This window comes from Gossypium arboreum, chromosome 12, assembly GCF_025698485.1.
Source record: "Gossypium arboreum isolate Shixiya-1 chromosome 12, ASM2569848v2, whole genome shotgun sequence".
In the NCBI taxonomy this organism is placed as follows: domain Eukaryota; kingdom Viridiplantae; phylum Streptophyta; class Magnoliopsida; order Malvales; family Malvaceae; genus Gossypium; species Gossypium arboreum.
The window spans coordinates 115,467,441-115,606,069 of record NC_069081.1 but is presented as its reverse complement, the minus strand read 5'-3'; the positions used below and the strand labels follow the sequence as shown (position 1 = coordinate 115,606,069).

General features: G+C 32.7%; 13 protein-coding genes and 2 long non-coding RNA genes across 31 annotated transcripts; 6 read left to right on the top strand and 9 right to left on the bottom strand.

The window, feature by feature from the left end:
- Positions 1–6,219: 6,219 nt before the first annotated feature.
- Positions 6,220–7,436, top strand: LOC128285532 (uncharacterized). Its single transcript, XM_053022997.1, has 4 exons — positions 6,220–6,334; positions 6,473–6,664; positions 7,085–7,348; positions 7,393–7,436. Exons 1-4 carry the CDS (start codon positions 6,220–6,222, stop codon positions 7,434–7,436), a joined length of 615 nt encoding a protein of 204 aa, XP_052878957.1.
- A 13,055-nt stretch (positions 7,437–20,491) lies between these two features.
- Positions 20,492–21,308, bottom strand: LOC128285162 (uncharacterized). Its single transcript, XR_008275588.1, has 2 exons — positions 21,261–21,308; positions 20,492–20,740 (listed from the first exon to the last, which is right to left on the bottom strand). It is a non-coding gene; the product is annotated as an uncharacterized LOC128285162 (long non-coding RNA).
- Positions 21,309–52,016: 30,708 nt separating this feature from the next.
- On the top strand, positions 52,017–55,750 carry LOC108483626 (AT-hook motif nuclear-localized protein 5-like). The gene is made up of 5 exons (XM_017787120.2): positions 52,017–53,187; positions 53,292–53,359; positions 54,183–54,314; positions 54,716–54,874; positions 55,110–55,750. Exons 1-5 carry the CDS (start codon positions 52,749–52,751, stop codon positions 55,332–55,334), a joined length of 1,023 nt encoding a protein of 340 aa, XP_017642609.1. The 5' UTR covers positions 52,017–52,748; the 3' UTR covers positions 55,335–55,750.
- A 204-nt stretch (positions 55,751–55,954) lies between these two features.
- LOC108483627 (probable glutathione peroxidase 8) lies at positions 55,955–58,448 on the bottom strand. The gene is made up of 6 exons (XM_017787121.2): positions 58,175–58,448; positions 57,447–57,523; positions 57,263–57,324; positions 56,944–57,062; positions 56,518–56,685; positions 55,955–56,393 (listed from the first exon to the last, which is right to left on the bottom strand). Exons 1-6 carry the CDS (start codon positions 58,226–58,228, stop codon positions 56,367–56,369), a joined length of 507 nt encoding a protein of 168 aa, XP_017642610.1. The 5' UTR covers positions 58,229–58,448; the 3' UTR covers positions 55,955–56,366.
- A 457-nt stretch (positions 58,449–58,905) lies between these two features.
- On the bottom strand, positions 58,906–65,002 carry LOC108483386 (cysteine--tRNA ligase 2, cytoplasmic). 6 transcript variants are annotated; one of them, XM_017786760.2, is made up of 11 exons: positions 64,570–65,002; positions 64,125–64,393; positions 63,361–63,597; positions 63,212–63,275; positions 62,637–62,798; positions 61,776–61,946; positions 60,682–60,963; positions 60,446–60,571; positions 59,795–60,013; positions 59,579–59,695; positions 58,906–59,491 (listed from the first exon to the last, which is right to left on the bottom strand). In XM_017786760.2, exons 3-11 carry the CDS (start codon positions 63,588–63,590, stop codon positions 59,222–59,224), a joined length of 1,641 nt encoding a protein of 546 aa, XP_017642249.1. In that variant the 5' UTR covers positions 63,591–63,597; positions 64,125–64,393; positions 64,570–65,002; the 3' UTR covers positions 58,906–59,221. The 6 variants fall into 6 exon arrangements, with proteins under 6 accessions (XP_017642249.1, XP_017642250.1, XP_017642252.1 ...); XM_017786761.2 differs by having other exon boundaries at positions 64,125–64,390; XM_017786763.2 differs by having other exon boundaries at positions 64,598–65,002.
- A 469-nt stretch (positions 65,003–65,471) lies between these two features.
- LOC108480705 (probable phospholipid hydroperoxide glutathione peroxidase) lies at positions 65,472–67,330 on the bottom strand. Of its 2 annotated transcripts, none has more exons than XM_053022585.1 (6): positions 66,890–67,330; positions 66,692–66,768; positions 66,485–66,546; positions 66,220–66,338; positions 65,799–65,978; positions 65,472–65,712 (listed from the first exon to the last, which is right to left on the bottom strand). In XM_053022585.1, exons 1-6 carry the CDS (start codon positions 67,124–67,126, stop codon positions 65,635–65,637), a joined length of 753 nt encoding a protein of 250 aa, XP_052878545.1. In that variant the 5' UTR covers positions 67,127–67,330; the 3' UTR covers positions 65,472–65,634. The 2 variants fall into 2 exon arrangements, with proteins under 2 accessions (XP_052878545.1, XP_017639271.1); XM_017783782.2 differs by having other exon boundaries at positions 65,472–65,699; positions 66,890–67,185.
- A 639-nt stretch (positions 67,331–67,969) lies between these two features.
- Positions 67,970–70,911, bottom strand: LOC108482878 (glutathione S-transferase T1-like). Of its 2 annotated transcripts, XM_017785968.2 has the most exons (7): positions 70,525–70,910; positions 70,355–70,428; positions 70,209–70,269; positions 70,068–70,121; positions 69,606–69,685; positions 68,973–69,178; positions 67,970–68,413 (listed from the first exon to the last, which is right to left on the bottom strand). In XM_017785968.2, the coding sequence occupies exons 1-7, from the start codon at positions 70,587–70,589 to the stop codon at positions 68,201–68,203; spliced, it is 753 nt and encodes a 250-aa protein (XP_017641457.1). In that variant the 5' UTR covers positions 70,590–70,910; the 3' UTR covers positions 67,970–68,200. The 2 variants fall into 2 exon arrangements, with proteins under 2 accessions (XP_017641457.1, XP_017641459.1); XM_017785970.2 differs by lacking the exon at positions 70,068–70,121 and having other exon boundaries at positions 70,525–70,911.
- A 1,405-nt stretch (positions 70,912–72,316) lies between these two features.
- Positions 72,317–73,649, bottom strand: LOC128285690 (glutathione S-transferase T1-like). Of its 4 annotated transcripts, none has more exons than XR_008276225.1 (5): positions 73,514–73,649; positions 73,311–73,413; positions 73,133–73,193; positions 72,992–73,044; positions 72,317–72,622 (listed from the first exon to the last, which is right to left on the bottom strand). XR_008276225.1 is itself a non-coding variant. In XM_053023579.1 (5 exons), exons 1-5 carry the CDS (start codon positions 73,561–73,563, stop codon positions 72,594–72,596), a joined length of 240 nt encoding a protein of 79 aa, XP_052879539.1. In that variant the 5' UTR covers positions 73,564–73,649; the 3' UTR covers positions 72,317–72,593. The 4 variants fall into 4 exon arrangements, 1 of the variants encoding a protein (XP_052879539.1); XR_008276226.1 differs by having other exon boundaries at positions 73,133–73,237; positions 73,340–73,413; XR_008276227.1 differs by having other exon boundaries at positions 73,133–73,237; positions 73,367–73,413.
- A 158-nt stretch (positions 73,650–73,807) lies between these two features.
- On the top strand, positions 73,808–75,854 carry LOC108482877 (serine racemase). 5 transcript variants are annotated; one of them, XM_053023575.1, is made up of 8 exons: positions 73,808–73,924; positions 74,006–74,072; positions 74,196–74,381; positions 74,455–74,541; positions 74,639–74,869; positions 74,954–75,027; positions 75,125–75,311; positions 75,503–75,854. In XM_053023575.1, exons 3-8 carry the CDS (start codon positions 74,218–74,220, stop codon positions 75,747–75,749), a joined length of 990 nt encoding a protein of 329 aa, XP_052879535.1. In that variant the 5' UTR covers positions 73,808–73,924; positions 74,006–74,072; positions 74,196–74,217; the 3' UTR covers positions 75,750–75,854. The 5 variants fall into 5 exon arrangements, with proteins under 5 accessions (XP_052879535.1, XP_052879534.1, XP_052879538.1 ...); XM_053023574.1 differs by lacking the exon at positions 74,006–74,072; XM_053023578.1 differs by lacking the exon at positions 74,006–74,072 and having other exon boundaries at positions 74,138–74,381.
- A 560-nt stretch (positions 75,855–76,414) lies between these two features.
- On the bottom strand, positions 76,415–79,246 carry LOC108482876 (uncharacterized). The gene is made up of 6 exons (XM_053023573.1): positions 78,724–79,246; positions 78,082–78,650; positions 77,435–77,624; positions 77,275–77,339; positions 76,982–77,192; positions 76,415–76,891 (listed from the first exon to the last, which is right to left on the bottom strand). The coding sequence occupies exons 1-6, from the start codon at positions 78,895–78,897 to the stop codon at positions 76,520–76,522; spliced, it is 1,581 nt and encodes a 526-aa protein (XP_052879533.1). The 5' UTR covers positions 78,898–79,246; the 3' UTR covers positions 76,415–76,519.
- Positions 79,247–90,302: 11,056 nt separating this feature from the next.
- Positions 90,303–91,356, top strand: LOC108481416 (uncharacterized). Its single transcript, XR_008275517.1, has 2 exons — positions 90,303–90,830; positions 90,918–91,356. It is a non-coding gene; the product is annotated as an uncharacterized LOC108481416 (long non-coding RNA).
- Positions 91,357–93,260: 1,904 nt separating this feature from the next.
- Positions 93,261–99,940, bottom strand: LOC108483010 (cysteine--tRNA ligase 2, cytoplasmic-like). Of its 2 annotated transcripts, XR_001870989.2 has the most exons (11): positions 99,811–99,940; positions 98,167–98,420; positions 98,018–98,081; positions 97,392–97,553; positions 96,531–96,701; positions 95,449–95,730; positions 95,213–95,338; positions 94,583–94,801; positions 94,365–94,481; positions 93,756–94,275; positions 93,261–93,553 (listed from the first exon to the last, which is right to left on the bottom strand). XR_001870989.2 is itself a non-coding variant. In XM_017786172.2 (10 exons), exons 2-10 carry the CDS (start codon positions 98,394–98,396, stop codon positions 94,006–94,008), a joined length of 1,641 nt encoding a protein of 546 aa, XP_017641661.1. In that variant the 5' UTR covers positions 98,397–98,420; positions 99,811–99,940; the 3' UTR covers positions 93,261–94,005. The 2 variants fall into 2 exon arrangements, 1 of the variants encoding a protein (XP_017641661.1); XM_017786172.2 differs by having other exon boundaries at positions 93,261–94,275.
- A 513-nt stretch (positions 99,941–100,453) lies between these two features.
- LOC108483011 (heavy metal-associated isoprenylated plant protein 39-like) lies at positions 100,454–104,697 on the top strand. 2 transcript variants are annotated; one of them, XM_017786175.2, is made up of 3 exons: positions 100,454–100,586; positions 104,142–104,220; positions 104,302–104,697. In XM_017786175.2, the coding sequence occupies exons 2-3, from the start codon at positions 104,160–104,162 to the stop codon at positions 104,505–104,507; spliced, it is 267 nt and encodes an 88-aa protein (XP_017641664.1). In that variant the 5' UTR covers positions 100,454–100,586; positions 104,142–104,159; the 3' UTR covers positions 104,508–104,697. The 2 variants fall into 2 exon arrangements, with proteins under 2 accessions (XP_017641664.1, XP_017641663.1); XM_017786174.2 differs by lacking the exon at positions 100,454–100,586 and adding an exon at positions 103,803–104,054.
- A 13,300-nt stretch (positions 104,698–117,997) lies between these two features.
- Positions 117,998–118,921, top strand: LOC108482639 (protein LURP-one-related 4-like). Its single transcript, XM_017785762.2, has 3 exons — positions 117,998–118,269; positions 118,353–118,562; positions 118,653–118,921. Exons 1-3 carry the CDS (start codon positions 118,042–118,044, stop codon positions 118,785–118,787), a joined length of 573 nt encoding a protein of 190 aa, XP_017641251.1. The 5' UTR covers positions 117,998–118,041; the 3' UTR covers positions 118,788–118,921.
- A 6,882-nt stretch (positions 118,922–125,803) lies between these two features.
- On the bottom strand, positions 125,804–130,836 carry LOC108480743 (uncharacterized). Its single transcript, XM_017783834.2, has 8 exons — positions 130,317–130,836; positions 129,840–130,040; positions 129,642–129,764; positions 129,454–129,491; positions 129,238–129,346; positions 126,804–129,050; positions 126,453–126,608; positions 125,804–126,291 (listed from the first exon to the last, which is right to left on the bottom strand). Exons 1-8 carry the CDS (start codon positions 130,392–130,394, stop codon positions 126,094–126,096), a joined length of 3,150 nt encoding a protein of 1,049 aa, XP_017639323.1. The 5' UTR covers positions 130,395–130,836; the 3' UTR covers positions 125,804–126,093.
- Positions 130,837–138,629: the final 7,793 nt, after the last annotated feature.

Genomic DNA, 138,629 nt, shown 5'->3' with positions numbered 1-138,629 from the left:
TTGTAAATAGTCTGAGCCAACGCCAATACTAAACTGCAAGTCAACCGATTAAATTTCAAATTTCGGTATACATTTTTTATCCATCCCGCCAATTTTATGTGACAAAAATAATAACACGTGGCATTTATGATTAATTTTTTGGAAAACGAGTTACTTTTTTTTTTTAAAATGGTATTACAGCCCGCAGCTACCGATAGGGAATGCATATAAGGCGGTTAAATGGACTTTACTGATAAATTCGAGTAACTTAATTTCGGTTTAAATAGTTGTGTAGATTAAATCAAATGTAGGGAGAGTTGGTTAATTTAGTTATGTTGGTTGATTATCAATTATTTAATTTCAAAATTAAAATAATTTGATTTAATTTTAATTTTTAAATTTATTTTAAATATATTTATATTTACATTATTTTGAATATATTTATTTTGAAAGAACAATAATCAATCTAACAGGCGGGTAGAGCCGTAGAAGCTTTGACCCTTAAATTGCAAAATTGCTTTTAAATCCCTTAAAAATATTGCAAAATTGCTCTTAAAAAATTAAAAATATATAAAGTAATATAATAGTCAAATTACTTTCGACCCCAAAAAGTTATAAATAAAATTTGACCCTAATTTTTTTACAGGCCTTCGCCTGTGCCGGCAAGTCTCGCATTTTGAACCCATTAGATTTGCATTGAATATACTATGGAGGCCATTAAAAGAATTTAGGAAGCCATTAAAGCATAATATTTATATATAAGATGAGGCTTGAGGCTGAGCCTTATAGGATTTGCGAGATTGTTCCCTCTAAAAGTTGAAAATCCTCAATTTGCATTGAATGTGGGTTGCTTTTACTCTTCCTCCAATAACACAACCCATTAATCTGTGTGTTTATGCTTATATGCTCAGCTCCTTGTAATAAAAGGACGATTTAAATGCTTTTTTTATTTATAATTATTTACAATAAAAGGGCATGGAAATTCATTAGATCTATTTGGACCATGAGAGGTATAGAATATGTTCTTTATTGCATCTTGATCGGGAAAGTTTAAATGTATATTAAGAACTCATTGTTTTAGATCAGAACTATCCTTTTAAAAACATATCCATAATGTCTCAAGTTTACTACATAACTGCTAATTTTTTAATGCTTTTGACGGATGTACATTCTCTAAATTTGTGAAACCAAACCAAGAATGGGACCACGATCCGCTTACATTAATTGCTTTAACACATATTAATCATTTCATTCATTCAATTGGTTTTTGTAGCTTAAGCTATTTTTTTTTTTGGCTAAATAATCAATAATGGTCAAAAATTTTAAGCTCATGATGGTTCAACAACTTAGTGTTGTTGTTGGGCAAAAATCTTACAACTTTAATAATTAAAACAAGGTGACAAAAATTAAGACACGAATTAAATTGTTATTTTGAGATGATAGTTCCTTCTCAAATAAGTTTTTTTATACATTGTCTGTAACGCCCCGTACTCGAGACCGTCGCCGGAGTCGAACACGAGGTGTTAATAGACTTAATTCATTACTTAAACAGCTCAAACAATTTATTTTTAAAATTTTCAGTCAAGCTAACAATCTGCGTCATAGTCGCTTAAAAATTCATATCTCGAGTTCTGAAACTCAAATCCAATTCCGTAAATTTTCCTGAAACTAGACTCATATATATATTTAATAATTTTTATAGAATTTTTGGTCGAGAAAATTAGTACAGTTTATTAGTTAAAGTCTCCCTGTTTCAGAGTTTGACTGCTCTGACCTCTGTGTATTACCGAATCAAATATCTCCCTGTACAGAGTTTCAATGACTATACCGTTTGCTTCTAATAAAACTAGACTCAATAAGGAATCTGTACATATAAATTATGACTTCTAATTATCTTTGAACAATTTATGGTGAATTTCCAAAGTCAGAACAGGGGATCCAGAAATTGCTCTGGCACTGTTTCACAAAAATTTAAACATCTCATAAAATATAACTCATATACCTGTTTTGTTCCATCCATATGAAAATAGACTCATAATTCTTCAATTCCATATATTATTCATCATCTAATTGTATCTCTACTATTTTTAATGATTTTTCAAACTCATGTCACTGCTGCTGTCTGAATCTATTTTATGGTAAATTTTACCTATTTCATGGTTTCCATGAATTAGCTAGCAATTTAGCATACATAACACCAAATATGATCATGATTAGCCATTCCAATGGCTAATCATTACCAAGCATTTCCATACCACTCAATAACCATATCATAAGACCATATATACAAAATGATTATAATGCTATACATGCCATACTCAAAATATACAAGCCATTATGCCAAGATGGTATACTGATAGTGTGAGCATGCCTCCGATCGTTCCCGATTTCCGAGCTGGCTTGTCAACACTCGTATGCGAAAATGACTACTTTTACCATTTCGTCCACAACTTAGTATTTTCCCCATTTTAGTCCGAATTTTAATTTTCCTTGCTAATCGAGCTTGAAAGCTTGAAAAACCCTAGCCATGGTTTCTCCTTGCTATTCGGCCATCGGGTTGAAGATGAGCAAAATTGGCTTTTAATTTTGTACTTTAATTCATTTTACCCCTAAATGACCAAAATGCCCTTACTACTAAACTTTCCAAAAATTCCATCCATGTCCAATTTTTGTCCATAGACTTAGAAATTGGTAAAATTGCTATTTAAGACCTCCTAATTAATATTTCAAAACAATTTCATACTAGAAACTTCTAGAATGGAAGTTTTACAAATTATTCGATTTAGTCCCTAATTTCAATTTAAGCACTTTATGCATAAAATTTCTTCAAAAATTTTCACACAATCATGCAATCATATCATAGACCTCAAAATAATCATAAAATAATTATTTCTATCTCAGATTTTGTGGTCACGAAACCACTATTCCGACTAGGCCCAAAATCAGGATATTACAACTCTCCCACCCTTTAGGGATTTTCATCCCCGAAAATCTTACCAGAAAAGTGGTCTTCACTTTTAATCTCATATTCGATGTCGAAGAACTTTCACTTAGGCTGTACCTGTAACGGCCTAATTTTCAGTGGTGTCGGAAATGGTGATTTGAGATCACTAAATCCGACAAATAAGATTGAACAAGATAGTAATTTAATATTTATGAGTCAAGTAAGAATTTAGAAGAATTTGTGAAATGGTGAAATTAGTGAATTAAAAGAATTTATTAGGTCAAACGGGTCAAAAATGAGGTATCGAGACCTCGAATTTGAAAATCAAGCTATAAAATATTTTTATAAATATTTATGAAGTTTCATTTAGCTAGTATTAAAGTTTGGTTGAGAAATTTTAACGATTAGGTAGTCAATTAAATAAAAAGGACTAAATTGTAATAAAAATAAATTTTGCTAAAAGGATTAAATAGCTCAAGTGTTAAAAGAAGGAAGATTTAAAGGGAAATTAAGCTTAAAAGTGAATAGGCTGGACGGCAAAGGCAAGAAAATCAGCAGAAAAATAAGGGAAATAAGGGCAAAATTGGAAATTTTACAACTTTAACATATAAAATAAGAATAAAATTGAAGAATCTAGAGATCTCTTCATATTTTATCAGCCAAAATGCCATAGAAGGTCTGGAAAAAAGCTGGTTTTTCATATTTTACATCATATCAAGAAAACGAACTGAATCGTGGAAAGGAGAAAATTCAAGAATAGTCCCTGAATTTCTACGACTTTTGCAAATTAGTCCAGGTAAGTTCATATGGCAAAGTTCAATGTTTTGATATGAAAATCTTATGATTGTTAAAGTATTTTATTGTTGATGAATACTATCAATTTGCATTAACTAATAAATAATGTGTAACTAAAAGTACAAATTAGTAGGAACAATGGATTTGAGTGCTTCTATTCTGTGACCCTGATGAATTGACAAAAAATATGTGATAAGTGCGCCCGTTTAAGACCATAGCTGGGCTATGGCATCGGTGCAACCGTATAAGACCATAGCTGGGCTATGGCATCGGTATAATGTGATAATGTGATTCCGTATAAGACCATATCAGGATATGGCTTGGTATGATATGTGAACCGTAAGACCATGGCAAGGCTATGGCTTTGGTGTGTGATGCGTAACAATGTGAAAGTCCATAGTTTACTATGGCAATGTGATAATGAAGCACTCAATTCCCTTATTGTTCCCTAATTTGACAATGAAGTAAATAAGAAATGGGCCTAAGGGAGTTAAATTGTGAGTAGCCATATGGAAATTATTCCAATGAGTTATTAATGAAATTGTGATTTGGAGGATGAAATAGTTAAACTAATAGATATATGATTGTGTACAATATTTGATATGATTTGTGTTTTTATGCCTATGAGCTTACTAAGCTTCAATAAGCTTATTTGTGTGTGTTTGATAATTTTTTGTAGATTGAATTAAAGAGAAGTTGGTAGATCGGATCAACACAACAGGGCACACTATTCAGATCAATTCGGTAGTTTTGTTTTATGTTTAAAGATTTATATGGCATGTATAGAGTTTGAATGAATTGAAGTAAAGATGTTATAAACTAGTTAACAATATTTGTACTAAAACAGTTTTTGGTAAGTAGCAGTAGTTTGACTTTGAAAATTCACCATAAATTGTGGAAATTGAGTTAAGGGTTGATAAAAAAATGAGATTAAAGCCTAATGAGTCTAGTTTCATATAAAGGAAACGGTGTATGCAATTGGATTTTATGCTATGAGATATTTAAATTGTTGTGAGACAGAGTTTGAATGACTTCGAGATCCCCTGTTCTGATTTTAGAAAATCATTAAAAATTTCACAAAAATAATTATGAGTCATACTATATATTTATGGATTCCTCATTGGGTCTATTTTTAAGATAAATAAACGGCATGGTTATTTGAATTTTGTACAGAGAGAAATTTGGTTTGTAGTGCACAGGGGTCAAAGTAGCCAAACCCTGAAACAGGGGAGGATTTAACTAATAAACTGCACTAATTGGACCAACCAAAAATTATATAAAAAAATTGGTAAGTAGATATATGAGTATAAATTCGGGGAAAATTCACGGATTTGGATTTCGAGTTTTATAACTCGAGATATGAATTATTTAGCAACTATGACGCAGTTGGACAACTTGTCTGAAAAGTATTATATAAATTATCTGAATTTGGTTAAGTGCTCAAATAAGTTTAGTAGTGCCTTGTGCTCGACTCTGGCAACAGTCTCGGGTAAGGGGCGTTACATTTATTGGTATCAGAGCTTCGGTTTAGCCGATTCTCGGAATATGTATGATGTGAAAAGTGTCTAGAATTACATGCAATATAAATCTGTGATAGTGTGCTGTGTATGATCCGATCTAATCCTTGTTTTTATTATAGATTATCTTCGATTTCAAAAGATGTCAGATAGACCAGAACAAACTGAGCAAGAAGAAGTTAATAGTAGAGTACAAACCTCTGAACAAGGAACAAGTAGTGAAGCTCCGATTTCATTGATGCGAGAACAAGAACTCAAAAATATTATTTATGGATTCATGAATCGGTGGTATAATGAGAATGTGCGAGAAAGAAATCAGACTCATAACCTCCTCCCCTATCTCAACATCTGTAGTACCCCGTTGCTCCTCCACCTCCTCCGAAAACTGAATCGCAAACGTTCTCCATTTGAAAAGCTCGAAAACATGGGGTGAAGAATTTGGGAAGAACAGATGATGACCCGTTAAAAGTTGAATATTGGTTACAAAGTATAATGAGGGTTTTAAGCAAATGGCGTGCTCACCGGATGGTTACTTAATATGTGCCGTGTCATTATTGAAAAAAAGCTTATAACGGTGGAAACAATAGAAGCCGTTATCTTTACCGAGAAGATCACTTGGGAATTTTTCAAAATGAATTTAAGAAGAAATATGTCGGTAGAAGATATCTGGATAAGAAGAAAAGAGAATTTCTCGACTTGCGACAGGGAAACAAGTTAGTGGCTGAATATGAAAGAGAATTTGTTTATCTGAGCAAATATGCTCGAGATATAGTACCCACTGAAGAAGAAATGTGTATCAGATTTGAAGAAGGGCTTAATGATGAGATTAAAATGATGATAGGGGGCATTGAGATACGAGAATTTGTTGTTCTATCAGATCGTGCTCAGAAGCTTGAAGAAGTATATAATAAAAAGATGCAACGAGGTAGAAGAAGTAAAGAATCTTTCAAAAGAAGTGCATCTAAGTCATTTTCGGCTTTACCAATGAAGAAATCTAAAGAGGAATTCAGTCAAGCCACTTCAGTACCGGAAAGATCAGGAAAAAGTAGGCCAAGACAATTTGATTACAAAGCATCTGACAGACCTGCTGTTAGTGTGGGTAGTGTACAAAATACCCAAAGGCCTAAGTGTCAACATTGTGGAAGAAGTCACCCCGGTGAATGTAGAAGTAAGTTAGGGGCTTGTTATAAATGTGGGGCCACTGATCACTTTATTCGTGATTGTCCCCAATTACAAGAAGAAGAAGTGGAACAGAGGGAGAAACAGAAAATTCTTCCTCAAAAAGAAAGACGCTCTGGTCAGAGCAGTGCTACAGGGGCTACTCGTTCGGGTATGAAAGATACTACTAGCCAATCAGAAGTTAGGGCTCCTGCTCGTACTTATGCCATTCGAGCAAGAGAAGAAGCAACAGTTCCAGATGTAATTGCTGGTACTTTCTATCTTTATGATGTTCCTGTGTATGCTTTAATAGACCCTGGGTCTACTCATTCATATATTTGCACTATGTTAGTATCTGAAAAGAATTTATTTGTTGAGCCTACTGATTATGATGTACAAGTTACAAATCCGTTAGGTCAAAGTGTGGTAGTTAATTTAATATGTCATAACTATCCACTGAAAGTTAAGGGCTGTGATTTCCCCGCTGATTTGATGCTGCTACCCTTTCGTGAATTTGATATTATCTTGGGCATGGACTGGTTAATGAAACATGACGCGGTAGTGAATTGTCGAGAAAAACGAATTAGCTTGAAATGTCAAACAGGAGATATTATTTTGGTTGAGTCTGGAAATTTGGATGACATGGTTAGAATGATTTCCTTTATGTCTACTCAGAAATTGTTGCGTAAAGGAAATGAGGCTTATTTAGCCTATATTCTTGATACTCGAAGTTCTAAATCAAAGTTAGAGCAACTATCTGTTGTAAATGAATTCATGGATGTATTTCCTGAAGAATTACTAGGTTTACCACCCGATAGAGAAGTTGAGTTCGTGATAGATGTGCTTCCGGGAACAGCTCCCATATCAGTGACACCGTATAGAATGGCTCCAGCAGAATTAAGAGAGTTAAAAGCGCAGTTGCAAGAACTATTAGACAAAGGGTTTATCAGACCGAGTATGTCACCATGGGGTGCACCTGTCTTATTTGTGAAAAAGAAGGATGGTTCATTGAGGCTGTGCATAGATTACAGGCAATTGAATAAGGTAACGATTAAAAATAAATATCCTTTGCCTCGTATTGATGATTTATTCGATCACTTAAGGATGCTACAGATGTTTTCAAAATAGATCTCGGATCCGGTATTATCAATTAAAGGTAAAGGAATGTGATGTACCGAAAAGCGACTTTTAGAACTCGGTATGGTCATTATGAGTTCTTAGTTATGCCATTCGGTTTGACAAATGCTCCTGCTGCTTTTATGGATTTAATGAATCGAATTTTCCAGTCTTACGGATAGATTTGTGGTTGTGTTTATTGACGATATCTTGATCTATTCAAAGACGAATCCGAGCATGCTCAAGACTTGAGAATTGTACTACGATATTAAGGAAAAAGCAGTTATATGCAAAATTTAGTAAATGTGAATTTTGGCTTCATGAAGTGGGATTCTTGGGTCACATTGTGTCGAGTTGATGGTATACTGGTAGATCCGAGTAAGGTGTCACGGTGATTAATTGGAAAACTCCAAAGAATGTTACGGAAGTGCGAAGTTTCCTTGGATTAGTGGTTACTATCGTCGAATTGTGAAAGATTTTTCACCGATTGCTTCACCGACAACTAAATTATTACGAAGAATGTTGAGTTTGTATGGTCGATGAGTGCCAACGAAGTTTTGATCAATTAAAGAAAATGTTGACAGAGGCTCGGTGTTAACTCACTGAATCAGTGTGCCATATGTAGTATATAGTGATGCGTCTCGAATGGTTTAGGTTGTGTATTGATGCGATCAGAAAATTTGTAGCATATGCTTCTCGACAGTTGAAACCACATGAGAGGAACTACCGTACATATGATCTTGAATTAGCTGCCATAGTATTTGCTTTAAAAATTTGGAGACACTACCTATATGGAGAGAAATGTTATGTGTATACTGAGACCATAAAAGTTTGAAATATTTAATGTCGCAGAAAGAGTGAATTTGAGACAGGCGATGGTTAGAGTGTTGAAAGATTACGATCTTATCATTGATTATCATCCGGTAAGGCAAATGTAGTGACAGATGCACTTAGTCGAAATCATCATTATTTGCTCTTGAGGCGTTAAATGCTCATTTGTCATTAATGAAAATGGTTCTATATTAGCTGAATTAAAGACAAAACCAGATTCTTTCAACGAATTCGGGAATTGCAAGATGAAGATCCGAAGTTGGTGTTGAAACGACAAATGGTTCGGGATAATTTGAACTTAGATTACTCTATTGATAATAGTTGTAACGCCCCTTACCCGAGACCGTTGCCGGAGTCGAGCACAAGGCACTACTAAACTTATTTGAGCACTTAACCAAATTTAGATAATTTATATAATACTTTTCAGACAAGCTGTCCAACTGTGTCATAGTTGCTAAATAATTCATATCTCGAGTTATAAAACTCGAAATCCAAATCCGTAAATTTTCTCTGAATTTATACTCATATATCTAATTACCAATTTTTTTCTATAATTTTTGGTCAAGCCAATTAGTACAGTTTATTATTTAAAATCTCCCCTATTTCAGGGTTTGACTACTCTGACCTTTGTGTATTACGAATCAGATATCTCTCTGTACAGAGCTTCAATGACTATGCCGTTTGTCTCTAATAAAACTAGACTCAATAAGGAATCTTTACATATAAATTATGACTTCTAATTATCTTTGTAAAATTTATGGTGAATTTACAAAGTCAGAACAGGGGATCCAGAAATCGCTCTGGCCCTGTTTCACAAAAATTTAAACATCTCATAAAATATAGCTCATATACCTGTTTTTCTTCTTCCATATGAAAATAGACTCATCAAGATTCGATTACATAATTTATTCATTATTTAATTCCATTTCTACTATTTTAGTGATTTTCAAAGTCAAACTACTGCTACTTACGAAAACTGTTTTAGTACAAATATTGTTAACTAGTTTATAACATCTTTACTTCAATTCATTCAAACTTTATACATGCCATATAAATCTTTAAACATAAAACAAAAACTACCGGAATTGATCTGAATAGTGTGCCTGTTGTGTTGATCCGATCTACCCACTTCACTTCAAGTCAATCTACATAAAAATATTAAACACACACAAGTAAGCTTATTGAAGCTTAGTAAGCTCATAGGCATATAAACACAAATCATATCAAATATCGTACACAATCATATATCTATTAGTTTAACTATTTCATCCTCCAAATCACAATTTCATTAATAACTCATTGGAATAATTTCCATATGGCAACTCACAATTTAACTCCCTTAGGCCCATTTCTCATTTACTTCATTGTCAAATTAGGGAACAATAAGGAATTGAGTGCTTCATTATCACATTGCCATAGTAAACCATGGACTTTCACATTGATACGCATCACACACGAAGCCATAGCCTTGCCATGGTCTTACACGGTTCACATATCATACCAAAGCCATATCCGCACATGGTCTTATACGGAATCACATTATCACATTATCTGATGCCATAGCCCAACTATGGTCTTATCTGAGTCACATTATCACATTGCACCAATGCCATAGCCCAGCTATGGTCTTAAACGGGCACACTTGTCACATATGTTTCGTCAACTCATCGTGGTCACGAATAGAAGCACTCAAATCCATTGTTCCTACTAATTTGTACTTTTAGTTACACATTATTCATTAGTTAATGCAAATTGATAGTATTCATCAACAATAAAATACTTTAACAATCATAATATTTTCATATCAAAACATTGAACTTTGCCATATGAACTTACGGACTAATTTGTAAAAGTCGTAGAAATTGTGGACTATTCTTGAATTTTCTCCTTTCCACGATTGATTCGTTTTCTTGATCTATAATTATAAAATCATTCCTTCATTAGCATCCATTTCAATTCTATTTCACTTCACAATTTATGCTGTTCAAATTTCAAAATTGCACTTTTACCCCAAAATTTACAATTTTCACAATTTAGTCCCTTCTCAATTCACCCATCAATTGAACTAATTTTTCTCAATTAACACTTTATTTTATCATTATAAACTATTTCAAAACCTTTTATATTCTTAATTTCAACAGAAACCTTCAATTCACAACTTTTTCACAATTAAGTCCTAAATATCATTTCCTATCAAAATCACTTAATAAAACCACCTTAATATAAAATTAGAACTTAAATTTCATAATAATTCATCATAAAATTCCCTTATCCATCCAGGGTAACTTCCAATTTCACCCATAAAATCAAAAACTAATGAATTCTACAAGTGGACCTAATTGTAAAAGTCATAAAAACATAAAATTATCAAGAAAAGTAAGAATTAAACTCACATGATGTAAAATATGAAAACCAGCTTTCTCCAGACCTTCTATGGCGTTTTAGCTGAGAAAATATGAAGAAATGTCTAGATTTTTCAATTACATCATTATTTAACTATTAACTTTTATGCTATTTCCAATTTTGCCCTTGTTCACATTGTTTTCTTGCTTATTTCATACCCAAACCGTCCAGCCATTAACCTTTGGGTCTAATTGCTCTTTAAATCCATCTTTTAAACACTTAAGCTATTTACTCACAATTTAACAAATTTTGCGCTATTTTCAATTTAGTCCTTTTAATTAATTAGCCATCCAAACGTTAAAATTTTCTAACGAAACTTTAATACTAACTCAATGACACTCCATAAATATTTATAAAAATATTTATAGCTCGATTTTCAACTTTTAGGTCTCGATACCTCATTTTTGACCGTTTGACCTAATAAATTCTTTTAATTCACTAATTTCACCATTTCACAAATTCTTCTAAATTCTTACTTGACCCATAAATATTAAATTACTATCTTGTTCAATCTTATTTGTTGAATTTAGTGATCTCAAATCACCATTTCCGACACCACTGAAAATTAGGCCGTTACAACTCTCCCCCTTTAAAAATTTCGTCCTCGAAATTTGTTACACAACAATTTGGATATTGTGATCTCATTGACTCCTCTGTTTCCCAGGTTGCCTCCTCCAATCCATGTCGATGCCATAACACTTTTACTAACGGTACTTTCGTTTATTCCGTAGTTCTTTAACTTCCCGAGCTAATACTTTCATTGGTTCCTCCGAATAAGTCATATCTGATTGTAGCTCTATCTCAGTATGAGGAATCACATGTGAAGGGTCTGATCTATATCGTCTCAACATAGATACATGAAATACATTATGGATCTTCTCAAGTTCGGAGGCAAGGCCAATCTATAAGCTACTGGACCGATCCTCTCAATGATTTCAGTATGGTCCGATAAATCGTGGACTAAGCTTTCCTTTTCTACCAAACCGTAAAACTTTCTTCCACGGAGAAACTTTCAAGAACACACGATCACCCACATTGAACTCTATATCTCTTCTTTTCAAATCTACATACGACTTTTGACGATCGGAAGCGACTTTCAAACTTTCCGAATAATCTGAACTTTCTCTTTAGTTTCCGAATTAAATCCACTCAGACTAATTTGATTCACTTAATTCGACCAATACAACGGGTTCGCACTTCCTTCCATCTGAGCTTCAAACGGTGCCATTTTGATACTAGCTTGATAACTGTTATTATAAGCAAATTCAATAAAGGTAAGTACCTTTCCCACCGCCATGAACTCAGTATACAACACCTTAACATATCTTCCAAAATCAAATCACTCGCTCGATTGTCCATCATGCGAGGGTGAAAAGCAGTACTAAATTTTAACTTAGTACCTAAAGCTTCCTGTAGTTTATTCCAAAATCTCAAGTAAACCTCGGATCTCGATCGAAATAATTGATGTCGGCACCCCATGTAATCTCACAATTTCGACACATATAATTCCGCTAACTTATCAAGTGAAAAATGCTTACGACCGGAATAAAATGCGCCGATTTAGTCAATCATCTACTATCACCCAAATCGAATCTTTTTCTTGAGTCACGGCAATCCAGATACAAAATCCATCGTCACATGTTCCCACTTCCATTCGGAATCATTACGGGTTGTAACAAACTGTAGGCACTTGATGTTCACTTTTACTGTTGATGATTAAACATTTTGCCACAAATTCACAAATTTCCGTTTCATACCGAGCCACCAATACATTTTTTCAAATCACAATACATCTTCGTACTACCCGGATGAATCGAGTACATACTACTATGAGCCTCGATAAGATATCCTTCTTCAATTCTAGATTATTTGGGACACAAATTCTATTACGATGGTATAACATACCACTATTATCAATAGAGTAATCTAAGTTCAAATTATCCCGAACCATTTGTCGTTTCAACACCAACTTTGGATCTTCATCTTGCAATTCCGAATTCGTTGAAAGAATCTGGTTTTGTCTTTAATTCAACTAATATAGAACCATTTTCATTAACGGACAAATGAGCATTTAACGCTCAAGAGCAAATAATGATGATTTCAGACTAAGTGCATCTGCCACTACATTTGCCTTACCGGATGATAATCAATGATAAGATCGTAATCTTTCAACAGCTCTAACCATCGCCTCTATCTCAAATTCACTCTTTCTGCGACATTAAATATTTCAAACTTTTATGGTCTCAGTATACACATAACATTTCTCTCCATATAGGTAGTGTCTCCAAATTTTTAAAGCAAATACTATGGCGCTAACTCAAGATCATGTGTAGGGTAGTTCCTCTCATGTGGTTTCAAGCTGTCGAGAAGCATATGCTACAACTTTTCTGATGCATCAATACACAACCTAAACCATTCGAGACGCATCACTATATACTATATATGGCACACTGATTCAAATGAGTTAACAAGGAGCCTCTGTCAACATTTTCTTTAATTGATCAAAACTTTGTTGGCACTCATCGGACCATACAAACTCAACATTCTTCGTAATAATTTAGTTATCGGTGAAGCAATCAGTGAAAAATCTTTCACAAATCGACGATAGTAACCAGCTAATCCAAGGAAACTTCGCACTTCCGTAACATTCTTTGGAGTTTTCCAATTAATCACCGCTGACACCTTACTCGGATCTACCCGTATACCATCAACTGACACAATGTGACCCAAGAATCCCACTTCATGAAGCCAAAATTTACATTTACTAAATTTTGCATATAACTATTTTTCCTTAATATCGTAGTACAATTCTCAAGTCTTGAGCATGCTCGGATTACGTCTTTGAATAGATCGAGATATCGTCAATAAACACAACCACAAATCTATCTAGGTAAGATGGAAAATTTGATTCATTAAATCCATAAAAGCGGCAGGAGCATTTGTCAAACCGAATGGCATAACTAAGAACTCATAATGACCATACCGAGTTCTAAAAGCATTTTGGTACATCACATTCCTTTACCTTTAATCGATAATACCGGATCTGAGATCTATTTTAAAAACATCAGTAGCATCCTTAAGCTGATCGAATAAATCATCAATACGAGGCAAAGGATATTTATTTTTAATTGTTACCTTATTCAGCTGCCCTGTAATCTATGCACGGCCTCAATGAACCATCCTTCTTTTTCACAAATAAGACAGGTGCACCCACGGCGACATACTTGGTCTGATAAACCCTTTGTCTAACAGCTCTTGCAACTGCGTTTTTAACTCTCTTAATTCTGCTGGAGCCATTCTATACGGTGTCACCGATATGGGAGCTGTTCCCGGAAGCACATCTATCACGAACTCAACTTCTCTATCGGGTGGTAACCCTGGTAATTCTTCAGGAAATACATCCATGAATTCATTTACAATAGATAGTTGCTCTAACTTTGATTCAGAACTTCGAGTATCAAGAATATAGGCTAAATAAGCCTCATTTCCTTTCTGCAACAATTTACGAAAGCGGACATAAAGGAAATCATTCTAACCATGTCATCCAAATTTCCGGACTCAACCAAAATAATGTCTCTGTTTGACATTTCAAACTAATTCGTTTTTCTCGACAATTCACTATTGCGTCATGTTTCATTAACCAGTCCATGCCCAAGATAACATCAAATTCCCGAAAGGGTAGCGAGATCAAATCGGCGGGAAATCACGTACTTAACTTTCGGTGGGCGGTTATGACATATTAAATTAACTACCACACTTTGACCTAACGGATTTGTAACTTGTACATCATAATCGATGAGGCTCAACAAATAAGTTCTTTTCAGATGCTAACATAGTGCAAATATATGAATGAGTAGACCCGAGTCTATTAAAGCATACAGGAACATCATAAAGATAGAAAGTACCAGCAATTACATCCGGGTCATTGCTTCTTCTCTCGCTCGAATGGCATAAGTACGAGCAGAGCCCTAACTTCGATCGGCTAGCGATATCTTTCATACCCGAACGAGTAGCCCTCAGAGCCGCTTTCGACGAGGCGTCTTCCTTTGAGGAAGAATTTTCGGTTTCTCCTCTGTTCCACTTCTTCTACTTGTAATTGGGGACAATCACGAATAAAGTGATCGGTGGCCCCACATTTATAACAAGCCCTAATTTACTTCTACATTCACCGGGTGACTTCTTCCACAATGTTGACACTTGGGCCTTTGGGTATTTTGTACACTACCCACACTAACAATGGTCTGTCGGATGCTTTGTAATCAGATTGTCTTGGCCTACTTTTTCTTGATCTTTCTGCATCTTGAAGTGGCTCGATTGAATTAGTCTTTAGATTTCTTCACCGGTAAAGCCGAAAATGACTTAGATGCACTTCTTTTGAAAGATTCTTTACTTCTTCTATCTCGTTGCATCTTTTATTATATACTTCTTCAAGCTTCGAGCACGATCGATAGAACAACAAATTCTCGTATCTCAATGCCCCTATCATCATTTTAATCTCATCATTAAGCCCTTCTTCAAATCGATACACATTTCTTCTTGATGGGTACTATATCTCGAGCATATTTGCTCGGATAAACAAATTCTCTTTCATATTCAGCCATTGACTTGTTTCCTGTCGTAAGTCGAGAAATTCTCTTTTCTTCTTATCCGGATATCTTCTACCGACATATTTCTTCTTAAATTCATTTTGAAAAATTCCCAAGTGATCTTCTCGGTAAATTTACAACAGCTTCTATTGTTTCCCACCAGTTATAAGCTTCTTCTTTCAATAATGACACGGCACATATTAAGTAATCATCTGGTGAGCACGCCATTTACTTAAAACCCTCATTATACTTTGTAACCAATATTCACTTTAACGGGTCATCGTCATTTCTTCCCCAAATTCTTCACCCCATGTTTTCGAGCTTTTCAAATGGAGAACGTTTGCGATTCAGTTGTCGGAGGAGGTGGAGGAGCAACCGGGGGTACTACAGATGTTGAGATAGGGGAGGAGGTTGCGAGTCGATTTCTTTCTCGCACATTCTCATTATACCACCGATTCATGAATCCATAAATCATATTTTTGAGTTCTTGTTCTCGCATCAATGAAATCGAGCTTCACTACTTGTTCCTTGTTCGAGATTTGTACTCTGCTATTAACTTCTTCTTGCTCGGTTTGTTCGGTCTATCTGACATCTTTTGAAATCGAAGATAATCTATAATAAAAACAAGGATTAGATCGGATCATACACAGCACACTATCACAGATTTATATGGCATCTAATTCTAGACACTTTTCACATCAAACATATTCCGAGAATCGGCTAAACCGAAGCTCTGATACCAATAAATGTAACGCTCCTTACCCGAGACCGTTGCCGGAGTCGAGCACAAGGCACTACTAAACTTATTTGAGCACTTAACCAAATTTAGATAATTTATATAATACTTTTCAGACAAGCTGTCCAACTGTGTCATAGTTTCTAAATAATTCATATCTCGAGTTATAAAACTCGAAATCCAAATCTGTAAATTTTCTCTGAATTTATACTCATATATATACTTACCAATTTTTTCTAGAATTTTGGTCAAGCCAATTAGTACAGTTTATTATTTAAAATCTCCCTGTTTCAGGGTTTGACTACTCTGACCTTTGTGTATTACGAATCAGATATCTCTCTGTACAGAGCTTCAATGACTATGCCGTTTGTCTCTAATAAAACTAGACTCAATAAGGAATCTGTAAATATAAAGTATGACTTCTAATTATCTTTGTAAAATTTATGGTGAATTTCCAAAGTCAGAACAGGGATCCAGAAATCGCTCTGCCCTGTTTCACAAAAATTTAAACATCTCATAAAATATAGCTCATATACTGTTTTGCTTCTTCCATATGAAAATAGACTCATCAAGATTCGATTCCATAATTTATTCATTATTTAATTCCATTTCTACTATTTTTAGTGATTTTTCAATTACATCATTATTTAACTATTAACTTTTATGCTATTTCCAATTTTGCCCCTTGTTCACATTGTTTTCTTGCTTATTTCATACCCAAACCGTCCAGCCATTAACCTTTGGGTCTAATTGCTCTTTAAATCCATCTTTTTAAATACTTAAGCTATTTACTCACAATTTAACAAATTTTGCGCTATTTTCAATTTAGTCCTTTTTAATTAATTAGCCATCCAAACGTTAAAATTTTCTAACGAAACTTTAATACTAACTCAATGACACTCCATAAATATTTATAAAAATATTTATAGCTCGATTTTCAACTTTTACGTCTCAATACCTCATTTTTGACCCGTTTGACCTAATAAATTCTTTTAATTCACTAATTTCACCATTTCACAAATTCTTCTAAATTCTTACTTGACTCATAAATATTAAATTACTATCTTGTTCAATCTTATTTGTCGAATTTAGTGATCTCAAATCACCATTTTCGACACCACTGAAAATTAGGCCGTTACAATAGTGGTATGTTATACCATCGTAATAGAATTTGTGTCCCGAATAATCTAGAATTGAAGAAGGATATCTTATCAGAGGCTCATTGTAGTATGTACTCGATTCATTCGGGTAGTACGAAGATGTATTGTGATTTGAAAAAAAATGTATTGGTGGCCTGGTATGAAACGGGAAATTTGTGAATTTGTGGCAAAATGTTTAATCATCAACAGTAAAAGTTGAACATCAAGTGCCTCTGTGTTTGTTACAACTCGTAATGATTCCGAATGGAAGTGGGAACATGTGACGATGGATTTTGTATCTGGATTGCCGGTGACTCAAGAAAAAAAGATTCGATTTGGGTGATAGTAGATGATTAACTAAATCGGCGCATTTTATTCTGTCGAATGATTTTTCACTTGATAAGTTAGCGGAATTATATGTGTCGAAATTGTGAGATTACATGGGGTGCCGACATCAATTATTTCTGATCGAGATCCGAGGTTTACTTCGAGATTTTGGAATAAACTACAAGAAGCTTTAGGTACTAAGTTAAAATTTAGTATAGCTTTTCACCCTCAGACAGATGGACAATCAGAGCGAGTGATTCAAATTTTGGAAGATATGTTAAGGTGCTGTATACTCGAGTTCAGTGGCAGCTGGGAAAGGTATTTACCTTTAACTGAATTTGCTTACAATAACAGTTATCAAGCTAGTATCAAAATGGCACCGTTTGAAGCTCTGTATGGAAGGAAGTGCAGAACCCCGTTGTATTGGTCAGAATTAAGTGAATCGAAATTAGTCGGAGTGGATTTAATTCAGGAAACTGAAGAGAAAGTTCAGATTATTCGAGAAAGTTTGAAAGCTGCTTCCGATCGTCAAAAGTCGTATGCAGATTTGAAAAGAAGAGATATAGAGCTCAATGTGGGTGATCGTGTGTTCTTGAAAGTTTCTCCGTGGAAGAAAGTTTTACGGTTTGGTAGAAAAGGAAAGCTTAGTCCACGATTTATCGGACCATCTGAAATCATTGAGAGGATTGGTCCGGTAGCTTATAGATTGGCCTTGCCTCCGAACTTGAGAAGATCCATAATGTATTTCATGTATCTATGTTGAGACGATATAGATCGGACCCTTCACATGTGATTCCTCATCTTGAGATAGAGCTACAATCGATATGACTTATTCGGAGGAACCGGTGAAAATATTAGCTCGGGAAGTTAAAGAACTACGGAATAAACGAGTACCGTTAGTAAAAGTGTTATGGCATCGACATGGATTGGAGGAGGCAACCTGGGAAACGGAAGAATCTATGAGATCACAATATCCGCATTTATTTTCAGGTACGAAATTTCGAGGACGAAATTTCCTAAAGGGGGGAGAGTTGTAACGGCCTAATTTTCAGTGGTGTCGGAAATGGTGATTTGAGATCACTAAATCCGACAAATAAGATTGAACAAGATAGTAATTTAATATTTATGAGTCAAGTAAGAATTTAGAAGAATTTGTGAAATGGTGAAATTAGTGAATTAAAAGAATTTATTAGGTCAAGCGGGTCAAAAACGAGGTATCGAGACCTCGAATTTGAAAATCAAGCTATAAAATATTTTTATAAATATTTATGAAGTTTCATTTAGCTAGTATTAAAGTTTGGTTGAGAAATTTTAACGATTAGGTAGTCAATTAAATAAAAGGACTAAATTGTAATAAAAATAAATTTTGCTAAAAGGATTAAATAGTTCAAGTGTTAAAAGAAGGAAGATTTAAAGGAAATTAAGCCTAAAAGTGAATAGGCTGGACGGCAAAGGCAAGAAAATCAGCAGAAAAATAAGGGAAATAAGGGCAAAATTGGAAATTTTACAACTTTAACATATAAAATAAGAATAAAATTGAAGAATCTAGAGATCTCTTCATATTTTATCAGCCAAAACGCCATAGAAGGTCTGGAGAAAGCTGGTTTTTCATATTTTACATCATATCAAGAAAACGAACTGAATCGTGGAAAGGAGAAAATTCAAGAATAGTCCCAGAATTTCTGCGACTTTTGCAAATTAGTCCAGGTAAGCTCATATGGCAAAGTTCAATGTTTTGATATGAAAATCTTATGATTGTTAAAGTATTTTATTGTTGATGAATACTATCAATTTGCATTAACTAATAAATAATGTGTAACTAAAAGTACAAATTAGTAAGAACAATGGATTTGAGTGCTTCTATTATGTGACCCTGATGAATTGACGAAAAATATGTGATAAGTGCGCCCGTTTAAGACCATAGCTGGGCTATGGCATCGGTGCAATGTGATAATATGACTCCGTATAAGACCATAGCTGGGCTATGGCATCGGTGCAATGTGATAATATGACTCCGTATAAGACCATAGCTGGGCTACGGCATCGGTATAATGTGATAATGTGATTCCGTATAAGACCATGTCTGGGATATGGCTTCGGTATGATATGTGAACCGTGTAAGACCATGGCAAGGCTATGGCTTTGGTGTGTGATGCGTAACAATGTGAAAGTCCATAGTTTACTATGACAATGTGATAATGAAGCACTCAATTCCCTTATTGTTCCCTAATTTGACAATGAAGTAAATGAGAAATGGGCCTAAGGGAGTTAAATTGTGAGTATGTAACGTCCCCCCTACCCGAGACCGTTGCCGGAGTCAAGCAGGAGACATTACAAAACTTATCTTAGCACTTAAACAGTTTTCGTAGTAAACTATCCATCTGCGTCACAGTCGCTAAAAAAATCATATCTCGAGTTACGAAACTCGAAATCAAATTCCGTAAATTTTCCCTGAAACTAGACTCATATATCTACTTACTAATTTTTTCTAGAATTTTGGTCAGGCCAATTAGTACAGTTTATTATAAGAAGTCTCCCTGTTTCAGGGTTCAGCTACTCTGACCCTTGTGCACTTCGAATCAAATTTCTTCCTGTACAGAAATCCAATGACTATGCCATTTGTTTCAATTAAAATAGACTCAATAATGAATCCATACATATAAAGTTTGAGTCCTAATTCTTAATACACAATTTATGGTGAATTTCTAAAGTCAGAACAGGGAATCCAGAAATTGTTCTAACCCTGTTTCACCAAAACGTAAATATCTCATAAAATACAACTCTTTTACCAATTTTGTTTCTTCCATATAAAAATAGATTCATTAAGCTTCAATTACATATTTTATTCATCATCTAATTCACTTTATACTATTTTTGGTATATTTTCAAAGTTAGACTACTGTTACTGTCCAAATCTGTTTTAGTATAAAATGTTGATAACTAAGTTTATAACATCTTCATTTCTTCTTTCTACAACATTTACCAACAATTCCTCTTATTACTCTTCACTAACATATCAAAACATACCATTCTTAAGGTTTTGGTAACATTTACAAAACATACCAAAATATCATTTAACAACTTAGATACTTTTAATATAACCAAAAGACATCCTAGGTACAATGCCATTTTCCAAAAAGATAGAAACTTCACCAATTTGAGTTTGGGGATCGGCTTGTATGCTGAGTCCTTATACTTTCGTACCTAGCCTGCGCACGGAAACAAACCGTACGCTGAGAATACTCTCAGTGGTATTTCCATAAACAATAGCTTAATCAACTTTAAAACATGGTAATTCAAACACATTATTGCTATTATTCAATATCAATCAGTACTTTAATAACCTTTACTTTATTTACCCTTATTAACATAACTCGGACACTAACGGATACACGGATCCAACCCACACTCCGGGATAAGCACATAGTGCTTCATCGGAACAAATCCGGAACTTTAACATTATAGTACACAAAGTACTTCATCGGAACAAATCCGGAACTTTAACAGTAGTCGACACATAGTGTCTCATTGACTCAATGTCGGAATATCCCAATACTTCCAATTCCTATGACATGTCAACTATATCCGACTAGCCCGACACTGTTAATAGGGTATTCAAAATCACATTCATTTCAATATGGTAAAAATACTTACCTCATTCACATTTTCATACAATATAAATATCAAATATAGCAATAACGATTAAGCTCGGTTTATAGAAATACAAACCACTATTTATCGAATTTAATCGATATCTTCGTTCACTTTCTCTTTTCCTTCTTTGATGACGTATCCGATGCTACGCTTGCTACTAACAATCATACAATTAAAATTCATCAATATACTAATTCATAAAACACATTTTCACTTTCTATCAAACTTTTACAAAAATTCCAATTTCGTCCTTTTCCATTACTAATCTTTTTTCTTTAACTTAAGCTTCATATTCTCTTTTAATCAACTCATTAACAATTTCTAACTCATAAAATTCATTATAAAACATAAATTTTGAGCTCTATTCAACTTAATCCCTATTTAAACCTAACTTAGAATTCTTTTAATAAATCACTCAATTTTCACTTCTAACTTCAATTCCTATCAATTTAACCCATAAAACCTCAATTTATTCAACTAAATCAATATCTAAAAATTTTCTATTTTTCTTCATTTTAACCTCATACATGTAGAACTTTGAATTAGGCATCCATAAACATAAAAATCATAAGAAAATGAGCTAAAACAACTTACCAATTAAACTTTAGGGCCTTAATCCTCAAATTTCCCTTTTCTTTTCTTTCTTTCTTTCCTTCTTTCTTTCTCACGTTTGCTCTCTGTAACTCTTTCTATGTTTCTTTACTCATTATTATTTATTCATTATACTATATTATATTATTATTAACCTATAAAAATATAAATTAACATGTGTAATAGCTATAACATAAAATATCTTATAGCTATTACACATATATACCAACTATTACACATGTTATATCATACATTCACACACATGGCACTTAGGGTCTAATTGCTAGATTAGTCCTTTTACTTCTTTAATCTATAATTAAACTTTTATTCCTTATGCAATTTAATCCTTTAAACTAAATTCAAGCTACTTCACTTAATTAAACACTAAATAACCATTCAACTATAATTCATAAATATTTCTAATAAATATTCATGAATAAATTTCACTAAACAGTACTCAAGACTCAATTTCCGATACCGTAACTTTCGGTTCATTACAATTCTCTCCCCTTAATAAATTTCGTCCTCGAAATTTACCGAAAAGAGATGGGGTATTGAGATCTCATCGTTTCTTCGGTTCCCATGTAGCTTCTTCATCATTTGTGACTTCGCCATAGCACTTTTACTAAAGGAATACGTTTATTACGTAATTCTTTTACCTCTCGTGCTAGAATCTCAACCGGTTCTTCTTCATACGATAAGTCGTCGAATCTCTACATTCTCGGTCGTAATAACATGTGAAGGATCCGATTGATATCTTCTTAGCATAGAAACATGGAAGACATCGTGCATTTTCGTAGTTCGGAGGTAAGGCCAATCGATACGCTCTTGGTCCAATTCTCTCAATAACCGTAAGGCCCAATAAAACGAGGACTTAATTTTCCTTTTGACCAAATCTTAGAATTTTCTTCCAAGGTGAAACCTTTAAAATACTTTATCCCGATCGAGTATTCAATATCCGTCGTTTCAAATCTGCATCGATTTACGTCTATCAAAAGCGCTTTTCAATCTTTCCGAATTTTCTTAATCAGTATTTCCGTTTCTTGAACCAATTCAGTCCAATCATCTTTTTCTCATTCGATTCATCCAACATACGGGTGATCGGCATCTTCGTCCATACAAAGCCTCATACGGTGCCATCAGTATACTTGATCGAAACTATTATTATACACAAATTGGCTAATGACAAATAATATTCCCAGTTAGACTCAAAATCAATCATACAGGCTCGAAGCATATCTTCTAAAATTTGTATTACCCGTTCAGATTGACCATCAGTCTGTGGATGAAAAGCTGTACTAAAATGAAGTCGAAAATCGAAAGATTCATGTAATTGCTTCCAAAACCTTGACGTAAACCTTGGATCTCTATCGAAATTATTGATTTTGGAATACCATGTAATCTAATGATTTCCTAACATAAACCTCAGCAAGTTTCTTTAACGACCAATCGGTTCTCACAACTAAGAAATGAGTGACTTCGTAAGTCGATCAACTATTACCCAAATAGCATTCTTTTTACTTGTAGACATCGGTAATCCCGTCACAAAGTCCATCGTTATTCGGTCCCATTTCCATTCGGGAATATTGATGGGTTGAAGTAATCCGATGGAACTTGATGTTCTGCCTTCACTCGTTGACAAGTCAAACACTTTGCCACATATTCGATTATATCCTTTTCATTCCCGACCACCAATACAATTCACGCAAATCACGATACATTTTCATACCTCCGGGATGAAATGCAAATGGACTATTATAGCTTCTCGAAGAATTAACTCTTTCAACTCGTAATTATTCGAATGCAAAGTCGATTCAAAATCTTAAGCGACCATTTCCATCAATGCTAAAATTTTCATTGTACCATTCGAATCATCTCTTTTCTTTAACAACTTATCATCTTCTAACTGTCTTGATCGATTCGATCAAACATTACGGCTTTATTCTTAATTCACCAAAAGGCTTCCATCTTCATGATACTAAGTTGTGCAAGCATTGCTCGTAATCCAATCGCAGCTTTTTCTACTCGGTCGTCGGCTACTACATTAGCCTTCTCGGATGATAGTCTATGACACAATCATAGTCTTTTAGAAGCTCTATCCAACGCCTTTGTCTCAGATTCAAATCTTTTTGTGAAAGTAGATACTTCAAACTTTTATGATCCGTATAAACATAGCACTTTTCACCATAAAGATAGTGCCTCCAAATCTTCAAGGCAAAAATTACAGCTGCTAATTCTAAATCATGAGTTGGATAGTTGCGTTCATGCGGTTTCAGTTGCCGTGAAGCATAAGCAATGACTTTCCCGTTCTGCATCAGTACACATCCTAGTCCACTCAATGAAGCATCACTGTACACTACAAAATCTCTTTCTGATTCTGGTAAAGTCAACACCGGTGCCTCTGTTAACATTCGTTTTAATGCTTCAAAACTTTTCTGACATTGCTCATTCCAAACAAATGGAATATTTTTCTATAGTAGCTTGGTCATCGGTAAGGCTATCTTTGAAAATCCGTTGACGAATCTTCGATAGTAACCAGCCAATCCGAGAAAACTTCGTACCTCTGATACATTCTTAGGAACTTTCCACCGAATAACGCTTCAATCTTCTTTGGATCCACTCTAATTCCATCCGCGATACGACATGACCAAGAAACACAACTTCGATAACCGAATTCACACTTGCTCAATTTTCCGTACAATTGCTTTTCTCGTAGTATTTGCAAAACAATCTGGAGATGTTGCTCATGATCTTTTTCGACTTGGAATACACCAAAATATCGCCGATAAAAACTAATACTGAACTGATCCAAGTATGGTTGAAAAATTCGATTCATAAGATCCATAAAAGCGGCGGGGCATTTGTCGGTCAAATGGCATCACTAAAATTCATAATGCCCATACCTCATGCACGAATGCCGTCTTCAATATGTCGCACTCTTTTACTTTCAACCGATAGTATCCCGACCTTAGATCAATCTTTGAAAATACTAAGCTCCTTTCAGTTGATCAAACAAATCATCTATTCGGGAAGTGGATACTTGTTCTTGACAATCAATTTGTTGAGTTGTCGATAATCAATGCACAATCGCATCGACCCATCTTTCTTCTTAACAAATAACATTGGAGCTCCCCATGGTGATGTACTAGGTCGTATAAAACCTCTGTCCAATAAGTCTTGTAACTGTACTTTTAATTCTTTTAGCTCGATGGGTGCCATACAGTGCGGAGGTATCGATCTGGGATCTGCACAGGTAGACTTCAATCACAAATTCTACCTCTCGATCGGGGGTAATCCGGTAATTCCTCGGGGAATACATCAGAAAATTCACATACAGTCCGAATTTTACTACACTGACTTTCAACTGAATCCGAATTAATCACATATGCTAAGAAAGCATTACAACCTCGATGAAGAAGCTTGCTAGCTTTAATGGCCGAAACAATACGAATTGATCCACTAGTCCAATACCATTTACTTCAATTCTATCTTCACTTTCATTCTGAACAATAAACTTCTTCTTATAACAGTCTAAAATCACTCCATGTTCTGATAACGAGTCCATTCCCAAAATAACATCAAAGTCGCCAAATGGCATAATCAACAGATCAACAGGGAATATTCTATCTTGAATCATTAACGAACATCTTCGACATATATGGTTCATTAAAGTAGTTTGTCCCAGTGGACTAGACACTTCTATTATAACTTTAGACAATTCAAACTCTAATTTTTTTGTCTCAACTACTTTCGTATTAACATATGAATGTGATGACCCAGGGTCTATTAAAGCATAAACGGGTGCTGAATTCAATAAGAATATACCTGTCACCACATCGTGAGCATCTTTCTCTTCTCGAGTCCTCACAACATACGCTCGAGCTGGAGCTCTAGCTTCAGATTGTTGTGTAGCACTCTCACTAGTTCTTCTAGTACCACCTCTAGCAAACGAACTACTTGGCTGATCCCGACCTCGGAAGCAAATTCAGATCTTTGCACTCATGTCGGTGTTGTTCCGATATCTTTGGGCAATCTTTAATAAAGTGATCGGTAGCTCCACAACGAAACAACCTCCATCAATTTTCTACACTCCTCTTTGTGTCGGTTTCCACAATGCTCACATATTGGAATTTCAGATTCGAATCGGACTTGGATCTCGCCATGAGACACGATGAGTCCGTCTTTTCCGACCTCGATCACTCCTTTCGATCGAGAACTAAATCTCCAATTACCTCGTGATTCCTTTGACCGCTTAGGCTGCGGACTTGAACTAACCATTCCGGGACGTTTTTCAGTCGAATGAGCAACTTCAGACTTTTTATCCCTTCCAAGAATTTGTTCAATCATCTTAGCTCTTTCCATTAAATCCGCAAACTCAGTGATTCTAAGAGGCATCAACTGTAGTCTAAATTCATCACGTAATCCTCTTAAAAATCTTTTACATCGGTCGGCTTCATCGGTACAAACTCAGTGGCATATCTGCTCAATCTCAGAAATTCTCGTTCATAATCCACTATAAGCATCTCACCTTGTTTCAGTGTTAAGAACTCTTGTCTTTTGTCTTCTATGTACATTTCTCCCAAATACTTATTTTGAAACTCTTTTTGAAAGAAGTCCCAACTTATCTGTTCCTCAAGTACATTCTGAATCACTGATTCCCACCATACTAAAGCTTCCTCTTGCAGTAATGAGACAACACACACTAAGCTTTCTTGTGGTGTACATTCAAGTTGCTTCAGAACTCTCTTTGTAGTCTTTAACCAATTTTTAGCAGTAGTCGAATCAATTCCCTTGGCACCCAAAAATTCTGTAGCTCCATATTTTCTCAATTCTTTAATTGGAGCTCTTCGGGTAGTAGGGATAGAGGACGTAGCAAGCATAGTTCCTATCGCTTTTGAAGGGCATCGGCGATTATTCTAAAGACTTGATATTGTCACTTCCAACATTCGGTTGATTTCCTACTGGATTCACACTTAGAGTTGCAGACTCCGATTCATTCACATTATACGGTTCATCATCTTCACTATACATCTCTTGATCAGTATCCTCAATGCTTTTATCGACATTCTTAATGCTATAAAACAAAAATATTCAACAAACATATCAAGATCCAATCCCAACTCAAATTTGACTCAGTAATGGCATGTACCTCTAGATTCCCATTGACATTCGATTTAGTCCTAGAACCGACTAAACCTAAATAGCTCTGATACCAATCAATATTGTAACGTCCCCCCTACCCGAGACCATTGCCGGAGTCAAGCAGGAGACATTACAAAACTTATCTTAGCACTTAAACAGTTTTCGTAGTAAACTATCCATCTGCGTCACAGTCGCTAAAAAAATCATATCTCGAGTTACGAAACTCGAAATCCAATTCCGTAAATTTTCCCTAAAACTAGACTTATATATATACTTACTAATTTTTTTCTAGAATTTTTGGTCAGGCCAATTAGTACAGTTTATTATAAGAAGTCTCCCCTGTTTCAGGGTTCAGCTACTCTGACCCTTGTGCACTTCGAATCAAATTTCTTCCTGTACAGAAATCCAATGACTATGCCATTTGTTTCAATTAAAATAGACTCAATAATGAATCCATACATATAAAGTTTGAGTCCTAATTCTTAATACACAATTTATGGTGAATTTCTAAAGTCAGAACAGGGAATCCAGAAATTGTTCTAACCCTGTTTCACCAAAACGTAAATATCTCATAAAATACAACTCTTTTACCAATTTTGTTTCTTCCATATAAAAATAGATTCATTAAGCTTCAATTACATATTTTATTCATCATCTAATTCACTTTATACTATTTTTGGTATATTTTCAAAGTTAGACTACTGTTACTGTCCAAATCTGTTTTAGTATAAAATGTTGATAACTAAGTTTATAACATCTTCATTTCTTCTTTCTACAACATTTACCAACAATTCCTCTTATTACTCTTCACTAACATATCAAAACATACCATTCTTAAGGTTTTGGTAACATTTACAAAACATACCAAAATATCATTTAACAACTTAGATACTTTTAATATAACCAAAAGACATCCTAGGTACAATGCCATTTTCCAAAAAGATAGAAACTTCACCAATTTGAGTTTGGGGATCGGCTTGTATGCTGAGTCCTTATACTTTCGTACCTAGCTTGCGCACGGAAACAAACCGTACGCTGAGAATACTCTCAGTGGTATTTCCATAAACAATAGCTTAATCAACTTTAAAACATGGTAATTCAAACACATTATTGCTATTATTCAATATCAATCAGTACTTTAATAACCTTTACTTTATTTACCCTTATTAACATAACTCGGACACTAACGGATACACGGATCCAACCCACACTCCGGGATAAGCACATAGTGCTTCATCGGAACAAATCCGGAACTTTAACATTATAGTACACAAAGTACTTCATCGGAACAAATCCGAACTTTAACGATGAGTCGACACATAGTGTCTCATTGACTCAATGTCGGAATATCCCAATACTTCCAATTCCTATGACATGTCAACTATATCCGACTAGCCCGACATTTGTTAATAGGGTATTCAAAATCACATTCATTTCAATATGGTAAAAATACTTACCTCATTCACATTTTCATACAATATAAATATCAAATATAGCAATAACGATTAAGCTCGGTTTATAGAAATACAAACCACTATTTATCGAATTTAATCGATATCTTCGTTCACTTTCTCTTTCCTTCTTTGATGACGTATCCGTGCTACGTTTGCTACTAACAATCATACAATTAAAATTCATCAATATACTAATTCATAAAACACATTTTCACTTTCTATCAAACTTTTACAAAATTCCAATTTCGTCCTTTTTCCATTACTAATCTTTTTCTTTAACTTAAGCTTCATATTCTCTTTTAATCAACTCATTAACAATTTCTAACTCATAAAATTCATTATAAAACATAAATTTTGAGCTCTATTCAACTTAATCCCTATTTAAACCTAACTTAGAATTCTTTTAATAAATCACTCAATTTTCACTTCTAACTTCAATTCCTATCAATTTAACCCATAAAACCTCAATTTATTCAACTAAATCAATATCTAAAAATTTTCTATTTTCTTCATTTTAACCTCATACATGTAGAACTTTGAATTAGGCATCCATAAACATAAAAATCATAAGAAAATGAGCTAAAACAACTTACCAATTAAACTTTAGGGCCTTAATCCTCAAATTTCCCTTTTCTTTTCTTTCTTTCTTTCCTTCTTTCTTTCTCACGTTTGCTCTCTGTAACTCTTTCTATGTTTCTTTACTTATTATTATTTATTCATTATACTATATTATATTATTATTAACCTATAAAAATATAAATTAACATGTGTAATAGCTATAACATAAAATATCTTATAGCTATTACACATATATACCAACTATTACACATGTTATATCATACATTCACACACATGGCACTTAGGGTCTAATTGCTAGATTAGTCCTTTTACTTCTTTAATCTATAATTAAACTTTTATTCCTTATGCAATTTAATCCTTTAAACTAAATTCAAGCTACTTCACTTAATTAAACACTAAATAACCATTCAACTATAATTCATAAATATTTCTAATAAATATTCATGAATAAATTTCACGGAAACAGTACTCAAGACTCAATTTCCGATACCGTAACTTTCGGTTCATTACAGAGTAGCCATATGGAAATTATTCCAATGAGTTATTAATGAAATTGTGATTTGGAGGATGAAATAGTTAAACTAATAGATATATGATTGTGTACAATATTTGATATGATTTGTGTTTTTATGCCTATGAGCTTACTAAGCTTCAATAAGCTTATTTGTGTGTGTTTGATAATTTTTTTTGTAGATTGAATTAAAGAGAAGTTGGTAGATCGGATCAACACAACAGGGCACGCTATTCAGATCAATTCCGGTAGTTTTTATTTTATGTTTAAAGATTTATATGGCATGTATAGAGTTTGAATGAATTGAAGTAAAGATGTTATAAACTAGTTAACAATATTTGTACTAAAACAGTTTTTGGTAAGTAGCAGTAGTTTGACTTTGAAAATTCACCATAAATTGTGGAAATTGAGTTAAGGGCTGAGAAAAAAATGAGATTAAAGCCTAATGAGTCTAGTTTCATATAGAGGAAACGGTGTATGCAATTGGATTTTATGTTATGAGATATTTAAATTGTTGTGAGACAGAGTTTGAATGACTTTGAGATCCCCTGTTCTGATTTTAGAAAATCATTAAAAATTTCAAAAAAATAATTATGAGTCATACTATATATGTATGGATTCCTCATTGGGTCTATTTTTAAGAGAAATAAACAGCATGGTTATTTGAATTTTGTACAGAGAGAAATTGGTTCCTAGTGCACAGGGGTCAAAGTAGCCAAACCCTGAAACAAGGGAGGATTTAACTAATAAACTGTACTAATTGGACCAACCAAAAATTATATAAAAAAATTGGTAAGTAGATATATGAGTATAATTTCGGGGAAAATTTACGGATTTGGATTTCGAGTTTTATAACTCGAGATATGAATTATTTAGCAACTATGACGCAGTTGGACAGCTTGTCTGAAAAGTATGATATAAATTATCTGAATTTGGTTAAGTGCTCAAATAAGTTTAGTAGTGCCTTGTGCTCCACTCCGGCAACGGTCTCGGGTAAGAGGCGTTACAGTACCTCCAATACATCTCTTTAATTTCTCATATGATCTGAAAGCTTACAGTCTCAACTCTCAACTGTTCTTAAATTTTCAACCCTTCTCAGTTTCCCATGATATCATGACATAAAACCCGGATCTCAACTTGATTAAATGGTGACAGGAATTCCAAGAAATCCAACAATCAAAGAGACCTGAAATTCCATAAATCTGATGAGTAGAAATTCATTCAATACCTATATGATTTATAGATCTCGCTAAACATTTAACAATAGGATACATCACATTTTCCTCTTTCCGCCATAGAAATAATTCTGATATGGCCTCAAGAATAATCCTTCTCATTTCCATCCTAATATCAACACTGACAAGGATAATTTTGATAGATCCCAATGCTCGGCTTTAACCCCTTTAACAACTCTGATTTTATGTAACATCGGATGCTCTAAACTATCACATTACCTCACTGTCTTGAAACACAGCACAATTCATACAACAATACATTCTTGAAAGTCGAAGTATTTACTCAATGTAGACTAGTCTAGTTCGACGCGCTTGGTTACCAATATTCTCATCTATCCAAACTCATCAACATGTAATAAACTTTTCAGCTTTCACAAGACGAAAACCTTATCATTCGTAGTGACTTTAACTAATATCCAACTCTTTCTAATAAATATACACTTCTCGTTCGGACTATTTACTCTTTTATCTGTACAAAATGAAATTATATTATCGACTTGAAAAAATAATCGACATAATTGTCACATGAAATCTTTCAAATAAATAATTCACCATACCGACTGAAACTCGCGCTTTTATCACCTATGCCTTTACTGATGTCAAATCCTTATATAGAAATTAGAAAAAATCTCAATACTAAAATCACCACATTACCAAGATCAAATTAGAAGTATAGTCATATTTGACATGATTATCACGAATGAAGAACGTGCTTGAACATGAGTCATAATTGACAAATTATGGAACAAAGATAACAAGAAAACCGAATAAAGAAATCCAGAATAAAGAGATCCAGGATAAAGAAACCCAAGATACGATACTATGCCGGAGAATCGAAAGCCAAACTCATAGAGAAAGTACAGAATACCCCGATAATTCTTCAAAGAAAGAAAGTCCAAAAGAAAACATTATTTAATCCACTGGAATCAAATATAACAAGAACAATATATCTTCCCATACATATATATCAGGTGAAGCATCAAGTAGAAGAAACAGAAACATAATATCTTACGTATTCTCTCATCAATTCTTATCAGACGAAATGAAATAGAATACCCGATGAAATAGAGCAATATAAATTATAAACCAGTCAGACTACCAATGCTTTCATCCAACACTAGAATTAGAAGACATTCCCATATAACAAGAATTTCTTCAGAAGATTAATAGCCATAGAAATATTTCTACTGAACGGTAAACACATAGAACATCTCAAAAAGATCGCTAAATCATCCAGTCATAATGTCACACTCAGATAGTTCACATTTCAAATCTCATTTCCCCAACTAGTTACGCCATCACAAATTTCATATTAAACCATTCACTAAAGAAGGCCGATTCGAATAAATTTCGATTTACACTTTTCTCGACCTTGCACTGAGTAATTCGATTTACCAAAGAGAATTCCTTCTCTAATTGGGATAGTGCATAACTCCAATAATCTTTTCACAATCCGATACTTTCTTGGCTCGACTTTACTTATCAGCTCATTTTCAACCTCTGATCATACTTATAATTATTCTATCACTAAACTCTTTGGGTTCTCAACCGGAAACTTATTCAATACAAATCTCATGAAATTCCATTATAAGTACCACTTCGGTAAGGAGGAGGGGTTGTAGGACCTCTGACTCGACTTTCTTATACATACACATATGACATAACTCCCATCATCATAGCAACATCATCAAAATCATGTCATTCATTCAGGCAATGCAACATTCATGTTGGCTTACACAAATTTTCCTATTGTCCATTTAGACAATATACTTATGCATACATTCTATGTTTTCTAGATAGCTTTACTTATCCATTCATTTAATTAAATTAAGTCATGCTCATGACATCATATAAGACCAAACAAACATATATATTTGCATCACAATCACAACTTTCATTTCGTGCATCATCATGTACATATCATTACAATCATATAATTCAATCCAACAATTTAATTAACATAGATAAGTTCATTTCATTATAATCCTTTATCTTATAAAAATTATATATCATTAGCATTCATCAACATTAGATGTCCAAATCAAGACAAGGACATTTTCATTCGTATCATAATATTATGACTTTTATTCATACCTCTACCACTTTCTATTTATTCCGTTCATCTTATCAAGTAAGCCACATACATTACATCATATGAGCATTAAGCAAATATGAATATTTATCACATATGTATCATAAACTTTTATTCATACTTTTCTGAACCGAGACTTATCATAATCATAATTTTACTCAAATACCTTCACATAACATTGAACATGGTCGGCGCAGCTCGGTTGGAGAGTACCCTGTCTAAATAAGACGGTACTCATACACGTCGGAAGACATCATACTATCACAGATCAGTGGCATGTATAGCTAAACTTTTACACATGGTAGGTTAGTCCGAGAACCGACTAAACCTGCTCTGATACCACCAAATGTAACGCCCCGTACCCGAGACCATCGCCGGAGTCGAACACGAGGTGTTAATAGACTTAATTCATTACTTAAACAAATTCAAACAATTTATTTTTAAAATTTTCAGTCAAGCTAACAATCTGCGTCATAGTCGCTAAAATTCATATCTCGAGTTACTGAAACTCAAATCCAATTCGTAAATTTTCCTGAAACTAGACTCATATGTCTATTTAATAATTTTTTATAGAATTTTGGTCGAGCAAATTAGTACAGTTTATTAGTTAAAGTCTCCCTGTTTGAGTTTGACTGCTCGACCTCTGTATTACTGAATCAAATATCTCCTGTCATGAGTTTCAATGACTATACCATTTGCTTCTAATAAAACTAGAGAAATCTGTACATATAAATTATGACTTCTAATTATCTTTGAACAATTTATGGTGAATTTCCAAAGTCATAACAGGATCCAGAAATTGCTCGCCCTGTTTCACAAAAATTTAAACATCTCATAAAATATAACTCATATACCTATTTTGTTCCATCCATATGAAAATAGACTCATAATTCTTCAATTCCATATATTATTCATCATCTAATTGTATCTCTACTATTTTAATGATTTTTCAAACTCATGTCACTTCTGTGTTCTGAATCTATTTTATGGTAAATTTTACCTATTTCATGGTTTCCATGAATTAGCTAGCAATTTAGCATACATAACACCAAATATGATCATGATTAGCCATTCCAATGGCTAATCATTACCAAGCATTTCCATACCACTCAATAATCATATCATAAGACCATATATACAAAATGATTATAATGCTATACATGCCATACTCAAATTATACAAGCCATTATGCCAAGATGGTATATTGATAGTGTGAGCATGCCTCCGATCGTTCCTGATTTCCGAGCTGGCTTGTCAACACTCGTATGCGAAAATAGCTACTTTTACCATTTCGTCCACAACTTGGTATTTTTCCCATTTTAGTCCGAATTTCAGTTCTCCTTGCTAATCGAGCTTGGAATCTTGAAAAACCCTAGCCATGGTTTCTCCTTGCTATATTCGGCCATCGGGTTGAAGATGAGCAAAATTGGCTTTTAATTTTATATTTTAATTCATTTTACCCCTAAATGACCAAAATGCCCTTACTACTAAACTTTTCAAAAATTTCATCCATGTCCAATTTTTGTCCATAGACTTAGAAATTGGTAAAATTGCTATTTAAGACCTCCTAATTAATATTTCAAAACAATTTCATACTATAAACTTCTAGAATGCAAGTTTTACAAATTATTCGATTTAGTCCCTAATTTCAATTTAAGCACTTTATGCATAAAATTTCTTCACGAAATTTTTACACAATCATGCAATTATATCATAGACCTCAAAATAATCATAAAATAATTATTTCTATCTCGAATTTTGTAGTCATGAAACCACTATTCCGATTAGGCCCAAAATCAGGATATTACATTGTCTCTTAAGATATAATAAGTCCAGTCATCCATTAAACACTTTGCGAACTTGCAAAAGTTAAAAGTTAGAAGCTCCACCAAATGGCACCTAATATTCAGTAACCTCTACTATGGAGCTAATAGTGAACTGACTCTTGAGCTAAGGCTACTTCGAGAAATATAGTATTGTGTCGCATACATAAGTTTCTAGTACCATACAATGAGCTTTGTAAGCTAGCACATTTGGCCATGTACTTGGCTATAATGAGTGCTCTAGAGAATAGAGAATAGAGAGTGAGCTCACTTTCACACTCATATAAGCAAGGCTACAATGAACTTTGTAAACTAGCGCATTTTGGCTATGTACTTTTTTCCGAAGATCAGAATTAGGATAAGATAAAACATTATATAAAGTTTTAAGATCTTCTTAAACAATAAACACATAATAATCAAGGTCAAAATCTTTTACTGTTGTTTTACCTCTTCTAGGTTCACTTATAAATTCTTTTCTTTTATTGGGTTCAGAAGTAAATTGTTCAAGAGTTTATTTATTAACTTCAAATTCAAAGATAATTGTCAATCTAGATTCAACTCTCCACTACTTTTAGTTTGAAAGAAAAACGTGTTTTCATGAAATATGATATCTAAGGATTCAACTATAACATTGTTATTTAAGTCTAAAAAACTTGTATATCTTACTTGCCAAAGCATAACCTAAAAATGTACATCTAGACGTTGTAATCTCAAAGTTTAATCTTTTAGGATTTGAAAGTCTAACAAAAAAAAAAAAGATAACACACTAAAATAATTCACGTTTGGCTTGTAACTTTTCCAATGTTTATAAAATATTTTTAATGAGTGATTTCGTAGTACCTTATTAAAGACATAATTAATATTAAAACTGCTTCTCACATGGCATTAGTCAAATCTAGTGAAGTTTTTTTTTTTTTTTGTATGTTTTGTCACTCGATTTGATGTAGGCGAGTGGGGGAATAATTTCATGAACAATCAAAGGATTGCATGAAAACATTTAATATGAGGTTATCATACTCACCTCTTTTGTCACTCTTGAATATTTTGATTTTCATTCTCAAAAAATTTTCTTTTTTATAAAAGTGAAAATTTTCTCTAAAGCTTCACTTTAATTTTTCAATAAGTAAACATATATATATATATATATATATATATATATATATATAAATTTAAAAATCATCAATTAAGGTCAAAAATAACTTTTCCCACTCCATGTTAGAATCCATTCAAATTCACAAATATCAGTGTGAATCAATTTTAACAATTCTGGATTTCTTGCCACACTTCTGAAAGGTGTTGTGATTAGTAATGCTACATGATTCACATTTTTCAATTTCATTATTTAGTTTAGGAAGAAAACTAAATTACTCGCATTTTTCACATACTGTTATAGTAATCAACCTCCCAGCCTTTGCAATTGTCTTTTGCGCTTCTTTAGTCTTCAAATCCTGCAACTTGGTTAGTAAACAACACCCCAAAACGCTAGCTTGCACCCAAGCAAGATGATGGTGTTATGATGTCCTTAATCACAAACTAAGAGAATGCAATCAACAACTAATCCTTAATAACTTAGTTATGTTCTGTTGGAAATTTTGGTGTAGAAAGCAATTTTGTCGCACATAAAAACTAACGGTTTAAAAAATTATAATTTTTTTAAAATGGAGTTTTTATGGTATTTATAACAATAAATATTTATCAAATCAATACTTATCTTTTAGGCTAGGCAAACTTAGACATTTTAGGACTTTTTACCACATTATATTTTATGCTATTCTCGAACTTTTAGTTTGCTTAAAGTGTGGACTTTAAATTCATGAACTAATAACATGTAATGCCCCGTACCCGAGACAGTCGCCGGAGTCGAATACGAGGTGTTAACGGACTTAATTCATTACTTATACAGCTCAAACAATTTATTTTTAAAACTTTCAGACAAGCTGGCAATCTGCATTATAGTCGCTTAAAAATTCATATCTCAAGTTCCGAAACTCGAAATCCAATTCCTTAAATTTTTCCTAAAACTAGACTCATATATCTATCTACTATTTTTTTTTTCTAGAATTTTTGGTCGGGCCAATTAGTACAATTTATTAGTTAAAGTCTCCCCTGTTTCAGGGTTCGACTTCACTGACCTCTGTGTATTACGAATCAAATTTCTCTCTGTAAAGAACTTCAATGACTATGCCGTTTGTTTCTCTTAAAACTAGACTCAATAAGGAATCTTTACATATAAATAATGACTTCTAATTATTTTTTTAAAATTTATGGTGAATTCTTAAAGTCAGAACAGGGGATCCAGAAATCACTCTGGCCCTGTTTCACAAAAATTCAAATATCTCATAAAATATAATTCATATACCTATTTTGTTCAATCCATATGAAAATAGACTCATTAAGCTTCGATTCCTTAACTTATTCATCATTTAAGTCAATTTCTACTATTTTTAGTGATTTTTCAAATTCACATCATTGCTACAGCAATATTCTGTTTTATAAAAATTTCACTTTACTATAGATTTCCATGGACTAAATAGCATTTTAAACATACATGGCATCAAATATGATTTAGATTGGCCATTCCAATGGCTAATCATTCACAAACCCTTTTCTCACCAAACCATAACCATGTCATAAAATCATTTACACAAAGTGAGTATTTTGTCATACATGCCACATTCAAAATACACAAGCCATTTTACCAATTTAGGCCTTCGGATAGTGTGAACGAGTCTTCGACCTATCCCGATTCTCAAGCCGGCTTGTCAACAACTACAATGAATGAAAAGGAGGGAGTAAGCATAAATGCTTAGTAAGTTCACATGCAAATAGCAAGTAACATAATCATGCAATTCCACATAAAACATCATTTGCATAAACAACATCAAGACATTCGTGTTTCGTTTGCATTTAATATCTTTCTACGATTTCATCATACCAAGTTCTCAACCCGAGGATTTAAGCATATACCTGTCAAATTTTCTCATTCACCACACTTACCAATATATCACCTTCGTTTTAGGCATTCTTCTCATTCACTTAAGATTCACCCGTTGAACACATCAGAATATAATTCGAATACGCGGATTTCATGAACGTAAGTGCCATACCCGCAGCTAGACAAACTCAATAGCCTGCAGAACTTATGTAGCCAAGCTACCATGTAACCCGCCCATAAGTGAACTTGGACTCAACTCAACGTGTAACACCCCCATGCCCGAAACCGTCACCTGAGTCAAGCTTGAGGTGTTACTAAACTTATCTTACCTTTTAAACAACTCTAAACCACTTATTTTAATTTTCGAAATAAACTATTTTTCTGCGTCATGGTTGCTTAAAAATTCATTTCTCGAGTTTCAAAACTCAAAATTAAGATCCGTAAATTTTTCTTGAAACTAGACTCATATATCTATCTAATAATTTTTTTCTAGAATTTTTGACTTGGCCAATTAGTACAGTTTATTAGTTAAAGTTTCCCCTGTTTCAAAACTCGACTGCACTGACCTCTTCTTACTACGAACCATGTTTCTTCCTGTAAAAAAAATTCATATGACTAAGCCGTTTAATTCTCTTAAAACTAGATTCAACAAGGATTCTAACCATATAAAGTACACCTTCTAATTAGTTTTTTACAATTTATGGTGAATTTCCAAAGTTGAAAAAGGGGATCCAGAAATCGCTCTGACCCTATTTCACTAAAACTCAGATATCTCATAAAATATAATACATTTACCTATTTTGCTTATTCCATAAGAAAATATACATAATAAGCTTTAATTTCATATTTTATTAATCTTCAAACTATGTTTCTACAATTTTTAGTGATTTTTCAAAGTTACGTCATTTCTATTACTTGAATCTGTTTTTAGGTTACTTTCACATTTTTCATAATTTTCATGTGATAATCACTATTCAATCATACATATTAATAAACATGTATATCATCGGCTATTTTATTAGCTAATCACTAGCAAGTATTTACACATCATTCATTGTTCATATTATACCAAAAGTAGCTAAGTTTCTATACATGCCATACCCAAAACAAAACGTCTAATTATACCGAGTTATTTCTTTGATAGTGTGATCGGCCTCCGACGTTTCCTTCGATCCTCGAGTGACTAGATAAGTACTATAAGAAGAATAAAATAAAGAGATTAAGCACTAGGCTTAGTAAGCTTACAAGCAAATAAATCACAACATTCAACATAATGGATAATTATGCATAATATCATCTAACATCATAAATTTCTTTACTTCTCAATTTCTATCTTCTTCTTTATTCCCTTACCTTCTTTCTTACCTGACCTTTCCTTTTTCATAAGTATAATCTACTTTTCCTTTGCTGTTAATTCACTGTAATTTAACTCATATCCTGACCCGTTGAACCACTCGAAATACTAAGGATACTAGGGTCGTTCCTGTCTATCAATATCCTGCCAATGCCATGACTTTGACATGGACTTACATGAATTATTCATGTCTCCAATGCCATATATAATATGGACTTACATGGCCCAATCCTGTCTCCAAAGCCATATTTCTATTATGGACTTACATGGCTCATTTCTGTTCTGTCCTGTCAACCCTAATATCCTAACATTCCTAGGGTTCAACCGGGGCTTTCTAACACTTTTCCTCTGTCACTTTTCCTCTGTCACTTCACCTTAAATTCGACTTTAAATATTTTTATAACATAAATATATAAATTGTAACGCCCCTAACCCGAATCCGTCACCGGAATAGAGTTACAAAGCATTACCGGAGTTACCGATTCATTTATCAGATATTTCATTAATCCGATATCTTTTCTTTTCTACGTTCAAGTCTCGTATTCAAGTCATCCGGATCTTTATAAAGAAATTTGATCGTCGTTTTCATTTATTTCATGTTATAATACATTCAACTAATACTCTAAACAAAATTATCATTTTACCCCTAAACTTTTAATTAATGACGATTTCATCCTTAGGTTAAAATTGTAACACCCCCAACCCCGAACCATTGCCGGAACAAAGTTACGAGGCATTACCAGACGTATCAGACAACTTATGAATAATTCACTAATAAAATAACATTCATAGCATAATTTAAATTACTAAATCCCTATATTGAACTATTCAAATCTAAATCTTACATTTAAGTGAAACGGACTCGTTGAAGTATTCCAATTTTATTATTATTATTATTATTTATTTTATTTTATTTCTTTTTTATAAATTTAACAAAGATTTCGCTTATTTTTACATAAACCCTCCGCAATTAAACCATATTCATTTCAAACATAACCAATTTAACCAATTTATTTCACACATTTATTTTCTATTCTAAATACCTTCTAATCAACTTAATTAATATAATATCAATTTAAAATTATCATTGTACTAATTAAATTGAAATGAATAAACTTTTTCATTATAATTCTTAAACTTGTAATACTAACATTTTAAACCATTTATATTCAAAACATAATAACATTTATACACATCCTATATACATGCCACATTACCAAAAGAAAATATACATCACCAAAAGTTTGTCAAGTCGGTTCGGCTTTGAATGCTGGTTCGAACTTGACTTCTACAACTCATGCATGGAAACAACTGTAAACACGAGTATGCATATACTCAATGGTATCACTATAATTCAGTTTATAATTAAATACATTAAATCACACACATACTTTTACAATTACAATCATCATCACCTAATGAACAATTCAATCTTTTATTTTATCATTCGATTATATATATATATATATATATATATATCATTCTTATTTCTTTATTTCAATTCTCAACTTTCACATATGCCATATCATTCAAAATTTAGTCTTATCGGTAGATTTATTTCATTTGCCCTATTAACTTGACTCGGACACGGCGGATACAGTTCCAACCAACACACCAAGACGGCACATAGTGCCTCATCGATCGGCCGAACAAGAATAAAGATAAGATAAGATAAAGATGCGGTACACGAGTACCTCATTGGAACAAATATGAAACGAATAAGAATAAAGAATAAGATAGCGGTATAATAGCGATTCGACACACAAAGTGTCGAATCGATAACGATAACGGTAACAATAATAATGAGTCGGCACATAAGTGCTCGATCGATAAGTTTAAAAACCCGTACTCTTCCATATCCTATGGCATGCCAACTATATCCGACTAGCCCGACTAGTTAATAGGGTATTTAATTCATTTTCTAATACAATTTCAATTTCGATTCAATATTAATTATGTATTATTATTTCGATCAATTTTTACGGTAATACAATATTTCGTTTTCATCAGAAATTTTACAGTTCAATACAAGATATCGTAATATTATTCAGTAATTTTCACAATTCAATTCGATATTCAAAACAATATTCAAGATCCCATAATTCATTCAAGATCAATCTCAATTTTAATACTCAATCACAAATTTATCAGTTCATTAAATACTTACCTTAAGATACTTACCACACATACATATTAAATTAAACACGTATTAATTATAAAGCTTGAGTTATAGTGATATAAACCAGAATTCTCTTCGGATTTAATCCTCGACGATCTTTCCTTTTCCTTTTTGGGCCGATGCTTCAGGCTCGATATTAGCTACGAACAATTAAAATAATTTCACAATTATTAGCATAACACAATTTAAATGCTGAAATTTTCATCTAACTTTTACTTTAATTCCAATTTAATCTCAACTAAACCTATATATTTTCCTTTCTCAATTCATACCTTTTTACTACTCAATTTCTTACCAAACTCACATCTAACTACTTAATTTTTATCATATTTTCATAATTTCGAATTTATTTCAATTTAATCCCTAAAACTCAAAACTTATAGCTTAGTTTACAATTCAATCCTTTATTCAATTCTAATTAAAATTTCTATCAAATAAACCCCAATTCCATCATTTGTTCAACATAACTCATGTTTAGAAATCTACTATCTTTCAAAATTTCAATATAAATCATGACATATTTTGTCCTAGAACTCCAAAAACTTAAAATTTACAAGAAAAAGGATTAAATTGACTTACCAATTTAATTTTGAACCTTGAAACCTAAATTTTCCTTCCTTTTTTTTTTTCTTCTTTCTCCCCTGTTTCTTCTCTGTTTTCATTTTCATTTCTGTTTCTTTTAACTTATTTGTTTCTTTTATATATAATATAATATAATATAATATAATATAATATAATATAATATAATATAATATACTTAATTATTAAATAAATATATATATTTTTAATCAATAAAATCTTTGATTTTTTCACGTTAAACCTCCTCAGCTATAGGAAATGGTTTAATTTCCTCTTAAGTCCTTCTAGTTTTTCTTTAATCTATAATTAAACTTTTACCCTTATTCAATTTAATCCCTTTTTACTAATTACTCTAAATTAAGTTGAATTTACTTAATTAAAACCTAATTAAACACTCTATTAGACTCATAAATATTTTTAATAATTATTTTCGAACTTATTTCACTAAGACGGAGGCCCGATAACACACTTTTCCGGTGCCCACGGATTTTGGGTCGTTACAAAAATAAAATAAAATTATTGCAATTTAATCCTTATTTCCAGCTGTTATTCTCACACAAATTGATAACAACCTATGAATTCTATAAAATGCTAGAATTTTCCATAATTTCAACACTTTTCAATTTAATCCTTAAAACATGTTTTTCCCTGATCTTGAACTAAATTAATAATTTCATTCAATTTTGTAATTTAAATAATAAAATAATCCATTTCATGCAAATTGGTCATTTCTAACTTTTTTTTACAAAATTGCCCATAAAATTTTACTTTTATTCAATTTAGTCCATGAGTCTAAAACATACAATTAGCCATGCTAGCTGAATATTCATACATATTTTCCTCCTTCTCCCCTCCATTCCACATCCTTAATTTATATAACATGCAACAAGTAACATTATCAATAATTTCACTATTTACTTATGTATATTCAAAATTATCCATTTGCGTCATAGTCACTAAATTATTTATATCTTAAGCTACAGAACTTGAAATTAAGATCCGCAAATTTTCCCTGAAACTAGACTTACTTATCTTATTACCATAAAATTTTCAGAATTTTTGGTTTAGCCAATAAGTACAGTTTATTCTTTAAATTTTCCCCTGTTCTGCTGTCTGACAGTTCCGACCCTTCTTCACTAAGAATTAATTATCTCATCGTACGAGATTCGGATGATGTTCCCGCTTATTTCTATTGAAAATAGACTCTTTAAGGATTTTAAACATATAAATTTAATCCCTTAATTATTTTTCTCCAATTTTGATGATTTTCCAAAGTCAGAACAGGGGAACCCGAAATCATTCTGACATTGTCTCACAAAACTTATTATATCTCATGATTTACAATTCCATTGCTTACACCGTTTCTTCTATAAGAAACTAGACTCAATAAGCTTTAATTTCATATTTTATTCATCCTCTAATTATATTTATACAATTTTTGGAGATTTTTCAAAGTTAGACTATTGCTGCTGTCCAAAACTGTTTTAGTGCAAAATGTTGATTTTCATTTTGCCCCAAATTTCACAGTTCATACAATTCAGTCCTTACTTAATTAACCCCTCAATTAAACTAATTTTCTCAATTAATACTTTTCCTAGACATTATAAGTTATTTCATAACTATTGAAATTCAGAATTTCCACATAAAACTCCATCCTCAAACTCTTTTACAATTTAGGTCCCAAACATTCACTTTCTATTCAATTCTAATAAAATCAGCATATAAAAAATTTAAAGCTCTAATTCTATGTCAAATCATCATATACTTCCAGCATATATTCATATAAACTTTCAATTTCTTTCATAGAATCAAGAACTAATGAATTCAACAAATGGACCTAGTTGTAAAAGTCACAAAAACACAAAAATTTAAAGAAATAATCAAGAATTGAACTTACTTGCAGTAAAAATATGAAAAACCAGCTTAAGGGAACTCTTCCATGGTGTTTTTGCTGATGAGAATGCAGAAAAATAAAGAGAAATCTAGATAATTCCACTTTAGTCCTAGCTTTATTAAGTAAATTTTGCAATTTTCTAATTTTTCCCTTAATTCCCCTTATTTTCTTGGTGATTTCATGCTCTTGCCGTCCAGCCCAAATAGACCTTGGGTCTATTTTCCTTTTAAACCCTCTTTCTTTTATCATTTAAGCTATTTAATCATTTCCCACAATTTTACATTTGATACAATTTAGTCCTTTTTGTTCAATTAGCTATCAAGATTTTAAAATTTCTTGACGAAACTTTAATACTAACTTATTAACACTCCATAAATATTTATAAAAATATTTATGGCTCGATTTAAAATTCGAGGTCTCGATACCTCGCTTTCAATTTTAATTATTTTAATATATATATTTTAGTATATTTCACTATTTCAAAATTTTTCCTAACTTCACATTTAACTTATACTCACTAAATTAATAATATTTCCTACTCATTTTTCGGATTTAGTGATCTCGAATCACTGTTCCGACACCACTGAAAATTAGGTTGTTACATAAATGCTGGAAATTGACAATAATAATGTAAAATAAAAGAATATTGCATTTATTTACTGTAACTTACCTTGATACAAAATGTGACTAAACTTTACAATTTAGTCATTTACTTTTTCTTTTCCCCGATCTACTCCCGAATTTCGTTCTTCTTGATCTATAATAGCAAATTTAACTTATTTAATATTCACATTTATTAAAACAGTCCTTGACCCAAACTTTTGCAAAATTATATTTTTACCCCTAAACTTTCACATATTTACACTTTTTCCCCAAGGCTCGTAAATTAAACTTCATCCTATTTTCTTATGTTTTATGACATGCTGATCATTTTTCCCTTCTATGGCAATATCAAAATCACACTCTAACATATACTTATGACTATTGGTATTTTTTCCAATTTAAGCTCTTTTACTCGTTTTCACTTAAAACCAAGTAGCATAAGTTGTTTAACATAATTTAAAACCTCATATTCTATCATAAAACACCAAAATACACAAATTTCAGCCATGGGTATTTTTCCAAATATGAACCCTAGGTTGAATTATTACTAAAATAAGCTTAATCAAGTTACCGGGACTCCAAAAACGTAAAGATCATTAAAAACGGGGCTTGGAATCACTTATTATGAAGCTTGAAAGTTGAAGAAACCCCAGCTATGGAGGAGAGCAAAAATCGGCAGAAACTAATTGAGAAGATGACCAATTTTTGTGTTATTTTTCCCTTTTTAATTCATTTAATATCCAAATGACCAAATTACCCCTCCTTACTAAACTTTCAAAAATTCCTTCCATGTCCTAATTTTTGTCCATGAACTTAAAATTGATCAAATTGTTATTTAAACCCTCCTAATTAATATTCCAAAGTAATTTCATACTAAAAACTTCTAGAATGCAAGTTTTGCAAATTATTCGATTTAGTCCCTAACCTCAACTTAAGCACTTTATGCATAGAATTTCATCACGAAATTTTCACACAATCATGCAATCATACCATGAACCTCAAAATAATAATAAAATAACTTTTTCTACCTCGGATTTATGGTTTCGCAACCACTATTCCGTTTAGGCCCTATTTCGGAATGTTACACAACGAGCTCGAGCGTTCGCATCCATAAGTGAACTCGGACTCAACTCAATGAGTTCGGATGCCTAGTTACATCTCACGAACTCGGACTCAACTCAACGAGTTCGGAACTCAAATATCCTAGTGACATGTCACTTGTATTCTAATCTATTCCCAAGGTTCAAACGGGCTTTTTCCTCGATTACACATCTTTGTCATCTTCCACGAAATATCGAAATTGATACTTCGATGATAGTTCATACTTATCAAGTAATTCACATAATTACATATTATTCAACAATAACCACAAAACATAACATTTCATGATAATAATAAGCATCATATCATATAAACAACATTAAATTGCTTAAAATGACAATTATGTTATTACATTTACACATGAACTTTCCTCGATACAAAATATTAGCAATCGAGCCTATTCTTCGTAAACTTTGTTTTTCCCTCGATCACGACTTGAATCTCGTTTCTCTTGATCTATAATGCCAAATTAATCTTATTTAATACATACATTCACCAAAATAGTCTTTAATATGAACTTTGGCAAAATTATATTTTTGCCCCTAAACTTTTGCATAATTACACTTTTGCCCCTAGGCTCGGGAATTAAAATTCATCCCTTATTATTATGTTTTATGACATGCTGATCATTTTTCCCTTCTATAGCAACATCAAATTCACACTCTAACATGCACTTATGACTATTAGGTATTTTTACTGATTAAGCCCTTTTACTCGTTTTCACTTAAAACCGAGTAGTACAAGTTGTCTAACATAATTTAAAACCTCATATTCTATCTTAAAACACCAAAATACACAAATTTCACCTATGGGTATTTTTCCAAATATGAACCCTAGGTTGAATTATTGCTAGATAAGCTTAATCGAGCTACCGGGATTCCAAAAACGTAAAGAACATTAAAAACGGGGCTTGGAATCACTTACTATGGAGCTTGGAAGCTTGAAACAAACCCTAGCTATGGAGAACCTTGAAATTTCGGCCTAATGAAGAAGATGGACAAAAATTGGCTTTTAATTTTGTTTTTAATTCATTTTAATAACTAAATGACCAAAATGCCCTTCCTACTAAACTTTCAAAAAAATTCCATCCATGTCCAATTTTTGTCCATAGACTTAGAAATTTGTCAAATTGCTATTTAAGACCTCCTCATTAATATTCCAAAGCAATTTCATACTAAAAACTCCTAGAATGCAAGTTTTGCAAATTATTCGATTTAGTCCCTAATTTCAATTTAAGCACTTTAGGCATAGGATTTTATTACGAAATTTTCACACAATCATGCAATCATATCATAAACATCAAAATAATTATAAAATAGTCATTTCTATCTCGAATTTGTGGTCACGAAACCGCTATTCTGTTTAGGCCCTAATTCGGGATATTACATAACACAATAGAAATTTATTGATATTCCAGTGGAGAAAATCAATTACTCTCTATAAGTTATAAATCAAAGCTAAACTCTCTCAAAAAATAGATTTTATTAGTAAAATAAATCTCACCATAAAATGACAGAACGATGACGTTTATTACATTCTACTTTTGACCTAATTCATAGTCTCTATTTATAAATAAAAACATAAAGAGTTCTAGTTGAATAAGAGAACACAAAATAATAATATTTTAATAGAAAATACTAAGTCCTTTTGAGGCTACATAGAGTGGGTGGCGACAAGCCCCTTTGGGACTAAGGTTTGCCGCCCAACACTCCCTAGATGGGCCAATGGGCTTATCTTATGTGTTGGGTATAATTATATATGTTATTTGGATATTTAATCAACCAATATAATTTACCTAACCCAATAAATAATTTTTTGTTCCTAAATTATTAATTATTTAATTAAAATAAACTCAATTAATTCACTCAATTTTAATTTTTTTTGTAACGGCTCGATAGTCACGGGTGTCGAAAAGTGCATTTATGAGACTTCATTACTGTAAATCAGACAATAAATATTTACGAAGTTTGTTGCGTAGGTAATTAGGTTTTGGTATGGTGAATTTGCATGGATTAAGAATAATTAGGTATAAGGACTAAATTGCATAAAGAGTGAAAGTTGAATTATAGATTAAAGAAAAATATTGAAATGACTAAAGAAGCAATTACATAATTGTCCTTTAAATGAGGTGCATAAGGTGTAATATTATTATAAAATTTAAGTTAAAATATATATTATAATATAAAACCTTAAGAATTAAGTATATATATATTGTAAAATTATAATAAAACAAAATAAGAAAAGAGAAAGAAAGAAGTTAAAACGAAATAGAAAGGACAGAAAAGAAAAAGGGAAAGAAAGAAAGGAGAAAGACAAGGTTAGAGTTTCAAAGTTTCAAGTTCAATTGGTTAGTCAATTTAGTCCTTTTTTCTTATAATTTTTATATTTTTGAAATATCGGTGTTAAGTCCTACTCGACCTATGTCGAAATTTTAGCAATTATTGAGTTTTTAAATTTTTTTAATGTTGAATAATTTTAATATTAGAGATTGAATTGATAGATTTTTAAGCTTGGAGTGAAAAAAGAAATAAATTGTAAATTTTGAGTAATAGGGACTAAATTGTGAAAAAATTGAAATTTAGGGATTTAAGTGAAAATAGGGAGTTTAATTTAGTTTAAATTGGAATTTATATGAAAATATAGGATTAATTGTCAAGAAATAAAATTAGTCTCGGTTTAGGGACTAAATTGAAAATTAGGCAAATATTGAGACAAAATTTAAATATGCAATATGAAATTGAATTGTGTTGTATTGATAAATTTTAATTGTTTTAATTCCGTAGCTAACATCGTACCGGAATCCTAGACTAAAAAGGGAAAAGATAAAGTCGACTGGAATAGCTTGAAGTTCCTGGTTTGTATTTCTATAATTCAACTTAGTTACTAATTGTTGTATTTTGGTTTAATGTTTATGGTAAGTGGTTGAAGTGAGTATTTAGCATTTTGATATTGAATTGAATTAAAGTTGATGGGAATTGATTGAATTGATATATATATTATGATTGTATTGATTATTTGAATTGAATTGAATTCATGTGTATAAGTGATTATGTGAAGAAAAAAACTGATACCGGATATTGGTTGTTTTTGAAATGTGAAATTAAACTCTAATAATTGTATCGGGTTGAGCCGAATATAGATGACATGCCATAGGAATGGAAAAGTTTAGGGATTTCTTCGACTTGAAGTCGATGAGGCATTGGGTGCCAATTTACTTTGGTTTACTGATGAGACACTTCGAATTATCCTATGAGGCATTGGGTGTCAATTTACTACGTCGAATTATCCCATGAGACACTAGGTGTCAATTTACTATGTCGAATTATCCTATGAGGCATTGGGTGCCAAGCTAGTGTGTTGGTTGGATCCGTGTATCCTTCCGAGTCCAAGTCATGTTAATAGAGATAAATAAATAATAAAGTTCTATAATTGATATTGAAATAGGATAGTGTGAGAAATGTAAGTGATATAGTGAATTGAAAATAGAATATGAAATATGTTGGCAATACATGGAATATATGAGTTATATACTTATGAATTGAGTATGGTATGAAATGATGTATTCATGAATTGAGTATTGCATGACTAATGCCATTGTAGAATAAATATGATTTAATATGTGCATAACCATTTATATAGCAATTGTGTAAATTGGGATATTGTTTAACAAATGAAAAATGATAGTTATGATACTAGACATTAATATGTCCTTATAATTCAATTAAACATATTATATTGTTTTGTCTTTAAATATTCGGATTATAGAAATACCACTGAGTTTTATTCAGCGTACGGTTTTGTTTTCCGTGTGCAGGTTAGGTACTTAACTTTTGATCGCCGATTCAGTATCCAACAACGATCCCAAACTCAAATGTGGTGATGTCTATTTTTTGTGTCGGCATGTACCTAGGGTGTCTAAATAATAATTATTTTGTGAATTGTTTGTAAATGATGTTATAAATATAATGTTAGTTTAGTATATATAGAAACATGTGAAATTAAGTTAATGTTTAAGTGTTCATGAATTAGGCAAAATAAATTGAATTAGGCATGATTTAAAATGATGATTTGAATGATATTTTAATGATATAAAATGATAATATAATTGTGGTACCTATGAGGGTACATTGGTTAGGCACCTAGGATGTTTGTTTGATATGATTAGGATGTGTTTGATTGTGTTTTGAATTGGTTAAACGAATGATTTTTGAGTTGCTTATTGTCCAAGCTTGCAGGGAATGGTAAACTTGTTGTTTAAGCTACATTTTGAGTCCATATGGCTAGACACACATGCGTGCAAGGCCATTTCAAAAGGGCACACGGGCGTGTGGTTCGGCTGTGTGACCCAATTTAGAGAGTTGCAAAGGTACAGACACGAACTAGGACACGGCTGTGTGTCCCTACTTCGAATGCCCACATGGTATAAGACAAGGGCGTGTCTCTTGGCTGTGTGAGTCACACGGCCTAGCCACATGGCCGTGTGAACCCTGTAGGTTTGAAAATTTTTAATATTTTTCAAAAAATTCTCTATGTTTTCGAATTAGTCCTGATTTATTTTTAACGCGTATTTTGGGCATCGAGGGCTTGATTAAGGGATAGTATGTATGAGTTTAATTGGTTTTTGACCTGAATATAATATGATGGGAAATGTTTGTAATTTATGTGTGTTTGATCGATAAGCTTCGGTAATGCTTCGAAATCCTATTCTGGAGACAGATGTGGGTTAAGGGTGTTACATTTTTTAAGTCGTGACAACTTTATCGCAGTAGAATTTGTAAGTAAATATATTTAATTTTCTCATTCAACAAAACTACAATGACTAATTAACTTAATTTCCACTTCAAACTTCAATTATTTAATTACATTCAATTAAATAACAATTCAAATAAATTAATTTAATAATTAAGTCATTTATTGCTTAAAAAAAGAAAACGTATTCACTATAGATAGTGATACATGCATTCTATTTTTCTAGATCGTCGCTTTCATTTATTGATAATATCGGTTCAAATGCAATCCATGCAGAGTTGTGCCAAGCTAGCGAAAAAACTAATTGAACATATATAATTAGGGTTCAAATAATTGTAATTAAGTTCCAATTCTTCATCTATTAATTACAACATTATTTAGTCATTGAATCAATCCACTAAAAGTATTATGATTCAACTCTTCACATTATATACTATTTCTACATAAACTAGAATTTATAATATAAGCCTTTACATGGATTCAATTCCTTTACATGATTTATAATTTTTATTTTAGAGATATTGGTTAGCTTTTAATATGAAAAGAGAAGTAAAACTAAAATTTATAAGATAAGCCTTTAAATATTTTATTCTATTTAACATGATTTGGGAGTTTCCAACAAGTCTACGAAAATTGGTTTCTTTATTTTTCATAGTTGTTAATGTTTATAACAATGAAATTTCTTTGATAATGTGAGCTGTTACAGTTTTATTTGTAATTTTTATAAGATAAAGAAAAAAATGAAACTTTTATTTAAAACCATATAAAAAAATTAGTTTCTAAGATTAATCAAACAAATTCAGGTTTATGGTTTAGAGCAACATCAAAATTTATAAAAAAATCATTTTATTATAGTATTCTAGATTCTACAAACAACTTTTTTAAAAATAATTATAAATTTTAACAACCAATTCAATAAATTATAAAGTAGTACTGAGATAATTGATAAATTTATCTTATATTTTAGAATTTATCCAAAACTTTAGATTACTAAGAAAAATGATGTCCTATAGTACGGTATTTTGATATTATTCAAGAGATAGTCAAAATGTTATGAATTTAAATATCGATCTTATTCAAGAAAATAACATTACAAACCGTAATAAATCAAACACTAAAAAAATTGCAATTCAAGTTAATCTTTGAAAATGAATAGAAAAAGAAAACAAAAAAAGAAAAGAAATAGATATAATAAAAGTAAGAAAAGAATAAGTCAAATAATTTGTCAAATCAGTTTAACTTCACACTTTTTAACAGAAATTTACTGCTAAATGACTATAATGTAATAAACCAATAACATTAATTAATATACAATAATATTTTAAAATTCGATAATCAATGTAAATTTATTTCCTTCAAAAAAAAAAAAGTAAATTTATTGGCACAACCTAAGATAATAGATTGAAAATTGCTAGGGGAAATCAAAGGACTGTTGTCTAGCTTCGGGCATTCCAGAATTAGATGAGGGTGTTCTGAAAGTGGTAATGATGCCCAATGAAACTAGTCAAACATCTAAAACGACATCACTCAGGGAATCTGAAAGAACCAAAACAAAGACCAACGTCATTTTTCCCTGTCGTGATTCGTGAAGCAAAAAATAGTACCTTTGTAACATCACATCACATCAAAATAAATATTTAAAAAATTATTTCCTCCCCTACTCTCTGTTAGAGCCATTGTTTAGATTCCTTGACCATCTCGACTCTATCTTGCTCCTTGACTCTGTTTTTAATCAGTGTAATAAAGACTCAGTTGTACTACAGTGCGGGAAAACCCCGAAAGCAAACAAACTGCAGACAGACACTCATTGAAACAGAGTAATATAAAAACAAAATAAAATACAGCTGCTAAATGCTCATTCTTTGATTCAATGGAAAAAATAAAAATGAACGAAAAGGAAAATAAAGAGCTTACTGCACTTGGGAAAATGGCAATTTGATACGGACATATACACTGTAAGAGAGGGTCTTTTTATTTTTTGAGGGGTACTTTTTGTGGGTCACTTACTGTCCCTCCCCAATACCATCACTCAACTCTTTTCTAAAAATGGTTTTTAGTCAGAATACTAGTAACACTCTCCCACTTGACTCTTCACTAAACAATAAGGGATCTCTCCAATAATTTTTATTTATTTTACAGAAAAATGATAAAGTTTTCTACTACTTCATGCATTTTGATTCAAGAAGCTCCTCATTTTTTCAAATAAATTTTCCTGTCTTTTATTTACTGTCACTTTTGTTTTCCCTTTTTTCTTCTTCTTGGATTTCTGATTTCTTTTTACAAAACCCTAGGTTTTTCAAGTCTAGGGTTTTGTTTTCCTTGATGAATTCATGGCCCTGTGTGCTACAATTTCCTAAAAGCTTCTACTTTGTTTGGGTTTTTGAGCTTTTCATAGTTCATCTTATTTTCCTGGGTTTCTGTTGAAGCTCCTTGGGGTACTTAAATTTTATTTATTTATCTTTGAACTTCATTATGTTTGCTTTATAACATTTATGGTTAAAAAGGGGATTCCTTTGAAGCAGATATTTCAAATTCTGTAGTTGTTTTTGTTGGTATATTTTTCTCCACTTCTCGAAAAACCATGGTAAAACCCTTTTCTCAAAACGTCTTCTTTGTTTCAAAATTGAATCAGTTTAGTTCTGGGGTTAAAAGGCTTTAATAAATACACAAATTTTTGGTAAAAAAAAAAGAGGTTCTTTTTTTCTTTCCTTAAATTGTGTTTAATTCCTCACTAGTAAATGCATGGATGGGAGAGAAGCTATGGCATTATCAGGCGGGTCATCTCCTTATTATATTCATAGAGGGGTTGGTGGGCCTAGTTCTGGATCTGTGACACCCACTGGCATATCTGCATTTTATTCTCAACAAGGGTTCAGGCCCCCATCTAACCCCCAGGTTCAGCTTCAGTCAAATATTGGATCAACATTTACAGGGGAGCCTAAAAATGTCAGTTTCCCTCATGGCATTGAAATGGGTGTCTCCTCTGGGATGCCACCGGGGGAGCCGGTGAAGAAAAAGAGAGGGAGGCCCCGGAAATATGCACCTGGTGGGCAGGTTTCATTGGGACTTTTGCCATTGCCTTCTAAGCCTAAGTCTTCATCAGGCTCAGATGCTTCTGGCCAAAAAAGAAAGAAAGGCCGTCCTCCTGGGACTGGGAGGAAGCAGCAATTAGCAACTCTAGGTTAGATTTTTGTTGCATTTTGATGCTTAGATAACTACCTGTATTGCGAATATATGCTGCTTGTTTTCAGGATATGTCTTTAAAAGTTCAGTTGTTTCTGATAGGTGAATGGATGAACAGTTCGGCGGGGCTGGCCTTTGCTCCCCATGTTGTCACTGTTGGAATTGGAGAAGTAAATGACTTCCTTCTAGTTTATCTCACATTTAATACACAATACAAGTGATGTTGAATTTATATCTTTTGCAGTTAAATAGGTGCATGAGAATATCTTTAATATAGCATAGCTTTTGAGCTAGATGATTTGGAAACAGGTCCTTTCCATTGCATTATTGGTGCGTAATGTTTTCTAGGGTTTTGTTGGAGCTTGTAATTCTTGTGACTTTAACGTGGATGGAATTGTGATCTCCTCCATGTAAATTATGAGAATAAGAAGACGTTGATGGATGGGAAGTATTCTTGACTAACCCTATGATCATACACTCAAATACAGATCAGACTAAACATGCATGGGGATTACAAGCATGCCCATATCCAACAGATGTGTTGTTAAGGTGGTACGAGTTAGAAAAGTATAGGAGGAGACCGTTATACTTACCACATTTGCATGCTAGTTCTCTGCTCCATCTTTGTTTCTTGTGATAAATATTGAATTTCTCTTCTGAACCAGCTTTTAATGATTAATTTGTTTAGTGGAGTTAACCTTAGAGATGACAGTGTTCAACTTGTTCAAAAGGACACTGATCTATGCATAATGGTAACTTTGGCACAGCCACTTCACTCTTTGAACTGTCTGTGAGTATGAGTTACCGTCCAACTTTAAGGACACATGTGCCTTTATGAATTGGCATACAAGGGACATGGGAAATCATATCTGTTTCAAATAAACTTAATGTGTTTTACCTGTATGATTCAGTTGCAAATAGCATCAGCAATTTCCTAACCATGTAGATTGTATATCTTTAATTTGACAAGGAATATGCAATCTTGTTTTCCAGGACATTGTAGCGAAAATGTTGTCCTTTTCACAACAAAGGCCAAGAGCTGTCTGCATCTTATCAGGCAGTGGTACAGTTTCCTCTGTAACCCTACGTCAACCTGCATCTTCTACTCCTACTGTGACATATGAGGTTGTGGCACTTGCCCTTCTTTTGGCATTTCCTTCTCTTAAAAAAAGAAGAAGTCTTTATGCCATGACTCTTCTAATGCCCAAATGTCTTACTAGCTTCTTTATTTGAGTTCTTAGAATGGCAGTTTGAAATGTAGAACATGAAACCAATGTGCTTCTTTCCTCCGGATGAAAATGCATTTTGTGAAACCATAGTATGGTGGCCTGAATTATGTACTAGTTCGGTCAGGGATTTTTGTTGTCGTCATTGTCTCTGTGCTTTGTCTGTACAGGCTTTCTGCCAATGAAACTGTCATGTAATGTTTAATTTTGTTTATAATCATGTAATATTTGATCCTTCCATTTTACATATTTATCCTTAGCTAGGTGGGAACTTATTTGATCTGTTTTAGCTTTTGTTAGGGCCAGTTTGAGATATTATGCTTGTCCGGTTCTTACTTACTTGCCGAGGATGGTGGACCACGCAGTCGAACAGGATGCATAAGTGCTTCACTTTCTACTCCCGACGGTCATGTCATAGGTGGTGGCATTGCAACATTGATTGCATCAAGCCTAGTTCAGGTATCCTTTTCATTTCTCCAAATTTAACTTCTATTTTGATGCTTATAAAATCAGACGAGTCTGACTAGGGTCTTATTTGCATGCGCATAAGACGTGCTGGTTGGAATGAGTGGGTTTGAATAAGAGTGTGATATGTCATTGAATTGTATGTCTGCAACCCGGATAGTGTTTTCGGTGGGTTAAAAAAATGAGAAGCTTATGCATATGATTTTAAGGTATTATACACTTGCTGCAGCTGGTGGTTTGCAGCTTTGTTTATGGGGGATCTAAAACAAAGAACAAGCAACTGGCAAGCCCAAAAGCAGAGGAGGCTGTGCCCCAGCGCTGCAGTGACTCAACTATGCCAACAACTGCACCTTCAACTCAACATTTCACTCCCCCTTCTATGAGTGCTTGGCCCGGTTCACGGCCAATTGGTCTGAGAAACCCTCACGCAGATATTGACTTGATGCGAGGATGAGCACCGCATTCACGTACATACTTGTTGTACATGTACTGAATCTTCGAGAAGTATGAAAAAATTTAAAACCTTCCCCATCCGCCCAATAGGTGCAACAGGGTTGCTAACTTAGATTGTAACAAAGTCACTGTTTGTCTAGTATGTAGGGCGAAGACATATTGTCTGTGGTAACTGTGAAATCCATCTACTAGTATCTGCAACATTTCAAAGTTGGATGAAAAACAAGAAAACCGTCAACAAACAGCAATGAAGCTATTCTACTTGGCTGTCAGGCATGATAAAAGGGTCTAAAATCCGGAATCCATTTGTAACTCTAAGCTTCTGTTAATGGTATTTTTTTCTTTCATTTTAAGTATGAAAGGAGGCAGTGCAGGAATAAGGACTGGAAAAGCAAATTTGTGACGGTCTATTACAAATGGAGGATTAATCAATATAAAACTGCAAGGACAAACCTGAAAATTCATTCAGATTTCCATTAACTTTTCATCAATTTGCTTAAGTAATTTAAATAATAAGTCAACACAATCATTAAGTTCATAACTGGTAAAAAAGAAATGTAAAGGAGAATATGAATTCAGTTCATCCATGTCCTTTGAGCATGAAGCTTCCACTCTTCGTAGTTTCCAAGGAATAAAACTTCTACATTATGTTGTTCAAATTCGGTTCAGTGGGTGCATTCAACATAGATGAATTCGGTTTTTTATAAAAAGTTATTTTATCTCATCTGGACACGCATCAAATACAGATTAAGCGGGTTTTGGGACTTGACTATTAAGCTCAAGCTCCTTGAGCTTGATCTTAAACTAAGGCAACTCTTACACCCAACATATAAACATACATACATACATGGTGATAAAGTCCAACATTGTTCTAACACAGTATTTTGCAATACAAATTTTACAAACCTGAACTAAACACTCGTGGATGAGAACAAATATTTTATGCTCACATTCTGATCAGTTGATCAGTCTTAGCCTTTACCTCTCAGCACTAACTGGCCAGGTTTTCATCTTACCTCCTCTTTGTCACTAATTATTCCAGTAACTGCTTTATATCATACTGCAATAACACCATATAAATCCAAAGATCAAATTCACTTCATAATAACACCACCTCAATATAAAATGCCAAAATCAAACTTTTAAGCATAAGAATTGGGAAGGCAAAAGAAAAGGTGGTTCACCTCAAGACTAAGTGGAGAAGTGGTGGGGTAATAACGATGAACAACTTGGCCATCCTTACTGACCAAGAACTTGGCGAAGTTCCATTGGATATCATCTCCGAAAATTCCCCATTTCCCCAACTTTAAGTACTTGTACAGTGGAGAGGCATTATCACCATTTACTTCAATCTAATATCACAACAGCAAGAAGAGATGCTTCAATAAAAATTTACACATTATATTCATACGGTTCATGAGCGGTGTTCTTAATGCAATCATGTTAGCAAAATTGTGCCTAAAGTATGCCCATCGCGGTAGATCCTCAACTATATGAATCCTGGTTAAAAAAAACTGTAAAGTTCAGAACTGCGAACAATGATTGTGGCAAAATTACCCAAGTTTTACTAAGCTTCAACAGTAAAACAAGTACAGCATGGTTCTAGTTACCTTATCAAAGATAGGAAATTCCGATCTAAAGCGGGTGCAAACAAATTCAGAAATCTCAACATTTGATCCTGGTTCCTCCTCCCCAAATTGATTGCACGGAAAAGCCAGAATCTCCAAGCCTTTTACAGAAACAAAAGCAGATTTTAGTTCATGCGAGCAATGTAATGTCAATGTATCTTTCAAAGTGGAAGTCATCCCGATAAAAGTTCAACAAATATATGCACACATAAGGAAACAGTAGAGCCTGTTGTATTACATTGTTCTTCTAAACACATCGATAATGAAGGTTAAGGCAAACTCAAAGGTTCAAAATGCAAACCTTGATCTTTATACTTCTCGTATAATTGGTTCAGTTCTGTGTAGTTGGAATTTGTCATTCCACTGTCATAAAATAACCGAAGAGATAGTCATAAAAATAAATTCATGGCAATAAACAGTCGTCAATTGGCTCAGTTGCAAATATAACACATTAAATATTGATCACAGAAATAGAAAGAAGGTACCATTTGGAAGCAACATTAACAATCAACATCACTTTTCCTCGGTAAATATTGAGATCCACATCGTTTCCCTTAGCATCCTATCAACAGAAGCAGAGGATCATATGCATAAAAGAGAAAATATATACACAAAATGCCCCTTTTAAATCCTTTTCTGTAAAAGAAACCAGGACAATACCATTTACAACCATTTGATTGGTTAGCAATGAAATAGAATATTACAATTTAATTTCACTACCTTCTTCTCCTCCATCTGATGCTCAATAAAATCTCATCAGATTAAAAACCATTAAGAACCCTTGTTAAGCATTAAGAAACTAAGAAAGTTTCTGCATTTGGCGTTATTTTCATACAAAAAAAAGATCATTTCTCCACTGATATCTCAGGTCAGCATCTCTGTATCAAGTTAATTTAGTTTCCTTTCTATTGCCCCATCAAAAATAATTAACTAAACAACCTTAGCAAAATGAGTAATCTGCAAACAGAAGTCTTACTAGTGATAAGTTTAGAACCCAAAAAATACTGAAAAGGTGTCAAGCAACCATCTTACCAAATTTGCTATTTCATAACAAGATATGATGAGTTTAAAGAACAAAACAACATAGCCTAGCAAGATTTTACTTTAAAAAGGGTAAGTAAGTGAACTTAAAGCTCTTAAGTGGACTTAAAACTTACTGAAGAGCTTAAACAGTGATAAAAAAAAGGATTAGAGAAAAGAACGACAGACCAACCTTAACAGTAAAAGCATAGATGGAGTCTGGGTTATTTGGAGCTAGGGTCGTCATTGAGTAATACTAATCGTTGTCTTGTTTGTCCCAGACTGGAAAACCATTCAGGCTTTTAGATTCCCCTATTCCATCTCCATGGCATGAACCATGCTGTCTCCACATCTGATACTTTAATCTGCTTACACGTGTACAAGTTTTTCACCCTCTGATCGTAGACCGACATTAACAGCTTATCATAAACTCAATTCATAGGTGTTCATGCGTCGAATTAAGACGGCCTTAAATACAATAGTAACATATTTCATACTTTCTCAGTCTAATCTGCTTTAGAACCCTCTTGTATTTACAAAAATTAACTAAATTTCATTTTAAATCCGTTCATATTATTTTCTATTTTTAAAAAAATTATATTATTTTATTTTAATATTTAATAATTTTATACATTTTTATTTATTAAAATACTTATTTATTCATCTTGATATTTTTTTAACTGCTACATTAAAATAATATTCTATATTTAGTATAAGTTTATTTTTTTTCATTTACTCTAAATTATATAAAAATAACATAATATATAATATGATAACTTAAAACAGATCAAACCAGAGCTCAAACCTTAAATGTTTAAACTCAAGTCTAAAGAGCCTAATCTTTTACCCGAATAATTTGGGAGACCTTTGGGTTGGGCATAAGTGGGTATCGTGACCCATAATCATTGCTAATCTGAACCAAACTTTAAAAAGGACAATATAACCACCATATTCATGCCTGTTACTAAAGTACTGTAATCAGAAGAGAAAAAATCTGGCTCACTGTCCGTGCAGCTGAAGGCCAAATAGAAGCAAGGCAATCAATCCGATCGTTAGAGAACTTGGTTCATTACACAAGTTTACTAGGTCAGAAAGGGAAAGACATTTTATAAATTATGAATCAAAACCGTCTAGAAATGGCCTTGATCCCACCAAATTGTTTTGACAATAAAAACCACCATACGAAGCAAATTCAATATGTTTTTTTTTTTTTGGTGAACTTGAATCAAGATCTGCATTCTTATGCACTTTCAGGCTTGGGAGGGACCTTCCGGCCCTCTGATGGCACTATTTCCGAGTCTTGTTGAACAGGAACACAAGGTCTCCAAATTGTTTCCGTGCCTACATCCATGAGTGCAATGCCCTTTGCTTGCAAATGAGCTCTCATCTGATCACTTTTCAAGAAGTCTTTGTTTCTCCTCACTTCAGCTCGCTCGTTAATTAGACGAATCACATCATCCTCCACCAACCCGGCTCTCGTCAATGCTTTCTCCTTTAATTGCAGCAAAACCTGTTTAGTAGAAATTCATCATCTTAAGTGTTAACTTTTACAGAAGGCATGAATCTGTAACATTATTTAATAAGTAAATCCAATCACCTCGTTATAAGACCAAGGTGGCTGCAATCCAAGAACATCCAAAACTTTTGTAACTTCGTTCTCAATCTCTTTAAGGGATTTAATTACCAATAATCTTTGTTGCTTTTGCTGCTTCTTCTGTCAAATTACAAGAGAAAATATATTTTTATCTTCCTTGGCATAGACTTATATATATATAAAAGAGAGTTACTAGCATTCGGAAAGATAAACAGATACCTTTAGCATGGTCAACAAATTGTTTACCAACTTCAATGCTTCTAGAAAGGCTCCAGTCAGTATAAGTGAAGTGCTCAAGTCATCTGACATTTTCACCTGGAACTCATTGCGGAGCTTGCTAATGCATTCCTTGGCGTCCGGACTAATCCGAGCTGGTTTGCCATCGTTGGGCATTTCTTCTTGTAGTTGCAATAGAGCATCTTGACAATCTTTCAAAGTCTGTACAACAAAGCAGGTAAGGATACTTTTCCTAAGGACTTGAATCTAAACTAACTCCAGGTACATTTGCCTGGAGTCTGTAATTCAGAAAAAAAAACTTGGGATCTCAGGTTGACTCAACAAATAATCTGGTCAGACTTTTTGAGTAACTTTTAACCTGGAAGAAACTCTACTGGTAGCGCAAATCCAATCAATTATAGAAGAATATTAAGTGGTAAAAGGAGGCCAATATTAAAATATAGCTGAACTCCAAGAAATGGAATGAGGCACGCTCCTGCATCCATGACACCTCAAAAGAATACAAGCCCTAGACAATTCATATAAACAAATTTTAAGCCTAAAAGGCCAGATCACTGTCCGTACTAAGACATCTGAATTCTGACCAACATATGCCTATTGTAAAGTAAAATAGAAGTGAAATAAGCTTTAAACCTGATATATGTAAAAAACAGCATCTGATGCACCTTCCAACTGAACAACGGAGTAATTGAGAGGAGAACGATAGTGTGCATTTATCAAGAAGTATCGCAAAGCCAGTGGATGATATCTCTCAGTAATCTAGAAGAAAACAAATAATTTAACACAAAAAAGGAAGCTCGTATGAGAATACTTCTGCAACTAGAACCAGGTGGGAGGAAAATCACATAAATAATAAGCCCCAACTTCACCTGGCGAATTGTGAAAAAGTTACCCAAAGATTTTGACATCTTCTCATTGTTATTAGTAACATGCCCATTGTGCATCCAATAACTTACGTCACTCTCTTCGCATGCAGCACAACTTTGAGCAATTTCATTTTCATGGTGAGGAAAAATCAAATCAAGCCCACCACCATGAATGTCAAATTTGAAGCTTAAATAATGTGCACTCATTGCACTACATTCTATGTGCCACCCAGGTCGTCCAGGTCCCCAAGGGCTGTCCCAAGATGGCTCACCTGGCTTTGCAGCCTGAAACAATTATTCAACATCAGAATTTGGAGTTGATGCCAACATTATAAATGGTAGGTAACTGATGCAAATAGAATGGATGAAGAAATTTTGACATTAGAATTTGTGCAACAATAGTTTCAATGAAATGTGTCATTATTATTGAAGGGGGAGGGGTATCTAAATTGCAAGTCTTAAATTTTGGTTATCTTGTAATTAGGGTTTGTCATCCTTGTACTCTATGTAACCTAGAGTTCAGATGAATGTTGGATAATGAGATGTGTCTTATGCAGATAGCTCACCGTTTTTTAAGTTTCCATATAATTTGAGGATAAGACCTCCGCATCTAAATGCGTCGGACATAGATGTCGAACACAAGTACTTTAGAGAAAATAAAAATTTCAGGTAACTTAGCTCGTACTTTAAATATAGTTGCCTATTAGAGTCCCATCCATAGAGTTTACGTGGTAGTTGTTTCAATCAACAGCTAGACATTAGAAAGCAATGGTAATTTGAATAATTTTTTTTATAGCTTGACCAGATTAAGCACAGTACAGCAACTCTAGAAGGGGCAAATTTTAGAATTTAGATGAAAAGTCGCAAGCATGAACACACTATAAATACCTACTCCTTAAATAAATTTAATAATAACTGAACCTAATTGAAGGGAGCTCAAGTAGCTTTATTTTTTTCAAAACAAGTCAAGCACATAAATTAAAGCTCCCCCATGATCAAGCCTCAAGATTTTAAAAGGAAAGAATCTTGGGCCCCTATAGGCTAGACTCAGCTTGATTACAAACCTAAAATCACTAGTAAGTTAGTAGGTTTTGCACCTTCCATAATGCAAAGTCGGAAGGATTACGCTTCCTTGAGTCAACAGCAACACGTTCACCTGCTCTATTGTTTTCCAGCTTCTGCCCAGATAACTTGCCATAATTTGGGAATTTATCAACAGCAAAAAACACATCGCCATCAACAACATATCCAAAGTCTTTGTTTATAATCTGCAAGATGAAATTATAGAGAAAGTTATGAGAGGAGTTAAAAAACGGCATATGAAGTAATTGCCTTCAGCCCTTCACACGTTATACTAATGCAATATATGTAATAGACTTCATGTTTAGCAGTTCAACAACTCTTAACAATTAAAATTGGCAACTTCAGCTCAATATGAATTGGTGCAAGTTAAAAACTGCTCTTCTACTTCTTCATGATCAATATTAGAAAGAAACATCTTAAACGCCTTCTAAGACCAGAGCTTGGGTCCTTGCTACATCATAGATTATCATTGGGGAGATGTAGATAAATTACAAGTATACAATACATGACAATGACAAGCCCAATAATAGCTTTTTATCACAATGATAAGGTAACGATCTGAAAATATAACTACCAGATATAACCCATTTAAATGAATCATACTTTTGTTAATGCAAATACATACATATGCACATTATGCATGCATACATAAAAACATAGTGCTATCATGAGTTTTAAATGTGCATAAACCTAATTATACTAGGAAAATTCCCCTAAAGTAGCAATAGAGATGCAACAGTGAACTCGACCATAAATATGTGCACTACATTTTCCACAAGGGGGGAGAGAGAGATGCACGATTGCTAAAGGGAGAGAGGAATCATGGTATTCATATTTCTACAAAATAAAACTGGCATATTAAATAGGAAGGAAACCTGAGTTATCATATCTTTGATCTGCTCCATGTGATCAGAAACACGTGGCTCATGTGTTGGAGAAAGGCACTGTAGATCACTCATATCTATATTATATTCTTTACAGTACCGGTCACTCAAACTTATTGGATCTTCTCCAGTCTCATTGGCTCGACGAATTATCTGAAAAAGTCCAATCAGTAGCTCTCATAATATGAGAAAGACATAATTGTTATTGAGATATGAGAGATGGACTATCAGTCAGAAAGTAAAAGTGGCAAACCATAAGCAACAAGAGAACACATTCTGTCTATAACATCTCCAGAAAGAATGCTCATAAACAAGTTCAAAACAGATATACAAATCAAATAGACGTCAACTGTTGACATAATTATTCAATAAACTCAAAAGGAGAAAACAACTATTAAGTTGAAGTTTCAACTCCCCACCCCAATATTAGAAATACATAAGTTGAATGCATCAGATTCAAATGATAAGTATCATTTCAACATCATAAAAAAAAAAAAAACGGTCATTGCTCTCAACTAAATCACCAAAAACCGAAAGCAAAGAGCTGCTCAGATAGAAATTCAAACCTTATCATCAACATCAGTAAAATTCCTGACATAAGTAACCTCATAACCCAAATGCTTAAGGTACCTGTATAATTCCAATAGTCAGCAACCAATTTTAAAAATAAAGGGGGAAAAAAGTACAAGGGGTTTCTCTAAGACAAATTATGCACCTGTAAAGGACATCAAAGGAAACGGCAGCACGAGCATGGCCAAGGTGACTGAAATCATAGGCAGTGACACCGCAGACATACATGCGAACTTTTCCAGGGATTTTGGGCTTGAAAACCTCTTTTTGCTGAGTCATGGTATTGTAAACAACAAATTGGAATTCTTGGGTTTCCTTCTTAGCCATCGGTTTAGAAGCTTTTTTTTGGTTTGTTTCTTGCTTTGAGGGATCCATTCTGACCCTAAACAATTACCCATTTTTCTAAAAACTTAAATCACATGTAAATTAGTAAGTATCTCCAACACCCTACATCAATGGCAAAAAAAGATTTCATTTTGAGATGCTTTAACAATGAATTCATGCTTTAATAACTGGGAACCTTTAAACAGTGAATTCCAACACCCTACATCAATGGCCAAAAATAAAAAGTTCAAGCTTCAAAAAAAAAATGTTAACTCCAGTAAAGTTAAAAGAAATAACTGGAAATTCAAGCTTTTGAGACACTTTAACAGTGAATTCAAAATTTAAAATCCATGTATCTCTCATTCAAAGAATAGACCAAAGAAACAATCTTTAACAACGAATTCAATATAACATTAAACATTAAAGAAACAAAACGATGCATTAAGTGATTGAAGAACGAAAAGAACTCACCGATGCAAAAACCCAAAAAGAAAATTTGATTTACTGGCAACTTCGAGGACAAGTAGGATTGAATATAAAAGGGATTGAAAAAGAACATAGTTTCTCTTGAAGCCATGGATATACCTGGAATTGGATGAAATTGACCAGCAGCACAGCGGGACAGCAACGGCTGAAGGCTGGAGCAGAGAAGGAGAAGACAGTAGTGAACGCCGGCGACAGAGGAAGCAGCAGCTTCACCTGCTGGTAAGCGGCACAACAACACCTAGGGATTTTTGGTGAAAATAGGAACTGATTTGGGGGATTTGGGAATAATGTTAAAGGCAAAGGTATAGGGCTGCTGTCTTAAATTTGTTCTGTCACGTCCTTTTTATAAGTAAAATTCTTTAAAGCTGCTACAATGAACACAAAAAAAGCTATGTCACTACTAAGTACTTCCCCGTGATTAGGGGCAAAACTAAAAATTTTGTGAAAGGTTTTCGATAAAATTAAAAGAATTTTGGCATAAACCCAATCCTAAACTAATCCCCAACACTGTCCATTTATCAAAAAACAAGGCAACTAATTACACCTTGAAAAACCAAGAACCCAACAAGAACCTGAAGGTAAAAGGGGTTCCAGCAATGATGAGCGACGACAACGGAGAACCCAGAAGAGTGCAAGCTGCTTGAGCCTTGAAATATTGGACGGTGGTTAGTGAAGTGACCAGAAAGTGAAGGTGCGTCACTGCGTTGGGTTACGGTGGTCGGTGGTGACTGGTGGCTGTCGGCACTCGGTGGTAGGGATATTTTCAGAGGAAGCAAGATATTTGGGGAGATAAGAACATTAGATTACTGATTCGGGTTAGTAGATTGGGGATTTTTGTGTTATTTTTTGTTTTAGATTAGGGATTTTCGGGTTGGCTTAAGGCTACCGGGTTAGTATCAGTGGGTTATGGATTTTTAATATTGGATTGGTTTATTGGGTGGGTCGGTGGTTGAGGGCTTGGGCGGGCAATACATATAATATAATATTAATTTTTAAAAATTCGATTAATTACCCTATTCTAAACAGAATTAAAATTTAAAAAGATGTATAAATTTAAAAAATCTCAATTCAACAAATTGATTAAAAATTTTCCACACTCAAAAATGGTAAAAATATACTTTAAAATTTGATAATTGTTTTAAAGGGTAATTTATTTTATTTTATAAAATATTGGAATAATTTTGTTATTTTTTAAAAATCTTATGATATTTCTAAGATTCCTAATTTAACTGCCATATTTTATTCCAAAAGATTTTATTAAAATTGCGAGGCTAATTGGCCAAACTTTCATGTACAATCAGTGATGCATGGAACGCAGAGATCTGCATAAGTATCATTTTACTGATGAAAGAATTACAATTCTCAAGGACATGAGCTTTGAGCATGAAATTCTTGTAATTTGTCGCTAAGTTCTAAAATTATTTCTATTATTGATAAATTCTAAAATTTGTAAATATTATATAATATATATAATATGTATAAATATATTAAGTTATAGGGTTCAACTTGCAAATTCTGGTACAGTCTAACCCATCTTAACAGATGGAAGGAAAAAAGAAGAAGAGAGAAACATCATCGTAATAGATTTTATTGGTAAAAACATTTAACTTTATTCACTCAAAGCCTGAGGTGACGAAGCCCAAAACATCAGCCAAGCAGTTTCTTTATATCCTTCTGCAAATATCAACTGAAATCGATTAGGAGCTTTGATCATTGAATGGTGTGATGGGTATAAATGAAGCAAAAGAAAAGGCAAAAATGGAGGTGTGTTACCTCGATGCTAATAGGGGAAGTAGTGGGGGCATAACGATCCACAACATGTCCCTCTTTATCCACCAGGAACTTGGCAAAATTCCACTTGATGTCGTCCCCCAGAAGTCCACCCAAAGCTCCACCTTTGCTAGCCTTCAGGAATTTGTATATCGGAGCTGCGTTCTCGCCATTCACATCCACCTGCAATCCATTGAAATGAAGTCAACTCCAACATGCCTAAAACCATGTGGACATGAGGAAAAGAGCTCGTTATCTTAATGTCATTGAAGCCTTTACAAAGGCTTGCACACCATATTATCACGTAGGCAACCGGAATAAGGAGTTTTGCAGACCCAAAAAGACTAGTTATTAAGCTAAGAAACATTAACTATATAAAGTACAATTAGCAACATCAATCATATAAAGTCAAAAGGATATATACCTTATCAAATATGGGGTATTCAGCTTTAAAGCGAGTGCAAGCAAACTCCAAGATTTCTTCATTGTTCCCTGGCTCCTGACCCCCAAACTGGTTACATGGAAATGCCAGAATCTCGAAACCTGACCCGACACACCAGCAAATCAAATAATCAAATGGCAGTTCCATGATACTTCAAGTGCTGTCTACACCTCAACTTCACTGAAAACAACTAAAGGCTCATGAATGGTCCTCAGAAACAAGAAGCTACAGGGATGCTAAAACAAACCTTGATCTTTATATTTCTCGTACAATTTACTCAGCTCAGTGTAGTTGGAGTTGGTCAAGCCACTGCATCAACATTTTAAAGCACCAAATTCAAAACAGTCCAGAAATTAAAGCTAAAAATCCAACAAGTAGGCCAAAGAAAAGTATCATCTAAATGTGCAATCAATCCACCATATCCTTGTTACACAAAATTGATATTTAGAGGTACCATTGTGATGCAACATTGACAATCAAGAGGACCTTGCCCTTGTAAATGCTTAAATCGACGTCATTTCCTTTTGCATCCTGAAGAACCAAACCCATATCTTAAGGAGGGGAGGGACATTGAAAATTGAATCAAAGACAAAACTAAATTTGAATCAAATAAACTTCGTTTGTCGGGGTAAAATTTATACCCAAAACCAACCTTAACAGTGAAGTCATGAACTGACCCCTTGGAGGACTGAGCAGCCATAGTATGATCAAATCTCAAACTACCCACGAGAGACCTTGGAGACCCTGTTTTGATCGAGTGAGATACCAGATAAACTGGTGAAATCTGTGGAAAACTCAAAAGGGTTTGGTTGAAACTCGGTGAGGAACGCTTTCCTAAAAGTAGAGAAGCAGACACAGCAAGTGCACTTAGATTTCGTCGAACGAGCATATTTCAAGTAAAACAGGAATCTTTTGGAGCCTTGTGAAAAATCTTGGCCCGGGGGTGGGGGTTAGTAGGATTGTGAAGATGGTGTCTACACGTGGACTTTTCATCTCTTAACACGTATGATAAATCAGGGCCATCTGTCGAGTCGTTGAATACGGAGAGGTGAGTAAGGATCAGGATCTCTTGCAGCAGAGAATACGTAATGGAGGCAGCCAATTTAGCAACTTTCTGTGGTTCTCCAGAAGCGATTTTAGATACAAGGAAGCTATGTGTGGATGAAAACACTATTCGATCTTGTTAAGCAATTTAGATTCTTAAATGTGACATTTATGATATAAATGGAAAGTGCTATATGCTCAAATACGTGTAGAACTAGATAAATAGTCGAAAAGATAACATAAAACCCAGTCCTAGAATTCATTCGATTCCATTCACTGATTACATTGTTAAGGAAAATGCGTCTTTGAAACTTTTCAAGCTGGGCATTTGAGCCCCCATAGACCAGAATAGTTAATGGTTTTTCACTATAGAGCATTTTATCAAATAACTGTAAAACATTCGCTTGTAATAAGGTCAATGACATGAACACGACAGCTCTGAATGTTGATACAGTTAAGCTTCAGGAGCCAGCTAGTTCATATATCTGTATAAGTCAAATAGCTAGAATTTGGTTATTTCTAGTTTTTGTTTGAAGTAAAAACTTCTTTATGACAAGCGACCATATGGGATTTTTGTAGCCTTTTTAATGATTAAGGTACAGTTTTTTCAGCAGGCATTTTGGCTGCTTGGTGTACCCTATAGAGATCTGCTAGTGGTAGGGTAGGGGAACCAAAATACGATGCAAAATTGCAAAACCCTTAGAGCAAGGGCAACAAATAATATCCATTAGTGATACTGATCAAGCAACACAGCTTTTGAGAATGAAAATTTGCAACAATAGATACTAGAGTTAGGACAACAGCATAAATCTAACCATAGGACTTGCAGTATAAACCATAGGTAAAACATGTATCGTGTTTATACAAGCTAATAATTGCTTATCATCTGGAAATAAGTACTTGGTAATACGGTTTTCCCTCACATTCTAGAAACCAACGGCCTTTTCATGTTGGATCCGCCTTCATTTTTTGCTGCCTTTAACCGCTGATGTTGTTGTCTTTCTTTGGCCAGCATGATGACTCTATGTACTTCATCAAAGTGAGGACTTGTGGCATTTCTTGTGTTCTCAATCCATTGCTGCACTTTCTTGTGCGGACCCAATAACCTAGTGCGATCCTTCTCATCCAAAACCTACATCCAATAAACTTTTATCAAATTTCAATATCTTTCCAAAGATTCTGAGATTAGCAATCGATCTTGAAGAGTTAATTTATAGAAACAAAAACTTTTGTCACCGAATAACATATACCGGAGTGGTGTAGGTCAGGGGGAAGCACTGCAAGCAATAAAATATATGTAGGTTTTAGCAGGAAGGTAAATCTCAGGACTAGTCTTGAGCTCTGTTTTAAAACAGATGAAACATGACAATCTTTTCTGCTGAAATGTAGGCAGACAAGTCCATAACTAAAACTTGCGCTAGTGCGACCCCATTTTATGATGCTTATAAAGGATGCGGTCCTAAAAAGTACACAACGGGGAGATCCAAGAAACGATCTATGTAGTGGGAAAAAGGCTCAGGTTGTTGTGCAGATGATTATGGTGATGAGTGGTAGCACATGAGTGTCTTGAAGGAAAAAGGTAACCTAAGGAGGACAATCCTGAACCTATATCACAATACATTATGTTCCACCAGAGAAGTGAACAACAAAAGATTGAAATTTGGACAAAAAATCAAGTCACAAAAAGGTACCTCAAGTTGCATTAACTCGCAAACAAGGCTAAGATCTGCTATGGATGGTTGGTTCCCGCCTAGCAAAAAACGCCCATTACCCTTGAGCCAAAAGGACTCTAGCTTTGAAAGAGATGAGGACAGAATTATCTCAGCTTCAGCAGCTACTTGTGGATTCAATGGACGGCCAAGTATAGGTGCTATTGTAGTATTGAAAACATATGGGGCTGAAAAGAGAATCATCGAGTTCAAAAGGCTATCTTACCCAAGGAAGGGAACATTTATATGCATAACAAAATAGCCAAGCATATGTCATAGGAGATGATGAAACCACATAGACGACAAAAAGTGAATTTGAGTTGCACACACAGTCAAGCACAATCATTTATTGATGTGAAGATGCCAAAACTAAAGAATGGAAGGAATTTAGCATCCTGATAGTCTAATATTGTAGTTAAGGGAAAAGAAGTGCACAAATCTGATGCTTGAAATGGCAATCCAGAGAAAATGTTGTTATAGTAATGGGATTGATCCAGAAGGGGTAACAACATTCATAAAGCAAGAATTGTGATAAAAGCAATATTGTCCTACACTATCAATCACCATTCATCAATCATTTAAATAGTTTGAATCTTTTCAGTGTTAATTATACACCTGCACCACGACGTAAGTTGGAGTGATGCCAATCCAACACCGAATGTATCTTACTTCTCTTGAAAACGTCAGCTGGATACCTTAAAACACGGATGAGTAAATTTGTTAAGAATTGAGTTGCAGATCAAACTGAACGTGGAATGTACCAAAAATACATTTGAAAATCATGTGGTTAGAATTAGAAACCACATAAGTTCAAGTAAAACAATAATCCAGAGCACATAGATATCAGCAAGTAAGTCAGATGTCATAAGATCCTTCTAGCATTAACACCGTGCCGTTGATATACCACTTATGTTATTCAACTATCCATGTGAAAATAGTGATATAGCACTGTATGTAAGTAATAGTATAAAGAAGCTTAGCAAGGAACTCCAAAAAGTAAGTATGGAAGAAATTGTATCAACAGACACTATCCCTATCCATAGAATGTAAGCTGAAAGAGAAAGCAACCGCACTTACCAATGGTCTGCAACACCAGGAAATGCGCAAGCAAGATAGATAAGAATGGCATGGCTGCAAAAATTTATATATACTGAATATGTAGGAAACCTTTGAAATGAGGGGAAAAAGCAAGGGGTAAACTAAATACTCTTCAAATACCTCTCAAACAACTTAAATCTTCCATCAGCAATGGCAGGCAGCTGTTTCATGGGATTTATTTCTGCAACAAAATCATTGGAATAATTTCATGACACTAATAATTAATTATAACTCGAATGGTGAATTAATTAAGAATGAAACAATACCTGCGAATTCAGGAGTTAAATGCTGACCCTTCGATATGTGTACTTTGATCTCCTCATAGTCTATACCATTTACCCTAAATATACAAAAAAGAAAAAAAGAACAATTTTGAAGAAAGAGAAAAACACCCAGAATCAGATAGTTGAAAATCAGTAAAAGAAATTAAATTTACTTGCAGAAGATGATGACAGCACGACATGGCTGAGACATTCGATCTGCATATACTTTGAGCTTCATTTCCACCCCCCCCTTTTTCTTTTTTCTTTTTTATCTATTTTGGGTTTCTGCCTTTGTTTCTTTGCCCTCCTGTCCCCCTCTCACCTGCTGCCTTATTGGGATTGGTTATGGATAAGAGTTGGTCTTTGGGCTTTAGCCATTTCAGTACATTTCCTTCACAAGGACAAAAACATGGTATACGCTTTTGTCCTTTACTAACAAGCTTAGTCCAAAGCGTCGTCGTATGATCCCTACCGAATTACATTATGGTATCTCTAAGCTGATCTAATCTCATTAACATTCGTCTCAGGCTTTCGGCATTTGCTTACTCTGTCAAAGTTATATTTTATAAGTCGTTAAAGTTAATCTTTATCTTCCTTCTTAAAGTTTATGGCTTCATTCTCCACCTTTTCTTTCATTATACATTAGACCCAGTTTACAGTAGCCAAATTCGAAGTGTTTGCATCAATAATTTTGCATCCTTTTAGTTTGGATAGTTGACAATGGGGCTCCGTATTTACAGTTATATTTCTTAATTGGATGTTGCTTTAGCCAGATTATAGCTTCTGAAATTGTTTGGTTTGTTCCTGTTTCTCCCAAATTTGGAATTGAAGTGTTGGATTCAGTGGCTTAAAGATGGAAGTAAACAAGGAGAAGTATGCTGCTGATCTCTCTATCCAAGAAGCACGGGCGCGCTCGGTTCTTTCATACACAAAACTCCACTTATTACCTCAGAGTCTCTGCATGCTATTTCTGGAAGGGAGGCTGTTCTTCAAGTATGAATGTTTTCAAAAGGGGTAAAGGGAATCATCTCTTACTTGTTTTCATCTTATTCTCCAAATTAACACACTCTTCTATGTGTTGCTTAACAGGGAAGTATCCATATTCAGAGGTGCTCGCAATGCTATATTTTCACTTGATGATCAACAGGCTGCTGAGGGAGTTGTAACTCATAGCAGGTTTACTTAAAACCCATCTATGATCCATGTATACCCTTCATTATGTTTCCTTCCCCGGCTATTTAATTGGGTTAGACCTGATCACATCCTCCAAAATTAGTGGTAACCATGCTGCAGAATTGGCATTGGCTGCAAAGTTAGGATCGTTGCATATGTAGTTAATACCGAAGACTGCTCCACAGTGCAAAGTTCAGAGTGTGGTACGGTGGTCAGGTTATATGGAGTGAGCCAACATGCAGTCAAGGGAGGAAACTGCAGCCAATGTGTTGCAAGAAACTGGGGCAGCTCTAATACATGCACATGCTGATGGGCGCATTATAAGGTAGTACATTGAACACTTCTAAGCTGTGAATGCTGTAATTTAAGGTTATAACGGGGAATTAGTTGATATGGAAATCTTTTTTCAGTGGGCAGGGTACCATATCCTTGGAGCTTTTAGAGCAAGCTCGTCATATAGACACTATAAGAGTTCCCATCAGTGGTTTGCGTTGCAGAGTTTTTTTTCTGTCAATTTTATGGTTATTATTCTTGCATGATTGATCACCTTTTTGTCGTTTTTTTTTTTTTGAGTTTTTTCTTCTCAAGTACAAATGGTTTCTGAAAATCTGCAGGAGGTGGCTTGAAATCAGGGGTGGCATTGGCTGCCAAGTCTATCAATCCTGCCATTTGAATTTTGGCTGCTGAACCAAAGGGAGCAAATGATGCAACTCAATCAAAAGTGGCGGTAGAATTGTAACCTTACCTGAAACAAATACGGTTGCTGATGGCCTGAGAGCTTTCCTTGGTGAATTCACCTGGTAAATTCATTCCCATGGTGTCTTATTGATGTGTGAAGGATATATTCACTGTATGTAGATGTTCTCTTTTATCAGTTAGTGCACTAGCTATCAGCAAACAGCACTGTGTCTTAGCTTTCAGTAAGTCTCATTCTATGCCTTATGATTAATTAGGCCCATAGAACGTAATAACAGTGGACGATACAGAAAAAATCAAAGCGATGAGACTCTGCTATGAAATCCTTAAAGTTGCAGTTGAACCAAGTGGAGCCATAGGGCTTGCAGGTGTATTATCTGATAGCTTCAGGAACAACCCTGCCTGGAAGGAATGCAACCAAATAGGATTATACTTTCAGGAGGTAATGTAGATCTTGGAAGTGCTGTGGAATTCATTTAGCAAATGAAATTTACCATTGTTATTGCTACTCCTATTTAAAACTTTTTTTTCCCTTTTAAATTTAAGTTTGATCTCTAAATGCTGATATGTAAACCAATTACTTTGGTGGCAACTATTAATCCTAGTATGATGATATGTCATTCAACCATTCGTGCAAATATAGATGTAGCACTGTAAATTAGTATAAAGAAGCTGAGCAAGGAACTCCAACAAATAAGCATGGAAAATATTCAATATCAACAGACGCTATCGCTGTCAATACTCTCCAAAAGAGAAAGAAACTGCACTTACCAATAGTCGCAACTCCAGGAAACGCATAAGCAAGATAGATATGAATGGCATGGCTGCAAAAATTTATATATACTGAATATGTAGGAAACCTTTGAAATGGGGGGAAAAAAGCAAGGGGTATATGAAATACTTTTTAAATACCTCTCAAACAACTTAAATCTTCCATCAGCAATGGCAGGCAGCTTTTGCATGAGATTTATTGCTGCAACAAAATCATAGGAAAAAAAACTGAACATGTCCAGTTTCCTACAAATAATTTCATAACACTAATTAATTGATTATAATTTGAAAGGTGAAATAATTAAGAATGAAAGAATACCTTCGTCGAACAAAAAAAAAAAAAAAAACCTTCGAATTCAGGAGTTAGATGCTGACCCTTTGGGATATGGACTTTGATCTCCTCATATTCTATACCATTTACCCTAAATATACAAAAAAGAAAAAAGGAACAATTTTGAAGAAAGGGAAAAAACACCCAGAATGAAATAGTAGTTGAAAATAAGTAAAAGAGTTGAAATTTACTTGCAGAAGAAGATGACAGCACGAGATGGCTGAGACATTCGATCTGGCATATACTTTGAGCTTCAATTTTTTTTTTTCCTTTTTGTTCTAACGATTCTGGGTTTCTGCCTTTGTGTTTTTAGTTTGTTTCCGCCCCTCCTATTTGGGATGGACTATGGATAGGAGTTGGTCTTTAGGCTTTAGCCATTTTACATTTCCCACGAGTACAGAAAAAACATGATTTAATCCTCGTCCAAAGCGTCGTCGTATGATCCCTAGCTAATTACATTGATATCATCTCTAATTTAATCTCTTATTGATATTTCCGTTTCTGGCTTTGGGCATTTGCTTACTCTCTCTCACCAGGTTTATAAAATCCGAACAAATAAGAGAACAGCACTCAAGTTTGTATCTTTCTCCAAGTCATATTCTGTAAGTTGTTAATGTTTTAATCTTTATTCTCCATTCTTAATGTTTATGGATTCATCCTCCTCCTTTCCTTTCATTTTACAGTAGACCCATTATACAGTTGCTAAAATCCAAGTGTTTTCATCAATAAATTTGCATCCTTTTTAGTTTGGTTAGTTGACAATGGGACTTCTGTATTTACAGTTATATTTGTTAATTTGAGGTTGCTTTAGCCAGATTGTAGCTTCTGAAATTGTTTGGTTTGTTCCTGTTTCTCCCAAATTTGGAATTGAAGTGTTGGATTCAGTGGCTTAAAGATGGAAGTAAACAAGGAGAAGTATGCTGCTGATCTCTCCTCTATCAAACAAGCACGGGCGCGCATCAGTTCTTTCATACACAAAACTCCACTTATGACCTCAGGATCCCTGGATGCTATTTCTGGAAGGAGGCTGTTCTTCAAGTGTGAATGTTTCCAAAAGGGGTAAAAGGAATCATTATTTACTTGTTTTCATCTTATTCTCCAAATTAAGACTGTTCTATGTGTTGCTTAACAGGGGAGCATTCAAATTCAGAGGTGCTTGTAATGCTATATTTTCACTTGATGATCAGCAGGCTGCTAAGGGAGTTGTAACTCATAGCAGGTTTACTTGAAACCCATCCATGATCTATACCCTTCATTCTGTTTCCTTTCCCTTGCTATTTAATTGGGTTATACCTGATCACATCCTTCAAAATTAGTGGTAACCATGCTGCAGCATTGGCTTTGGCTGCAAAGTTACGCGGGATCACTTCATATATAGTTATACCGAAGAATGCTCCGCAGTGCAAAGTTCAGAATGTTGTGCGTTATGGTGGTCAGGTTATATGGAGTGAGACAACAATCAAGTCGAGGGAGGAAACTGCAACCAAGGTGCAGCAAGAAACTGGGGCTGCTCTTATACATCCATATAATGATGGACGCATTATAAGGTAATCCATTGAACATTTCTAAGCCGAGAATACTGTAATTTAATGTTATATCGGTGAATTAATTGATATGGAAATCTGTTTCAGTGGGCAGGGTACCATATCCTTGGAGCTTTTAGAGCAAGCCCCTCATATAGACACTATAGTAGTTCCCATCAGTGGTTTGTGTTGCAGCCTTTTTTCTGTGATCGATCACCTTTTTTTGTTTTTTTGCGAGTTTTTTCTTCTCAAGTACAAATGGTTTTTGAAAATCTGCAGGAGGTGGCTTGATATCAGGGGTGGCATTGGCTGCCAAGTCAATCAATCCTGCCATTCGAGTTTTGGCTGCTGAACCAAAGGGAGCAAATGATGCAGCTCAATCAAAAGCAGCCGGTAGAATTGTAACCTTACCTGAAACAAATACGGTTGCTGATGGCCTGAGAGCTTTCCTTGGTGAATTCACCTGGTAAATTCATTTTCATGGTGCCTTATTGATGTGTGAAGGATATATTCCTTGTTTGTAGATGTTTTCTTTTATCAGTTAGTGCACTAGTTATCTGCACACAGCACTGTGTCTTAGCTTTCAGGAACTACACATATCTACTTGTTAGTTCACAAATTTCAGTCAGTCTCATTCTATGCCTTATGATTAATCAGGCCCATAGTACGTGACCTCGTCGACGACGTAATTACAGTAGACGATACTGAAATAATCAAAGCAATGAGACTCTGCTATGAGATCCTTAAAGTTGCAGTTGAACCAAGTGGAGCCATAGGTCTAGCAGCTGTCTTATCTGATAGCTTCAGGACCAACCCTGCCTGGAAGGACTGCAACCAAATAGGAATTATACTTTCAGGAGGTAATGTAGATCTTGAAGTGCTGTGGAATTCATTTAGCAAATGAAATTTACCATTGTGATTGCTACTCCTATTTAAACCTTTTTTCCCTTTAAACTTCGCTTTGATCTCTAAATGCTAATATGAAATCCAATTACTTTGGTTGCAACTATTATTAATCCTAGTACTCACAATCTTTACATGGACAATCAAATGTGAGATTAGCGTTAACAGAGAAAACTGAGAATTGTGGTCAAGACTGAAATTTGTATGAGAATATTTGTGGAGACAGTAAAGAATCAAGGGAAAATTAACAATAAAGTGATCCAAAACACCAGAGAGAGGCCATTTATTGGGAGGTAGAATCAACAGAGTTCCACATACCCAAAAATACCCCTACAGGCTGCAAGAACCCAAGGGTGCAACCGTGCAAGCTTGTTCCATCTATTTTAGGCTTCTTCCTCTTTCTCTTACTCCTCCATCCCCATTTGATAGCATCGCTGAAGGTACTATTATTTAAGGATTCTACAACTGATCCACCTTAATCTGTCTGAATGATTCGGCCGATTCAATGGAAGCCAGAGCTGTCTGAAATCACCACTTTATTTATCTATAGTCCCCTTTATAAATTGATGGATCTTGGTCTTATTCTTGGTTTCAATCGAACCACAGTCGACTCAACAAATTCACTCGATCCAAGTTTATTTGATTGATCGGGAGTATTCTTCCATGTTGCTGTAAAGGGTTCAGTCATGTATTTCTTAAGAGTGGACATAAACCAAAAGTATAGTTGTCTAGATTCATCATGACAAAAAGAAAAAAAGAAAAAACCAGGCATCAACTACTGCTTGTTAGACTTTCCCAATAACCTTTCTCCCATTTCTTCACTTGCAATATTGAGTTATTTTTTCTTCTGAGAAATGCTGCAAGAGCTCGAGTGTCATAAGGAGGTGGCAAGGTGCACGGATTTGTGATTGAAGGACCTTTCACCAATGATTCCATCATGAACTTCTTTTTTCGCCCTTCGAGCCCTTCTGCTTGACAAGCCATTACCTCTGAGCACAACTCCATGGCTCCTTCAGGTATTCTTGGCTTAAATTTCAACAACTTGGCATACTCATTTAACAAATGATACATGTAATCATAAATGTAGTCCATTTTTAGCTGCTCCTGCATAAAGCTACTGGCTGCTTTTCCTATTTCATGTGCCTGCCAAATCCATTAATATTCTATCAGGTTTAACAAAGACAATGCCAAAATACAACATCACATAATTCAAATATTAAGGACAATTGGTACCTTCTTTTTGTGATTGTTGCCCCAGTCCACAGCAAACTTAAGGGATCTGCATTTGTCATCATTCCTTATAGGCCAGTAATGCTCCACAGGCTGCATGCTTCTCATGAAGAAGTCATAGAACTGAGGCTGTACAATCAATGTAACAGAATCACAGGCCAGAATGTATTTTTCACTAACAGACCATGCATACCCTTCAATGTAGATCTTGTACCTGCACAAACACCAAGGAAAAAGATTTACAAATTGATAGCTAAAGAGTTTACAAGAATGTTGTTCTGGGTCCAGCATTATACCTATATGTGCATTGATCTGCAACGTTGGATTGTTTAAAACCTTGCTGGCTTTCAAGGATCCAGTCCTGCAAACCAGGCCTGTTAATTTAAAAATTGTTTGAACAGAAGATCAAGGCTTTATGCTGAGAAATATTAACAATGATAGCATTTTGATTTCCACCTGGATAAACAGGCGAGCATTCCACTCCTGTTGATCAGTGACATTACATTTAAGAAGGTCCTGCCTTTTCTCGTCCACAAATGGATTCCCTTTCCAGTAGGCATATGGTTCCCTATCTATCCATTTCCTCTTCTTTCCCTCTTTAATATCTTTCAATATGCTGTCCCATGGTTTTATATTTATCTCAGCCCTGAAGTAAAAAAAAAAAAATACCCTTCAGTTAATTAATACAAAATTGTCTTAAAAACACACATGCAGAAAAAAAAAGGTTTATTTTGGTTTAATTTTAAACTGACATGGAAATTTATTGAGTGCGTAACTGACATATTCTTTTCTGTTCTGTATGTACAAATGAATAAAAAATAACTAATGAAGTTGAGGCGAAAGCAGGCTCAGCGAATAGTTAAATTCCAAAGCATTTCAAAACTTTACAGGTGTTGTCAGGTGCCTAAAAATGGCAGACCACTTGTCAATAAAAATGGCAGACCAAAACTACCTTTAATACCATTTGGCATTCGAATTACATGTAGAACTGACGAGTGTGATTTTCTGTATTATACCATGCAAATGGCAACAAAGAGGAAAAACAGGACGGAAAAAAACGACTGGAGATGAGGTTGTAAATTGTAAAAAAAGGGAAGCGTTACCATCCCCAGAAGGACCAATCAGGAAAGACTATATCCAACGTTTCTTTATCTCCACAGTAGCGAAACAATGGTGGTGGGGCTGTTGCATTTGGTCCTTTGTAGTCCCTTGATTTAATCACCGGCCTATCTTCAGTGTCGAACATGATTTCAAGGTCCGGTAGCTTTCCGGGGTACTTCCTGAGGAGTTGTAAGATGCCCCAGATGGTGAAAACATCTCTTGTTTGAATGGCTTTTCTGAAGTTTTTAACGTAGGCTTTTCCTCCTTTGATTACGAGGTGAAATGTTGCTGTTCTGTTAGCTCTTTCCACCATGTCCCGGGTGATCCCCGAGGTTTTCCAGGGCCGTAAATCTTCGTGGATCCATCTGAAATAATCAGGGCAAATAGGGTTTAACGAAGGGTCAATGTCTTCCGTTTGGAATGTCTTGGGGTAATAATTCTTTGGACATGTTTGTGTCTGGTTTTTATTTTTGGTGCATTTCAGTGGGATTTCAATCCTCCGTACTGCAATTTTTGGTTTCTCTGATATTACCACGGTCTTGTCCGTTGAATGCTCGAGAAAATCCCCAGACTGCAAAAAACAGAAAAAAAAAACTCAACTAAACATGAAGTAAAAACATTTGCAGAACCTAACATGAACTTACAGTGTCAATCCATGAGGAATATGTAACAAAAGCAGCCATGAGAAAAACGGTTAAGACAAGAAGAGCAGTGGTAGTAGGAGTTTTTCTTTTCAATGGAGGAGGCCGCCATGAAGGTTTCTCAAAGAAATGTCTAGCCAGTCCAGATCTCTGCAACATGGATTCCTTACTGAACATTAAAAAAAAAAAAAAAAAACAAAGAAAATGCTGCTTCTTTCACCAATTTGTGTGTGATTATTAGTAGAGTAATCTCTTGTTGATGAAGGCAAAGAGGAAGGGTAATGAACAAGTTCCAAGTGAACTGTGGTAAAGATCAATGTGAGTTAAGCTAATGGACAAAAGAAATGTGCAGGAGATAACTGAGAGCGTGAGATAAGAATGAATTTCCTAGATCCCTCCATAAAAAACCCATGGTATCTTCTAGTGGGGGTTTTGCTTAAACGTTAAAATTGTCATAATGGCATTCCACATTGACAATTGCCCGACGGCTGAAAGTAATTGGAGGGGAGCAGGGGACCATTGGAATTTTTCTATGCACATAATGGCAAATGATTCCCCATTACTTTTAATTTAAATAATTGGTAAATTTTGGTTTTGGTCTTTTTACCATGCTCAAATATGGAATATAGTCTTGTATTTTAATATGCTCAAATATGTAGTATAGCCTTTGGGTTAAATTCTGCTATTAGTTCCTTACTTTATGAAAGTTGCAGATTTAATCATTATAGTTTAATTTGGTTAATGTCAATTTATGTACTTTTTAAATTGATCAATTTTAATCGTTGTACTTTTCAATCTTGATCCAAATAGTAGTCGCTAACATATTTGGTTAAATTCAAGTACTAACCTTGTAGTATGCGAACAATTATAGGTTTTTTAGTCTATATTCTCCAATAAAATCATTCCAAGTCATTACACTTTTCAAATTTTGAAATTTCAGTTTTGATGTAAATAATAGTTGTTAATTCATTAACTAGATTTTATTGAGTACTAAGTAATGTGTAGACACATATGATAATATGTTTAACGATAAGATATTCCGAAATAGTAAAACTTAATGAATTTAATAGTTATTGTTTAGTGATGGTTGAAATTTTAAAATTTAAAAAGTATAAAAGGTAAAACGATCAATTTAAAGTATATAGATTAAATTCACAACTTTTACAAAATATAGGGACTAATAATAAAATTTAACCTAACATTTGTATTTTAATTTGGTATAGTTTAGTACTTTATTTTTATAATACCCTTAATTATTCAAGTTAAACTTTGTGATGAACTTTTTTTTTTCAGTAAAAGTATTATTTCCAACTATGGTGTGTTTGAAATGTAGATATTTTATAGTGTCATTAGCTCTATTTTCATAATTGAACTAACCGATTGGATTAATAATTGATTTGGGTATCGGTCTGGAACAATGGATCGTACCGATTGATACACCAACCACGTACCGATTGATACACCAACCAATTGAATAAGGCAATTGGACCAATATTTTTTTATTTTTTAAATAAAAATGGGAGGGTTTTGGTAAAAATATAGGTCGAAAAATGAGCTTAGGCAAAAAAACGAGGCCCGTTTAGAAAACGGATTGGGCCTCGGGTAAGAGTTTTTTGGCCTGGGCCCAGCCCGGCCCGACTTATATATTAATATATTTTTTATTTTTTTAATTATTTTAAAATTTTAATATAACTATTTTTTATTATATTGTTAATTTGTGTATTGTTTTAAGAATTGTTTTAGTATTATTTTTATTTATTTTAATATTTGTTTTTATATTTTTAAATATATTTGATTTATTATATTTTTAAATTTTTTTATTTAATTTTTTTATTTAATGAAATAAACAAATTTAATATGGGCCGGGCCCAAACTTAGTAAATAGGCCTAAAATTTTGTCTGAACCCAGTCTGAACTCGACCCGGCTCGGCCCATGATCATCTCTAAATATATGCAACTTACTTTTTATTTTTATTTTTATGTTTTAAAAATCAATTGAAATGATTATCAGCAGTGGCAAAATCAGAAAAGTCACCCATTAATCATGCCACTTTGAAATCTACAATACATTTGATATTATTTTGGTAATTGACACCTATACTATTTGGATAAATATTTTTATTTTTATTTTATTAATAAAGATTGAATTATTATTTTTAAATAATATTATGCATTTATTTCTCAATAGAAAAATAATCTTAAATAACACTAGCAGTAAATTATTCTCTTGTAACTCATCAAAATTCAACTACAGTTGTTTGTGGGATTTTTCAAAACCGCCGTTATTTCTTGATATCTAAACTAACGTCACCATCCTCTGCCAGTGGTTGCCTCAAAATTTCACCACAAATTGATTTTTTTTCTTTTTTGTTAAAATTTTAAATAATATTTAATATAAAATTAGAATTGTAAATTAGGATTTATCATATCAAATCATTAAGAATAAATAAATAACAGAACTATATGCGGAAGCGTACCTGAATTCATGAATTCTTTGAAACTTTCTGAATCTTGTGGATTTGATTTTTCAAATTACCACACCAAAAATTTAGAGAATATTTGCTCTCTTTTTCATAATGATGAGATATTAGAAAAGATATCTTGTGTGTAATTTAGGGGCCATAACCCTAATTTTATAACATTGGCATATTAGTTCTAATCAAATTCTAATTAGCTCATCATTAATTAGAACTTAATTACTAGAGTATCTACACATATTTGACCTATACTTTATTTAATAATTAAAACTCAATAAAATTTTAACCAAATTAGATCACTTTTAATTTAGGCTAACCTATCATGATAGTAAATAATAACATGTAATTACCCTTATTATATATGTGATGTCTATATTTTCCAACAATCTCCCACTTGAACCACATATATATACTTATTAATGTATAATTACATTTCATTATATAACCTTATGAGCTCAAAATTTTACTATCATATCGAAAAGGTATTTTGAATAATTTCGTCCATTAATTATGTTAACATAGAACCAAGGCGACTTTCGTTACATATATCGTAACTAAATCCATCCATGATCACGTATATCAACACAACCAAATGACATAGATCAAGTATGGATGTGTAGCATGGAAATTACATGCAATATGATCTAAACATGTCTAATTCCAACTGGTCCTCCTTAGCGAGATCAAACATTACCAAAATCAGAGTGTGAATAAACCAAATAAATTTTATTTCTGCAGAAAATGAATTTAATATCTTTAAATTGAAAATGTGTCTATAACATAAAAGCATTTAAAAAATATAAACTCCCCCTAAAACCAAATATCCTTTAAATGACATTACACCCATATGAGCAATGTGCTCTTATAAAACCTTAGGTGTAGTTTCTTAGTAAGCGGATCCTCAATCATGGAGTTTGTCCTAATATGCTTTATAGGCACCTAACCACTCTGAACTTTTACTTAAACAACAAGGAACTTAAAGTCTACGTGTTTTGACTTTGATGTGCTCCTGTTGCTATTGGAATAAAAGTCTGCAATTTGTTTTCACAATTTGCACCTTAGTGACAAAATCTTGTATTCATATTCCATCAAAATCGGAGTCTGTATACCTGATGATCTCTAACTGATTAGACCTCCGATATGTGAGCATATAATCTTTTGTTATCTGAAAATACCTTATAACCTTCTTGGATGTTATCCAATGGGCCAAACCAGGGTTGCTTAAAATATCTGCCTAACATCCCAATAGTGTACACAATATTCCAATGTATACAAACCTGAACATACATTAGACTTTCTACTGCTAAAATGTAAAAAATCTAATGCATTTTTTTTTTGTAATCTCAAAATCATTCTTAGGACATTGATTGAGGGTATACTTATTATTGACAAGCAGTATGCCATTAACATATAAAATCAAATATAGAACCTTACTCTTACTAAACTTATGGTATATACGATTATCAATAAAATTCATCTCAAAACCGAATAAGATAATCATTTGGTAAAACTTGTAATATTATTGACGAGAAGTTTGCTTAAGCCCATAGATGAAGTTCTTTGCAAATCATTAACTTTGTATCATTAGACACAAAGCTTTCTAATTGCACCATATAAATGTATGATCAATGTTACCATTGAGAAACCATTAACTTAATATTCATCTGATATAGCTTAATGTCAAAATATTCCACTAAAGCCATTATAAACATTTCTCTAGTGGACCTTTTTAATGACATTCATTCTTCAGGTTGTTTAGTTTGTTCTTCTGGAACAGTTATCTCATCTTGAATAAGGAGTTGTTCAACATTGTCTTATTGAGATTCTAGATTCACTTCTTAATCAATAATAGGTATGAGAACCTAAACATCATCAAAAGTGATAATAGGAACTGAGTTAGAATCTAATTCCTCCTCAAAAGAAATGCCTCTAACCTTATTTCTCCCCCCAAACTCAACATCCTCAAAGAATGTTGCAATTCTCGTATAAAAATATTCCTAATTGTGGGATCATAAAACTCATAGCCCTTAGATCACTCAGAATTTCTTGACCTTTATACTTTATAGACATCAAAGAAGTCAGAAGTGACGTCATTTCAACAATATCGTTTTTAGCAAAACGTTTCTCAATTTCGTCAAGGAAACTTTGGCTGAGTAATCTTTTTAGATTATTTGCCCCTAAAGGCTTTTGAAATGTTGTACTTAATGATCATTAAACTCATGCAATTTGAACGATCCCACCTCAAAATCCTTTTTAACATAGGAGGTGTTTTCCGCAATGAGAGGTATAAGTAGTTCTTCCCTTAGTGTAAGGTCTATGTTCATATAGCCAAACACTATAAGTAAGTGCCTTTTCTATTCATTGAAATTAGTCTCATTAAGCATGTGTATAGAATTTATATTAGCAGATATTGTGGCAGTAGAAGATGAATTAACTGAATATAGAACAAAACATAAGCTCACATCAATATTCATAAGTAAACAATAAATTCAAGATAATGGCTAATCCCATCTCAATATACCAAACACTACATTAATATCAAGTCTTTGGATAATAATATTAACAGTAAGCGGTACTCTTGTTGTAGCAATCAAACATTGACAATAAACTATGTCAAACAATGAATTAATCTTTGGACTAACTTATTGCTCACAAAAAATCTCTTATAATTGTCACACATTTATCACCACAAATGTCATTATAATTCTGCCAAATATTAACTTACTTTTGGGTCAATTAATAAACGCATGAATCACAAAAACATATAATCATCTTGATATTTTAAATAAACTAATCTACACAAAAGAGGTCACTTTGGTGGCATGTTGTTTCAACTAATTTATTTAAAAATATTAGACATCCTTAATTAAAATCTAAAGCCAAAATCAATTCAAAATATTTCTTTTAATTTCATCTTTCAATCAAATTAAAAGATAATAGTATATATATGTATATATATATATATATATATATATCCCAAAACAACATACAATGATGCTGGCAAATATAATAATAGTTAAATAAATCTTAAACCATAAACAACCTTACATAAGACTTCAAATTTAAACCAAAATAATTTGAATAAAGGTAAACCTCATCTTAAGATATCGACACTCCATTAATATTTCATCTTTGGAAAAAATATTAACTTGTAAGTGATATCTTGGTGTAATAATTAAACATTGACAATAAGAACATGTCGAATAATAAATCTTCCTTTGGGCCAATTTATTACTCACATGTAAAACCGAATAATCGTCACATGTTTATCACCATAGTTGTACATGTAATATTATTAACCTTCATTCGGGCCGATCAATATCAACATAACTTAAGTTACATGCACACAAACTTTTATATTTTAAAACAAAATAATTTATACAAAGAAATCACTTTGGTGACTTTTTGCTTCAATTAAGTTATTTTAAAATATATATAAACATACCAATATTCAAATTTAAATTTCCCTAATAGTCAAATGTCAAAACTATTTTTTTTATTGCTTTATAGACTCTGAAATAAACCAAAATAAGGTTGTCTTAATAATGCAATAAAAAATCGAAAACCTTAATTTTTTGACTATTTCTTTTTTTTTCTTCCAAAATCATATATATCAAAACCAAACAAAAATAATGTAGTGGTTCAAAGCTAAATAATTAACAAGCACATGTATTCATAATTTTGGCATGGATAAAAACACTAAAGCAATTCACGCATATACATATATTCATAATCAAATAGAAAAATTTACCCTCAATTTACCATGTAAATCCAAAGTTGTATTTATGATTAAACAAATATTCACATAAATACTTAAAAAATATTTTCAAGCCAATAAATCTCAAAAACAAAATCATAATAGTTGGCATATCCCACAATTCATACAATAAATCATATCATCATAATTTAACCAAATATTTGGAACCATAAAATGCCAAAACCTAAGATTATATAACCAAACTTAAAACCAAAATATTTAAATATGTATATAGTTGACATGAATTTGCACCAAAGCACCCATAAAATTGAATATATAACCGTAACAAAAAATAATAATAACTTCAATGATATCTATCAAAACTTAATTTCACCAATTAAACATTGAAAGATATCTTATTGAATAATGGTTATAAACACTGTTCACACAAACTATAATCATGCATTAATCCTCAAAATCATTGATATGCATATAATATATATACACACAAATATAAAAATAATATCTTGCTTACCATACATATTTCATGTAAACTCAAATTTATATTCATGACTAAAGACATTATCATAAAACTTCTTTATACGCACAAATACTTAAAAAAATTCATAACCACAAAATATAAAAAGAATCTCAAATTATATAAAAGTCTCTATATGCTAACTACATATGAAAATTCATAGCCATCATATTTAAAAAAATAATTCTAAATATTTTAATTTTAGTCGATTCCATAAAGACTAAAACTTACATAAAATAATTATAAAAGAAACCAAAAGTAATTATATGAATTGAATTCAATGGTGAATATAATTCATCATAAATAAAGACAAAGGATGATGATTCCATATATATTCAACTACAAACAAAAATTTAAAATAAATAGTGCGAAAAAATAATCTTACCAACATTCATTTATTCGATTATCAAGTGAATTAACTTTCAAAACCAATTATACAACCCAATTGGAATTCTTCAATTGCAAAAAAGTTGTAAGTCTGTAATTTTAATTTAATAATGACTTTAACCAAAATTTATAAAATAATTGTGTGAAAAGAAGAGAAAGAAGTCTCACAAATAAATTTTTATCAATTGATTATAAATAAATAAATAAACATTTATCTTTCGAATAGCATATACAAATATTAAACTAGATTATATTTATAAAACCTTAAAACTTTATTTAAAGAATCAAAACCCAAAATTTATCAAGAATCTCAAAGATTCAACATAATATATAATTAAAATATCAAATCCATAAAATTAAAAAGACAAACGAATCAATCCAAAATTAATAAATAATCAATTTATTCTCAATAATTCAATATGACAAAGCTCTAATACCACTTGTTAGAATTTTAAATAATATCTAATATAAAATTAGAACTATAAATCAGGATCTATCATGTCAAATCATCAAGAATAAATAAATAACAGAACTATATGCGGAAGCGTACCTAAATCTATGGATTCCTTGAAATTTTCTGGATCTTAGGGATTTCATCTTCCAAATTAGCACACAATAAATTCAAATAATATCTGCTCTCTCTTTCCTAATGATGGGATATTAGAAAAGATATCTTGTGTGTAATTTGGGGACCATAACCCTAATATTTATAACATTGGCATTTTAGTTCTAATCAAATTCTAATTAGCCCATCATTAATTAGAATTTGATTAGAACTTAATTACTAGAGTATCTACACATATTTGACACATACTTTATTTAATAATTAAAGCCCAATAAAATTTTAACCAAATTAGATCACTTTTAATTTGGACTAACCTATCATGATAGTAAATAATAACATGTAATTACCCTTATTGATGTCTATATTTTCCAACAACTTTTCAACTATCCACTCATCTTTTGCGAAATCAAACTCTAAAAACCTAAATCTAAGCCTAAAGTTTGTAATAACCCGAAATTCACGGGCACCGAAAAAGTGAGTTATAGGGCCTCCGTCTTAGTGAAATAAGTTCGAAAATAATTATTAAAAATATTTATGAGCCTAGTGGTGTGTCTAATTAGGATCTAATTAGGTGAATTTAGCTTAATTTAGAGTAAGTAATAAAAAGGATTAAATTGAACAAAGGGTAAAAGTTTAATTATAAAGCAATAGAAAATAAAAAGGATTAAAATGACAATTAAGCCATTGACTACAAATGAGGCGTATATTGGTGAAATAAAATCAAAGATTTTTTTAGGTTTTATATATTATAATGATTATTATTATGGTTTTATATTAAATTATTATAATTATTAATTAACATTATGGTTTTATATTAGATTATTATTATTAGCATTATTATAAAATAAATTAAATAGTAGATAATTGTATGGTAATAAAATATACATGTGTAAAAATTATATTGGTACATTTGTAATCTAAATACTTAATTACTTATAATTTAAGTAAAAAGATATTTGTTAATTAAATAATTAAATTATTAAATTATGAGATTTTTGTTTGAGAAACAAATTAAATAATGACAAATGTAATAAAATTATTGGTACAAATGTAGAATTAAATATGTGTACAATTGTAAAATATGTAAATGATGTTAAAATAGATATTTAAAATAAATATATTATAATATATGCTAATTAAATAAGTAAAACAAATAAATATAAAAGAGAAATAAAGAAACAAAAGGAATAGAAACAGAATTGAAAACGGGAAGCAGGGGAGAAAAGAGAAAGAAAAAGGGATAGAAAAATAAAAGAGAAAACTAAGGATTTAAAGCTTGGAGTTAATTTGGTAAGTCAATTAAGTCCTTTTTAGTTAATTTTGATGTTTTAGAAGCTTTAAAACAAGATTTTGATGAAATTAAGTTGATAGTTCAAGAGTTCATATGTTTCCAAATATGGTTCATGTTGGATAAATTATGGAATTAGGGATTTAATTGAATGAATTCTAAGTTAGAATTGATTAAGGGATTAAATTGTAAACTAGGCTATAAGTTTATGTTGTAAGGACTAAATTGAAGAAATTTCGAAATTTGGGAAATATGTTGGAAATTTTATAGTTAAATATAAGTTTAGACAAAATTTGAATATAAAAAGAAAGTGAATTGGATTAAGAAAATAATTAAGTTTAGTTAGGATTAAATTGGGAATAAGGTAGGAATTGTTTAGAAATTTAATTATTTATTATAATTAATGCTGTAAATAATAATATAAATTACTATTATTTTCAGTAGCCAACAAAGAACCTGAAACGTCAAAGATCGAAAGGAAAGGAGAAAGTCATCGAGGACTAAAACGGAGAATTACGGTGTGTATTACTATAATTCAAATTTTAATTATTATTGATTGCTGAAATTTTAATTGTTATGTATGGTAAGTAAGACTTGAGGTAAGTATATGATTAATTGAAAAGTGTATTGATTGAAAAATAAATAAATGGTGACAATTGTATGGTGTTGATGGTATACACTTGTGTGAAAATTAATTTGTATATGGATTAAGATAATAGATATTTGAATTGAATGAGTATTGAAAATTTTTGTGTAAATGAAATTGAAATTAGAAAAAGTAAAATAATACCCTATTAACTTGTCGGACTAGATTTGATACAAATGGCATGCCATTGGATTTGTAATGTGATGAGGAGATTGTAGTTCGGCCGAGAAGATGTTTTTGTTATTATATACTTTGATTTATCCGAAGATGCACTTAATGCCTTATTGGTGTGTTATGGAGGATTTAAAATATTCTGGGTGTGTTTGGGTTGGACATTCTGGTGTGTTTGAGTGGAAATCCGCGTATCTGTCATAGTCCGAGCTTTATTAATAGGGTAAATAATTGAAATGAAATTTTGAAAATGAGATTATTTGTTTTAGCACTATTGAAAAGTACGAGAAAGAATGTATGAATTAAATTATGAATTGAGTTAGTACGAGAAAAATGAATTATGAATTTAATATTTATGAAGTAAAATAATTATATATAAAAGTAGTTTAAATAATTATAAAATTTATGGTTGATGTTTGTAATTTATTAATGTTAAATAGTCTTGATTTATAGTAATACCACTAAGTATATCCATACTCAAATAAGTGGTTGTTTCGTATGCAGTTAGTAGAAGTCAAGTGTCCCTACAAAGATCCGAACAATCCCGACTCCAACACAAACTTGGTGATGTATATTTTTCTTTTGGGTAAAGGTGGCATGTACATAGGTGTTGTTTAATCACTTGAATATGTATATTACTTTGAGTAGTGAAGGATGAATTATAAGATTTAGACGGTTAAATGAAATGGTAAGGAAAGTACATGATATTTTGATACATGAACATTAAGTTGTTAAATGAATGAAGTTTATAATCAATTTTGAATGATGCTATGATAGTTATTAAGTTAAAATTATGTTAATGATATAAATATTAGTTATATGAATGTGAAACATTGGTGTTGGTGATTTTGGTTTGAATTTGCAGGAGGTTTAGGTAAAAATAAGCAAAAATGCTGTCGAAATTTTTTTATAAAAAAAAAAATTTCAAATACTCGAAGATGTCCCGTTCTACTTTTAATACGTGTTTGAACTTCGAGAGTCCAAGATAGGGACTTAATTATTATATTATACTATGAAAGTTATATTAATTGTAAATTATTCGTAAGTTGTCTGATATGTCCGGTAATGCCTCATAACCTCGTCCCGGCGACGGTTTAGAGTTAGGGGTGTTACAAAGTTTGCTACCAAAAATCCCAAAAAAGCTCTCCTCGTATCTTTTGGTTGCCATTCGTTTTTGGGTGGTATTCTTTGTGTTGCCGCCTTTTGTCATCTTTGCCATTGTTCACTATTTCGATGACGATGACTGGAACTCTTCGTGGCAACAAGGTAAGCAATGGTCATTCTAGAGTATTTTGGAGAAATAGTTTTTTTTATTCATTATCTATTCCTTATGAGTAGGAAACAACCGTTTTAGGGAATGCTCAAATTTATTATCACGTACATTTAACCGAATAGATTGTTCTTTTAATCGAACTAAAAAATCACCGTCGAAAAGTCCAACCAACCATATTGTATCACGAATCTAACATAATCTAAAGGGCCTAATTATTAATCTTTGCAAATAAAGTTGCCCCAAAATAGAAAAAATGTTATATGGTTAAACTCTTTAGAAAATTTATAATTTAAATTCGCAGGAGCAAAAATTTACTCGGCCCCTACTTACAAAAGAGTACGTTTGGTTACCATTAGTTTGGGGGGTCCTGCGGAACGGAGAAGAGCCCAAGTTGGCTAAAAATATTAGTAAGGTGACAACAACTTGAAGACATAAGGTGGCCCTGATTTTTTTTAAATAATAAGAGAGAGAAAATTAAAATTTCAGGTGGGTCCGTACCATATGTAATGCAAGTCTGATAAGTCAAGCACCTACATTGTTTTCTAGATTAAAATTAATTCATTTCCAATAACAATCTCATTACTTCATCTTCCCGATTCAGTGTGAATACTTCGACTCATTCGACCCGTGGCTACAAAGAGTCAGCAAATGACTGCAGCATATTTGTTGTCATGTTCGGTGCAATCTTGTTTCTATGATTCATTTTGTCAAAGCGCTGTGTTTTTAGAGGCTAAGCTTACTAAGCTTCCAATAACGGCTTCAATGGATATGTCGGTTTGGACTACAGCTAGCAACACAGAACCTAAGCCAAAATAAAAATAATATAAAACAGTTCTAATTATTAGTATGATGGCAGCTATGGCTTGAACAGCAACAAATACTATAGAGAAAATAAGTGGGATGTTTTAAATTCACGCATCACTGGATGAATAGGATCAATATTTGTAAGAAAAGGGCGAAAAAGTCCAGTCATTGTTCATAATGGCTGATGTAAGCCATTGTTCATAACTTAGTTTTGTCTTGCGTATCCTTGAATTCCTGGTTCAGTATTCTCACATGGCGGCGCAGGTACTTTGGTTTCCCTTTAGAATTAGTTTTCTCATCAGAAATGTATTTCTTTTTTTGGTTAAATGCTTTTAGTCATTGAATTTGCAGAAGGCGATATTGAAAATCATGACCATGAACGATGAAAAGACAAAAAAGAAAGCAATAGAGGCTGTTGCCGACATATATGGTAATAATAATCAAGAAAACACCCCCTTTTTTTGGGTCTAAATTGATTTGATGAAACATCATGTGTTTGGGCGATGAAGAGGGGTTGATTCAATCGCGGCAGATGTGAAGGAGCAAAAGTTGACAGTCATAGGGGAGATGGACACGGTTGCCATTGCCAAAAAACTCACGAAAATAGGGAAAGTAGACATTGTTACAGTGGGACCTGCTAAAGAAGAGAAGAAAGATGACAAAAAAGACAAGAAAGATGAAAAGAAAGACAAAAAGAAGGGTGAAAAAAAGAAATGATTATAAAGTTTGAAGCTTGTATTGTTGCCTTTTTTTATAAAAATAACTTTAAAAGTTTCATTATTTATAAAAATGTCTCACCTTCAAAATAAAATACGAGAATAATTTGTTTTAAGCAGTAAATGGGCGGTGGTGCTAATGAGATTAGCACCAATCTATTGCATCATGCCGATGATTAGCATTTTGAATTAAAATATATATTTTTAGGTGGTGTCAATAAAATTAGTCGCCCGTATTGATACATGTATTTACTCGTGTAAAATTTTTGTATTTTTAAAGAAAAAGATTAAAAAATTATTATTTTATTAGATCACGCCAATCCAATATTTTTTGTCCCCTCCTCCAACTTTTTTTCTAAACCCAAAATATTTGATTTTTTTTTTTGCAGTATTTATTTTCTCCATTTTTGTTGGTGCCACAGTATTTTTTTCCCTAATATCATTATCTCTCCCTAATCTTTATTTTTTTACCCACTCACCCCAATTATTTCTTTCTCAAAATAATTTATTTTTAAAAAGTAATTAAAAAATTTTAAACCCAAAATAAATCTTTATGTTTAAAAAATAAATTTTAAACCCAAAATATTTGAATTTTTGGAAAATAATTTTAAAAATAATTTATTTTAAAAATAATTTTAAACCCAATTTTTCTTTCTCAAAATAATTTATTTTATATAAAAATAATTCAAAGTTTTTATTTGAAGTTAATCTTTTATTGAAAAATATTTAAACCCAAAATAATTATTTTAATGATGTTAATTAAATGTTTAATTACACATAAGAAAATCGAGATTCTAAATAGAATAGATAGTATAATAAAAAAATTGAGAAAGTTTTTTTTTTAAATCTCACCCTAATTTTTATTTTTCCAACCACTCACCCCAATTCTTTCTGACATTAGGGGCCAAAATCTACTGGTGGCGCCAATCATATTGATACCACCAGAAAAAATCAATCCTTGTGGGTTTAAAATAAAAAAAGCTGACACTAGGAGGGGAAATAGTGATTGGCACTAAAAAAATCAGATATTTTGGGTTAAAAAAAAAAGCTGGAGGTGGGGGCAAACCTAATAAAATAATAAATTTTCAAAAAAAAATTATTGGGAAAAATATGAGTATTTTAAACGAATGGATATGAGTATCAATACGGGTGACATCAATTTCTTTGGCATCATCCAAATATATATATTTTTTAATTCAAAATGTCAATCATTGGCATGATGTGATGGACTGACGTCAATTTCATTGGTATTATCTCATTTATAATTCAAAACAAACTATTCTTGTATTTTATCTTGAAGATGGGTTATTTTCATAAATAATAAAATTTTTAGAGTTATTTTTATATAAGAAAACATGTATTGTTTTTGAATACTTTACCTTCTCAATAAACATGCCAATAATATTACCCGCTTTCATTTTGCTTGAATTTACTGTAGTCTTTTTGGTAATTGATTGATAGTTAATTATTGATTACAATAAATAGTTTGGTCAATTGATTCTTATTAACTGATTTACCAACTGATTCTATTAACTGTTTATTTAAAAGTGTTTAGTAAACCTTAGTTGATAGTTGAAAATTGATGCGTAAAATGACAAATAAAGGCATGGTACCTATTTGTTTATAATACTTGGTCTTTATTGGGTAAAATTATTCAAAAGTTTTTATTTAAGTAATTGTATTGTTAAAATTGCTACTAAACGGGGTTTTTTTTTGTGCCGTTTGTATCAATTGAGAGTTTTATTTCCTTTAATCTTCTCTAATTCAATTTTTTATATAAAATAATTTTAGATGTCACAAATATGCAAATCAAAATTCAAATATCTTTTTTCTCCAATATATTAATCATCAAATTAACTTAGATCTAAGGTATTACTCTCTATTTGTTGATGAGTATTGATCAACTGCATCAGTTGTTGGATCATCGCTTAAAACTCACTAGACAGACTTAAAAAAGAACAGTCAACAATCCAATAACTTAAATAAAAACTATCGACAATTCATTGACTTAAATAAAAATTTTTAAATAATTTAATGACTATTTTGTATTCGATCTAAAAAAAAGACAAATTTTAACATTTCATTTAATAATAATACGAACAGTTTGGGCAAGAGAAGCGAGAAGAATTCTGAAAGATAAATTGCTTAAGCGTAGTAATATAACCACTACATTTCTGCAAGAATTTGTCTGAGATGAGGGTCTCCACATCCTGGGGTAATTCCATCTGTACCAAACTTTTAAAACGACAACATAGCCCACCATATTCGCGCCTGTTATGCACCAATATACAACACTATTAAATGTACTGTTTTCAGAAAAGAAAAAAAATTCTGGCTCACTGTCTGTGCAGCTAAAGTCCAACTAGAAACAAGGCAACCAATCCAATCGTGAGGGAAGAAACAGAAGAAGATAATTGAGAAGAAAATAAAGAAGCAGAGAAACAGAAGAGAGAAGGGAGAAAAGAGACGAAACTGATCCTAGAGCACCGTTTCACCTTGCTGCTAACTCTCTTTGCTAACCTACTTCGCTGTTAACCACCTTCAGTAGCAAAAAATTTCTCCCGTAACAATTAGGTCAGAAACGGAAAGACATTTTATAACTTATGAATCAAAACTGTCTAGAAATGGCCTTGATCCCACCAACTTGTTTTGACAACAAAAACCACCTTACGAAGCAACTTCAATATGTTTTTTTTGGTGAACATGAATCAAGATCTGCATTCTTATGCAGTTTCAGGCTTGGGAGGGACCTTCTGGCCCTCTGATGGCACTATTCCCGATTCTTGTTGAACAGGAACACAAGGTCTCCAAATTGTTTCCGTGCCTACATCCATGAGTGCAATGCCCTTAGCTTGCAAATGAGCTCTCATCTGATCACTTTTCAAGAAGTCTTTGTTTCTCCTCACTTCAGCTCGTTGGTTAATTAGACGAATCACATCATCTTCCACCAACCCCGCTCTCGTTAATGCTTTCTCCTTTAATTGCAGCAAAACCTGTTTAGTAGAAATTCATCATCTCTAGTGTTCAAACTTTTACAGAAGGCACGAATCTGTAACATCATATAATAAGTGAATCCCGTCACCTCATTATAAGAGCAAGGTGGCTGCAATCCAAGAACATCCAAAATTTTCGTAACTTCTTTCTCAATCTCTTTAAGGGATTGAATTACCAATAATCTTTGTTGCTTTTGCTGCTTCTTCTGTCAAATTACAAGAGAAAATATATTTCCATCTTCCTTGACATAGACTTGTATATATATATAAGAGAGAGTTACTAGCATTCAGAAAGATAAACAAATACCTTTAGCATGGTCAACAAATTGTTTACCAACTTCAACGCTTCTAGAAAGGCACCAGTCAGTATAAGTGAAGTGCTCAAGTCATCTGACATTTTCACCTGGAACTCATTGCGGAGCTTGCTAATGCATTCCTTGGCATCCGGACTAATCCGAGCTGGTTTGCCATCATTGGGCATTTCTTCTTGTAGTTGCAATAGAGCATCTTGACAATCTTTCAAAGTCTGTACAACAAAGCAGGTAAGGATACTTTCCCGAATGACTTGAATCTAAACTAACTCCAGGTACATTTGCCTAGAGTCTGTAATTTAGGAAAAAAACTTGGGATCACAGGTCAACTCAGCAAATAATTCGGCACACTTTTGAGGAATTTTTAACCTGGAGGCAAATCTACCGGTAGCGCAAATCTAATCAATTATAGAAGAATATTAAGTGGTAAAAGGAGGCCAATATTAAAATATAGCTGAACTCCAAGAAATGGAATGAGGACACCTCACAAAGTATACAAGCCCTAGACAGTTCATACAAACAAATTTTAAGCCTAAAAGGCCAGATCACTGTCCGTACTAAGACATCTGATTCTGACCTGTATATGCCTATTGCAAAGTAAAATAGCAGTGAAATAAGCTTTAAACCTGATATATGTAAAAAACAGCATCTGATGCACCTTCCAACTGAACAATGGAGTAATTGAGAGGAGAACGATAGTGTGCATTTATCAAGAAGTATCGCAAAGCCAGTGGATGATATCTCTCAGTAATCTAGAAGAAAACAAATAATTTAACACAAAAAAGGAAGCTCGTATGAGAATACTTCTGCAACTAAAATCAGAGGGGAGGAAAATCAAATAAATAATAAGCCCCAACTTTACCTGGCGAATTGTGAAAAAGTTACCCAAAGATTTTGACATCTTCTCATTGTTATTAGTAACATGCCCATTGTGCATCCAATAACTTACATCACTCTCTTCGCATGCGGCACAACTTTGAGCAATTTCATTTTCATGGTGAGGAAAAATCAAATCAAGCCCACCACCATGAATGTCAAATTTGAAGCTTAAATAATGTGCACTCATTGCACTACATTCTATGTGCCACCCAGGTCGTCCAGGTCCCCATGGGCTGTCCCAAGATGGCTCACCTGGCTTTGCAGCCTGAAAAAATTATTAAACATCAGAATTTGGAAATTATGCCAACATTATAAATGGCAGGTAACTGATGCAAATAGAATGGATGAAGAAATTTTGACATTAGAATTTGTGCAACAATAGTTTCAATGAAATGTTTCTTTATTATTGAAGGGGGAAGGGTATCTAAATTGCAAGTCTTAAATTTTGGTTATCTGGTAATTAGGGTTTGTCATCCTTGTACTCTATGTAACCTAGAGTTCAGATGAATGTTGGACAATGAGACGCATCTCATGCAGATATGCCCACTGTTTTTTTTAAGCTTCCATATAATTTGAGGATAAGACCTCCTTATCTAAATGTGTCGGACATAGGTTTCGAACACAAGTACTTTAGAGAAAATGAAAAGTTCAGGTAACTTAGCTTGTCCTTTATATATAGTTTCCTATTTAAAGTCCCATCCATAGAGTTTATGCAGTAGTTTTTTCAGTCAACAGCTAGACATTAGAAAGCAATGGTAATTTGAGTAATTTTTTTTATAGCTTGACCAGATTACGCACAGTACAGCAACTCTGGGAGGGGCAAATTTTAGAACTTAGATGAAAAGTCACAAGCATGAACACACTAAAAATACCTACTCCTTAAATAAATTTAATAATAACTGAACCTAATTGAACGGAGCTCAAGCACATAAACTAAAGCTCCACCATGATCAAGCCTCAAGCCTCAAGCCTCAAGATTTCAATAGGAAAGAATCTTGAGCCTATAGGCTAGAATCAGCTTGATTACATCCCTAAACTTTACTAGTAAGTTAGTAGGTTTTGCACCTTCCATAATGCAAAGTCGGAAGGATTACGCTTCCTTGAGTCAACAGCAACACGTTCACCCGCTCTATTGTTTTCCAGCTTCTGCCCAGATAACTTGCCATAATTTGGGAATTTATCAACAGCGAAAAACACATCGCCGTCAACAACATATCCAAAGTCTTTGTTTATAATCTGCAAGGTGAAATTATAGAGAAAGTTATGAGAGGAGTTAAAAAACAGCATATGAGGTATTTGGCTTCAGCCCTTCACACGTTATAATAATGCAATATATGTAATAAACTTCATGTTCAGCAGTTCAACAACACTTAACGATTAAATTGGGCAACTTCAGTTCAATATGAATTGGTGCAAGTTAAAAACTGCTCTTCTACTTCTTCATGATCAATATTAAAGGGAAGCATCTTAAATGCCTTCTAAGGCCAGAGCATGGGTCCCTGCTACATCATTGATTATCATTGGGCAGATGTAGATAAATTACAAGTATACAGTACATGACAATGACATGCCCAATAATAGCTTTTTATCACAATGATAAGGTAACGATCTGAAAATATAACTACCAGATATAACCCATTTAAATGAATCATACTTTTGTTAATGCAAATACATACATATGCACATTATGCATGCAAACATAAAAACACAGTGCTATCATGGATTTTAAATGTGCATAAACCTAATTATACAAGGAAAATTCCCCTAAAGTAGCAATAGAGATGCAACAGTGAACTCGACCATAAATATGTGCACTACATTTTCCACAAGGGGGGAGAGAGATATGCAAGATTGCTAAAGGCAGAGAGGAATCATGGTATTCATATTTCTACAAAATAAAACTAGCATATTCAGTAGGAAGGAAACCTGAGTTATCATATCTTTGATCTGCTCCATGTGATCAGAAACACGTGGCTCATGTGTTGGAGAAAGGCACTGTAGATCACTCATATCTATATTATATTCTTTACAGTACCGGTCACTCAAACTTATTGGATCTTCTCCAGTCTCATTGGCTCGACGGATTATCTGCAAAAGTCCAATCAGTAGCTCTAATAATATGAGAAAGACATAATTGTTGTTGAGATAAGAGAGATGGACTATTAGTCAGAAAGTAAAAGTGGTAAACCATTAGCAACAAGAGAACGCATTAAAGTGGTAAACCATTAGCAACAAGAGAACGCATTCTGTCTATAACATCTCCAGAAAGAATACTCTTAAACAAGTTCAAAACAGATTAACATATCAAATAGAAGTCTTTAAGCTCTTGTAACATCAACTGTTGACATAATTATTCAATAAGCTCAAAAGGAGAAAACAACTATTAAGTTGAGGTTTCAACTCCCCACCTCCATATTAGAAATACATAAGTTGAATGCATCAGATTCAAATGATAAGTATCATTCCAACATCAAAAAAACAAAATACGCCATTGCTCTCAACTAAAACACCAAAAAGCAAAAGCAAAGAGCCGCTCAAATAGAAATTCAAACCTTATCATCAACATCAGTAAAATTCCTGACATAAGTAACCTCATAACCCAAATGCTTAAGGTACCTGTATAATTCCAATAGTCAGCAACTAATTTTTAAAATAAAGGGGGGAAAAAGCATAAGAGGTGTCTCCAAGATAAATTATACACCTGTAAAGGACATCAAAGGAAACGGCAGCACGAGCATGGCCAAGGTGACTGAAATCATAGGCAGTGACACCGCAGACATACATGCAAACTTTTCCAGGGGTTTTGGGCTTGAAAACCTCTTTTTGCTGAGTCATGGTATTGTAAACAACAAATTGGAATTCTTGGGTTTCCTTCTTAGCCATTGTTTTAGAAGCTTTTTTTTGGTTTGTTTCTTGCTTTGAGGGATCCATGGCTTGATGCAAAAAGACCTAACCCTAAACAGAATTTGCACAAGCGTTATGTCAAATTTAAACTCCGTCCGACACCCCAAATAACAGTGTAACATAAATTAGCAGCAATAACAGTTCGCCATTTCCGCTAAACCGAAGCCTTTTAAAATATTAGGATAAGAGAGAGTAAGATAAGATACAGAAAATCAAATATAGCAGAGTGATGCAGAAGCAGACAACACAAACTGAGCCATACCTCAAAATCTCATGACTCATTAAGTTAGGGTTGAGGTGATCATGGGCCGGGCCAGGCCTTGATAGAAATTTGGGCCCGCATGTTAGGCATGGGTCTGGCCCGGCCCAAAAAAGGGCCTAATTTTCTGCCTAAACCCACCCCAGATTATACATGCCAAGCCCGGGCCGAACCCGGCCCGTATTAAGTTTTTTCTTCACTTTGTTGGGACGGGAATGCTGTATTGGCTCTATGTTGTAACTCAGTCAGGTGATTGCAGCTACTAGTGGCCTTGTATTGCTGGTACGGTAAATGAGCCTGACAATGGCAGTTAGATTTAATGTGTGGGATTTGTATGTTGTAATGTTAAAAGACTTGCATAATGAGGTAAAAGAAATTGTTTTGGAGGGGAATTTTTGGTTAAATTTGCTTTGCCATGATGTTTGGTTTCGTGTTTAAAAAGGAAATAATCAGACAAAGATTAAAATGAACATAAATAACAAATTTCTTCCCTTTCAATTTTCATTTCTGTTGCCATTCATAAAACAAACGAAAACAAATTGAAACGGTGAAACAAACAAAAGATCACCAAAAGATAGTTGAACAAAGCATAAAATATTTAAGCATTCCCTAAATCCATGATTGATTCAGCATTTCCATATGGGAGGCATTTCCATGATTGATTCAGCATTCCCTAAATCCATTTAGTCCCAATCAACAATTTTTTAGCTAAAAATACAACATAGATATGTCTTTTCTGAGCATATGGGAGGCATTTTCCCCATTTTCCCCTAACAACTATGAATATTCCTCTTAGCTATCCCACTGGGGTACCCGTATCTTTGAAATTTCATACTAATTTTATTTATCCAATTAAACTTCATTTTCATCTCAATTACATCTGCTCCATTTTCTTCTCAATTAAACAATTTCGAAAACTTGGGAATGCATACAGAAAAGAAGGGTCGATGAAGGAACATGGGGCTTTTGAGTTTTTCAAACTGGAAACTGTGCTATTTTGCCTATTTTACTATTTCTAATCACTTTTACAGGGATTTTCTCTCTTTTCCTTTTACTATTTCAGTTAGTGGTCTAAGATTGTAATTATGAAAAGCTAAAGCTTAAATAAAGAGTTTCTGCAGATCTGAAATGCATGTGGGTTACATGAAAAAAGACGATTAGAGGAAAAGGGAGATTTCTTACCTGCTGCAACAGTGGAAGAAAATGGCAGAGGAAACAGTCGACTGGGATTAGGGCTAATGAAATTTGGGGGAGACGAAGTGGCCGCCGGAGTGGAGACGGCTGTCAACGGCAGCGGCGCTGGACAGGTGGAGGTGGTGAGCGGCAGGCACTTAGGGTTAGGGATTTTCTGTGGGAATAAGGGGGAAGGGAGTATAGTACCTAAACTTTCTTTTTGGGCTTACCTTCTGGTTTTGGTTGAGTTGGGTGCCTTAAGTAAAGGGGCTTTATTTATGTAAGGTTTTAAGGCTAAAATATCCCAAGTTAAAATTTTTGCTTTGACCGAACATCCTTGAGTTGGCTCAAACTTAAATTTACCGCTTCATTTTATAGGGTTCCCACCGAGCGGAAGAAACAAGAAGCAGGAGAGACGTAAAGGAAAAGAGGAGATTCCATCGCCGCCGTCCGAAGAGGAGGACGATCTCCGTCACGACCATGAGCAGGGTCAGAGTCAGAATAAGGACACATCGTCGGTGATTGTCGCGCTAGCTGACGATCTTAAAGACCAGTTCATCAAGCAGATAAGAGCACAAGTTTTTCTCTTTTGCTTTGAAATCTGAACCCTAGATTGCTGCTTTCTGCCCATTTTGTTATCGTATTTTTTTCATTGTTTTTATGTTCTTTTGGATTACCGTTCTTTGTATCTTTAATTCCTTATTTGTATGTTCAGGTTCTTGTAGCTGGAATATTACTGTGGCGATGAAAACGTGCGTAAGTATATCAACAAAAAAGGTTTTACGGTAAGTAATTACAGTTCTCGCTTGATTTGAGGTTTTCTCTTATTTATTTGCTTGTTAGCATTAAGAATGTAGTCAGTGGGGAAGCTTGGGGTGAAAGGGCTGCACTCAAAAATAGAAAATTTTACATTTTGGTTGTTAAAATTTTTTAAAATTTTAAATTAATAAAATCCTTGATGTTTTCTTGGTGCAGCCAGTTTGTGCTGTGCCGAACATCTGAGAGATTGTTTGACTGAATGAATAGGCAATCTACTACTTTCTTATTCATTCTCCATTCTTATAACTCCAACTTAACATCAACAAATGATTGTCGAAAATTTCATCAACTAGACCTAGTATTTTGAGCTTATACTTTGTCTTTTGTTCTCTTTCCCAATGTTATCAAGGGACAGGAAATCCATGTCCCTAGCACCAGCATAATGTGGCTTTCTTTCAGATGGAGATTTTAAGCACCTATGTCAAAACTTATTTAGTTAGAACTTACCTTTCTATAATCAATAGTATTGAAAGAAACGTTTTCCTTTTCTTTCTTGGTGAATTAGAACGGCATAGCTAGTACAGTTGAGCATGACATTCATCATATTTTATAATGTTTGATAGTTCTTTGAATACTTTGAAAGCTGCAGATGGTGCTGTTTTTGGCCGTCAATAACAGCATCCGCCTTGATATTCGAATTTCTGAAACTTGTAGCTATAATTTATTGTCGTCTGAATATATTTATATGATTTAAAATAATTTCCCTTTACTTTCTTTTCTCTTGTAGCTATTGTCCGGATTTATTTTGAAAAGAAAATCAAATTTTAGTCATTAAATTTTTATCATTATTATCAAATGTATTTAGTAATTTAGTATAAATATCTTTCCTCTTTATCATGAACTATAATTAAGGCATATTCTTTTATCTATTTTTTTCAAATTAAAAATATAGTTGACTTTTCTATTCGATCACAAATTGTACATTATTTAAAAATAATAGAAATTATTATTAGATAACAATAATTAAAAATACATAATTTAGCACATGTGACATTAAAAACTAGTATATATAAAAGTATGAGTTTAGAAAATGTTTGAATCGACAAGAATACTCTTTATTTTTTATCATATTACTAAATTAATATTTATGAATATTAACAAAATAAAAAAATTGAATAGTAAAAGGTGAAGAGTACGTTAGAAATGGTACAAATATTTTAATTATGATTTAAAATTTATAAATATTATTAAAAAATTTTGATCTACAATATATCAATCTTTTAATAAGATATTCAAAAATTCTTTTTATTATATTTGAGTTATTAAATAAATTAATATATTTTAGTTACATTTAATAATTTGAATAACAAATTAAAAATTAATTATAATAATTAAAATATATTATTTAAAAATTAAACGTATAAAATCGTATGCAACACATGTACCACTAGAAATTAGTATTTACAAAAAAACTCAACACATTACTCTAAAAGACCTCCTTTGCTAAAATTTTAACTTGTATAATATTTAAAATAAACTTTAGTATTGTTTTAATAACTTCGATAAAAATAACTCTATTTACTAATCTTAGTATTTTTAAAACAATAATAAAGACGAGGTTATAAGCTACATAATTTAAACTCAGATTAAACAATTACTTCTTTTGAGATTGAAATTCAATTATTTGTCATTTTGAAAACTACAATCATTTCTTAGGGTTAGTTTAGCATTGTTTTGGAAAATTACTTTTAAAATGTGTTTTAGAAATGTGATTTTGAGAAGTACTTTTGAAAAGTTTAGTTTAAAATTTAAGTGTTTAGTAAGAAATTAAATATCCATTTTAAACATGATGTTATTATAAAGTAATAAATAAGTATTTAAATAATGTTCAAATTAATTAATATTATGATATTTTAATAAGAATATAGAAAATAATTTATTAAAATTTGTTATTAATATTTTAATATATAAAAATGAATTTTAAATGTTTTTAAGCAATTAATCAAAGAAGGGAAACTATCATGTGTTGGAGAGATGAAAACGTAATTAAGTTGTCAAAAGTGCTTTTAGAAGAAAAAAATTAAAAATTTTAACTTTTTCTTTTGGGAAAAATACTTTTCATATAAAACTACTTCTGAAAAACACTACTAAACACAACGTTAATATCTAACATTAACCTCAATAGCTACATCTACCAAAAATCCCAAAAAAGCTCTCCTTTTGTCATAAATTTAAGCCACGTACTTTTTAAGTAGTTGTTGCTTTCCTTTGTTGTATCTTTTGGTTGCTAATTGCTATTGGTTTTTGGGTGTTATTCTTTGTGTTGCCACCTTTTGACATATTTGCCATTGTTCACCATTCGATGATGGTGAATGGAACTATTCGTGGCAACAAGATGAGCAATGGCCATCCTAGAGTATTTTGGAGAAATAGTATTCTTTATGGGTAGAAAATAACCATTTTAGGGAATACTCAAAATTATTACCACATGTATTTAAGGAATAGAGGTCGAATTGATAGTTGAACTTGTTGTATCACAAATCTAACAGAATCTAAAAGGCCCTAATTATCAATATTTGCAAATAAGGTTGCCCCAAAATAATAAAATTGCTATATAGTTTAAGTCTTTAGAAAAATTATAATTTAAATTCGCAGGAGCAAAAATTTACTCGAACCCTATTTACAAAAGAGTACGTTTGGTTACTGTAAGTTTGTGGGTCCTCAGGGCTGAGGGCTGAGGGACGAGGAAGAGCCCAAGTTGGGTAAAAATATTAATAAGGTGACAACTTGAAGACATAAGGTGCCCAGATTATTTTTTCATATTATAAGAGAGAGAAAATTGAAATTTCAGGTGGGTCCATACCATATGTAATGCAAGTCTGATAAGTCAAGCACCTACATTGTTTTATAAATTAAAATTAATTCATTTCCAAATCACATTAATTCAATCTAATAACAATCCCGTTACTTCATCTTCCCTATTTAGTGTGAATACTTCGACTCATTCGGCCCGTGGCTATAAAGAGTCAGCAAATGACAGCAACATATTTGTTGTCTTGTTCGCGGCAATGTTGTTTCCATGATTCATTTTGTCAAAGCGTTGTGTGTTTTTAGAGAGCTTACTAAGCTTCCAATAATGGCTTCAATGGATGTCGGTTTGGACAGCTAGCAACACAGAACCCAAGCCAAAATAAAATTAATATAAAACAGTACTGATTATTAGTACGATGGCAGCTATGGCTTGAACAACAACAAATACTATAGAGAAAATAAGTGGGATGTTTTAAATTCATACATCATTGGATGAATAGGATCAACATTTGTAAGAAAAGGACGAAAAAGTCCAGTCATTGTTCATAATGGCTGATGTAAGCCATTGTTACAGCAGTCCTACATATAAACATGCAACGGGCTTAGTTTCATTAAAACCGTAACTTAGTTTTGTCTTGCATATCCTTGAATTCCTGGTTCAATATTCTCACATGGCGGCGCAGGTACTTTGGTTTCCCTTTAGAATTAGTTTTCTCATCAGAAATGTATTTCTTTTTTTGGTTAAATGCTTTTAGTCATTGAATTTGCAGAAGGTGGTAGTGAAAATCATGACCATGAATGATGAAAAGACAAAAAAGAAAGCTATAGAGGCTGTTGCCGACATATATGGTAATAGTAATCAAGAAAACACCCCCTTTTTCTGGGTCTAAATTGATTTGATGAAACATTACGTGTTTGGGTGATGAACAGGGGTTGATTCAATCGCGGCAGATGTGAAGGAGCAAAAGTTGACAGTCATAGGGGAGATGGACACGGTTGTCATTGCCAAAAAACTCAAGAAAATAGGGAAAGTAGACATTGTTACAGTGGGACCTGCTAAAGAAGAGAAGAAAGATGACAAAAAAGACGATAAGAAAGGTGAAAAGAAAGACGAAAAGAAGGATGAAAAGAAATGATTATCAAAATTTGAAGTTTGTATAGCTATACCAATAAACATGCCAAAAATACGCTACTCAAATTATACCACCTTTCATTTTGCTTGAATCTACTATGTGTTTTTGGGGTTTTTCACCTGCTGTTTTTTTTTTTTTTCTTATAGTACAGATGTTGATGAAATGCAGAAATCTATGCTTTGAGTTTATGAAATCATGTAGAGGTTTAATGTTTAAACTCAGTTAATATCAGGTTCAAATCTGTCTTAAAAATTACTTCCCTGTTTGATTTCAATAATAATAATAAGCAAAGACAATGTTGAGCAATAAAATAATTGTAAAGCCCATGCTCGATAATGCTTCATTACATCTGCAATATTCCAGCATTACCTAAGCTAAGAACACAATGACAATAAACAGCAGCCTTATTCTGGCCATTATAAGAGGAAACTTTTTGTTTAAGGAAGAACCAATCATGTATCATGATTTACATTAAAAAATAATTATGTGAAAGCTAACAAGTTGATGGTAGCCGATACAAAACAATTAAATAATTAGGATGACGATAAAGATGAAGATGATTATGAACCTAACTTAGTTCCATGGTCAGCCATAGCTGCAAAACTTCAGTTGCAGACAAATTTTCTGGCATCAGCTTATACAAAGCTTTCGAATTAGGAGAATTTTAAAATGGTAGTATATGCCTGGGATCCATTTTACATATTGCTCTGCATTCCACTAATTTTTTGTTTGAATCTCAACCTTCAAACTTGTCTGTTTCGGAGGTAAGCATTAAATTCATTGTAACTTTTTCTAGATTTCCGCAACAATTTTATAATTAAAAATAATTATCTATTATTTAATTAATGGGCCTATAATCTATATGTACTAATTAAAATATATTTTATTTATTAATTAATATAATTACAAAATTTTGTAATCATTCAAAATATTATCATTAAAAATAAAAATAAAAATAATATAATAATATAATTTTTAACTTTTAATATCTTGGTAGTTAATCCTATCAAATTGTATCAATTTTAATTTAATTAAAATTTTAGGATGAAAATAAAAATATAAATGTATTTGCAAATCCTATGTAAGTTCACTATTTATAGATGGAAGGATATGAAGTTATTTAAATTTTCTTAAATTATTAATTTTTAATACAAAAATCAAAAGAATGATATTCAAAGAGATTTATTTTTTTTATAATTATTATATATAATAGTCAAATATTCTAACATATAAAACTTTTTTTTCTATTTTTACATTAAACCATTACATTTAATGAGACATATAAAAATATTACTACATTAAATGTTTATGTGCTATGGTACGTACCTAAGTTTATTTCCATTTTATCTCTAAAACAGTATATATATCAGATAGCCAAATGTACCTTAAAAATAATGGTACAAAACACAAAAGAAAGTGAAAAAGAAACTTTGACTAGTCAGAACTCAGGAGGGGCGTAGCGGGTGAATATGGAAAAATTTTTATTAAGGTTTTTTAAAATTTTAAAATTTTAAATTAATAAAAATAAAATTATATTTTAATCCCTTACAAATGATAAAAATTTAATTTAATATTTTAAAAATTATAAAAATATAAACTACTAAAATAATGAAATTACCATTTTATTGTCATAAAATTACAATTTAATTTCAATCTCCTAATTTTTTTTGAATTTTGCCCTACCAATCAAGTTAGCTAAAATGTAGTGTGCAATTTGTGATTAACAGACAAAGCATAAAACACGGTCCATAAATATCGAATTAACGGTCCATAAATATCGAATTAAAAGTTAGGGATGAATTTCAAGACTTTAAATCAACAACATTAAACATTTTGAGAAATAGGCAAAAACAAGTGCATTTTATTACTTCTCGAATTATGTGTTTAATAATGAATAAAAATGTTATTATTAGGCAAAAACATTTTATAAAAAAGTATTATATGCTTTTTAATTTCCATCAATAACCGAGTTGTTTAATTGATACCACCGAATGAAGGATTAGTTTAGGTTGCCATTTGCGTTAAAAAAAAATAACAACCTCATTTCCCTTTTGTGGCATTCTTGTTGGAATTCATATGCCTCACATAACAATGCTTCGCATCATTGTCATCAACATAAAATCCTCTCTTTTTTTTCTTTTCTTTTTTTTAAGAAAAGGGGAAAATATTGAAATTTATAGTGAAGATCCAATCTCTGAACCATCTTTCTCTTTAATAAAATAAAAAATAATAATTAAAACCCAGAAAAGTTTGGCCCGTTTGTAAATGTATTGGACTGTCATGGGCTTTTTATACTGGGGCATTTTCTATATCTGTCATCATTACTCCATTAGCTTCTTTTTATACATGTATACTCTATTAGCAATTAAACAAACAAATGTTTGGTTTTAGGTATATTAGGAGGTTGTATTTTATCTTTTGGGTAAATTAGATATTGTATGATTGAAAAAAAAAAAAAGTGTAAATTGATTATCCCTTAAAGTTTTTATTCATATGCGCTGATTTGGATTTTTCAAATTTTCTTTTACATAAACAGATGTGGAATTAAAAGATGGGTAAGATTAAATAAAAGTACTATAAAAACTTCTGTACTAAGAGTTGGGGTATACTTTACTCTTTACCAAAATTTATCAATTTCTACATTTAGGTGATGACGAGATTGACAAAACGACTAGATAATGACACGTAATGTAATGACCCAAAATTCACAGGCACCGGAAAAAGTACATTATCGGGCCTCCGTCTTAGTAAATCGAGTTCGAAATAATTACTAGAAATATTTATGAGTCTAGCGATGTGTTTAATTAGGTTTAAATTAGGTGAATTTAGCTTAATTTAGAGTAATTAGTAAAAATGACTAAATTGAATAAAGGGCAAAGGTTCAATTATAGATCAATAGAAAATAAAAAGGACCAAACTAGCATTTTTACCAATTAGCATAGATGAGGCGGCATAAACTGTAAAAAAATCTAAGGCTTTTCTTAGATATTTGTTATTGATTGATTAAATTAAATTATAATATATTATTAGCAACTAAAACAAATAAAAGAAAGAAAATAAAGTAAAGAACAAAGAAAAGAAACAGAATAGGCAAACGAAAAGGGGGAAGGAAAGAAAGAAAGAAGAAAGAAAAGAAAAAGGAGAATTAGGGTTTGAAGGTTTGAAAGTTTAATAGTTAACAAAGAACCCAAGACATCGCAAGACAAAAGGAAAGGAGAAAGCTATCGAGGATTAAAACGAGAAATTCACGGTTTGTATTACTATAATTCAAATTACTTTTTATTAAATGTTTTATATCAATTCTATATTTAACAAGTGAATTATAAGGTAAGTATTGATATTTGAGTTGAATGAGAATTGAATTGAATGGTGAATGTGTATGTATAATTGAATTGTAAATTGATTTGAATGTGAAAGTTTTAATTGAAAAGTAATCTTGGAATGGAAATGAAAGTGAATTGAGAATTGAGAATTGAAATACCCTATTAACTAGTCGGGCTAAGTCGGATATAATTGGCATGCCATAGGATCTGGAAGTGTACGGGAATTTGCCGGCTTTACTGATCAGGCACTTTATGTGTCGTATCAGGCACGTCGTGTGTCGTTTTAGGCACTTTATGTGTCATATACTGATCAGGTACTATGTACCGTTTTAGGCACAATGTGCCGTAATGGTGTGTTGGGTTGGAATCCGTGTATCCGTCAAAGTCCGGATTTGTTAATAGGGTGAATATCTAAGATGAGAAATTTAAAATAAATTGATTGATTATATTATTGAAATATTGAAAGAAACAAAAAAGTTGAATAGTGGATTCAAATTGAGATTGAAAATGAAAAGCATGAACTTAATGTTCATGTAGTGATTGAAATTGTTACATGTAATATGTGATGGAAACTGAAGAATAGATAAAATTGTATCGTTATTATTAATTAATGAAAGTTTAAGAATGAATTGATATTTGTGAAATTAGATAGTTACATGTTTGGTAATTAAAATTCTTTATTGCTATTATAATTTGAATTATGGTAATACCACTGAGTACGGAATACTCAAATATGCGGTTGTTTCATGCATGCAGTTAATAGAGTTCTGGTACCTCGGTCCAAAGATCTGAACGATCCCGACTCAAAGAAATTTTGGGTGATGTTTTCTTTCTTAATTGAAAGTGGCATGTACTAGGTGATTTATAAGTTATATAGATATACTTGTAAAGTTAGTTATAAGAATGGTATACCATATTTTGTTATTAGTTTGATAAAATGGTAAATATTATATTATATAATTTGGTATAAGTTGGAATGAAAAAAATGAATGAAGTTATTAGTTAATTTGGATTAATATTATGAATGTTTAGTTATTAAATAACTATGTTAATGAATTGGTTATGATTTAGATATATTTAGGTTTAAATTGTTTTTGATTGTGCCATTGGTTTTGGATTAGGTGGTTTTTGGTTTGAATTTGCAGGGGGTTTTATGTAAAAATTAAGACGAAATACTGTCGAAATTTTTGTAAAAAAAAATATATATATTTCCCTGAATACTCGAACAAGTCCCATTTCATTCCACTTTAATACTTGTGTTGGGCTTCGAAAGTCCATTATAGGGACATAATTCTTCAATTATACTATGAATGTTATAATAATTGTAAAATATCCATAAGTTGTCCGATATATCCAGTAATGCCTCGTAGCCTGCTCGTGACGGTTTGGGGTTAAGGGGTGTTACATTTGTTGGTATCAGAGCTATCAGGTTTAGCTGATTCTCGGGCTATATCGAGCTCGAAATTGAATCTAGAAGTACATGGCTCATTTGAGTCAGGATTTTTGGATGCTGATCTATTTATTTATTTTGTTTTATAGATTAAAGATGTCGGATGAAAGAATAAATGATACTGATGAAGAAATGCATAATGGGGAAGAAGAATCTTACGGGTTAGATGAAACTGAATCGGCAACACCTAGTATTAACCCGATGAGAAACCAACCTCCTAGAGCAGAAAGAAGAAATGATAGAGATGATTCTGATACAAATAGAAAAATTTCCGATGCACTACAAAGAATAGTGGAAATTGTTCTGCTATGACTTCGCCAATTCAAAAACAGGCCCGATAAAGGAATTGAGAAAGTATGGTGCCAATGAATTTATGGAGTCGAAAGGAGTCGATCCATCTGTAGGTGAAAATTGGATGGAGTCGACTAAAAGAATTTTATGACAATTAGATTGTACCCCGAGAGTGTTTGATTTGTGCTTGTATCGTTGTTACAAGAAGAAGCTTACTTATGGTGGGAATCGGTGGTTCGACATTTACCGAGAATCGATAACTTGGGATCTATTTCGAAAGATTTTCAAAAGAAATACATCGAGAAATGTACATCGAAGACAAGAAACAAGAGTTTTGACGTTACAACAGGTGACATGTCGGAATAGACTATGAGAGGAATTCTCGAGATTCAAGAGATATGCCTCGAGTTTATTCCAATTGAAGCTGATAGTTGTAAGAGGTTTTTACGGGTCTACGAGATGAGATCAAATTACAGTTAGTATCTCAACGATTCTTGAAATGGTAGACTTGATCGAGCGAGCTAAAATGGTAGAACAAGTGTTGGGCTTTAATAAAAAGACTCAAAGTGTTAGACCAGCTGGGAAGCGTACGGGAACTACCAGTTGGAACCCTCAGCCGAAAAGACCAAAATAATCTCAGGGTGGCTGGAGATTCAGTTTTAGATTAGACAGAGGTGGAAAAAGCCAGGGAAAACAGACGACGGTATCTACTGGTAGTATACGAGGTCCACCTCGAGATGTGGACATTCCAGAATGTGGACATTGTGGAAAGAGACATTTAGGTGAATGTTGGAAAGTGACCAGAGGTTGTTTCCGTTGTGGGTCGACGGAGCATTTTGTTAAAGACTGTCCGAAGAATAAAAATGATACTCCTATCACATCACAGAAATCAGTATCTACTGCTCGAGGTAGAGGTAGTTTGGTTGCCAGAGGAGGAGCTGGTAGAAAGAGCAATGATATTATTACTCAGCAGTCTGAAGCCAGAATACCAGCTAGAGCTTATGTGGTCAAAACTCGGGAAGAAGGCGATGCCCACGATGTGGTAACATGTATATTTTTATTGTATTCTGAGCTTGTTTATGCGTTAATTGATCCTGGATCTTCACATTCTTACATTAATTCGAATTTAGTTGAGTTGAGAAAATTAAAATCCAAAATGTCTAGAGTGTCTATTGAGGTGTCGAGTCCGTTGGGGCAAACAATGTTAGTGAATCAGGTCTGTCTAAGATGCCCGTTGATTATACAGAATAAAACTTTTCTGGTTGACTTGTTAATTATGCCATTTGGGGACTTTGATATAATTTTGGGCATGGATTGGTTATCCGAATATGGGGTGATTTTGGATTGTTACAAAAAGAGGTTCAGTATTCAGACAGAGGATGGGGATAGAGTTGAAGTAAGTGGCATCCGTACCAGTGGTCCGACACGCATCATTTCGGTGATGAAAGCTAATAAATTGCTTCAGCAGGGTTGTTCAGCATATTTGGCATATGTTATTAATTATGATTCAGTTGGAAGTCAGTGTAGTCAGATCAGGACCGTATGTGAGTTTTCAGATGTATTTCCTGAAGAATTGTCGGGCTTACCACCTAACAGAGAGGTTGAATTTGCTATTGAAGTGTATCCGGGTACAGCACCAATCTCTATACCTCCATATCGAATGTCGCCCACTGAGTTGAAAGAGTTGAAGGTGCAGTTACAGGATTTACTAGATCGTGGATTTATTAGACCAAGTATTTCACCCTGGGGAGCTCCAGTATTGTTTGTTAAAAAGAAAGATGGTTCTATGCGGTTATGCATTGATTATCGACAGTTGAATAAAGTGACGATCAAGAACCGGTATCCGTTGCCTCGTATAGATGATTTGTTTGATCAACTTAAGGGAGCTTCAGTATTCTCAAAAATTGATTTAAGATCTGGGTATTATCAGCTAAAGGTGAAGGAAAGTGATGTGCCTAAGACTGCCTTTCGTACTCGTTATGGTCATTATGAATTTTTGGTGATGCCGTTTGGGTTGACTAATGCCCGCTTGCTTTCATGGATTTGATGAACCGCATTTTTCAATATTTAGATCGGTTTGTGGTGATTTTATTGATGATATATTGGTATATTCAAGACGAAGCGAACATGATCAACATCTTCGAATAGTTCTACAGATTTTACGAGAGAAACAGTTGTATGGAAAGCTCAGTAAATGTGAATTCTGGTTATCAGAGGTTGTATTTCTGGGACATGTAGTATCTGCAGACGAAATTCGAGTTGATCCAAAGAAAATTGAAGCGATTGTCCAATAGAAACCACCCAAGAATGTATCATAGGTACGCAGTTTTCTCGGTCTAGCTGGGTATTACAAGAGGTTTGTAAATGGATTCTCAAAGATAGCACTACCAATGACTAAACTACTGCAAAAGAATGTTCCTTTTATCTGGGATGAACAGTGCCAGAAGAGTTTTGAGACTTTGAAGCAAATGTTGACAGAGGCACAGGTATTAACATTACCAGAGTCGGGAAAAGATTTTGTCGTGTATAGTGATGCTTCTCTAAGCGGTCTGGGCTGTGTATTGATGCAAGATGGGAAGGTCGTAGCTTATGCATCTCGACAATTAAAACCACATAAACGTAATTACCCGACGCACTACTTGGAGCTAGCTGCAGTAATTTTTACTTTAAAGATTTGGAGGCATTACCTATATGTGAAAAATGCTACATTTACATGGATCACAAAAGTCTTAAATATCTTCTGTCGCAGAAGGAGTTGAATTTAAGAAAGAGACGGTGGATCGAACTTCTGAAAGATTATGATTGTATTATAGATTACCACCCGGGAAAGGCGAATGTGGTAGCTGATGCATTGAGTAGAAAAGCAGTGGGGGAATTAAGGGCAATATTTGCTCGACTTAGTATTAATAATGATGGAAGCTTGCTAGCTGAATTAAGGGTTAAGCCGATGATGTTTGACCAAATTAGAGCAGCTCAGATGAAAGATGATAGATTATTGAAGAAAAGAGAAATGGTTCAAAATGGTACAACCAAGAGTTTTAGTATTGACGGGTATGATTGTTTGAGGTTTCAAAATCGAGTTTGTGTTCCAGCTAATTCTGAACTAAAAGAGTTAATTCTTCGATAAGCACATGATAGTGCTTTTGCTTTGCACCCTGGTGGAACGAAGATGTATTGTGATTTACGAGAATTATATTGATGGCCTGGAATGAAAAGGGACATAGTTGAATATGTTAGTAAATGTTTGACATGCCAGCGAGTAAAGGCAGAACATCAAGTTCCTACGGGATTACTTCAGCCTATTAGCATTCCTGAGTGGAAATGAGATTGTATTACAATGGATTTTGTTATAGGATTGCCATTGTCAGCAAGTAAAAAGAATGCTATTTGGGTAATTGTTGATCGGCTTACAAAATCAGCTTACAAAATCAGCTCACTTTATAGCTGTTAGAACAGATTGGTCATTGCAGAAGCTTGCAAAAGTGTATATTCGAGAAATTGTTAGATTGCACGGTATTCCGGTGTCAATAATCTCAGATCGAGATCCTCGGTTCACATTGAGATTTTGGAGACAGCTACATGAATCATTGGGTACTCGACTTAACTTGAGTACGGCTTTTCATCCGCAAACAGATGGACAGTCCGAACGGGTAATACAGATATTAGAAGATATGCTTCGGGCTTGTATCATTGATTTTGAATCAGGTTGGGAACGTTATTTGCCATTAGCTGAATTTGTCTATAACAATAGTTTCCAATCTAGTATTCAAATGGCTCCGTCTGAAGCATTATATGGTCGAAGGTGTCGATCACCGGTATGTTGGACAGAATTGAATGAAAGAAAAATGATTGGGCTAGAATTGATTCAAGAAACAGAAGAAACAGTTAAGAAGATTAAAGATAAATTGAAAGCAGCTTTTGATAGGCAGAAATCATATGCGACTTGAAACGGCGAGACATTGAATATTCATTGGTGATAAAGTATTCCTCAAAGTATCACCTTGGAAGAAAGTTTTGAGATTTGGCGAAAGGGTAAGTTAAGTCCACGTTTTATTGGGCGTATGAGGTTGTGGAAAGAATTGGGCTGTTGCCTACCGACTAGCTTTACCTCCAGAATTACAGAAAATTCATGATGTTTTTCATGTTTCGATGCTCCGGAGATATAGATCGGATCCTTCCCACATTATTCTTACTGAAAATATTCAAATTCGGTCTGATTTGACTTATGAAGAAGAGCCGGTTCAGATATTAGCTCGAGAAGTAAAAGAGTTGAGAAATAAACGGGTCCCTCTAGTAAAAGTGTTATGGAGGAGTCATAGTATAGAAGAAGCGACTTGGGAACCGGAAGAAACGATGAGAGCACAATATCCTCATCTATTCTCAGGTAAATTTCGAGGACGAAATTTATTAAGGGGGGAGAAATGTAATGACCCAAAATTCACAGGCACCGGAAAAAGTACATTATCGGGCCTCCGTCTTAGTAAATCGAGTTCAAAATAATTACTAGAAATATTTATGAGTCTAGCGATGTGTTTAATTAGGTTTAATTTAGGTGAATTTAGCTTAATTTAGAGTAATTAGTAAAAATGACTAAATTGAATAAAGGGCAAAGGTTCAATTATAGATCAATAGAAAATAAAAAGGACCAAACTAGCAATTTTACCAATTAGCATAGATGAGGCGACATAAACTGTAAAAAAATCTAAGGCTTTTCTTAGATATTTGTTATTGATTGATTAAATTAAATTATAATATATTATTAGCAACTAAAACAAATAAAAGAAAGAAAATAAAGTAAAGAACAAAGAAAAGAAACAGAATAGGCAAACGAAAAGCAGGGGAAGGAAAGAAAGAAAGAAGAAAGAAAAGAAAAAGAGAGAATTAGGGTTTGAAGGTTTGAAAGTTTAATAGTTAATAAAGAACCCAAGACATCGGCGCACAAAGGAAAGGAGAAAGCTATCGAGGATTAAAACGAGAAATTCACGGTTTGTATTACTATAATTCAAATTACTTTTTATTAAATGTTTTATATCAATTCTATATTTAACAAGTGAATTATAAGGTAAGTGTTGATATTTGAGTTGAATGAGAATTGAATTGAATGGTGAATGTGTATGTATAATTGAATTGTAAATTGATTTGAATGTGAAAGTTTTAATTGAAAAGTAATCTTGGAATGGAAATGAAAGTGAATTGAGAATTGAGAATTGAAATACCCTATTAACTAGTCGGGCTAAGTCGGATATAATTGGCATGCCATAGGATCTGGAAGTGTACGGGAATTTGCCGACTTTACTGATCAGGCACTTTATGTGTCGTATCAGACACCTCGTGTGTCGTTTTAGGCACTTTATATGTCGTATACTGATCAAGTACTATGTACCGTTTTAGGCACAATGTGCCGTAATGGTGTGTTGGGTTGGAATCCGTGTATCCGTCAAAGTCCGGATTTGTTAATAGGGTGAATATCTAAGATGAGAAATTTAAAATAAATTGATTGATTATATTATTGAAATATTGAAAGAAACAAAAAAGTTGAATAGTGGATTGAAATTGAGATTGAAAATGAAAGGCATGAACTTAATGTTCATGTAGTGATTGAAATTGTTACATGTAATATGTGATGGAAACTGAAGAATAGATAAAAATTGTATCGTTATTATTAATTAATGAAAGTTTAAGAATGAATTGATATTTGTGAAATTAGATAGTTACATGTTTGGTAATTAAAATTCTTTATTGCTATTATAATTTGAATTATGGTAATACCACTGAGTACGGAATACTCAATGCGGTTGTTTCCGTCTTGCAGTTAATAGAGTCTCGATACCCAGATCCAAGATCTAAACGATCCCGACTCCAGCAAATTTTGGGTGATGTTTTCTTTCTTAATCGAAAGTGGCATGTACTAGGTGATTTATAAGTTATATAGATATACTTGTAAAGTTTGTTATAAGAATGGTATACCATATTTTGTTATTAGTTTGATAAAATGGTAAATATTATATTATATAATTTGGTATAAGTTGGAATGAAAAAAATGAATGAAGTTATTAGTTAATTTGGATTAATATTATGAATGTTTAGTTATTAAATGACTATGTTAATGAATTGGTTATGATTTAGATATATTTAGGTTTAAATTGTTTTTGATTGTGCCATTGGTTTTGGATTAGGTGGTTTTGATTTGAATTTGCAGGGGTTTTATGTAAAAATTAAGACGAAATGTCATCGAAATTTTGTAAAAAAATATATATTTCCTGAATACTCGAACAAGTCCGTTTCATTCCACTTTAATACTTGTGTTGGGCTTCGAAAGTCCATTATAGGGACATAATTCTTCAATTATACTATGAATGTGATAATAATTGTAAAATATCCATAAGTTGTCTGATATATCCGGTAATGCCTCGTAGCCCTGTTCCGGCGACGGTTTGGGGTTAGGGGATGTTACACGTAATGTGCCACATGTATCTCATGATGACGTGGCAAAATATATCACATAAGCAAATATTTAAATTTTAAAAAAACTCAAAAATAAATAAAGTTTTTAATAACTATATAAAAACTCACTTTCAAGATGAACTTACACAAATGTTGTCCATTTCAAATGAACTTGGACAAACAGTTATTTAAATTCATAATGGACATGATTCTTCAAATAATTCTAAAAGTTATAAAATTTTATTTAAAATTTATAAGAAATTATTTAAAATTATTAAAAATAATATTCATTACGAACTTGGACATATGATTGTCAATGTTTAAATAAACTTAAACAACCATTTATCTAAGTTGATTTTAGAGTTATTTTTGTTTTCTACATGACTTTTAAGACAAGTTTGAGCAAACACTTTAAACCAAATATATACACATATACATGTGGAATCTCTTGAGCATACACTAGAGATATTAAAAAAAATAATTTATTTATCTTTAATTATTCAAGAAAGAAGTCGATTAAGTCTAAGCTCAATTGGTATGAATATTATTGTCGGTGTAAGAGTATACAAGTTTAAATGTCTGAAGTGCATTATTCTCATATTTGAAAGTCGAAAAAAGAATAACAATAACAATATGATAAAAAAAGAATTATTCAAAAAGTTATTCATATTCCTTCTCATCTAATTTGAAAGGTACCTTTGCCACGTTGGATATGATTTAGGTATACGTATATGGAACAAACATGTATTAAAAAATTATTATTAAATTAATCAAAATATATAGATTATCACGTTTTTTATCTTCTTCTCGAATTAAGTTAACTATACCTCGATTAGCCCAACCTCTATGTATTAATTAATACACCTAATTAATTAAAAATATCCCTAAATTCTTAATTAAAGTATAAAGGTCAATTCTCGATCATTAAAATCCTAAATATATTCTTCAAAAGAAAAAGAAAATCCTATATATACATAACAAATTAACATTATAATTTATGGATAATTAAACTCAAATTCAATGAAAAATAAAATAAAATTTAAAAAATAGCATAGTTGAATGGAATTGAATGGATAAGAATATGGCTGAAGATAAAAATTTGAAACAAAAATATAATGTAAAGTCTCATTAATTTTATTTTTTTAAAAAAATTCATGACATCAACCAATATATTAATCAAATAATAGAGTTTGAAGAAACTTGAAATTATAAATAAAGATATGGTCAAAACAGCTGAGATCTTTCCCCTGTAAACAAACCCTATTTTTTATTCAAACACCCATGCTTTAAACGTGCTTTCACTCGCATACATACGTATTCCCTACATCCGTAGCCCTTCCTTGAACCTTCAACTGCTCATATAGTTTCATAAATACCTTTTTTAAGAGCCATTTAAAGTACCCTTTCCTTGAGAAGCTTATATCTTTTTTTTTCCTTACAATTATTTTATGTGAACCCATGGCTGTCACATTGCATTGATTTTTTAAATACAGATTATATAATTTTTACTCCTTAAATTTGATAAATAAATTCATTTTGGTACATAAACTTAATATGTAGATCTATTTTACTTTTTAAATTTGGATTCTATCAAGGTTTGATGATATGACTAATGTTTTTGGAACATGATTGAATTAGTCAGTTGAACCGAATGAATCAAGAATCGATTGATATATTAATTCAAACAAAATTGATTAAAAAAATTGGACAAAAATCAATAGTTGAACTGGTTTAATAAAATTATTAATTTTTAAAAAAAAATTATGAATTTTATTTATTTGTTGTTGGTCTAGTAGTTGAATCGAGAACCAATGGCCTGACATGTTTAACTACTGGTCAGATTATTAGAACATTATCAAATTTTTATAATTTTAAAATTCATGAGTTAAAAATAAATTTAAATGGGGCAAAAATTGATATTATCCCAAACTTACAAGTTGGATGGAGTATATATATAACCTCTGGCTGGTGTTTCTCTCAATATATCATCTTTAAAGTTTTACATCAAATTTAAGTTTCTTCTCCATTGATGGCTAATAAGGTTCATCCTCGAGCATCCGTTTCAGATCCATCTCCAGCTGGAAGACAAACATTCACCGTTTGGATGAAATCACTTGTATGCCACACCAATGGTTGCACCGTTTTCGATTCCAAAGGTGACATCGTATATCGTGTCGAAAACTACGACAGCAAAGGTGGCTGTGAGGTTCAACTCATGGACCTGCAAGGCAATATCCTATTTTCTATACTAAGCAAGGTACTACTGCATATAAAGAAACTTGAGATTTCAATTTACTGTATTGCTCTTGTTTTTATTAAATGAAAATAATAATATTGCAGAAGCTTCAAATCTTTGGATGTTGGAACGGGTATAGAGCGGGCACAAACAAGGAACAGCCATGCTTTACAGTTAAGAAGTGCTACAGTATTGTCCGGAGAGAAATAGCCTGTCAGGTTACTGTGGGGTTAAACACGTACTGGATAGTGAGGTTGGGTCGCAAGAACCAAGGGTTTAAGATACTCAACATAACTGGAGATATTGTAGCAGAGGTAAGCACCAACAACGAAAGCTATTTATTTTCACAGAAAAAATATTCAATAAAAACGATTTAAGGATTGTGAATGGTAAATGAAATGCAGGTGATGCAAAAGCAGGTATCAAGTGGGGTGGTGTTAGGAGAGGATGTATTAGCTTTGGAGGTGGAACCCTATATGGATCATTCCCTGATCGTTGCTCTTGTCACCGTTTATGGATTGATCAGTCGGAGATTGTAGATAAACCCAACCATGATTAAATCAAACAGTGCAGTATAGGGAAATATTTCAACAAGTGAAGATAATCCCTTCTTTTTTTCTGTATTTCAGATTTGTATTGATTTTCTTTTTGGGGAAAACCAATCTTATTAGAATTTTCTTTTGCAATATGTATATTGTTTATTACTTTAATTTGTAAAACATTTTGGAAATTATGGAAAAAGTTTTTTTTGTCTGAATTTCTTATTAGTTTAAATTTTGGATTTAATTTTTGAAAAATTTTAACCATTACTCAAATGGTAGTAATTAAATCAGTTGGGTTAAATTTTACTATTAATTTTGTATTATGTGTGAAGTTGTAAATTCCAATTTGATAATTCTTAGTACTTATAAGTCTTTCTTAAAAAAATAAATACCCTACTAATAAGCTACTAACTCGAGTTATTTCTTTTCTCTTAACTTTTCACTGAAACAATAATGAAAATTTAAAATTTGATAATTAATTACTTAGAAAATTTACCTATAATTAATATAAATTTAATTTTAATACTTGTTTTTCTGTAAATATATCAATAAAGTTTTGATTTAATGATAAAAAATCCAAATTTACTCTAAGTAAATTTAATCTGAATTAAATTAATTGTTGATAATAATTAAATTTAATTATAACAATCAATATAGTTATAAATGATAATTCAAAAGAATACTCTTCTCTCTCAAGTGAATAACAAAGAAATTTGGAAGTCTTTCACTAAAAAAAAAAAAAGAAATTTGGAAGTCAAACAAATATTAGGTGTCATAATTAGAGAAATTTAATTGTGCAAAATTATATCCTCGTTGAAAGTGACAAAGCAATTTGAATTGTTTTATTTATCAATTAAATGAAAATACGAAGAAAAAAAATATAGAATGCAATAGCTCATATATTTATGAAAAAAATTTTAATCAAATAAAAGAAAATAATTTGTAATTGGCTATAAATTTAGGTGTAGTAGGAGTGTGGTGAGACAAGCTCACCAAGGTGGATTGTGGTGTGGGACGCCGTCGTTTCCCTTCACACTTTGACATCACACATTAAGAACTCCAAAAATATTTAACATGCATTTCTTATTTTAATAATTTCAAATTTTCCACCTTTGTTTTTTTCTTTATTATTAATTTCAACAATGGTTTAATATATATACTAGTTTTTTTCCATTATATGCATTAATTATATTTAAATTTTTAAAATTCATAAAATGATTACAAAATTAAAACATAACGATATAAAAACATAATAATTGATATTAAATTGAATTTAAATAAAAACATTTTAAAAATATAAATATTAAAACAGTAGATCGTATGAAATTCTATTTTTATATATAGCTTCTAACTTAATTTTAATTTTAATTATTCAACGTAAATTTTAATTAAATTTAAATATTATGATCACTAAATAATTTGTATAATTTGTTGCAACATTGTATCTATTTTTATTTTAATAATGTATTTAATTTGTAAAAAGTGTGATAAGCTTAAAAGATTTTAAAATTTATAGTGGTTTATTATATAAAATTATAAATTGAATTATTGAATATAAGTAAATTGAAAGGACTTATTATGAAAATATAATTTGCAATCACTAAAAATTATTTAAAAAAGGTGAAGGGGTTTATATTGCAATGCCCCCTCTACAAATGATTACTTTTTTTTGCTACATATCAAATTTTTATAATAACCAACAAACGTTGGATGCAATATTAAGACACATTGTACTCTCAACATAGAACACATGTTTGAACCTTAGAAATGTTAATAAGATATGTTGTTATCATTGTTTCTAGGCATGTAGTTGTTGCACATCAGGAATTTAGTGGTTGCAGATCATGGGTTTATTTGGTTTATATTTTTCCTTAGTTGTTAAAAGTCCTATTATGAGTCTTATTCTGTTAGTGCCTAATTTCTTTTCTTTTTTTGTTAAGTAATTGCCTATATAATAGGTCTTGAGGTTATGAATAAATTATGTGATCATCTTATTTTCCCTTTCCTTTATTGTTTTCATCTTACTGTTATCTTTTTTAGTAAGTTAATAGCGGTATCATAACCAGGCAAAAGAAGAGTATTTTAGGTGAGAGAAAAAAGTTTGTGGTCCTCTTATGGCTTTTGAAAATTTTGTACAGCCGGCTATTCCATATTTTGATGGTCACTATGATCATTGGAGCATGCTGATAGAGAACTTCTTGCGGTCCAACGAATATTGGGAGGTCATTGAGCACGGTGTAACAACACCAACAAATGGAGAAAGGCTTACAAAAGCACATCAAAAGGACATGAAGGGTTGAAGCTGAAAGATTTGAAAACAAATAATTACTTACTTCAAGTTATTGATCGTTCGATACTGGAAATCATTATTTGCAAAGAAACTTCCAAGGATATTTGGGACTCCATGAAGACAAAATATCAAGGTTCTTCCAGAGTGAAACGTGCATAACTCCAAGCTTTGTGGAGGGACTTTGAGGTTCTTCAGATTAAGGCTAGTGAGTCTGTTACAAACTATTGTGCACGAACCCTGGGAATCGCGAATAATATGCAATTTCATGGTGAGAAAATGGATGACATGGCCATTATTGAGAAGATATTGCGATCATTGACACCAAAATATGATTAGGTTGTTTGCTCAATTGAAAAATCCAATGACATTGATGCACTCACCCTTGATGAAGTCTAGAGTTCCTTATTGGTCCATGAATAGAATATGAACAGAACTTTTGCCCCAACAGAGTAGGCTTTTAAGGCTTCAACTCATTCTTCTAGAGGAAGAGGTAGAAGTTGAGGAAGGGGAAGAGGTAGAGGAGACAGTTGGAATAAATATGGTGGTAAGCATGCTAGACCAGATGATAAAGGCAAAAAACGGGATTAACAATTTGACAAGTCAAAGGTAGAAAGTTTCAGATGTAATAAGTTTTGTCACTATCGTTCTAAATGTCGTACTAATCTGTCTAATGGCAAGGAAAAGGGAGAAAAGTTAAATTTTACAGAAAAAGAAGAACTTGAAACCTTGTTGATAAATTCATAACAAGTAGGAAGAGCAGCAGAACTCATGTTTATGGTATGTGGATACAAGATGTAGTAACCACATGTACAGTAATAAGTCTTTTTTCTCTTATCTAAATGAAGACTTTCAAACTAATATGTCTTTTGGAGATAAAATTATTGTAGATGTAGTGGGAAAGGGTGATATTAGTATAAGAACCAAGAATGGTTTTGTAGAAACAATTTCCAATGTTTTCTTTATAATTGCTTTGAAAAGTAACTTGTTAAGTGCTGGTAAATTGCAAGAAAAAGGATATGTGATTATGATATCAAAAGGTGCTTATGAAATTTATGATCTTTCTAGAGGTGCTATTGCAGTGGTTCCAATGAGTTCTAACAGGTTGTTTCCATTGATTATTGATTGTGTTCAACCTTGCTTGACGGCTAAAGTGAAGGATGACTCATGGCTTTGTCATTTTTGTTATAGTCATTTTCATTTTAGGGGTTTAAAGACTCTTAGACAGAAAAAGATGGTTAGCGGCCTTCCTCAAATTGTCATTCCATCCTAGGTGCTTAAAGATTGTGTTGTTGGCAAACAACATCGTGAATAATTTCCCAAATGAAAGTCTTGGAGAGCAAAATGTGTGTTGGAATTAGTTCATTCGGATATATGTGGACCAATAAAACCATTATCTAATGGAGGTAAAAATTATTTCCCATCTTTCATTGATGATTATTCTCGAAAAACATGAGTTTACTTTTTATAGCAGAAATCAAAAGCATTTAGTGCATTTACTAGCTTCAAGGCACTTGTTGAGAATGAAATCAAGAAAACCATTCAAGCTCTTCGCACTAACCGTGGTGGAGAATATTGCTCCAAGGAATTTGGAGCATTTTGTGATAGCCATGGCATCTCCAAGGAATTTGGACCATTTTGTGATAGTCATGGCATTTGGAAAGAGCTTACCACTGCATATACCCTTAACAAAATGACGTATTAGAAAGGAAAAATAGAACCATACTTTATATGGTGAGGAGCATGCTTGTTGGTGGAAGGGTCTCAAAATAATTTTGGCCAAAAGGAATAAATTAGAGCATCTATGTCTTGAACAGAAACCCAACTTTTTATGTTCAAAACATGTCACCTGAAGAAGCTTGGAGTGGAAGAAGACCCGTTGTAGATCACTTCAGAATTTTTGGTTGCATTGCTTATGCACATGTTCTAGATGCAAAAAGAAGCTTAATGACAATGGAGATAAGTGTGCCTTTCTAGGTGTAAGTGAAACATCTAAAGCATATAAACTGTTTAATCCTTTAATGGAGAAAATTGTGATTAGCAAGGATATAATTTTTTATGAGGAGAACACTTGGAATTGGAATGACCAGTAACCTTCTTAAACCTTTGTTGACACTAAAATTGAAGATAAAAGGCAACAACCTTTAGATTAGCAGATCCAAGCAACATTTGAGCTTGAGAGTTCACCAAAATAAAGCTCCAACAGCCACCGACGTAGAAACAGTTGAACCTAGTCCTAGCTGTTTTTGATGAAGACCAGCTTGGATGGGAGATTTTGAGGTAATCAACATTGGTTAGATTGAAGATCTAATCATCCAATTTTTTCTTATTTGTAAAGTGTGATCCAACAACTTTTGAAAGCGTTGTAAAGGAGTCGAAATGGCGAAAGGCAATGAATGAAGAAATTAAAACTATAGAGATGAATGATATATGAGAGTTGACTTAGCTTCCAGAAGGGCACAAGACAATTGGTGTCAAATGGGTGTATAAGAAAAAGTTGAAGGAGAATGGAGAAGTTGATAAGTATAAGGCGCTCTTGGTGGCCAAAGGTTATAAGAAGTTTAGGGTAGATTACAAAAAAATCTTTGCTCTTGTTGCAAGGCATGATATAATTAGATTGGCGATTTCGCTTGCAGCCCAACACTCTTGGCCTATCTTCTAGTTAGATGTGAAGTCAGCATTTTTACATGAATAACATGTATTTATTGAACAACCAGCTAGTTATGTTAAACATGTAAGTGGAAATAAGGTTTATAAATTAAACAAAGGTTTTATATGGGTTGAAACAAACCCCACTTGCTTGGTATAGTCGAATTAAAGCTTATTTCTTGAAAGTTGATTTTACCAAGTGTCATTATGAGTCTACTCTTCTCATTAAAACTGGTGATGAAGGGAAAATGCTTATTGTGAGTTTATATGTTGATGATCTTATTTTCAGTGGAAATTGTAGTTCTATGTTTAATGAATCCAATAAGTTTATGATGGTTGAGTTTGAAATGCCAGATCTTGGTATGATGCATTATTTTCTAGGCATAAAAGTAGTACAATTAGCTGATGGAATATTTATTTCTCAAAGGAAATATGTTCAAGATATTCTGAGCAAGTTTGATATGAAAGATTGCAATCTAGCAAACACCCTCATTGAGTTTGGTTTGAAGTTGAATAGAGAAGGAAAGAAAGTGGACAACACTTTTTATAAGCAGATTGTTGGCAGCTTAATGTACTTGACTAGTACAAGACCTGACATAAAGTATTCTGTGAGTTTGATCAGTAGGTTTATGGTGAATCCTTTAGAGATTCATTTATTGGTTGCCAAAAGAATCTTTCATTACTTGCAATGAACCAATGATATTTGGCTATTTTACACAAAGGAAGAATTTTTCAAATTTATTGATAGTGACTTTGCAGGAGATCCATATGATAGAAAAAACACTTCAGGTTATGTTTTCATGATGGGAATCGGAGTTATTTCATGGTCATTCAATAAGTAATCCATTATTACTTTGTTAACAACTGAAGTTGAATTTGTTGCTGCAACAACCTATGCTTGCCAAACTATTTGGTTGAGAAAAATCTTGGAAAAGCTGAAGTTCAAGAGAATGGGAGCTACAGCAATTTTATGTGACAACAACTCAGCTATAAGACTCTCAAAAAATCCAGTATTACATGGTAGAAGCAAACATATTGATTGAAGTACTATTTTTTTTTTAGATCTCAACAATGATAGGGTAATTGATCTGAAGTACTGCAAGAGTAAAGATCAGCTGGTTGACATATTCATCAGACCTCTCAAATTGTTTCCCTTTCAAAATTTGGGGAGGTTAATTGGAGTTTGCACTTTGGAGGATCCTGTTTAAAGAATGGCACCAGTAAACTAAAGTTTAATGATTTTTCAGTTTAAGGGAGGGATTGTTAACAAAATATGTTTGTTATCCTTATTTCTAGGCATGTAGTTGCTGCACATCAGGGATTTGGTGGTTGCAGATCGTGCGTTTATTTGGTTTAGATTTTTCCCTAGTTATTAAGAGTCCTATTATGAGTCTTATTCTGTTAGTGTCCAAGTTCTTATTTTTTTTCTGTTATGTAATTGCCTATATAATAAGCTCTTGAGGTTATGAATAAATTATTTGATCATTTTATTTTTGCTTTCCTTTATTGTTTTCATGTTACTGTTATCACTTTCGATAAGTTAACAGGAAATGACATTGGAAGGAAAATAACCATGAACTCTAATCGTGAATTGTAAAATTGACATAAATAATAAAAATTATTTTTATAATATAAATATATATATATATATATATGGTGTATGATTTTCGACATACAATGTATTTGATATTATTTTATCTATTTGTCGCTATATAATCTAATATTAATATTCATTCAAATTACAAATATGGGCAACTTCATGTTTATCATTTTTATTTTGTTTATTTTTTTGGCATTTATAAATCGGGAAAACGAAACTATCAATTTTGAGGATTTACCCATCGTCCAAAAAAAAGACCCCGTGCTTTGCAAAATTCACGTGCCCACGGAATCCAACCAGGATCTTATTCGAAAATTCAGAATTTCCACAAATTAAAAAGAAATTAAGTGTCGGTGTTATTTTTTATTATAATTATATTTAAACAAATCTTACTAAAATATATCTGAAAAAAAAATCAAATACCTATTCAAGCATGGAAATTGAAACCTTGCTAATAAAGAGTAAAAGAAGAGCTAGTTTATGCTTTGTCAATATATATATATATATATATTTGTGGAAATGTTCATGACAATCTTTAATATAAGAACAAGAATCAAACATGCAAAGTAATTTTTTTTTATAAAAAATAAACTATATATGGAAACTACTAGGTGAGGTGAATGCGTTTTTGATTTTTTTGTACAACTTAATTTCTTTTTCATTCTAAAGAGGAAACTGTCTCACCTGCAATTTCCGTGTGGGTACAAATCCAGCTGCTACTTCAACTATACATTGTAGTAACTTGTATACGAAGAAATGAATACCTTTCAGCTCTTCTTGGCATTCTTTATTTTACGTACCGTCATCACAAGCCGTTGTCGTTCACCTTCCACCTCTGCGAATTTGAGGCTTATCTCGGAATACCGATCTTGCATATACTTCAATTCATCTTCCATGGACTTGTTTCTTTCTTTCAATGCTGCTAGTTCAGCTATCAATTCATCCTGGTTATCGTCTTTAGCTACCTGCATTTGTTTTACCATTTTGGAAACAAAGTATAAGCCCAAGCAAGCAATACACTTAAAAATGTTGTTCATTGATATAATAGAATTTCCATTTAAAATTATTCCCTTTTTTTTTTTTTTGGTTTCCTTTTTCTTCTAAATCATAGTATAATGTTTCTGACCTTTTGAAGTTGGTACCCGTAGAAGCTGGCGCTGTGCTTGTTGAATTCTTCTACTCTGCTTTCTAATTCATCGATTTTCTTCTGAAGATCCTTTTCCTTTTCCAGGAAAACATTTGTGGATGTTTCTAAAGCTGTTTCCTTTAACTTTATATGTCCCTGCCATGAGAAAAAATGTTCACTGAGAATACAAATTTTCCTTTTCATAACTGTACCATTAAGGAAGAAACAAACTATAAAGTAAAATTTTGGATAATTGTTGTTTGATCATGAATTCCCATATTGCTGTTAAACCATTTGCATCAAAGTTTAGAGGAACTTTTGTTTATATAGAACATGGAAGTGTAAATTTACCTCAAGCAACTTTACTTTTTCCCTCAGGCTCGCAACATCTTTAGAATTGCCAGGAACCAAGGCAGATTTATTGCTTCTTAATGGTGTTCTTGTTCCATGAGAAACTGCTCCTCTTCCATTGCTCTCTTTCAGCTTCTTTTCCATGCCGGTAAATGCATCTTCCTTCTTCTTAAGGTCACCCTTTAGTTGAACTACTTGCTTTTTGAGTTTTTCTTTCTCCAATTCATCCTCGGACAGAGAATGCTTCAATTTATTGTACTGATTTTTGAGGATATCAAGCTCTGATTGTAGAGATTCAACTGCCGCTTGTTTCTCGTCCTTCAGATGATTCATTCTTTGCAATTCTTCCAGTGCCTTAGCCGCTTCCTCTTTCATCAAAGCAACTGTACTCTCCAGTTCATTTCTTTCTAGATATGCTCTTTGCATCTGCATTTCGTATTCTTTAGCTAATGCTTTTGTGTGTTCCAACTCAAGTCTTAAGTCTTTGGCCTTCTGAGCTTGTTCAAGGAGGCAATTCTTTTCTATAGTCAGCTTTTCAATCTCAGCTTTTAGGCTGAAGATATCCTGGGAAAAAGCCCCACTTACTTCTTCCTCAAGCTTCTTTTGTTGTTCAAGCTTCTTAGATTTATCATCAATTTCCTCCAACATCAGTTCTATTTGATTTGATTTAGAACTTACTTGATTGGAAAGGTTAGAGAGTTTAGCCTCATAATCCTTTCTAACTGATTGGAGCTCTTCTTTAGCTTTCTCGAGCTGTTCTTCCAGCTGATTTTTCTGCGAGCGTAATTCACTAGCTTCAGTCAGAGCTTTTGCAGCCAACTTCTCATTTGCATCAAATGTAGAGGCCATCTGGATAGAGAGCCTTTTAAATTCCTCCTGCAGCCTTTCAGCTGTATTTGCATTCTTCCATCTTGTCATTCGCAGGGCTTGCTCAGCTCGTATAGCTCTTTGCTCCTGCTCAACTTTGGCTCGTGTGATGGATTCTATATCCATTTCAGATTGTTGTGCCAGTTTCTCTAACTCTTCCTCCAAGCTTTTGACATTGGCTTCTAGTTCATTTATAGTGGCTAAAGAGTCGGAGAATTCTTTTGACTGCTTGTCAAGTTCACTTTCCAAGAATTCAATTTGGGTCTCAAGTTCATTTATGTTGGCAAAGGAGGACGAGCACTCATACTGCATCTTCAGTTGTTCTTGAAGCTGGCTTTGCTCTAATTTGTATGAGATGTCGTGATTTTCCTGTTTCAGTATCTCATAGTCAAGTGCTAGCTGCTCCATCTGTGCTTCAAGCTCATCTTTCTCTCTCTTGTAGATCTCTATCTCACTGTAGAGGTCCATGATCTTTTGCTCTAGTAGAGAGGTTTCCTTGGGGCCCCTGTGTTCTTTAACAAGCTGTTCCAGTGCCCTCTGCTCTTCATCCTCATCTGAGTCATTTCTTGAGATGATGGCTCTCACTTCTTCAGCATTGCCATTGGATTCAGATTTGTTGGGAGGATTGGAAATCTCCATAGTCTTTGCCTCCAAAATTTCTTCTAGTTCTTGCACAGCAAGTATTAACTCAGCATTTGATTCCTGTGTCTTCTGCAGTTGTAACCGAAGATTGTAATTCATGTCTTTCTCATAATTCAGCTCTTGTCTCATTTCTTCAACGAGAACCCAAGGGTCCCCACCCTCAAACTGCAGCCTGCTTTTAACTTTTGCATCATCAGTTCGCTTCTGAAAGGACTTAAGTTTCTCACAGTCTAACTTGAGTGCATCTCTCTCTTCTTTCAGAGTAACAACTTCCCGTGATAGATCCTGCCCCCTTTTACACTCCTTTACAATTTGCTTTCGGAGAGTCTGCAATTCCAAATCCGACACATCCACTTGCCTGGACAAGGCAATGACCTCATTCTTGAGCTTTTCCATCTCATTATCTGAACCATGTTGGGAACTTTCTCTCGGAAACGTATCCTGAGAACTGTTGGAGTCATCAGTACTCATTCCATGATCAGAACCTGCCGACCAAGCCTCGTAGATCGTTGTTGAGGCAACTGATGTTGGTTTTGGAGTAGATGAGGTGTTACTCATAGGTGGCAGATAAGGAGGGTCCTGATAGATGCTGTCATTCTTTATTCTATTTCCAAGTTCCCGTGGAGTATCAAGTCCAGAGCTACTATCAGAACTTGAAATGGTAGTATCAGATCCATTAGATCCTCTATGGTTCTCATGCATTTCATCATTGTGGGGGGTTTTGCTGAAAGGCACATCCTATCAGATAGATAACAAACAAACAAATAAGTAAAACTTGCATATCCATTCTCAATCACCAATTATATTAAGCACATATTAGGATACAAAAATTGTTAAGAGAAGAAGAAAATGGTCTGAATATTGAACAAAATAGCAAGAAGCAAACCCAAAATGAACACTTTCACTAAATGGAATAGGAACATACTTCAATTGAAGCGTTCTTAATGCTTTCATCTGCTTCACCATTACTCAAGTGGGCCTTCAAGCTTCTACCTTGTGATTTAATACTTGCATCTTCAATATCTTCCACTTCTCTGAAAAAACAATCCCAATAAAATCAAACTCACAAGCAAACACTACAGCATTCCAGAAACAAACTCCAATTACAAGAAGAATTCAATAAAAAGTGACCATTCTTTACCTTTGATCAGCATTTTCCTGCACCCTCTGTATTGAAACCTGTTCAAAACCAACACAGCTTGAATTCATATTTTAAAAAATGAATCACCATATTTATGAGGAAAGACTTAAAGAAAAAGCCTACCAGAGGAAGTATACATGACACATATAAATATGAGAGAGAAACAGAGAGACTGAAACTATACTAACATGTAAAATTGCTTTTGAATTTGAATTCTTCAGTGGAAGAGAAACGATTGAAGTTTTAATTGCCTCTGCATAAGCAGAAAAATCAATTGAAGCTTCCCCAATCAAACCTCCTTTTCCCAATCCCTACAACAAACATATAAAATATTAATTATCTAACAATTAAAGAAAAAAAAAACACATTCATCAAAAATATCTTACTGATGATAAAATAAAATGATAGATTCTTTCGTTGATCTTCCCAGTTTTTGGCTCTCGAACAAATTTAACGGACTCGTACACTGGTTTTTCCCATCGACAGATATCGTCCAGAATCGTCGCCTTTTCTAATTTTGTTGTCGGTTTTCCTCCGTCGCCGGGAACCACCGATATCATCAGTGTTTGTACACTTAACTCCGTCACCTAAATTATACAGAACATAATTAATATTTCAACATTTTCTCAAACTATGCAATCACATTACGAAACAAAGTAATTATTAATTGTTTTAAAAGAAACTTTTAAAAGATGATCATTTTTAGCCAATCAAACTAGCTAAAGCAGTTTCAGAAACAATCCAATCAAACTCTGTTCGCCGTTTGAGCTGCATTTGCTGAGCGATGGAGCTAATAAATAAACAAAAGTAAATAGAACTTGCAGAAATTATTCAATTAATTGAATTTGAAAGAATGAGATTACTTGAGTTGCATGGAACTGCAACTTGAAGACCGCTTTTATCTTGTTCCTGTCGCTCCTCCATCTCGCCGACTTAAACATCTCTTTCACAAAAACCTCCGAAAACCGCGAACTCTCACCGGCGCTCCGGAATAATTCGCCGGAAACACGCCATTTATTCGATCACTCGACCAAATGCATAAAAAAACAGGTCAAAATGTGCTGACACGCGCGGGAAAACAAGCCTATTGTACCAGTCTAGACGTTGAGTTCAGCTAATGGAAAGGAGCTGGTAATGCGGCAAGGACTGAGTCAGAGACCGAGTCAAGAACTCAGAAACAAGGAAGCATTGTAAGCGAGTGGATCTGAAGTAGAAGAGTTCTTTCACTTTTTTTTTTTTTTTTCACGTTCTATATGTAAGTTGTAACAGTGTTTGGTGGAAAGAGATTTCACATTTTATTTTAAAGAAAAATGAACAATAAATAATTCAAAAAAAAATGTAAGGACGAGCTCTTTTAAATTTAATTCATGCTTAATTTAAATAATCAATGCATTAGCGATAACAAATGTGTTTGTTTTGACTTCCAGTCAAGAGAACAGTAAATAAAAAATCATTGTTATGACATAAATACCCCTTTCCAATTTTAGTTTTGGCGAAAATTCTAGCTTCTGGCGTGGGTCAAACTGCCAGAATTCAAAATATAAGATTATTTTCAAAAAAAAATTAATTAATGGCTGAGGGCTTATAGGCCAAAAAGTTAGAATACGGTTAAAAGAACAAAAAAAATTGTAACATGCATTTTTATTTTACATTCATAAATCCACAAATTCATTGGGTCAAAAAACATTAATTGTAATAATATTTTCAAAATAAAAATAAAAAAGAAAAGGAAATAACAAAAACATAATGCTGGTTTGAGTTTGAAATGAAAAATGCATTTCAACATTTTTGAGTTATTGGATATTAGGTGTTACGTTGTGTCATTTTCATTTTGATGGCTTATATTATTATTTTCTTTTTCTCGATAATATCCTTTTTTTACCCAATTATTTCTTAACTTTCCAATTATAACATATATTCGACATCCTTTTTCTTTGAAGTCTATTTGAAGAAATGTTGAAATCAATGTGAAATATATGCCTCTCAAAAAATATTAAATTTGGTATGATCCTTTCCTTTCTCTTTTTTTTTGGTAAACTATTAAAATAGTCACTTTTATTTTCCTCGAGTTATATTTTAAACACTTATGTTTGAAATGTTATGTTTTAGTTACTTACGTTATCGTGTTGTAACATTTTAGTCACTAAGTACTAATTGTCATTAACGGTATAATGTTAAGCTGATGTGACAGTTAAATCATCATTTCAAATGAAAATTTTAGGTTAAATTATATATAATTAGTCCTTATATTTTTTTCTTTTTTAGAATTTTTGTTTCTTTAATGTTAAAAGAGATGGAAAAGGGAAGTAAATAGAGGGAGAAACAAAAGAGAATAAAACATATATAAATTGTTCAAAATGAAAAAAATTATGAGGATTAATTGTATAATTTAATAAAAAAAATTTGTTTGAAATGATAATTTAACGTGCCACATCTGCTTACCGTTACACCGTTAATAGCAATTAACGGCTCAATGACTAAAATATTACAACACATTAATATAAGTGACTAAAACATAACATTTCAAATATAAATGACTAAAATATAACTTGAAGGAAACAAAAGTGATTATTTTGATAATTTACTTTTTTTTTTTTTAACTGCATAAAACAAAGTTACCGAAAACAATTAATTTTAGGTATTACATTTTCATCAAAGTTTGTTGGCATTTATGCCATTATTGTAAATATTATCACTTAATATTTGGGGCAGCCATAAAGTTTTGGAGTATAGGGGTACGATCGGTAAATTATAAAAACTGAAAGGTATAACGGTCATTTCATCTCATAGTGGATAGTGCCCGTTGCTGCCGACGCAAAACTAAGAAGTCCGAATCCAATGATAAAAAGAGAAGCAAACGCCAATGCTTATGCCAACGGTCAGCTCCCACTAATTACAATTATAATTAATTTTATTAATTGTTAATCTTTTTTCTAAATTATATGTTAATCGCTAGAAAATGACATTTTAACCAAAAAGAAATTCTGCTTTATATAGTGAAATTTTCTACCCATTTACGTAAGCTAAAATGAATGGCTTTTGCAGTCTACGTCAATCTATCACTTCTCTTTTATTATCAAATACTAACAAAATTATACAAGACTTTATATTTATATAAATTTTAAGAAATTCATATATTTGCATCAAACTCATTTTATTTTTGGAACATCGTATGATTTTTATTTTATAAAATTAATAAATTAGTCCTTTCAATTTGTCAAAATTTTGGTTCTTGTATTCAATAAAATTGACAAATTGATCTAATTGTTTAATTCTGTTAAACCTTGTTAAATTGTTTACTGAAATGAAAAGTTGGACAATTTATACGCAAGAAATTAACAAAAATCAATTGTTAATATGATTATCAAGAATTGGACTAACTTGTAATTTTTCATAAAACATTAACAGGTTTACTCTGATTACATATACCAATATACTCTTGTTCTCTTGGTTGCCAAGCTAGATTCAAATAAAGGAGTTTTGGTATATTTGATAGTGCTGTTAATGGCAATTTTTTTTATATGGAAATTAATTTTGCTTTGTAATTAAGATTAGATTTTTTTTTCCTCAATTTATATGTTAAATGTTGAAACACTTTATTTTGGATTGATTTGACTTAGTAATTACTAGATTTTGAATTTTAGATAAAAATAGTCCCTCTTTTTTTTAATACGTAACATAAAGTAGATTAAACTTTATACACTAAAACTTGATATGCAACCCCTAATCTTTGCTAAATTACACGAGACATTAACATAGTTATAACAATTGATTAGAGTATTTTTTAGCTGAAATTGCATTAAGATCTTTTTTAAATAATTTATTGTAGGTTTTGAATTATTCATACTCCTTCCTCAACTCATAAATGAGAGAATAATGCACTCCAACGCATTCGAATCCACGTCTTCCTGCATTAATAATAATACCTATATATAAAATTTAAAAACGAGAATGATAGCTATTTAACAATAGAATTTATTTTAACCAAAATCTATAAACACTCATTAAATTATTAAAAAAAATATTAATACATTACTTTAATTGGCGTTACTAAACATTGATTAATATTTTTCCTTTAATAGTAAACTTCTTTTAATGCTACATACAAATTAAAATAAGAATAAAAAGGCAAAAAGGGTTTTAGGTGGAGAATTAAAGGAGATGTATTGTGTAAGATGCTACGTGGAGAGAGACAAAAATGAAGTTTATCAACAGACAAAAGAAAAGAAAAGAAAACCCCCAAATATATGAAAAAAAAATAAGCTTCAATTGCTTTGCATAAATATCTTTTTCTTTTCTTTTTATTACTTTGCTTTAAAGCTGGCCATGTCATGTGTTGGACGTGAGATATATTAAATGTATAAGCGCTTAACCACAGACCAGAAAAAAAACCCAAGGCCAAAGCCAAGGCTATAGCACCTTAAATTAATGAGTCCCACATGGGATAAAAACGGAAAGTATGTTCAGTACCATATTCTACTGATTCCTATGTTTATTTACATTTACTTAAGTTATTTGTATTTATACCATATAAATATTTATATTAAGCTTATTTCAACTATGAATAACATAAATATCTATGGACTACAAATACATAGAAAATTGTTGAGATTGGATGTCTTTGTAGAGTCACAAGAGTTCATAATGTAGGGCTTGATCGGGAATGCCACGGCAACCTCTTCTAAAATTACTTCATTTGTATATATTGATGTAAATCTTTGATCAACATATATATGACTGAAGTAAATCTTTGATCAACATATATATGACTGAAAATAGTTAATCCTTACGAGATTATTTTATTTGTCTTTGATTTCGTGAGTTATGTATATTCATTTTTTAAATATGACAGTCTAGACATTAACTATTTTCACCTACAACTAACTTGCAAGCAGTTTAGAACCAATTTGAGGACATACGATACTTAGGGAACTATTAGAAAAAAACCCCTCCTTAAAAACTTTCAAACCCCATGCAAATAGATCAAGACACCTTCTCTCCTAATTAGATCTTCAACCCCTTTTTTACGCTTGTTCTCTCTCTAATCTTCTCTTGACACCAACATTCCAATTCTTTAATTCACCTACAACTCTTTGCCCTATGAATAAACTGTCACAAACTGCTACAACCAATATCAGTATATATATATATATTAATATTAATATATCCTTGCCTTGTTTCTTATATTTTGCTTGGGTGCAATTGAATGAGCTAAGGCAAATGCTAGGACCACGAGTGTACTGTGTGTTTACACAAGCAAAATTAGTACTCTTTGAGTGTTATAGCCTATAGGATTAGTGGCCAACTTGATAAGCTGCAGCAGAAAAGCTGGAAGCTCTCAAAATTAGCCACCAACACTGATTCCTAGGGTCCATGCATGCCTTTCAGTGCAAAGGACCACTGAACTGAACTTGCACTATCACTACGCAATTCCTTTTTATCATTGTAATTTATTAAATATACAATCTATATACATACACTTTGCTTGTTCTTATATTATGCTTGTTGGACTTGTTATGTTTTCTTTCTTTTTTTCTTATATTGTATATATTAAACATGTCATGTTCATATCGATTATTTACCCTTTTGTTTTGGATGCATGCAATAATATCCAACATTGCCCAACATTTGCCACCCATAAATAAAAAGCAAATCACATGCATGCAACCTTTACATTTGCAATTGTACGGGGAAGAAAAAGAAAAAGCTAAGTTGGTGATAAGATAATTAATTATTATTATTACTAAATTTGCAATAGAAGAGATCATGAGATGGGATCATTATCAGCATAATAAATAAAGACAGTGTCGTCTCACCTTTTAAACTAGGTTTGGAGAGAGACACATAAGCCACTTAACTTGGTTTGCTTTGGTTTCATTATTACTTAGCTTTACAGTGAATTAATTTACACATATATATAATTAAGTTGCAATGTCGTCCGTGAAATAAAAAAGGGTCAAACATTTTTGAGGCTTATTATTAAGCTATCATCAATGGTATATATCACAAGAAAGTTAAGGGACATTGCAACCTTTTTTATTTCAATAAGCTATTTGCACTTATGGAAGTTGAGAAAACATGTCAATCATATCATAGATGACCAAAAAAAAAAAAAGATCATAAAAATCTAAAGCCATTGATACTAGTTTTGGAGTAATCAAAAAGTGAATGATGAAACTTCTAAATTAAGCTAAAAACTTTGGGACACATGATTTGCCAAATGAAATCAAAGTACATTTATTAATAAGTTTCTATTAGTTTTTTTGGGTTAATTTATAAATTTATTTAAGGTCAAATTTTGCTATTAGACCCTATACTTTGTGTAAGCTGTATATTTAGTACATGTACTTTAATTTGATCAATTTTAGTCCCTATACTTTTCGAATTTTAAAATTTTAGTCCTAACCCAATGGTAACTGTTAAATTTGTTTGGTTAAATTATGTCATTAGTCTTGTATTATGTGTGAAGTTATATATTTGGTTCATGTTCACCAATTGGATCATTTTTAGTGGCTATATTTTTTAAATTTCAAAATTTCAGTCTTAATACAAATTATAGTCGTTAAATCTATTAACTGATTTTTTTGTCAAGAATATGTGAAAATAACAATACAAACATAGCATTACATATGCGAAAATATGTTTGACACATCAAGTTTTAAAATAACAAAACTCAACTTAATAAATTTAATAACTATCATTTGATTAAGACTAAAATATTCTAATTCTAAAAGTACAAGAATTGAAAATGACCAAATTAAAATACAAATATTAAATCTACAATTTACAATTTATGCAAAGTACAAGTGTAATAACAGAACTTGAGCTTTATTTAATATTTAGGAGAGTCTAAATACTACCTTTAAATTTAGAAATGAATTTGGATAAAGAAAGTTATATTTTTATTAATTTTTAATTACCGTAAGTAGGGGTGTTCAATCTGTTAACAGACCCAAACTACTATTAATCGAATTAACCAACCCTTTTAAACCTTTAATCGTTAACCGAATCGAACTTTTTCGGGTTAATTTGGTCGGTTAATCGAATTAACTGAAATTTATAGTTTTTTAGTTAAAACAAGTATAAAACATATAAAAAAGTAACTGAATTAACCAAATTAACTAAATTAGCTTAATTTAATATATGTAAAATGAATATAAAAATTTCTATAAAAAAGTATATAAAAAATATAAATTTTTGGTTAATTCGATTAATTAATCGGGTTCGAATCAAATTAACTGTTAACTGAACTTCCAAAAAATTATTAACCGACCCCTGACCAAATTAATTTGGTTAACCAACCGATTAACCAAATTCGGTCAGTTAATCGAATTAATTCGGTTTTACTCAAAATTTACACACCCCTAACTGTAAATATTTTTATCGATTGTGAGAGTATCATTATTTAATATATAAAGTATTAAAATTAAACATGCTTGTAGAAATTTTATTAAATTTAGTATGAGTTTTGTATTTGTAAAAACTTAGAAATGATTTTTTTTTAATAATCTCATTATAGGTTCTGATCATATCCACTTTATTTGATAAAATGCCTAAAACTACCCATAACCCCTCTCTAACTCATAAATAGGAGGATAATGTGCTTCAGCGCATTCGAACTCACATCCTCCTACATAGGCAACAATGTCCATGCTAATGGAATTAAGACTCAATCAAGAAACCTAAAAAAAATTTACTTGTGGTTGATGGGCTCATAATTGAAATGGTAACTTAATTATCTAGTCTCGTGGTTTTTAAATCAAAATGCAAGTTTTTTTTTACAAGGTTCTCAATTTTAGCCTACACAAGTTTTCTTATCCCTTTGCTCAATCGAGCATGTATTTGACCTTACTTTAATAATTTATCTGTTTTGCCAAAAATTATGTCAATTTTTGTTCATCAAGGTCAATCCATTGGATTTCTTTTATCACCGACCAATCAACTCATATCTACTAGTTTAAAGTGATAAGGATCATACCTGACTATCTTGATAGTAGTTTGAGGGGTCTTGCCTAATTGATATCAAACCACAACTTTGTAACTCATAATACTATGTTACAATCCAATAATCTTCAAAATTACAATATTCTTGATTCATTTCTTCACTCTTGTAATTCAAAATAAGAGCATGCTTTTACATTGCTCTATGTGACAAAATCCACATTTTTTCCCATGGATTGTTTGCATTTTTTTGTTATCATCAATTCGTCGTTTTCCATTAGTTGTCCGCAATTTTTTGTCATCATCAATCCAAGATTACTACTCTAACCACCAATCTTGCAAGAAACTAAAAATATAGTCTTAAGATTTGAAATATTCAAATAAATTTGTTATTATCATTATCCTAGTTTTGAATTATTGTTTTATCTTATTTTTAAATTATCTATTTGAATTCCTATTTTAAATGTAGCTATCTTCTTTCTTTTTCTTTTTTTGTTGGAAAGGGAACATGATTTATTAATAAAACACTAGCAGAAGGTTCGATACATAACTACCCCTGAGCATCACCTGAAAGGAGGTGAAGTCAACAATCAGGGATAAGAACAAACATAAAACAAACCAAAAGGAGAGAGTTCATCTATAGACAAAGAAGATTGAAAATTACTAGCCAAACGGGCTAAAGCATCCACACACTTGTTCCCTTCCAAAAAGATATGTCTCCAATGGCTAGAACTCATAGAACGGAGGAGCGCCCTGCATTCATCAACCAAAGGAGATGACACAAAATTTCAATTAATAGAGTTCTACATAAAATAAAGCACAAAAGTTGCATCTACTTCAATCTCAATGTTTAAAATATTATGGTCACGAGCAAGAGTCGGTCCATCACGCAAGGCCTAAAGCTCTTCTTCAATGTTGGTAGTTCTTGGAATATGTCAATAGACACCAATCACTCAATTACCTAAATGATCCTGAATAAGAACACCGACACCAACTTTCCCTAGATTGCCCATAGAAGAGCCATCCGTGTTAAGTTTAAACCATTCTATATGAGGGAGCCTCCAGGATAAAAGGATGAAATCAGAGAGTCGTTGTTGTTTTTGAGGGGAGGAGGGTAGAGAATTCGCAGGCATAAGTACCCCCTGAACAAACCTAGCAACATGCCTATATTAATTAAAGATTATGGCATTCTAACATAACCATAGCTCCCATGGGGAGAAACAAAACACAACAAA

Excerpts from the sequence above, each read along its gene's own strand:
- LOC108482878 (XM_017785968.2), bottom strand. The coding sequence starts at position 70,589 with ATGAAGCTCAAAGTATATGCAGATCGAATGTCTCAGCCATGTCGTGCT. Across the intron at positions 70,429-70,524 it reads GCTGTCATCATCTTCTGCAA|GGTAAATGGTATAGACTATG; the intron begins GTAAATTTAATT and ends TTGTATATTTAG. Across the intron at positions 70,122-70,208 it reads AGATTTAAGTTGTTTGAGAG|CCATGCCATTCTTATCTATC; the intron begins GTATTTGAAGAG and ends AAATTTTTGCAG.
- LOC108483386 (XM_053022584.1), bottom strand. The coding sequence starts at position 63,590 with ATGGATCCCTCAAAGCAAGAAACAAACCAAAAAAAAGCTTCTAAACCG. Across the intron at positions 60,964-61,775 it reads CCGACTTTGCATTATGGAAG|GCTGCAAAGCCAGGTGAGCC; the intron begins GTGCAAAACCTA and ends TAATTGTTTCAG. Across the intron at positions 59,492-59,578 it reads CACCTTGGTCTTATAACGAG|GTTTTGCTGCAATTAAAGGA; the intron begins GTGATTGGATTT and ends TCTACTAAACAG.
- LOC128285690 (XM_053023579.1), bottom strand. The coding sequence starts at position 73,563 with ATGCCAGATCGAATGTCTCAGCCATCTCGTGCTGTCATCTTCTTCTGC. Across the intron at positions 73,045-73,132 it reads AGATTTAAGTTGTTTGAGAG|CCATGCCATTCATATCTATC; the intron begins GTATTTAAAAAG and ends AAATTTTTGCAG. Across the intron at positions 72,623-72,991 it reads TCCTGGAGTTGCGACTATTG|GCAGGGTTGTTCCTGAAGCT; the intron begins GTAAGTGCAGTT and ends CATTCCTTCCAG.
- LOC108483626 (XM_017787120.2), top strand. The coding sequence starts at position 52,749 with ATGGATGGGAGAGAAGCTATGGCATTATCAGGCGGGTCATCTCCTTAT. Across the intron at positions 53,360-54,182 it reads TCACTGTTGGAATTGGAGAA|GACATTGTAGCGAAAATGTT; the intron begins GTAAATGACTTC and ends CTTGTTTTCCAG. Across the intron at positions 54,315-54,715 it reads CTCCTACTGTGACATATGAG|GGCCAGTTTGAGATATTATG; the intron begins GTTGTGGCACTT and ends AGCTTTTGTTAG.
- LOC108483010 (XM_017786172.2), bottom strand. The coding sequence starts at position 98,396 with ATGGATCCCTCAAAGCAAGAAACAAACCAAAAAAAAGCTTCTAAAACA. Across the intron at positions 94,802-95,212 it reads CTGTTTTTTACATATATCAG|ACTTTGAAAGATTGTCAAGA; the intron begins GTTTAAAGCTTA and ends TTTGTTGTACAG. Across the intron at positions 94,276-94,364 it reads CACCTTGCTCTTATAATGAG|GTTTTGCTGCAATTAAAGGA; the intron begins GTGACGGGATTC and ends TCTACTAAACAG.
- LOC108482877 (XM_053023574.1), top strand. The coding sequence starts at position 74,218 with ATGGAAGTAAACAAGGAGAAGTATGCTGCTGATCTCTCCTCTATCAAA. Across the intron at positions 74,382-74,454 it reads TGTGAATGTTTCCAAAAGGG|GGGAGCATTCAAATTCAGAG; the intron begins GTAAAAGGAATC and ends GTTGCTTAACAG. Across the intron at positions 75,312-75,502 it reads TTCCTTGGTGAATTCACCTG|GCCCATAGTACGTGACCTCG; the intron begins GTAAATTCATTT and ends ATGATTAATCAG.
- LOC108483011 (XM_017786174.2), top strand. Across the intron at positions 104,221-104,301 it reads GGCTGTTGCCGACATATATG|GGGTTGATTCAATCGCGGCA; the intron begins GTAATAGTAATC and ends GGTGATGAACAG.
- LOC108482876 (XM_053023573.1), bottom strand. The coding sequence starts at position 78,897 with ATGTTCAGTAAGGAATCCATGTTGCAGAGATCTGGACTGGCTAGACAT. Across the intron at positions 78,651-78,723 it reads ATTCCTCATGGATTGACACT|TCTGGGGATTTTCTCGAGCA; the intron begins GTAAGTTCATGT and ends TGTTTTTTGCAG. Across the intron at positions 77,340-77,434 it reads ATGCTCGCCTGTTTATCCAG|GACTGGATCCTTGAAAGCCA; the intron begins GTGGAAATCAAA and ends CCTGGTTTGCAG.
- LOC128285532 (XM_053022997.1), top strand. The coding sequence starts at position 6,220 with ATGAAGAAATCTAAAGAGGAATTCAGTCAAGCCACTTCAGTACCGGAA. Across the intron at positions 6,335-6,472 it reads CAGACCTGCTGTTAGTGTGG|AAGAAGAAGTGGAACAGAGG; the intron begins GTAGTGTACAAA and ends CCCAATTACAAG. Across the intron at positions 7,349-7,392 it reads CAAAGGGTTTATCAGACCGA|GATGGTTCATTGAGGCTGTG; the intron begins GTATGTCACCAT and ends GTGAAAAAGAAG.
- LOC108480743 (XM_017783834.2), bottom strand. The coding sequence starts at position 130,394 with ATGTTTAAGTCGGCGAGATGGAGGAGCGACAGGAACAAGATAAAAGCG. Across the intron at positions 129,347-129,453 it reads CAGGAAAATGCTGATCAAAG|AGAAGTGGAAGATATTGAAG; the intron begins GTAAAGAATGGT and ends TTGTTTTTTCAG. Across the intron at positions 126,292-126,452 it reads ACGGGTACCAACTTCAAAAG|GTAGCTAAAGACGATAACCA; the intron begins GTCAGAAACATT and ends AAACAAATGCAG.
- LOC108480705 (XM_053022585.1), bottom strand. The coding sequence starts at position 67,126 with ATGCTCGTTCGACGAAATCTAAGTGCACTTGCTGTGTCTGCTTCTCTA. Across the intron at positions 66,769-66,889 it reads TTCATGACTTCACTGTTAAG|GATGCAAAAGGAAATGACGT; the intron begins GTTGGTTTTGGG and ends TTGGTTCTTCAG. Across the intron at positions 66,547-66,691 it reads GTCAATGTTGCATCACAATG|TGGCTTGACCAACTCCAACT; the intron begins GTACCTCTAAAT and ends ATGTTGATGCAG.
- LOC108483627 (XM_017787121.2), bottom strand. The coding sequence starts at position 58,228 with ATGACGACCCTAGCTCCAAATAACCCAGACTCCATCTATGCTTTTACT. Across the intron at positions 57,524-58,174 it reads TCTATGCTTTTACTGTTAAG|GATGCTAAGGGAAACGATGT; the intron begins GTTGGTCTGTCG and ends TTCTGTTGATAG. Across the intron at positions 56,394-56,517 it reads CTTCTCCACTTAGTCTTGAG|TATGATATAAAGCAGTTACT; the intron begins GTGAACCACCTT and ends GTGTTATTGCAG.
- LOC108482639 (XM_017785762.2), top strand. The coding sequence starts at position 118,042 with ATGGCTAATAAGGTTCATCCTCGAGCATCCGTTTCAGATCCATCTCCA. Across the intron at positions 118,270-118,352 it reads TATTTTCTATACTAAGCAAG|AAGCTTCAAATCTTTGGATG; the intron begins GTACTACTGCAT and ends ATAATATTGCAG. Across the intron at positions 118,563-118,652 it reads CTGGAGATATTGTAGCAGAG|GTGATGCAAAAGCAGGTATC; the intron begins GTAAGCACCAAC and ends AATGAAATGCAG.